General features: G+C 38.4%; 3 pseudogenes; all 3 read right to left on the bottom strand.

Moving 5' to 3' along the window:
* Positions 1-31,209: 31,209 nt before the first annotated feature.
* Positions 31,210-36,838, bottom strand: LOC150042544 (vomeronasal type-2 receptor 116-like; annotated as a pseudogene).
* Positions 36,839-50,877: 14,039 nt separating this feature from the next.
* LOC150042543 (vomeronasal type-2 receptor 116-like) lies at positions 50,878-123,252 on the bottom strand (annotated as a pseudogene).
* A 19,483-nt stretch (positions 123,253-142,735) lies between these two features.
* LOC150042542 (vomeronasal type-2 receptor 116-like) overlaps positions 142,736-144,179 on the bottom strand; it is an 11,946-nt pseudogene continuing 10,502 nt past the window's right edge.

Below are 144,179 nucleotides of genomic sequence, written 5' to 3'. Positions count from 1 at the left end.
AACCACTGATGGTATATGAAGGGAATAGGCCCCAGACATTCTGGATTTCAGACCAAAAAAAAGGTTTACGAGACTTGCATAACAAATGTGCTGAATCAGTTGAGATTTTTCTGGATGAAGGAAATATTGTGATCATTCCCATACCCATTTAGGAGCAAAATTTCATGGACTCTTCCTAGGCTGGCTTCAAACCACAATCCTCAGACCACAGCTTCCTGAGTAGCTAGGATCATAGACAGAACCTACTGACAAAAGCACTTGGTTAGTTTTTTAGTCCTATATAAACAGAAGTATATCATAAGCCCTCATTTTGCTTAGTTGTATCACCTATACTGTTGTGTGTTTGGTGGTTTATGTTGTCTCATCACTGTGTACTGCTCCATTAAATAATTGTTCTAAGATTCTACTCATCCATTGTAATGTCATTGATATTTTGGTAGTATTTAATTCCTACCTCTCTGGATAGTGATCTATGCAGATGCTTTTACTGAATATCTTAGATGCATTTGCCCTTGTTATGTCAGGGTAGACATACATTCAGCTTTTGTCAACTGTGAGAACAATGATCCTAGAACACAATCATGCTTCAAATTCCATTCCCAAAACCATTCCACTGGCTCTAGATTCTTACCTCACCTAGTTTTTATTACAAGATTATGTTGTGTTATTATTATTTTATGCCTATAGTTTAAAAAGCACATGACTTTGGAAACACTGTAACTTTAAAAAACAAAAATGAGTACTTGTTATAGAAAAGCATCCCATAAAAATACTTTATATATAATATACTATATATCTCATACCCAGTCTTTGATATGTAATATATAATATATATAATAAAATACATTAAATATAAATCTTTTAAAATATGAATTATACATTATATATGTACACACTCAGTTCTAAACAAAAGATATTTTTACATATATTTTATTGTAATTAATAGAAGGGTTACATGATATTTGCCAGATAGAAGGTGCATTAATTCAAATACATTGATACCCTTGGTCTCCATTTCCATCCACCCCCACACCCCTCATCTTGTTTTCCCCCCTTCCCTATCCAATTTCAAATAAACAAATAGAAATATATCCGATATATCAGGTAACAAAGTGAGATACTGTAACAATATGAGATAATCAAGGGACAGCAAAAGAGATGAGAGATAACATAGTACTTTATGGACAACAATCATTCATTATATCGCTTATGTGTCTATATCCTAGAGATCCTTTCATTTAGCATAATTCTATATGGCCTTTTGTATCAAGGTTTAGCTCTACAGCAAATCTCTGCTGGAAGAGCCCAAGGTTTCTACTAATTATGACAAATGAGGGAAATGATTCAGCCTAAATTCCTTTGAGTCTGGCTTACTTCCATTAATATGATTTTTTCTGAGTCTTTCCATTTCCTAACAAATTGGGCAATGTCGTTCTTTCTGACAGGTGCATAGAATAACATTGTGTACAAAAACCACATCTTGTTGATCCATTCATCAACTGAGGGACATCTAGGTTGGTTCCCTATCTTAGCTATGGTAAATAGTGCTGCAATGAACATTCTTGTTCTGGTGGATTTAGTATGTCCTTGTTTGTGGATAAGTGGGTAAATGCCAAGTAGTGGAAATGCTGGGTCATAGGTGAGCTCTCTGTTTGGTCTTCTGAGGAAATGCCATACTGCTTTCCAAAGTGGTTGAACGAGTTTGCACTCCCACCAGCAGTATAGTACTGATCCCTCCTGGCCACATCCCCTCCAGCATCTGTTGTTATTAGTTTTCTTGATCCTGGCCATCCTAACTGGAATGAATTGGGATCTAGAGTTGTTTTGATTTGCATTTCTTTTAAGACCAGAGATGTTGAGCATTTCTTCATGTGTCTATAGGCCATTTTTGTTTCTTCTTCAGAGAAGAAGGCCTTTGTCAATTGTATGGTTGGTGAACATTCAACAGTAAAATGAAGGCTGTGTGTAATCAACCCACAGCTAGTATTATACTTAATGGTGGAAAGCTAAAGCCATTTCCATTAAAATAAGGAATGAGACAAGGATGCCCATTCTCTCCACTCCTCTTTAACATAGTATTAGAATTCCTAGTCAGTACAATAAGGCAAGAAGCCAGCATAAAATGGATCCAAATAGGGAAAGAGGAAGTAAGACTATCCCTCTTTGCAGATGGCATGATCCTATATTTAAAGAATTATATAGACTCTACTCCCAAGCTCCTTGAGCTGATTCAAAACTTGGGAAGTGTAGCAATGTATAAAATTAACCCTCAAATATCAACTGCCTTCCTCTTCGCCAACGAGGGAGGAACGAGCTAACAATCAGGACAGCAACTACTTTTGCAATAGCCTCAAAGAAAATATAATACCTAGGAATTACCTTAACTAAGAATGTAAAGGACTTTTGATGAAAAATTTAAAATCCTGTAAAAGAAAATTAAAGCAGAACTGAGGAAATTTAAAAACCTCCCATGCTCCTGGATTGGAAGAATCAATATCGTGAAAATGACAATCTCCCCAATGGCTATCTACAAATTCAACACAATACCCATCAATATCCAATGTCATTCTTTAAAGAAACAGGAGAGGCAATCCAAAATTTCATATGGAATAATAAAAGACCCAGCATACCAAAAACACTTCCTAGCAGAAAGAACAGCGCAGGAGGAAATTCAATACCAAACTTTAGACTCTATTACAGAGCAATAATTATCAAAAGACCTTGGTATTGGCACAAGAACAGGCCTGAAGACCAATGTAATAGAACTGAAGACCCAGATATTAAACCACAGACCTATGGCCACCTAACCTTTGACAAAGGAGCCAATAATATAGAATGGAAGAAAGATACCCTCTTCAACAACTGGTGCTGGCAGAACTGATTAAGCACCTGCAGAAAACTAAAGTTGGATCCTTCTTTGTCACCCTGCACTAGAAATAACACTAAATGGATCAAAGACCTGGAGGTAAAAGAGGACACACTGAAAACTTTACAAGAAGGAGTAGCAGATACACTAGGCCTACTTGGCACAGGTCAAAACTTTCCTAATAAGGACCAAGAATCACAACAAATCAGAGAAAGACTGGATAAGTGGGACTGCATTAAACTTCAGAGCTTTTGTATTGCAACGGTCAGAGCTAATAAATTATTTAGGAAGCCTACAGAGTGGGAGAAGATCTTCTAAAGATACTATTGTTCCAATACTGCAGTTTGAACTCAGGGCTTCATGTTTTTAGATTTGTACTCAAGGTATGCACTCTATCATTTGAGCTATGCTTCTATATTCACCATTTTGGTGTTTCATTGGAGATAGAATCTCTTGGATTTCTCACTAAGACTGGCTTTGATATATATTCCCCATATTGCAGCCTGTTGAGTAGCTAAGATTGCAGGCTTAAGCCATTGGTGCTTGGCTAAAAGAAATCTTTAAAAAGATGAAGTTTGTTGATTCACTGTAAATATGTTGTTTAGGGGCCGGAGTGGGGCCTAGAGGTAGATTCCTTCCCTAGCATGCAAGAATATAAAGGTTTGATTCCTCAGCACCACATGCACAGAAAAATCCAGAAGTGGTGATGTTGCTCAAGTGGCAGAGCACAAGCCTTGAGAAAGCCTGAGGACAATGCTGACATCCTAAGTTCAAGCCCAGGACTGGCACAAAAGGAAAATACGTTTGTATTTTTGATTATATTTATATGAATTGACACTGAGTGTCGATGTTGTTTCACTGTTGTTTTACTGTGATGATCAGAGGAGAAAGGAGGGGAGAAGAAGGGAGGATGAGGGGGAGAAGGAGGGAAGGAAAAGGAAGAGAATGTGAAGAAGGAGAGGGAGAAAAAGGAAGGGAAGGAGAAGAGAAGAAAGTGGAGGGGAGGGTAAGGGAAAAAGAAGGGAACCATCATAGCCACACTAGAGATAATCTTATGATTTGTTCTTTATAATTAATTAGTGGTTTAAAGACTATATTTTTGGGGTACTGCTGGGTCTTGCTTGTGATCCTAGCTACTCGGAAGGCTGAGATGTGGGGCTCACACTTTTAACCTAGGCAGACAAAGCAGAGAATCACTATTTCTAGTTAACCAGTAAAAATCTGAAAGTGTGTGCGTGGCAGAAGGTGTCCGTGGTTTAGTGTGAGACATACTGAGCTGCCGCCAAGATTCAAGATCTTGCAGTGTAGGGGACATTTCTTTACCAGAAATTGATCTTAAGTAAGCTTTAGCAACACAGAGATCTCAGTCGGTGAGGAAAAAGGCAGAATACCGGTGTGAGAAGACAGCGTGGAGCCACGCCACCCATGGGGCAGACAGCGCTTTATGGTAGAGCAGACCCACGGGCTACAGACAGAGACACACAGAGCCTGCACAAGCCAGAGCTGACACCCGGCCGTGCACGGCCCTGCCAGCTTCACAGAACCGGATAATCCAAAAATTTGTGAGTACCTCCAAGGAAAAGTTTCCACTTCTGCTTGAGGAATGGCATTAGGATGGAGTCACTCACCCTCCAGCGAGAGCAGCACCATATTGACTGCTGGCAAAGCCCAGGCCTAAGCAATTGGAGCCTGAGAGGTGTTGCTGACATTGCCATCATTCATACTGGCAAAGGATTTCCCAGAGATCCTTTAGCCAAAAATCTGGCCCCAGTGCTGCTGAAGTCCTTCCCCAGCGCCAGCCACAGACCTGGTAAACAAAGCCACCCTTGGATCTTTCAGCTTTGTTTTACCAATCAAACAATCTCATCTGAAAAACCGCAAACCAAATCACAAGAGAAAAAGACTTTGTGAAGTTTTTGTATCCCAAATTGAGTGGAGACACAAGTTTCCTATCCCGCCCCCACCCAAAAAAACTGAAGAATATCCTTTTTGGTTTTTTTTGTTTGTTCTTCTATGCCTTTTCATTTGCATTTTTAGGTGTTCTTGTTTTTCTCTTTGCCCTTTTACCTATACCTTTTTGTCTAATATTATTATTCATTCCTTTTTTTTCTCCTCTCTTTTCCCGTATCCTTTCTATCACTGTGGTAGTTCCTAGAAACACAGTAACAGCTCTGGGTACAGTCTGAATTAAAATGATATCCATATTGGTACACTTACCTGCTTTTTAAACTCCTGCTTCTCAACCTTAGTATCTAGTGGGTGACAAGTCACAATAGTGAGGAATCTCCCCCCACCTTTTTGTTTGTTTGTTTTCTTGGTTTTTTGGGTTTTTTTTTGTCTGTGAATGTTCTGATTGCTTTTATTTTATTGTTGTTTAGTTTCTTTTTTCTTTTTAAAATTTGTACCATTTAAATCACATATATCTACCTCCCTCTTTTCTCTATATATTCTTCCTTTTGCCCTTCTTAATTTTATAAGTTCTATTTAAGTTCATCTAAATTTCTACTCAAATATTTTACCTATCACCTTAGGTCGGTTATACTTACACAATATTTTTCTTCATTACTATAATAACCTTACACTCCAGCAGTATTCTTTTCCTACCTTCATTGTTGACTTTCATTTTCTTTTTCTCTCTCTGGTCCTCCGTTCATCCTTCAACTCTTATAATGCATGGATCTACATTTGATGGTTGTTGAGCAAGGCTATGTCCCTACGTGTTCAATTATACTCTAGGTCCAGAGGGACTTAAATACAATAGAATTTGGATTGAGGGGCTTATTTTTTGTGATGAAGTGGTAATCTGTGGTTGTATTGGATTTGTATGTAAGTGCACAAAAAGAAAGAGAGAGTGATATTACCAATCTAAAAGAGTGAACATATATTGTCAGCAAACTAAAAAGGTCTAGGTTAGTTATATCTGAAAAATTATAATATTGTTTAGTATTAATCTTGCTCCCATTTTCAAATGGGCAGAACAAGAAACTCAAGAAAATTCTCAAATTAAGGAATAGCATCTCCCACTCAACAAAAACAAGCAATGGAGCAGTCAGTGGCAAATCTACAAGAGTCTTCCAAGTGCCATACAAATGCAATTGATAAACATCATTAATGAAAAGTGTGAAAAGTTAAACAAAGAGATAAGGGAAAAAGCCATAGCTAAACAAGAAGAAACCATAAACAAGGTGATATGTGAAAAAGGGTAAGCCTTAAAGGAGGTCATAATTAAGGTTTTGCAAAAAAATGGATGAATTCATAGAATCCACAAACAAAAATGTGACTGAACTCCAACAAATGTCCAAAGAGTATAAAGCTGCTGATCTAACCACTCAAATGGAAATCAAGGAGCTACTACATAATCTAACACAAGGTATGAAAGGCATCAAAAATGAGCAATTAGAAGCAAGGGAGATGAAGAATAAAATAGAAAGCTTTGATAGAAGGCTAGACAATGCCGAAGAGAGAATTTCTGGGGTTGAAGATAATTTAGTTGTTATAGAGAAAGAACAGAAAATGAGTCAAATAAAATAGAAGAAATATGAGAAAACAATAAAGAGGTCCAAGATACAATTAGAAAACCGAATTTAAGGCTAATTGATATTGAGGAGGTTCTGGAGAAAGAGGTCAACGGTATTGGAAATATATGTCAGGGAATTTTCTCGACAAACTTCCCAAATATCAAGACGGGCAGGCCTATCCAGATAAAGTAAGATTTTAGAAGCCCAAATAGACGAGATCAGAAAAGGACATTGAATCGCCGTATTGTAATCCATACAGGCTCAATAGAAACCAAAGACAGTATCCTAAAAGCAGCCAGGGAGAAGAGAGCAATCACCTATAAAGGCAAACAAATCACAATAACCCCAGATTTCTCAGCAGAGACCATGCAAGCAAGAAGAGATTGGAAGGATATATGTCATGCCCTGAATTCAAATACCTACCAACAAAGAATACTGTGCCCAGCTAATCTCTCATTCATAACTGAGGCAACAATAACATTCCATTCCATGGAAAAGCTGCAACATTATGTAGCAACCAAAGTAAAATTACAGAAAATTCTTAAAGATGTTCTACTCATAGAAAACCAACACAAACGTAATACAGACAAAGAAATGGCACCTAAAACTCCTAACATCTAAGTACCACAAGAACTATCAAGGCACAGGCCCTAATGAATGCTTGTAAAAATGGCAGGAACGAATAAATATTTCTCAATCCTGACTCTCATTATAAATAAACTTAACTCTCCAAATAAGGACAGAGACTATCTAGTTAGATAAAAAGCAAAATCCATCATTCTGCTGTCTTCAAGAGACACATCTTACCCCCCAAAAAACCAAACATTTTTGAAAGTGAGAGGTTGGAATAAACTCTATCAAGCTAACGGCCCCCATAAACGGGCTGGGGTTGCCATCCTCATATGAGATAAATAGACTTCAAACCAAAATTAGTGACAAAAGACAAAAAGGTTACTACATACTACTAAAGGGATCTTTCCTCCAGGAGGAAATAATCACCCTAAATATGTACAAACCTAATCCCAGAGCTCCGAACTTCATCAAGCAAACTTTACTTTCACTGAAAGCATTAATAGTTGAAACACAGTGATTGTTGGTGACTTCAACACACCACTCTCACCTATGGACAGATCAACCAGGCATAGACGCAACAGAGAAACCTTAGAATTGAACAACTGTATAGACCAGCTAGATCTAACAGACATCTGCAGATTATTCCACCCAGCAACAACACAATCAGGTATTTTTCAACAACACATGGGACATTTTCCAAAATAGACCACATTGTAGGCCATAAAACAATCCTGGGCAGATTCAGAAATGCTGAAATCATTCTCTGCACTCTCTCAGACCACAAGGGCATCAAATTAGAACTGAACACACATCTCCACTAACGAAAACCCTGTAACTCATGGAGACTGAACACCACATTCTTGAATCACCAATGGGTGGGTCATCGAAGAGATCAGAACAGAAATCCAACAGTTTATGAAATTTAGCAAAAAGTAGCACATAAAATACCAGCTCTTTGGGAGACAGAAAAGGCATTACTCAGAGGAATATTTATAAATATGTGTGCGTACAATAACAAATTGAAATATCGCAAACCAATTATTTAATGTGTCACCTTAAGCTCCTGGAAAAAGAGCAACAAACCAACCCTAATTCCAGCAGAATGAAGCAAATTATAAAAATCAAAGCAGAATTAAATGAATCGGAGTTCAAAAAAAACTATAGAAAGAATCAACAAAACAAGCAGTTGGTTCTTTGAAAAAATTAACAAAATTTACAGAGCCTTTGCAAATCTTACCTTAAAAAGAAGGGAGCATACCGAAATAAACACAATCACAGGTGAAAATCTTAATATCACGAAGAATTTACCAAGATCCAGAGCATCATGAGGGAATACTTCTCAAAACTTTACGCCAACAAATTTGAAAATCTAGAAGAAATGGATGAATTTCTAGGCAATATTAACACACCCACACTGAACCAAGAAGAACTAACCCAACTAAACAGGCCTATTTTAAGCACTGAAATAGAAATGGCAATAAGACCTTCCACCGAAGAAAATCCAAGGGCAAGATGGAGTCACAGCTGAATTGCATAAGGTCTTCAAAGCAGAGCTCACAGCAATATTACTCAAGTTCTTCAAGAATAGTGAAAATGAAAGCTCTTTACCAAACTCATTCAATGAAGCCAGTATAACCCTCAACTCCAAACCAGACAGAGTTTCATCAAAGAAAGAAAACTATAGACTTATTTCCTTGGTGAACATCAATGCAAAACTTCTTACCAAAATACTGGCCAACCGTCTACAACAACTCATCAAAACAATTAAACACTATGATCAAACAGGATTCATCACAGGGAGACAAAGGTGGGTCAATGTACGAAAATCACTTAATATAATTCAACACAGAAACAGGAGCAAGGACAATAATCACATGATTGTCTCAATAGGTGCAGAAAAGGCATTTGACAAAATCCAACAGTCATTTATGTTAAAAGCTCTGGAGAAATTAGAAATCCATTGAACATTCATCAGTATAATAAAGGCTGCGTATGACAAACCCACAGCTAGTATTATACTTAATGGTAGAAAGCTAAAGCCATTCCCATTAAAATAAGGAACGAGACAAGGATGCCCACTCTCTCCACTCCTCTATAACATAGTATTAGAATTCCTAGCCAGTGCAATAAGGCAAGAAGCAAGGGATCCAAAGGGGATCCAAATAGGGAAAGAAGAAGTAAAACATTCCCTCTTTGCAGATGACATGATTCTGTATTTAAAGAATCCTATAGACTCCACTCCCAAGATACTTGAGCTGATTCAAAACTTTGGAAGGATAGCAGGATATAAAATTAACCCTCAAAAATCAACTGCCTTCCTCTAAATCAACAGGGAGAGGAATGAGGCAACAATTAGGAAAGCAACTACTTTTGCAACAGCCTCAAAAAAATAAAGTACCTAGGAATTAGCTTAACTAAGAATGTAAAGGATATTTTGATGAAAAATTTAAAATTCTGAAAAAGGAAATTAAAAAGAACTGAGGAAACAGAAAAAACTCCCATCCTCCTGTATTGGAAGAATTGTGAAAATGGCAGTTTTGCCAAGGGCTATCTACAAATTCAACATAATTCCCATCAATATCCCAATGTCATTCTTTAAAGAAATAGAAGAGGCGATCCAAAATTTCATATGGAATAATAAAAGAACCAGTATATCAAAGACACTTCATAGCAGAAAGAACAGTGCAGGAGGAATTTCAATACCAAACTTTAGAATCTATTACAGAGCTATAATTATCAAAAGAGCTTGGTATTGGCACAAGAACAGGCCTGAATACCAATGGAATAGAACTGAGGACCCAGATATTAAACCACAGACCTATGGCAACCAAGTCTTTTACAAGGAATCAAACAAAATAGAATGGTATAAAGACAGCCTTTACAAAAACTGGTTCTAGTAGAACTGGTTAAACCCCTGCAGAAAACTAAAATTGGATCCTTCTTTGTCACCCTGCACTAGAATATTTCTAAATGGAAGAAAGACCTCGAATTGAAAGCCGTTACACTGAAAACTTTCCAAGAAGGAATAGGAGATACACTAGGCCTCTTTGGCACAGGTTGAAACTTCCTTAATAAGGACCAAGAATCACAACAAATCAGAGAAAGGTAGGATAAGTGGGATTGCATTAAATTGCAGAGGTTTGGTATTGCCAAGGACATAGCTAGTAAATTAATTCGGAAGCCTACAGAATGGGAGAAGAACCATACAACCAACAAAGGCCTCATATGTAAAATATAACAACAGCTCAAACAATGGAATCACTCCAGAACTAATCTCCAAAGTAACAACCATGCCATTAAAAGATGGGCCAAAACATAAAAATAGTCTAATCTGAAGAAGAAATAAAAATGTCCTGTAAACACATGAAAAAATGTTCAACATCTCTGGTCATAAAAGTAATGCAAATCAAAACAACATGGGGACCAAAACATGAGAAAGGATAACAATGTATGTGAATTAATGCACTGTCTATCAGGCAAGTATCATGTAACCCTTCTATTAATTACAATAAAAATATATGAAAAAATCTGGAAATGGAACCGTGGCTTAAGTGGTATATAGAGTGCAAGACTTGAGGGACAAAAAGCTCAGGGACAATGCTCAGGTCCTGAGTTGAAGTCCCAGGTCTAACAGATGAGGTGAGATGGGAACAGGTAGAAAAGACATGCATTCTTTTGTCTTGCCTTTAAAGAAAATAATTCCTATCTATATGACACTTAGATCACATCACGAAATCCTACTAAAAATGAAGACTTCTTTGTACTGTTTCAAACTATCCAGTGAAATGACACATAGAAAATTGGGCAACAATAAGCCTCATTGAATGTGAAGGAAATTCTTTTAAAATATGAAAATAGCTAAGTTTTTGTTAGCACTTTCATTATGCCAAGCGTTGACACTAACATTTTCTTTGACCAGTTACTTTTAATGAAACTCCTAAATTCCTTAATCCATAATGCAAATTACCCCAGGCAGCTTGACCTCAGGTTTGTCTAGAACAGTCTTCACCCTTTCTCATAATGAGACAACAGGCCAGATAGTCCAGATAGTTGGTTGAGTTGAGATGGCGATAACTTGTGAGCCGACCAGCTGTCTTATTTATGCTGAGAGGGTCGGAGCCCTCAGAAGGGCTTTCAACAATGCACCTGTGCCAGGCAACTTGATTTACATATAAATAGGTGCTGGAATTTACATTGCAGCAGCAGCAGCAGCAACAGCCTTCAATTCCTTTTTCAGGCAAATGCTTCTTTCTACACTGGCCATTTCAGGGGAATTTTCACTGAAAGTGAAGTTTGACCCCATGGCCAAAAGGGTCTTTCCTTTCTTCCCTTTTTTGGCCTTTTTCTTGTCTGGTTTCTTGGCTTCCTTGCTTGCTTTGTGGGTTATGGGGCTTGAACTCTGGGCCCCATCCCTGAAATCTTCAGCTCATGGCTACTGGCTTACCCCTGCAGCCACAGCCCAACTTCCCATTTTTCTAATGATTCCTTGGAGGTGAGAGTTTCAGGTCCTGTCGTTGTCAGGGTGGCTTTGAATTGCAGTCCTCAGATCTCAGCCTCCTGAGTAGCTAGGAGGTACCAACTTGAGACACCACTCCCCAAACCGACTTTTCTCCTCCCTCCTCCCCCATCTCATTTCTCTCCATCTCGTACCGTATGATGTAACCACACAAGGTGGGCAAACTCGCTGGAAACATTCATTCTACCTTGTCTTTCCTAAAGATTGCTGAGGGAGTGTATGTCATGGTATTGGGGCATCCCCCTACAGTTTATTTTTGGAACTCCTTAGGAACCTCTCCTGGGCAAGGCCATCACCCCTTAAGCCTGCCCTCCTCTCGCAAGCTATCACCATCCCAACTCAACAGACAGGGAAGCCAGGAGCACAAGGCCCTCAGGTCACTTGGGTCATCTCAGCTATGGGGAAAGGGTGAACAGGAGGATCTCAGTCAGTGTTGTCTAGGAATGTGGTCCCAAGGAATGGGATCCATCTAGGCAAGCACTCCGTTGCACTGGGCCAAACGACGGAAGCCTGTCTTTCCTTTTGGGGCCTAGCCTCCATCTCTGAGGCCTGATTCTGGCTCAGCTGCAATTAAAGGGCTTTGTCTAGGCATTCGGTCCTTTGCATACCTCTCTTAAGGCATCTCTGTGTACGTGACTCGATTGAACCCCCCGCAGTTTCGCGGGTCTCGCAGCAGCTCAAGTCTCGCGTGCTTTCCTGCACCTGTCCTGCCCAGTACCTGAAAGCCCCACCCAGACCCTTAGTGGTAGCACAGAGGCCCTCTTCCTATTGGCTAGCTTCCCAGTGCCCACCTTCTCCTACCCTAACAGTATATAACTAATTGTCTGACGCAATAAAGTGAGGAGAGCATCAGAGAGCATCAGAGATCAGCAGAGATCAGCAGAGAGATCTGATGCGCTTTCATGGTTAACACTGCTTCTGACTCAGCGTGGTTTTTTCTTCCCCGGTGATTGGGGGAGGGCTGGGTCTTCGACACTTACCATCTTGCTTGGCTCCCGGGGGACTATAGGCTGGCCCTGTGTGTCCCTCCCCATTCCCGTGTTGCTGCCGCGGAGAGGAGCAACAGCACCATACACTCCCCCCCCCCATGATCAGCTAAAGATGGCTTTGTTTACTCTCAATATTCTAATAAACAAAAAAGGCTGAGTGTATGGTCCTCTTTTTTTTTTGCCAGTCTTGGGCTTGGGCTCAGGGCCTGGGCACTGTCCTTGGAATTTCTCAAGGCTAGAACTCTACCACTTGAGCCTCAGCAGCACTTCCGGCTTTTTCTATATATGTGGTACCAAGGAATCGAACCTGGGTCTTAGTGCATGCTAGGCAAGCACTTTAAACACCAGGCCAAATTCCCGGCCCTTGTTGGTTTCTTTTGGTTGTGGTTACTGTTTTCTTCGTTTTTCCTTTGGTGTTCCTGTTATTCTTTTTAGGGTTTTGGGGCGAGGAGTCGTTCATTTTTTGGTTTTTGGTTTCATTTCGTATGCGGTGTGTTGTTGCTTTCTATGGCTCTTTTTTTTTTGGAAGAGGCTCTTCTGTTTTGTCATGGTCTCTTCTGGATTGTGATCTTCCTGTTTGCCAAGCATGATACATAAATCAAGTTCTTTTTGCTTACAGGATATTGCAGTTGAGTTGTCATGGAAGGGGTAGTAGAAACAATTAACAATTCTTTCAAGTCACAGAGTCTTACAGTTAATAAGTTATTTTAGTTTATTACTTAATTTTTTCAGCTTACAGAATCTTATGGTTTCTGCATGTCATAGCAACAGCTGTTTGGTCCCCAGCCTCTCCTCCCTGTTTATTTAATTTATTAAAAGGCCAAATATTGTTATTATACAGGGGGAAGCAGCTATAAGCAAAACCATATCTTAATCAATGTTTTAAGCAAGATTGGCATTAACACATCCCCCTGAAAAGTTTTACAAGATCCTTTTTGAGGGGATGGGATTTTTTATCCAGATCCAACCCCTATGCAAATGGGTTTTCTTCCACGAGCCCGACCGGCACTTTTGCATTGATCCCAAGTCAGTAGATACTGCTTGGTTCTACCCTTCCATAGGTGCCGACGGCCTACATCTAGCCGGTTCGGGTTCCGGCTGCTGTTCTTTGTTGATCTGCTTAGGTAGTAGGAGATGGTGGCCCCGTGCCTTCACCTGCCTCTTGAGTGGCCAAATCTAGCCTACGATAATGAATTTGAAGGGGTTTAGATGCCAGGGAGTCAATTGGCTGTTTTACAAAGCTCATGATTCTATTGAATATGCATGGTACTATGGACACAATAATCAAAATACCAAACAAAGGACCAAGGAGGGGAAGGAGGTAAGGCAACATTCCATTTAATCCAGTCCAAAAGGGGTTATCAAACAATTCTCAGCGATGTTTGATCAAGTCCTCCTCAAGGTTCTTAATCTTGTCTCGCACAATACCAGACTTGTTTGCATAAAAACAGCACTGCTCCTGTAAAGCCAAACAAATTCCTCCCTGTTCTGCGGTGAGTAGATCTAGCCCTCTTCTATTCTGAAGAACTACCTCAGCCAGGGAGTCCATCTGATCCTGAAGGTCACTAGTACTGCTGGACAATGCCTCAACATCCTCTATTAACTGATTGGACAATTTGGCGTAAGAGTGTAGTGACACTCCCAATCCTGCCAGGAGGGGAATGAAAGAAGCCCGCTTATGTCTTCCTCCTACCATTTCTAGGCTGGGAACTGGCAAAACTTCACTTCCAGTAATAATGTCTATATCAGGGAGCAGTGAAGCAAGTACACAAACTGCATTCCTTTTTACAGGGATTTGGATAAAGGCCAGGTTGCCTCCACAGACAAATACTTTTCCTACAGGAGGGTAAAGGGAAATAGTAGAAGAGTAATTAATTACTGCTAAACAATTGCTAAAAGGAATTGCTCCTACATGTATGTCAAAGGTATTATTCTTAGATTGACTAAAAATGCACAAAGAATTAATAGGCAGAATTAATAGGACTAAGGGAATTATTGCTTGGAATGGCATTCCGGATTTGTGTGCCCCCATGGCCATCAAAGGGGTTGCCAAAAAGGGAAAGTAGGAGGGTTTCTTTATATAGTAGAGTTCTGTGTCCTCCAATAATGACAGCAGCAACAGCAAGACTGACATTTGTAGGATCCACAGCAGTTTTGACGATTTTGTAGAATAGAAGAAAGGGTTTTTATTCTCAGACAGCTAGCCTTCCCTGCAAGGTGAGTTATCAATAGGCTTTATGAGTCATTCTGGGAGCCAACGCGCTGCGTCTTCTTTATTATCAAATATACAGGCTGATCCTCTTCCACAGATCAGCACTGGATCAGGGCCCTTCCATTGGGAAGTCAGAGGATTCTTCCACATAAGAGTTACATAGTTATTAATAGTTTGGAGTGCCAAAGGTGATCAGCAGGAGATTTTTCATTAATATCCAGTGTTAAAAATTAATAACAAATAGGGCATGGTGAAGAATGTTTTTGGAGTTCCTTTTGTGGGAGAAAAGTTTTGTGTTCTTAACTTTTGAAAAGTATTTTTAAGGGTTTGATTAGCTCATTCAACAATTCCTTGTCCTTGACGATTATAAGGAATACTAGTGATGTATTTTATTTGCATCTGGTGACAGAAATGTTGAAAATTTATGCCAGTATATCCGGGGCCATTATAGTCTTAATAAACTTAGGCTTTCCCATAATTGCCATGCAATTAAGTACATGAGCGATAACATTTTTGGAGGCCTCACCAGAATGTGGTGTGGCAAAAACAAATCCACTAATGATATCTACAGTAACATGAAAATATTTAAAAGTACCAAAAAAAGGGAACCTGAGTAACATCCATTTGCCACAATTCATTAGGAACCAATCCTCAGGGATTAACATCCAAATGGGGTATTAGCAACAGGGTAATAAAATTTTGGCACTGTTTAACAATTTGCTGTGACTGCTCTCTGGTGATTTTAAAATGAACACGAACGGAAGGTGATGTAGTGAATGAGCTTCTCTGGCCTGGATTATCAGGTCATTTTTAGCTAAAAGTGCCAATTGGGTAGCTTGGTCTATTGTTTCATTGCCCTTTGTCAAAGGTCCATGGAGGCCAGAGTGGGCATGGATGTCGCCCCTAAAGAAGGGGCAAATTCTAGTTGGAATATATCATTGAAATAAGAAAAATAGGGGAGAAGCATTTGTAGTTGGCTTAATAAAAGGCACAGTTTCAAGCAATGATATAGAATGAGCAATATAGGCACTATCAGTGTACAGATTAAAAGAAGAAGTATGTAACTGAGCAAAAACTTGTAAGACTGCAAACAACTCAACCAACTGGGCAGAACAATAGGGGGACTTTAAGGAAGTAATTTTGCCATTAATAGAAAAGGCAGCTTGCCCATTGGAGGAGCCATCTGTGAACACAGGGGGGCATTAGGAAGGGGGTTTTGGAAGGTCTGTACAGTGAAGGTAATGGGTTGTTATCGCCAAAACTGAAGAAGTTTATTAGCAGGATAATGATTATCAAAAGTGCCTAAACAGGAAATGCATGAAATAGCCCAATCATCATTGTTTTGAATTAACCATTAAATCTGGGAGGGAGCATATGGTAAAATTATTTTATTTGGGTCTTTGCCAATTTTTTTTCTGCTTTGTTCCCTTCCTATTTTAATTAGCTCCATCACCCAAATAGTGTAGGGTGTAAGGACCTTAGCTGGTGCAGCAAGCAGGTGGACCCAAGAAAGGGGTTCTTTCTGCCAAAAGACTCCAGTGGGTGTGAAACTAGATGCACAAATGACACACTGTAAGGGTAGGTCATAATTAACAAAAGTAATTTGCTGGTTAGAAATGGCTGCCTCTACTCTGGAGAGAGCTTCTCAACCAAGAACATCAAAAAAGCATTTAGAAAGGGGGTGGGAATCTCCTCTAAGACTATCAAACATGGGTTTATGCTCACCACTAGTCAGTTTAAGATAGGGGAGGAGCCAGTTGATGTCACCTAAGAGCTTTTGGAAATCATTTAAGGTTTTAAGATGATTAATCCTAAGTTGAATTTTTGGGATGATATTTTATTGGAAAAAAGCTCAATGCCTAAAAATAGATATGGAGGTTTTAACTGAATCTTATCTGGTGCAAATGGATTTTGGCTTATCGGGCTAAGCACCACTACTATTTGTGGGCATAGGGATGGAGATGGAGGGACAAGGAGAAGCAGCAGGAGGGGGATTGGAAATTTTGGAAGACTCTTTTTGAAGAGAAGACAGGCTTCCCTTAGATTTATCATTTAGGAAAGTTTCACCATTTTTTACTACCACAGAGACATCTGCTTGATAGTGACGGACCTGCAGGACATCATTTAGGAGGTTCCAGTAGGAGAAGGCTTGAACAGGCACCTTTTTCGGGGCCGAAATTGAGGTAAAAGTCTTTAAGACAATCACCTACACGTAGCCATCTGTTTTTACCTATAGTTCCCTTTTGTGGGAACCAAGGACAAAGATCCTCCAGAAACATAAAGAAATCTACCAAATCTTTTTTCTTAACCATTTTTCCTCGGGCCTTGAGTGAGGTTTTAAGCCCTTGAATAAACAACTTATGCTTTCTAAGTGTTTGTCCCATAATCGTTGCTCTCCCTACCTTACTTGGGCCTGTGCCACAGATGGGTCTCTCTGTGGTGGGTCCTTATTCCTGGGCCTGTGTCACAGACGGTTTCTCTTGTGGTCCTTATACGGGTCTTCTCTTACCTTCCTGGGCAGTTATTGCCAATGAGTCCCTCTGTGGTGGCCATTATGCAGATCCTCTCTTCACAAGAGGGCGACCTAAAGAAAACAGCCAGCTTTCCTAGCGATGTTCACCTCAGTTTTCCATGTCTCAAGCCCCATTTTGGGAGCCACTTGCCTGGCCTCCAGGGTAGTCAAGGAGAGCTCAAGGAGGAGTGGATCTGAATGAGAGACAAACCAGACATGAGAAAGGAGACCAAGACAGTATTCTGATCAAGGTCTCAATCTTTATTTTTGCACAGCAGAATATATAGGTTTAGCAGAAAGATGATTGAGGCAAGCAGGATGCCTAGGGATATTGCTGAGTAACCATCTCTATACAACATGTAACTGAACCAAATGTCGGGAGGGAGTCAGGAGGTGGTCAAAGTGTTTGCCAAACAGGATACATAAATCAAGCTTTTTAGCTTACAAAGTATTGCAGTGGGTAGTCAAGGAAGGGGTAGTAGAAATAATAAGTAATTCTTCCAGTGACAAAGTCTTACAGTTACTAAGTTCAGCTTAAAGAAACTTATAGTTTCTGGATTTCATAGCAACAGTTGTAGTTTTCCCAGCAATGATGAGTCTCCTGTTCTTGTGGATATTCCTCTGGATTTCTTGTATCTTGTTCCAGATGGTTGGCATCAGCTTGTAAATGGTCTCTCACTGCTCTTCATCAGCCCTTTCCACAGGATGGTGGCTGTGAGACTCGTTCTCCTGAAAGCGGCAGTAGTGGGGACAGAGCAGATCCTTGTCCACCTGGCAGATGTGCCTTGTCTCCTTGTTTGGGCCACACTTGTGTTCCTCAGAGCTGAGGAATCACCAGAGGCTGGCTTTTCTGTCAAGGGACACCAGGCTCTTCAGAAGGACGTCAGACTTGAGGTCTCCCAGCTGGGTGGGTTCACGGCAGGCAGGGCATGTTCCTGGGAGGGTCTGCTTTTCTTCCCAGGACAGGCAGAGACAAAGTCGACCCAAACTGTGGCCGCAGTCTATGGTGACTGGGTCTAGGAAGGCATTTCTGCAGACAGCGCAGCTCAGCTCCTCTGGAAGCTAGGTTTAGGGTTAGTGTGAGTTTTCAGGTTTGGTGTAGGTATTGGGTCAGAGTTCGTATTTGGGTTAGGTTCGGGTTCAGATTAGGGTTAGGGTTAGACTTTGAGTTAGGTTTAGGGTAGGGTTATGATTAGGATTCAGGATTGGAGTACTGGTTGAATCCTTGTTATGGTTAGGTATAGGATTTTGGTTAGTGTTCAGTTTACCTTAATATTAAGTTTGGGTTTAAGTTTTGGATTAGGTTTTGGTTAGATTTTGGGCTGAGTTTAGTGTTAGGGTTAGGGTTTGGGATTGGGATAGGTATTAGATAAGGATCAATATTAGATTTAGGGTTAAATTTACAGTTAGGTGTAGGTATAGGATTAGGGTTTGTATTCAAGTTAGGGATAGGGTTAGGATTCAGTGTAGGTTTTGGTTAAGGGTTAGGGTTAGGGTTAGGTTTCAGGATCTGTTTAGGGTTAGGATTATGGTTCACATTCGGGTTAGCTTTCAGGGTAGGTTTGGGTGAGGGTTATAGTTAGGGATAGATTTTGGATTAGGGTTTGGGTAAGGATTAATATTAGGGTTAGGGTTAGAGTTTGGGTTAGAGTTAGGGTTAGGTTTAAGTTTAGGATTTGTTAGTGTTAGTTTTAGGGTTCAGGTTTGGGTTAATGTTAGTTTTTGGGTAAAAGTTCAGGTTAGGGTTATGTTTAGGGTTCAGGTTAGTTTTGATTATGGCTATAGTTTGGGGTAGGATTAGGTTTAGATTTAGGGTTGGAGTTACGATAGGGGTTCAGGATTGGGTTCAGACAAGGTTTAGGTATTGGGTTAGGGATTGGGTTAGGATAATTGTTATCGTTCGGGTTAGGGATATGCTTCAGATTCTGGTTAAGTTAAGGTTTCATATTTGGGTTCTGGATATTGTTAGGATTAGGGTTTGGTTTAGGGTTAGGGTTAAGGTTGAGATTTGGTTTAGTCTTAGGTTAAGTTCGGTTTGGGGTAAGGGTTACTGTTAGGGTTAGGTTTACCGTTCGGGTTCGGGTTAGGGTTAGGGTTCGGTTAGGATTAGGATTCGCTTTAGGATTTTAATTAGGATTCGGGTTGTTAGTTTCAGGTTCCCATCACGGTTATGGTTATGGTTAGTATGTGATATAGGTTACAGTTTAGATTTATGGTTAGGTTTTAAATTAGGTTTCAGGTTAAGGTTAGAATTAGCATTAGTTTTCGGGTTCAGGTTCGGGTGGTTTAGGTTTAGTGTTCAGGTTAGGGATAGGGCTCGGTTTAGGGTTCAGTTTAGGGATAAGTTTAGGTTTCAGATTATGGTTATGTTCGGGTTATAGGTAGGTTTCAGGTGAGGGTTATTATTCGGCTTTAGCTTCAGATTTAGGTTAGAGTTAGGGTTTTTCTGTGTATGTAGTAATGAGAAATCAAACCCAGGACTTCATGTATGGTAGGCAAGCACTCTATTACTAGGCCATGCCACCAACCCTACTTGTCATTTTTTTAATGCAGTGAAGAAAGAAGAATATCTAACAATATCAGGTGTAGGAATGGGGAGATCAGTGTATCCAAGGCTTGCTACATGAATGTAAATGTCGAAGAATCAGTGAAAGATTGGCTTTCCCTATCTGATGCCTGGAATGGGGTTCACATGTATGTGCACATGAACACCCTCACACACGTGTGTGTGTGTGTGTGTGTGTGTGTGTGTGTGTGTGTGTGTTAAAACCAGAGCCTAGGTGCTCTCCTTGATCTGTTTTGCTTAAGGTTAGCATTCTGCCTCTTGAACCATAGCTCACTTCTGGCATCTTGGGGAGGAATATGATGGTTAATTGCAGACTTTCTTGCCTACACTGGCTTTGAAACATGATCTTCAGAACTCAGCCTCCTAAAAAGCCACAAACCTGATGGCTTTTCCTGTTGTAGTGCATTGGTGATTTATTCCAGGAAATAGTATCAATCTACAAGAAAGAGTATCTATCGACATCAATTATCACTTTATTTCAGTCCTCATGAGGTAGCTGTTATGGTATTAATTCATTTTTACCATGTCTTTTTTGAATTGTTTTTCTGTCAGTAGACATTCTGTTATGCTTTCACTTTCATCAAAATTTGCTGACACAACTGCAATATAGGTGTTGGTGGATGGCTTTCTTGAAGAATAAATGACTAATGAGCGGCATGTTTCCATTCACTTCCACCAACCATCCTCTATCAAATATATATGTCGTATAATTTTTACTTAAAAACTGTGTGTGTCCCACTTAAACTTTCATTGAATTCTTTTTCTAAATTCTGTGATTGTTGTTACAGATGTGATAAAATAATACTTTGACTTGTTTTTTTGTTTTGAAGAACTGGATGAAAAGCTGCCAATGCTATACCACACATTTGCTTAGAGGGCTGCAGCTACATGATGGTCATTCCAAGGTTTTTCTTTGACATTGGCTTCATAACAAGCAAATATAGGCATGATTTACAAGCATCAATATCAGAATTTCTGCAGCCCAAATCTCAGTAGCCAGGTTAACTTCTAGCAAGGCTAATCTCTAGAGTGGAGTTTTAGTTTGCAGTGTCTATTGGAAGTACCAGAAATTTTCATGGAGTGTTTTGAAATTTGTTTCTCTCTGCCTCCGGAATTTCACTGACTTGTTTGTTTTCAGGAATTTTAGCCTAAGAAACCTACTGCTTCTCTGAGTCTTTTCTCTGAGTTGAGGCATTTCCTCAGGGAATGGACACCCTTTACCTGAATGGCTTTTGGCTCAAGGCTTGTATCCTACCACTTTGAGCCACAGCTCTACATCTGGTTCTCTGGCGGTTAAGTGAAGATAAGTTTCTCAGGACCTCCTGCCAGGGCTGTATTTGAACCTCAGATCTCAGCCCCCTGAATAACTAGGATTAGTATTGTGAGCCACAGAGCTCGGCTGATTCTAGTATTTTGTATCAACCTTGATACTAGGGATTTCATTTGAGCTTAACCGTCTGTGTCTAAAAGAGTTGTTGATTTTTATTTCATTTGTTTTTCTTCTGTGCATGAGCATGTGGCTATCTGTATCCTCACAACAGGCAATATAAAGAAAAATTGTATGACATCATTTAACCCTTAAAGAACCAGAGTTGAATATTTGTTACAAGATTGAGTGGCTGGTGAGCCCTCATCTTAGTGAGCAGTAAACTTTTGAATATTCTGTCAGTTTCTGATGTTTGATTATCACCAATGTCAACATCAGAACTTCACCTCTCTAATGACTATAAAATTTGCTCATCATTGACAGGATATCGAAAGCACCATCTCTCGTGTCACTTTCTTAATTAGACTTGATAACCTTATTTCCTTTCTGATGGCCAACATGCATACTGATATTTGAATAGTGGGTGTTCAGGAATTCATGTGTTCTGACGAGTATGAACTGATTCTTACTAAATGGGACATCACTGTTTTACTCCCAAATAGTAATCCAACCCCATTTAATGAATTATTAAAATAAATCAGAAAATAAATTATGAACTTCAACAGAATCTGAAATATTGTCACCATTTATTTAATGAAAATGCTAACAATTTAGGAATATTTGCTCAGTAGTGTGACATTTAAAACAAACATAAAGACAATGGGTTTCTTTGACAAATACATTATTATATTTCCAGTATAAAACTAATGTAATAGATGTCTATTGGAAACACAAAGGTGAGAAGAAAAGTACAATGTGAATAAGTGTGTAGTGCAATGTGTAAATGAATGTGAAAGACTGCCATTATGCAATTATATGTGTTAAAGAGTCATATGTTTCTTTAAATATGTAGAACACAGAAATTCAATCTGTTTAAAATAACGAATGATAAAGTACTGGAAATATAATGTCTTCTTGGTATAAATTGTAGCAACACTAATTGATAACATAAAAAGAAAAATTATGTATATATAAGATATATAATGTATATATATGTTTTCGTGTTTTTTGTTTTTTTCTCCTCATATCTCAATTTTATTTTTTTATTTTCACATATATATTTTTGTTGTAATGAAAAGAAGGGTTACATTATATTCACCACATAGAAGGTGCATTACTTTACAAACATAGGTATCCCTTCTCATGTCTTGGTCCCCATTTCGACACCCTCCACACCTGTCCTTCATCTTGTTTGTTTTTCTCTCTATTTTATTGTAATTAATAAAAGGGTTACATGATATTTGCCAGATAAAGGTGCATTAATTCACATTCATTGATACCCTTTCATATGTCTTGGTACCCATTACCTTCCCCCCACCCTGCCCATCTTGTTTTCCCCCCTTCCCTATCCAATTTCAAATAACCAAATAGAAATATAACAAATATATCAGATAACAAAGTGAGATACTGTAACAATATGAGATAACCAAGGGACAGCAAAAGAGATGGGGAATAACATAGTACCTTATGGACAACAATCATTCATTATATGGCTCATTTTCTATATCCTAAAGATCCTTTCATTTAGCGTCATACTATATGGCCTTTTGTATCAAGGTTTTGCTCTATTTCAAATCTCTTCTAGGAGAGTCCAAAGTTTCTACTGATTAGGACAAAGGAGTTACACCACTGAGCCTAAGTTCCTTTGAGTCAGGTTAACTTCGCTTAATATGATTTTTTTCTAAGCCTTTCCATTTCCTAACAAGTGGGGCGATGTCGTTTTTTCTGACAGCAGCATAGAATTCCATTGTGTACAAATACCACATCAACTGAGGGACATCTAGGTTTGTTCGCTATCTTTGCTATGGTAAATAGTGCTGCAATGAACATTGTTGTGCTAGTGATTTCAATATGTCCTTGTTTCCGGATGGTTGGGTAAATGCCAAGTAGTGGTATTGCTGAGTCATAGGGGATCTCTATGTTTAACCTTTTGAGGCACTGCCATACTGCTTTCCATAGTGGTTGAACGAATTCGCACTCCCCCTAACAGTGTAGAAGTGATCCCTCCTGGCCACATCCCGTCCACTTTCTGTTGTTATTAGTTTTCATGATCCTGGCCATTCTAACTGAAGTGAGGTGGAATCTTAGTGTTTTTTTGATTTGCATTTCTTTTATTATTTATTGTAATTAGTAAAAGGGTTACATGATATTTGCCAGATAGAAGGTGCATTAATTCACATACATTGATACCCATTCACATGTCTTGGTACCCGTTTCCCTCCCCCCCAAACCCCCCACCCGTCTTGGTTTTCCCCCCTTCCCTATCAAATTTCAAATATCCAAATACAAATAAATTCAATATATCAGATAACAAAGTGAGATACTATACCAATATGAGATAACCAAGGACAGCAAAGGAGATGAGAGACAACATAGTACATTAAGGACAACAATCATTCATTATATGGCTTTTGTTTCACTATCCTGGAGGTCCTTTCAATTAGCTTCACATTATATGGCCTTATGTATCAAGATTTTGCTCTATTGCAAATCTATGCTAGTAGAGCCCAAGGTTTCTACTGATTATGACGAATGAGGGAAACCATTGAGCCTAAGTTCCTTTGAGTCTGGCTTACTTCACTTAATATGATTTTTTCTAAGTCTTTCCATTTCCTAACAAATGGGGCGATGTCATTCTTTCTGACAGCAGCATAGAATTCCATTGTGTACAAATACCACAACTTGTTGATCCACTCATCAACTGAGGGACATTTAGATTGGTTCCATATCTTTGCTATGGTGAACAGTGCTGCAATGAACATTGTTGTGCTAGTGGGTTTAGTATGTCCTTGTTTCTGGATGGTTGGGTAAATGCCAAGTAGTGGAATGGCTGGGTCATAGGGGAGTTCTATGTTTAGCCTTTTGAGGCACTGCCACACTGCTTTCCATAGTGGTTGAACGAGTTTGCACTCCCACCAACAGTGTAGTAGTGATCCCTCCTGGCCACATCCCCTCCAGCATCTGTTGTCATTCGTTTTCCTGATCCTGGCCATTCTAGCTGGAGTGAGGTGGAATCTTAGAGTTGTTTTGATTTGCATTTCTTTTATGACCAGAGATGTTGAGCATTTCTTCATGTGTCTATAGGCCATTTTTGTTTCTTCTTCAGAGAAGACTCTCTTTAAGTCTTTGGCCCATGTTTTATTGGGATGGTTGTTATTTGGAGGTTAGTTTTGGAGTGATTCAATTTTTTGAGTTGTTGATATATTTTAGATATGAGGCCTTTGTCCGTTGTTTGGTTGGTGAAGATCTTCTCCCACTCTGTAGGCTTCCTGATTAGTTTACTAGCTATGTCCTTTGCCATACAAAAGCTCTGCAGTTTAATGCAGTCCCACTTATCCAGCCTTTCTCTTATTTGTTGTGATTCTTGGTCCTTATTAAGAAAGTTTTGAACTGTGCCAAGGAGGCATAGTGTACCTCCTATTCCTTCCTGTAGAGTTTTCAGTGTGTCAGCTTTTACCTCCAGGTCTTTGATCCATTTGGAGTTAATTCTAGTGCAAGGTGACAAAGAAGGATCGAGCTTTAGTTTTCTGCAGGTGCTTAACCAGTTCTGCCAGCACAACTTGTTGAAGAGGAGGTTTTTCCATCCTTTTTCAGGGTTTTAAATTTTTCATCAAAAAGGTCCTTTACATTCGTAGTTGAGGAAATTCCTTGGTACTTTATTTTCTTTGAGGCTGTTGCAAATGAAGTTGCTTTCCTTATTATTGCCTCGTTCCTCTCACTGTTTGCATAGAGGATGGCAGTTGATTTTTGAGGGTTAATTTTATAGCCTGCTACTCTTCCAAAGTGTTGAGTCAGCTCAAGCAGCTTCGGAGTAGAATCTATAGGATTCTTTAAATACAGAATCATGTCATCTGCAAAGAGGGATAGTTTTACTTCCTCTTTCCCTGTTTCTATCCCCTATATGCTTGCATCTTGCCTTATTGCAATGGCTAGGAATTCTAATGCTATGTTAAAGAGGAGTGGAGAGAGTGGGCATCCTTGTCTCGTTCCTGATTTTAGATGGGATTGGCTTTAGCTTTTCACCATTATGTATAATACTAGCTGTGGGTTTGTCATATATAACCTTTATTATATTGAAGAATGTTCCATTGACTCCTACTTTCTCCAGAGCTTTTAACATAAAGGGGTGTTGAATCTTTTCAAATGCCTTTTCAGTATATATTGAGACAATCACATGATTTATGTCCTTGCTCCTGTTGTTGTGTTGAATTATATTAATTAATTTGTGTATGTTGAACCAGCTTTGCCTCCCTGTGATGAATCCTGTTTTATCATAATGTATAATCTTTTTGATGAGTTGTTGTAGATGGTTGGCCAGTGTTTTGTTGAGAAGTTTTGCATCAATGTTCAGGAAAGAAATAGGTTTATAGTTGTCTTTCTTTGATGAATCTCTGGTTTGTGGATGAGGGTTATACTGGCTTCATAGAATGATTTTGGTAAAGAACCTTCATTTTCAATTTCATTGAGAAGCTTGAGGAGTATTGGTGTGACCTCTGTGTTGAAGACATTATAGAATTCAGCTGTGAATGCATCTGGCCCTGGGCTTTTCTTAGCTGGAAGGTCTCTTATTGCCATTTCTATTTCAGTGCTTGAAATAGGCCTGTTTTGTTGGGTTAATTCTTCTTGGTTCAGTGTGGGTATGTTAATGTGGGCTAGGAATTCATCCATTTCTTCTAGATTCTCAAATTTGTTAGCATAAAGTTTTGAGAATTATTCCCTCATGATACTGTGGATCTTGGTAATTTCTGTCGTGATATTACCATTTTCATCTGTGATTTTGTTTATTTCAGTATGCTGTCCTCTTTTTTTTGGTAAGATTTGCTAAGGGTTTGTCAATTTGTTAATTCTTTCAAAGAAACAACTCCTTGGTTCGTTGATTCTTTCTATAGTTTATTTTTTTTAATTCCAAATCATGTAATTCTGCTTTGATTTTAAAAATTTTCTTCCTTCTACTGGGATTATGGTTGGTTTGTTGCTCTTTTTCCAGGAGCTTAAGGTTACACATTAACTTGTTGGTTTGCGATTTTTCCAACTTGCTGTTGTAGATACTCAGAGCTATAAATTTTCCTCTGAGTATTGCCTTTGCAATGATCCAAAGGAGGTGGTATTTTGTGTGCTCATTTTTCTTAAATTTCTAGTAAGATACAGAGACCTTAGTCACAAAGGTAAAATGTAGAAAACTGGCACAAAGAAGACAGCTGGGACCGGTTCCAGCCACTTGGAGTGGCTGCGGAGACAAAGCGGGTCTTCTGAATCTGAGCAAAACCGCGGCTCAGCCCCACAAACCAACCGGCTGCAGACAGAGCCACACAGAGCCTGTGCGAGTTCAGAGCCCTCACCCGGACGTGCAGGGACCTGACAGCTTCTCGGAACAGGAAAATCCAGCAATTTGTGAGTACCTCCGAGGAGAAGTTTCCATTTCTGCTCGAGGATTGGCATTGGGAGGGAGCCCCTACCCCACAAGTTGAGAGCAGCGCCATCTTGAATACTGGCAAGGACCTGGCCAAAGCAATGATAACCTGGGAGGTGTTGCTGACAGCACCATCTTTCTTACTGGCAAAGGATTTCCCAGAGATCCTTTAGCCAGAAATCTGGCCCCAGTGCTGCTGAAGTCCATCCCCTGTGCCAGCCACAAGCCTGGTAAACAAAACCTGCCTGTGAATTTTTCAGCTTGTTTACACAAACAAACAACCCGAACTGCAAAACCTCATAGCCAAATCACAAAAGAAAAAGACTTTCTGAAGTGTGTAAATGCCGAATTTAGTGGAGACACAAGTTTTCTTTCCTGCCCTGACCCTCCGCAAAAAAAAAAATCCTGAAGAATACCCTTTTTTATTTTTTTATTTTTTTGTTCTTTTCCTTTGTTTGGGTTTTTTTTCTTTTTTTTTCTTCTATCCCTTTTTAATTTGCATTTTTAGGTGTTCTTATTTTCTCTCTACCACCCTACCTACAACTTTTTTTTACTCTTTCCTCTCCAGCATCCCTCTGTCACTGTGGTTGTTCCTGGAAACATAGTGACAGCTCTGGGTACAGTCTGAATACAAACGATATCTATATTGATACAATCACCTGCTTATTAATCTCCTAATCTCAACATTAGTATTTCTTAGGTAAGAGCTCACAATAGTGAGGAATCTCCCCCCACCATTATATTTTTCTTTTCTTTTTTTGATTTTGTTTTTTTTTCTTGTTGGTGTTATTCTTGTTGATTTTGCTTGTTTGTTTTTGTTTTTTGTTTCTCTGTTTTTTGTTCTGTATGTTTTTTTTTGTTTTTCTATGCTTGTTGTTGTTTTTGTCTTACTTTGATTTTTTTCTTTCTTTCTTTTTAAAATTTTTTATCATTGATATCTCCTATATCTACCTCCCTCTTTTCTCGATATATTCTTATTACCCTTCTTACTTTCATAAGATTTATCTAATCCTTTCCAAACTTTGAACTCAAATACACTACCTGCTTATCAACTTAGGTCTGTTACCCTTACACTATACCTTTTCTTCATTAGTACAATAATCTTACACTCCTACGTTATTCCCTCGTACCTCCCCTCTTCTCTCTCATAATATTTTTCTATCTCTGTTCCTCTTTTCATCTTTCAACTCTTATAATGCATGGATCTACATTTGATGGTTGTTGAGCAATACCATATATCTAGGTGTTCAATATATTCTAGATCCAGAGGGACCTAAACTCAATAGAGATTTTATTGAGAGACTTATTGTTTGTTCATCAATCGGTTATCAGTGGTTATATTAGACTGGTCTGTAAGTGCACAAACAGAAAGAGTGATAATACCGATCAAAAATTGTAAACATCTAGTGTCTCCCAGCTAAAGAGGCCTAGGTTGGTTATATCTGAAAAATTATAATATTGTTTAGTATTAATCTGCTCCCATTTTCGAATGGGCAGAAGAAGAAACTCAAAAAAATGTCAAATCAAGGAAAAGCATCCTCCACCCAATATAAACAAACAATCACTGGCAAACCTACAGGAGAGTCTTCCACATGCTATATAAATGCAACTGACAAATATCCTTAATGAAAAATGTGAAAATATAAAGTAAGAGATAAGGAAGGAAGCCACAGCTAAACAAGAGGAAACCATAAACAAGGTGATATGTGAAAAAGGAGAAGCCATAATGGAGGCCATAATAAAGGTTTGTCAAAGAAAAATGGATGAATTCATAGATTCACAAACAAAAAGGTGACCGAACTCCAGCAAATGTCCAAAGAGTATAAAGCTACTGAGCTAACCACTCAAATGGAAATCAAGGAGCTACAGAAATCCATACATGATCTAAAAGAAGAGATGCAAGGCATCAAAAATGAGCAATTAGAAGCAAGGTGGATGAAGAATAAAGTAAATAGCTCTGATATAAGGTTAGACAATGCAGAAGAGAGAATTTCCGAGGCTGAATATAATTTAGTTGTTACAGAGAAAGAACAGAAACTGAGTGAATTCAAATCTAGGAAATATGAGAAAACGCTACAGGAGATCCAAGATCCAATTAGGAAGCCTAATTTAAGGCTAATTGGTATCGAGGAGGGTCTGGAGAAAGAGGTAAATGTTATTGGAAATATACTTCAGGGAAGTATTCAGACATGTTTAAGCAAGCTATTTTTGTCTATCCTTTCCTCGGCTATTAACCCATAACGGTAATATATTCTGAGCATATGAAAATATGGAATATCTTTTTTACCATATATTTTATTGTAATTAATAGAAGGGTTACATTATATACACCAGATTGTAGGTGAATTTCTTCACAAACATTGATACCCTTTCTCATGTCTTGGTCCATATTTCCCTTCCTCACACTCATCTTGTTTACCCCCTTCCCTATCCTATTTCAAATAACCAAATAAGCATATGTATAATATATCAGATAACAAGGTAAAATACTGTAACAATATGAGATAACCAAGGGAGAGCAAAAGAGAAGAGAGGTTACATACTATATTAAGGACAATAATCACTCATTATATGGCTTTTGTTTCTATAACCTATATACATTTAGGAGCATTCTTAAGGGGAAAATGCTAACAAAATGAATGTAAGGATTAAACAGCATAGTGAAGTATAGGCAGCGGTTCTGTTCAGATTCAGAAGAGCCGCTTTGTCTCCCTGCACTAGAATTATCTCCAAATGGATCATAGACCTGGAGGTAAAAGTCGACACACTGAAAACTTTACAAGAAGGAATAGGAGATACATTAGGCCTCCTTGGCACAGGTTGAAACTTTCTTAATAAGGACCAAGAATCACAACAAATCAGAGAAAGGCTGGATAACTGGGACTGCATTAAACTGCAGAGCTTTTGTGTGGCAAAGACATAGCTAGCAAATTAATTAGGAAGCCTACAGAGTGGGAGAAGATCTTCACCAACCAAACAACTAACAAAGGCCTCATATCTAAAATATATCAAAAACTCAAAAAATGGAATCACTCCAAAACTAATCTCCAAAGTAACAACCATCCCATTAAAAAATGGGCCAAAGACTTAAAGAGAGTCTTCTCTGAAGAAGAAACAAAAATAGACTATAGACACATGAAGAAATGCTCAACATCTCTGGTCATAAAAGAAATGCAAATAAAAACAACGCTAAGATTCCACCTCACTCCAGTTAGAATGGCCAGGATCAGGAAAACGAATGACAACAGATGCTGGAGGGGATGTGGCCAGGAGGGATCACTACTACACTGTTGGTGGGAGTGCAAACTTTTTCAACCACTATGGAAAGCAGTATGCCAGTACCTCAAAAGGCTAAACATAGAACTCCCCTATGACCCAGCCATTCCACTACTTGGCATTTACCCAACCATCCAGAATCTAGGGCATACTAAGTCCACTAGCACAACAATGTTCATTGCAGCACTATTCACCATAGCAAAGATATGGAACCAACCTAGATGTCCCTCAGTTGATGAGTGGATCAACAAGATGTGGTATTTGTACACAATGGAATTCTATGCTGCTGTCAGAAAAAAATGACATCGCCCCATTTGTTAGGAAATGGAAAGACTTAGAAAAAATCATATTAAGTGAAGTAAGCCAGACTCAAAGGAACTTAGGCTCAATGGTTTCCCTCATTCTTCATAATCAGTAGAAACCTTGGGCTCTACTAGCAGTGATCTGCAATAGAGCAAAATCTTGATACATAAGGCCAAATAGTATGAAGCTAATTGAAAGGACCTCCAGGATATTGAAACAAAAGCCTTATAACAAATGATTGTTGTCCTTAATGTGCTATGTTGTCTCTCATCTCCTTTGCTGTCCCTTGGTTATCTCATATTGTTACAGTATCTCACTTTGTTATCTGATATATTGAATTCATTGTATTTGGTTTTTTGAAATTTGATAGGGAAAGGGGGAAAACTAAGATGGGTGGGGGGGTGGGGGGAGGATAATGGGTACCAAGACATGTGAAAGGGTATCAATGTATGTGAATTAATGCACCTTCTATCTGACAAATATCATGTAACCCTTTTACTAATTACAATAAAAAATTTAGAAAAAGGACTAAACAGCATAGTGAACTATAGGCAGAAAGTTAGTGTAATTTAAAATATAGAATAATATCTATAAGTCTAGACACTCAGGAAGCTGTTGATTGCTGATCACGGTTTGAGTACAACCTGAAGAAAAATTCGTATCTCTAATTACCCAGCAAATGCCAAATGTGATGTTGGTGGTTGAAGTGTTAAAGCCCCAGCTTTAATCAAACAGCCAGGGACGATAGCCAGGTTTTAAGTTCAAGCTCCAGGACAAGTAATCAAAACACAAATTTTAGCAAAGAATTATGAAAGAAAAAGTAAAGGAAGACTCAACAGTAAAAATATAGTAGTGGAAATGATGGGATAAGTCCAGGCTAATTAAAAAGCATCAAAAATACACAAATTGATATTTAAATTTTGCTAGTTATGGCTAGAACTATTGAGTGTAACATTACTAGAGAAAGGCATAAGAGTCACTTAGTAAATGAAGTGATTCCAAACATATTAAGTAATATTTGACAGAAAAATTCAGAGTAGATTTATTCTAAATCTTCTATACTTTTGAATAATCGTGTTGGTTTCATATTAAGAGGTTCTGTTACACCCAGTCGTGTTTTCCCCTTGAACCCATGCAGACAATTTCTATCTGGTCTTCACAAGTTGATGTAGAATTTGGGGCAAAGATGCAGCCCAGGAGCCCTACACTAGAGACCAAGATGGAGAAGACCTCTACAGCCACTATAAGCCTCTCCTTGTCACTGTGGTAGACAGGCAGGAAAGTGAGCCAGACACTGCAAAATACCAGCATGCTGAAGGTCAGGAACTTGGCTTCATTGAAGGTGTCAAGCAGATTTCAGGCCATGAAAGCCACAGTGAAGCTGGCCATGGCCAGGGAGCTCAGGTGTCCCAGAACCCAGTAGAAAACAGTGAGGGAGTCTTTGTTACACAAGATAATGATGTGGCCACGTTCAGAGTGTATATCTGTGTCAATGAATGGAGGAGAGGTTCCCAGCCAGATTCCACAAAGATTCACTTAGATCATGGTGCAGATGGGAATAAGGAAGTTAGGTGCCCATAATACCAACAGCCACCTCATACTTCTCCCAGAAGAAGTGGCATTGAAAGCCAGAACTACAGTTAGAATTTTAGCCAAGACTGCAGAAACAGTTACAGCAAATGCAACTCCAAATGCGGTGTGTTGTAGAATGCAAGTGACTGTGTTGGGACGACAAATAAAGAGCAAAGGACAGAGAAATCAGAAGATGAGGGAGATGAGCAGGATGTACTTGAGAGCCTGGTTATTACCCTTGACAATAGGGGTGTTCTGCGGTTTCACAAACACCCCAAGAATAACTGCTGTGAGTGTAGAAAAAACAGGAGATATACATTTTAAGCCATCCCTAATGACTCTGCATAACCCAGGATACTTGTTGCTCTTTGCAAGCACTTGTTTCTCTCTCTTGGCATTCTGATGATCTGGGCAATTCACACATTGCTCCACATATGGTGCAGAACTCAAATAACAATCAGGCCCACTTAAAGAATTTAAAAGCAAATTAATAAATCCTTATGTAGATATATTTTTGACATGTCAATAATTACTAGTAAAAACAATATTTTTACTAAATATTATAAGGTATGTTCATTACTATTTTTATATCTAATATGTTCTCATATTGATTGCCACAATCCAAGTTGAAGTTGTTTACTTGAGATGACTAGCATACATGTTGTGTCTTGCATACCTAATAACCTAACAGTAATTCTCTATATTTCTTCATGCTTCCATCATAATTCTCATCCTTTCATGCACAACTCAATGTACTCAACAAGGTGAATAGGAAAGCTTGTACTCTCCTGTATGTGTATTTGCAACATGAATACTTGCCCTGTGGCCCTTCCTTGAAGTTATATTTGTCTCTGCTAATCACCTGTCATGCAGTAAGGAATCCAGAACCAAATCATTTATTGAAGGTATAAATTCATGATATGTACAACATTTGTAGCTTCTTCGTACATCAAACCTGACCCAACACTTGCTCTGTTTTAAGAACATATCTACCCACAAGAAATAAAGCTGTGGAAGATCTGTGTTTCCTTTATAATATAAAAATAATTTGGAGAGAACTGAGACCTTGTAATTAAAAGGGTTTTTCACATAATATGACAGAGATCAAATTTAAAATACGGAGTATTTGCATAAACATAAATACAATAGACTCCATATAAGGTAATTGTATATGTAATTCAGAACCCACTGTATTTTTTTCAAAAAGCAGTATTAGAGGCCAGGAGTTTGGCCTAGTGGTAGAGTGCTTGCCTAGCATGCACGAAGACCCGGGTTCGATTCCTTGGTACCCCACATACATAGCAAAAAGCCACATGTTGTACTGGGGCTCAAGAGCCCTAGCCTTGGAAAACCCAAGGACAGTGCTCAGGCCCTGAGCTCAAGCCCAGGATCGGCAAAAAAAAAAGCAGTATCATCCATTGTCCCAATTAAATTACTAAGTAAGAGAAGGAAGACTGATTTCTTAATGTGCAACATTCTCATACATTTACATGGATTTGGGGGGGGCACTATGCAAGAGTAAAAATTTCTCCCAAAGCCGAGAACATACCTATCTCATTAGCAGTCTCATTCTCTGAGCAAGGATTACAGTCAAAGCAACAGGCAGCCCTTTCCTTCTGAGAGAATTTCCTGAATCCAGGAGCACAAATCTCACTGCAGGCAGAGTGAGTAGGCTAAAAAAAAATCAAATGAGTGCCAGTATCTGTGTAGCCTTTTTCCTAATTCTCCCAAAGTTCTATTATTTCCAATAATTGGATTATGAAACACAGTATTTCTACACATATAAATCCAGTCCGTTGTTTAAATGGTGTTATGGTTTGTACATCATGTGACCAAAAAGGCTTATGTGCTGTCGGGTTGTTCTGTAGTCTGTTGAACTACTGGTAAACATGAACTTTTTAAAATTCAGAGATTAATATTGAGAATGTAAATCTTTGTGGAGCATCCTTGAATTCATGTCATTTCATGTCTCCTACTCATCTGTGAAATGGTAAAGAGCAAGGAGGAAGAATTAAAAAATATGCTATAAGGTAAAGCATAGAACTCCCTATTTAGGATCATGTGAACCACGTATACATATTATGTTCTTATTTTTCAGTATCTGTACTGGGAGAATGTTTTTCTCACAAATTCAATGATTTCATTCAATGATTCCTTTCTTAAAATTATCTATGTAGCAGACCAACCTACAATTAAATGAACTTCCACAGAAGAGATCAAAATAAAACATTCAAACACATAAAGTCATCCCTCACATAACTTATAACAAGGTTAGAACATGCTAAGAAATATGCAAATTGAATTTTTCATAAATAAATATTTAGAAACAAATTTACACTTTTTTGGGGGATGCTGATTCTGGAGCTTGAATTCAGGGTCCAGACACTATAATTGACCTTTTCTTACTCAAATTTAGCACTGTACCATTTGACCAAGAGCTCATGCTTATTTTATTGATTATTAGTGACAGAGTCTCACAGACCTTGCTATCCTGTTAGGCTTATAATTCGTCTGTAGTTTTATATCTCAGCAAGGCAGCCTCCTGATTAGATAGGATTACAGGCATCAGTCACCAGCACACAGACTAGATTTTGTCGTGGTTAAATTAAGATAACAGTTGTCCAGGTATTCCTGTTTGGATTGACTTCAACCCCGTGATAATCAGACCTGAATAGCTACTGTTATTGGAATCACTTGTTCCCATCCAATCAGCTATACATATTTAGGGTAAAGTTAACTTCTATATCCTTAACATGTTACCGTTATATGCAAGCCACCTCTGTTGATTCTATGAACCACTCTATCATATCTTCAGATAAAGACAGTTGATGACCATGTAGAACATTTGGAGAAAATTTTGCTATTTTCACATCAAGATCAAGACCTTCTGGAAAACTCCAAATGTTCACAATGTCATATTCTGCCACCAATTTGCTGTTGTCATCTAAAATCACCTGATCTCCACCAGGATTGTAAAATAATGATTTTTTCAGAAAATAGTGTATCAGAAAGATATACATTATCTTATGGTGAAGTATATTCCAAGGTTCAGTTAGAAAACCTGAACTGAGAAAAGTTCCTGATTGCTTTTAATCTCTGATTCATAATTCAAGGGTAGAAGAAACATCCAATGAAGTACTCCACAGGAGAATCTTTGAAGGAGTAAAAATAATCTTTCTGAATCCTGATCAATTGGCAAAGGAGTACAAAGCATTTTTCAAGAGACTCTTATTTCACATAAATAATCATAAATGAGACATTTCTCATATAGCCGTTTCCAGTTTGCCACAACATAAACTCTATCAGAGTCTATAGTTTGAGTTCCTGAAAATTGTAATAGCTACAGTAGAATGCAACTAGGTCACTTACAAATATATATGCATACACACACACACACACATATATATATAGCTAATTTTTCAGCAGACCATAAAAACTAATAGGGAAGTGTATACATTTGTTCTTTTTCAAAACATTAGTTAGAAATATATTGAGTCTATTTGTAACTTAAAGAATTTGTAAAACCTGGAATTAATTTGGTCCTTGTTATTGCCATGCTCTTCCTTAAGAGCACATGTTTAGACTTCCTAACAGACATTTACAAAAGTATAATTTCTTCAGTTTTGGAAAAATATCTGAAATATTAATGTTATATGGTAAGAAATACCTCTAGGAAGTGACTTGGCTCATAGTTTGTGTGATCCAAATAGGCCTTACCTGTACAGAGGAGGAAACTATCCCTTTCCTATTTCCCATTGTTTGTACTTCTGTTTGATGAAGAAAGAGTTCATGCAGAGCCTGGGCCACAGCATACACAGCATTGTATATATTGTTACTGTGTTCAGACATAATCATGTCAAAAATGTGCCTAGGCAACCAACCCAACAAAGCTTTGTGAGGACAGGTTTTCCATGTTACACAGTCACACTCAGAATGTGAACAATTAAAAGAGAAAGATCACAGCCTAGCAAGGAACAACTCTTTTGGGTATTTGGAAGGGCTAACTGCCTTGACAAAATCTGTGAATCCAGAAAGCTCTGGGGAATGGTGGGAAAAAAATGTATGGCACATGAAATGAACCTTGCATGAAATATGTTCTCCTTGTGGTTAAATCCAACTGTGAGTTCATGATAAAAACTTTGCCTTTTATTAAATACTGCTCAATACACATCATTAAATTTAGTAGCGATTCATTATCAGCATATATGATGAGGATATTTACTGAAGTGTTATTAATCTGGTTATAAAGTACCATAACTTTAAATGACAGGGTAGAGTTTGGGATTGTTAGCTCAAAGGCTACACAAACTCTGTTGTTGGCCATCTGTTCTTTCAACTCAGGAACAATCCACAAACCATTCTCATCTTGTAAAGTTGCCAGTCCACCCAGTTCCAGGTGAATTGAAGCAATAAGGAGACCAGGGCAGTAGGTATGCATGTATCCTTTGAGGGCATCTGATAGAGAGCAGGAAACTTTTGATAGTCACTCAGGGAATGATCAAAAGACCCAAAGGTAAGTTAAAGGGAATGATAATTGGGTTGTAAATGAATGAGAAAATTTCTATACAACACAATCTTTTCTGCAGAAGAAAAAAAAAGCCTCTTCTAAAAGGGAAAGGGAGTGCCTTGAGCCCTAGGAGGCCTGGAGACAAAGGAAGTTCCTTGAGCCCTTAATGGCTTTTCAAATGCAAATAAAGATTAAAGTGTTAAGTGTTTAAGGAAATATCTGTAAAAGTTTTAAAGAACATTAGAAATGGATTTCTGAACAAAATTTGAAAGTGATGTTGTCCTAAATGTTAGTTTCAAGAAAAATTAGGACTACCAAAATGATTGCTTAATTGATAGCTACAGTTTTGAGCCAGCCCGGGCAAATCAAAGTGCCTGTGAGACTGTGGTGTCTAATCTGCCAGCAGAAGAATGCTGGGTCAGAGTTGCTTTGGAGCTCAAAGTTGCAAAGTGCTAGCCTTGAGCTGGAGAGCTGTAGGCACTCAGGCCCACCAGTTTCAGATGCTGGTAGCAGCCCTACAAGCCCCAAAAGCCTAGGCTTGCTTACCTCTTCCAAAGTTGCTGGGAGAAGATGTTATGAGTGTGGCCAGCATGGCCAATTCAAAAGAGATAGCCCTGGGGGAAGGTAAGGCCTGATCCCCCACTGGGAAGTCTTTTAGGCCAGACAAAAGGCCTAACTCTTGAGGTATGCTTTCTACCTCTCCTTCACAGGAATAAGGAGACCATACTGGATGCTCTGCTTAGCTGTGATTGGAGTGACAGTCTAGAGACAGTGGGTGTCAGGATATAGACCTCAGTCTTAGTTCTCCTAGGTTTAAGACTCCCACCCAACATTCATCTGCAAAAAGTACTATGGAAAAATTGATAACCATCCTAAATATGGATCTTTGTGGTTTGTGTGAGTGTGCTTGTGAATCCTTTTAAAATGTATGGCCGATATTAATTTTGCACGCTTTAAGATCTTTATGAATGTGTGTGTGAATGGATGTGAGTAAACATGTTCAAGGTTAAATTGTCAGCATCCAAAGCAATGGATAAATTCAAAATTGAAACACAAGTAACTGGTTAATATGAGTTTTCTAAAGATTCTAAATTCTGAATTTAAAAGTTTACCCCTACAGGTTAAAATGGATAATGGGCCTTGTTTTAATAAAACAAAAGGGGGGAAGCAACCCCCAAGACCAATTGAGGACAGCTATGCTTATATTATTTTAAATTTTTCCAAGGATCAGCCTCTGACTGACTTTCAGCGACATTGGTCTAATCAGACACCTTATTTAAAGGTTGAAGTCCATTGGAGAGATCCTCTTACTGGATCATGGAGAGGCCCTGATCCCCTCATTAGTGTGGGGAGAGGATTTGGATGTGTCTTCTCAGTGGGAAAACCAAACCCAATTTGGGTATCTCCTAGAGATTTAAAATATTGTCAGCAAACAAAAAAATAATTACCCAAGAGCACCCCCTCTTGAGGTATGGTTTCTCCCTCTCATTCACAGGAATAAGGAGACCATACCTAACGCCCTGCTTAGCTGTGGTTGGAATCCTCAGTCAGTCACCTTCCTTCTCCTCATCCTGAGCATCATTATCTGTTGGGGACCGACTGTGGGATCAATGACCTTGGACCTGACCTTGGACCTACACAACGGTATACACAAGGAAGTAACTCTTATCATGATGACTTTAAGCAATGTCAATCAGTTCTTATCATGATGACTTTAAGCAATGTCAATCAGTTCTTATCATGATGACTTTAAGCAATGTCAATCTGTTCTTATCATGATGACTTTAAGCTATGTCAATCAGTTCTTATCATGATGACTTTAAGCAATGTTAATCCTTTCTCAATTATCCTATATGTGATTTGTTTACTATTTTGTATGAATGTAGCCTCTGGCAGTTCCCTAGTTTTAAGAAGAGTATTTAAGGTCGGAACTTAAAATAAACGAGAGAGTCTCTTAGGCGGCAGTCTGGAGCTCACAGTCTTCTTGGACTGCTGACTTGGGCTGTAGTCCTCCCGAACTCCATCTGTTTGTCTCTCTTCTATTTTTTCCTAGTCCTTGCCCCTATTTCAGGAATCCCAATCCGCGAACCCTGGTTTGCTGCCGGCTGGCCCCGGCAATTATCCATGATGCCCACAAAGACGCAACCTACAAGCTTAACTTGATTTCCTGACTGAAGGAATCCTCCAAATAGTCGAGGCCTTGATCTGCTTAAAAAGGTTACAGGAGGTTCCCAAATGCCTCCAAAATGAACTCGATACAAACTATCTATGGACTGGACTATGGTTGGCTCCCTTACCTTCTCCCTTTGTGGGCGGGCCCCTTGGTTACAGTGGGTTTTGTATTCACATTCACATCTTGTGTAATCCATAAGCTCCTTCAGTGTCTTAGAAAGCAGGATCAGGGAAAGCTGTTCAGCTAAAGGTGGTCTGCCAACAATATGCTGTGCTATGAGATGGCGGACTGGGAATTCTGTGAGGTTGACACTGGCCCTTACCAGGATGTACAGGTGTACAGTAGGGTTTCTTTGCTGACGTTGGCCATCCCCCTTATTTCAAACCTCCATTTGGGTCTGCCACCCCTACAGGTAAATTGCCTGAAGTGCTAGTGGTAGTCAATGATGGGTAAGATCTCCAGAGGGGGACAACCTAAGACAGGCACACTTCTCGAGTAAGGCAAATACCTGCTTAATAAAACAAAAGGGAGGAGATGTGGGGCATGTCACATCAAGGGTAAAAGGCCTACCTCATGGCCCAGTGCTCACTTCCTGGTTTTGGAGATCCAACCTGCCTATCTCCTGGTTGGGAGGTTTGGCTGTGGTTTGTGATGTAAAATAAGGCTACCTTTATCCCATGGATTGGCCCCACTGCCCTCTGGATAGCACCTACCTCCCCCTGTCCTGCCTACTTCTATGCTAATACATTCCTGCTTCTTACTTTAGCCCCTGGTGTCTTCCCATTAAAGAGTCTGCTGTGACATTATCTCTGGCGCGTCTGTGTCTTCCCTTTGGACAAGGGAGGGTTGTGTGAAGGCGGCCAGCTGGCCCTATCCTTTAGCAAAGAGTGCTAAAAACCCTGACACAATCTCAGTGAAGATACATGTTAAGTAATCAGTTAAAGTAAGCAAAAGTTGGGTTTTTCTTTCAGGTTTCAAAAAACATGAAAAAGTGTTTTAGTTCTACAACATATTACTTTGCATGTAAATTGTCTCTTGAACTTTGTCACTGATTCTGTCAACTCCTTCCTTCTATATCAACCCAACCCATCTCTCACTTTCCTCATTCCATTGTCATATATGTACATTGAATAATATGTTTTATTTTCCAACATATATATTCCCTATTCTTCTGACCCCATGCACAATCCGTGAGCTCCAACGCCCCTCAGATAAGAAATGACTCATTTATATGGTGTTTGGTTTGTTTTTATATTGTTTGTTATTTGATTGGAGAGATTATGCCCTGGAATTTCACCCCATATGTAACATACTTTCCACATTAATCATATACATACATGTGTTTGTGTTTGTGTATACCTATTAATGTAAATTTTATATTTCTCTGGATTTTTTCTAGTCCTGGGGCTTGAATTCTGGGCCTGGGCACTGTCCTTGAGCTTTCTCAAGGCTAGCACTCTACCATTTGAGAAACAGCACCACTTCTGGCTATATTCGGGTATACGATACTGAAGAAGTGAACCCAGGTGTTCATGCATGCTGGGCAAGCACTCTACCACGAGGCCACCCTCTGGCCCTGTTCTGCATGTATATCCTATTTTATGCTCATGGTTTTTATTTAATATTTACATAATAGGAGCCTGACTTACTTCATTCAACATAATAACTTGTGCATGTGCCTCTGTGCCTGTGTGTGTGTTTCTGTGTGCATGTGTTCACACATGTGTGTTTGTGTTTGCTAGCACAGCTCCACTGACTCTCAGAACCTCATGCAGTTTCTTTGCTTTTTCCCTCAAGGTTAGAACACATTACAAGGGTATACCACACTCTATTACCTGCTTTTTTTTTAGTTAATTAGATTATTCCGTTGTAGCTATGATTACAGGTTTAAGAAACTAGCATATCTTTATACTTTCAAGCCATTTTCTTTTTAAAGAAATTTATTGATAAGACATAAGATTCCAAGTAATCCCTTTGTCTGATCTACATTTCCAATCCCTTTCCAAAGAATGGGACCATACTCAGCCCATTTCCTTGAATACTCACTCTTCGGAATCATAAAATTTGCTACATTTGTAAATCTGGTCCCTTATTTTAATTCTCTTCTAGCCCCTGAAATGGCACCAAATTACACATCTTTAAATATTGCCCCACTCTTCCCACCCTCACCTGTGGAAACATGTAGAGACCCAGTATTGTTCCTATCTGTGCAGATGTTAATCCTGATTGTCCTGTAAGTACTGCTATAGACTTCCAGTTGCACATACAGGAGTAGTTTGGACTATTGTACTTCCCAAAGAGGCAAATGAAGGGATTTTTAAATGCCATTGGAAATCCAAATTGAATATTGCAGATATGAAATCCTAGAGCCAAATTATGTAATAGAACAGGGTTTTCGTTGATCTCTTCAATAGCAAATGTCAAGGCCAAAACAAACTGGTAGTTCTTGAAGATTAACCTGTGTGATTAGTATAGAAATTTAGGAAAAATTATTTCACAACTTATTATTTTGATGAATAGAATTCTTGCTTCTCTGCCAAGGAATATTAAAGCATTACTCCCAATTAAGATCAAATGGGAATGTTGTGTCATATCCTTGTATATATGATTAGATAAGGGCATGAAGAGAATTTGTTATGAACGGGATTCAGAAAAAAACTTGAGTCAAGAAAGACAGCTGGCTTAGTCCCTGCTACCTTACATTTCACAATAAATCTGCTGTGTATTAAACATAAAATAGTCTTTCATGAACAGCAATTTTGCCATTTTTATTTATTTAATGATTCTTACCTTTTATTGTTATTGTGGAGTTTATATGTGGTGGGATTAGTTACATGAATCAGAAAGTGAATAGCAAGTATAATTCTTTTTGAACCCTCTCTCCCCTTTTGTTGCTCTCTCCTGGTTTTCCTTCCTGTCTCCACCCACAAGATATACACTTCATTTCCCACATAATGTCTAGTGAGTAACACAGCTTACTTTTCAAATTTGTTCTACCATTTATGTAGAACAAACACGTTTATGCAGAATAAACAAGGTTAAAGGATATGAAAACAAAAAAATAGCAACAATGGCAACTGAAGTATCTGTTGTCTCATTTTTTTGGAGTTAATTTCATAGAATATTATTTTATATGATCAATTGAACATATCTCCTAAGGCTTTTTCAACCACTCTATTAGGTATGATGCTTTAGCCTCTGGGTGTGAATGTTTAGAATACTATATAATTCACCAGAGACACCAAATATTCTTTTGTCTTTCCCTTGTAATAAGTAACTCGAGTCTGTGAAAACTCTTGTGTTTTGAATAAAAGTTTATGTTATGTGGTTATATGGCAGGCCAGGCTAATTAACAAATCTTCACTTTTAGATCATCTTTCAAATATAAAGTATCCCTTAAGCAATAGTCTATAGAAAGCTGTAGTAGAAGACCCAAATTATTGAACAACTTTACCTGCCAGATCAACCAGAAAAAGAATTTATATATCAGGCCAGTGAATTTTATTTTTATTTATCTAATGAAACAAAACACTTTCATCCAACTTTGAGTATTTCCTTATAGAGAAAGGAGCCTCCAACATGTGGGAAGAAGAGAGAATTGTAAGTAAGCTTTACATTGAAATCCCAGTGCCATGGTCACCATTGTAAAATGCAATGATAATTACTGTCTTCCTAATGTATTTATCAATTGAGAAACTGGAATGAAAGTAAGAGACGAGTAAAGATGATGTAAATATCATTTTTCTTTCCTTTCTCTGAGCAAGGGTTTGTGTGAATACCACACATTATGAAGAAATTATTAAATCAAAACACATTTTAAAGAGGAAACCATGGAGGCAAGATAGAAATGCAAGAGAGAGGGTGAATTTGCTCTAAAAAATGTGTATGTACATGTCACATTTCAAAATGAATGATTATCATTCTCATGATATATTCCAAGAAGAAGAAAATAGTGAGTGTGAAGAAAAACTAATTGAACATACACATGTGGAGCAGCAAGCTGACAACATTATTTCAAAAAGTAAACATTTCTGTTTTGGAGATTCAGTAAATGGTTATGAAAGCAAAAGATGAAATGATTTTTATTATAAGTAATGACAAAATTTGTAATTCCCAGTAGAGAGAAGGATGCTTATATAACCTGTCTAAAGTTGAAAGGTCATCAAGTATTTAACCAAGACATGCACATGTCTACAGCAAGGTGCCTTATATGTATACATGTTTATGGAAGCTTCTCTAGATTAGAAGAGTAAAGAGAGCCATAACAATTACATGCACCTATGTCTGTAACAGCTGGTTCTTCACTAGAAATCTCAGAAGCAGGAGAGCATTGTAAGACATGTATTCAGATAAAATAAAAAAAAATTATAAGGCAAAACTCTAAGGTAAAATTACAAACTATTCACCAAGATGCTGTACCTAGCAGAAATATCATTTCCATATGAAGGTTAAATGGATAATGATATTCCCAGACAAGATAAGAGAATATATTTCACCAGACCTGTACAAGATATATGAAATTATCCTATCCAATGGCAGAACCATTTACGAACAAGAAGAATATACAAGAAAGTATCAAACTTACTAGTAAGAGTGTGTATACAAGAGAGCTGAGAATACTTTAAAGTTATAAATATGCTAGAAAATTATACACAATTTTTTGCAATGGGTAAATATTAGTACAAGTATATTTGGACATTTTTATAGAACAGCATAAAATTAGATGTCCAATACTACAAATGATGGGATGATTATAATACCATTGCAGATTTGTTTGCCTTTAATGTCATCTTAATATCTTAAATGAAATTTTCACTGTAACGTCTCTGTTATTTACTTATGTATTTTGATCGCTTTTGTGATTGTTTTCTCATTTTCTCTCATCCCCATGACTATCTCAGATTATTATAATTATTCAAAAATACTTTTCTGTACTCTTTTTAAGACCCCTAATTACCAGAACATCTATAATGTAGAAATTAAAACTCCCAATTCAGAAATCACCACATACACAGAAAAAAACCCAGTAGTGGTGGTATGGCTCAATGGTGGGATTCTAGCCTTGAGAAAGGCAAGGACAGTGCTCAGGCCCTGAGTTCAGTCCCTGCGAGTGGCAAAAAATATATTTCCCCAAGAATACACACTGCTGGGTTTCGGGACTGAGTGCCAGCCTAGATAACAAACGTTCTCATTTGTAATCCATTCACATTTGTGCTGAATCTACATCTGTATAAAACCAAACAGCCAGTTTTCATGCAAAAGTTCTGTAAAACAGAGGTAGATACTCAAAATCACAGCTAGATTTCTTTAGTAGAAAATCTATGAAAAGGGGCAAATTTAGTTCAAATGTAGTGTGCACATGTATAGAACTATCAGAATGAACTACTTCATAATGTCATTTGTAGTAAAGATAAAAATTTTAAGAATCCTCTATTTCAATAAGAATGTCTTTGGGATTTTGAGCGGATCAACAAGTTGTGGTATTTGTACACAATGGAATTCTATGCTGCTGTCAGAAAAAAATGACATCGACCCATTTGTTAGGAATTGGAAAGACTTAGAAAAAATCATATTAAGTGAAGTAAGCAAGACTCAAAGGAACTTAGGCTCAATGGTTTCCCTCATTTGTCATAACCAGTAGAAACCTTGGGCTCGCCTAACAGAGACCTGCAATAGAGCAAAATCTTGATACATAAGGCCATATAGTATGAAGCTAATTGAAAGGACCTCCAGGATATTGAAACAAAAGCCATATAACGAATGATTGTTGTCCTTAATGTACTATGTTATCTCTCATCTCCTTTGCTGTCCCTTGGGTATCTCATATTGTTAGAGTACCTCACTTTGTTATCTGATATATTGAATTTATTTGTATTTGAATATTTGAAATTTGATAGGGAGGGGGAAAACCAAGACGGGGGGGTGAATTAATGCACCTTCTATCTGGCAAATATCATGTAACCCTTTTATTAATTACAATAAAAAAAGAATGTCTTTGAGATTTTGATAGGGATTGCATTGAAATTGTATATTAATTTTGACAATATAGCCATTTCTACTCTGTTGGTTCTCCCTAGCCATGAGCATGGGATGTTTTTCCATTTCCCAGTGTCCTCTTTTAATTTTTTCGTTAGGCTTTTATAGTTTCATTGAATAATTCCTTTATATCTTTGGTTAAGTTTATTCCGAAGTATTTTATTCTTTTGGGGGCTATTGTGAATTGGTTCATGTACTTGATTTGGCTTTCCATTTGTGAATTGTTGGTGTTCAAAAAGGCTATTGACTTCTGAAGGTTAATTTTTTATTCTGCCACTTTGCTAAATTAGTTTATTAATTCTAGGAGTTTGGGAGTGGAGTATGTTGGGTGACTCAAGTAGTGGATCAATGTATCTGTGAATACGGATGGTTTAATTTCTTCTTTCCCTTTGTGGATAAGTTGATGTCCTTTTTTGCATTATTACTCTGGCTAAGGGTTCCAGCACTCTATTGAAGAGAAGTGGAGAGAGTGGGCATCCCTGTCCAGTTCCTGATTTAAAGGTAAAGGTTTCCAGTCTTTCACCATTTAGTATACTACTGGCTGTTAGTTTTTCATATATGGCTTTAACTATTTTGAGGAATGAACCTCTTATTCCTATTTTTTCTAGTGCTTTCAACATGAATGGATGTTGTATTTTGTTTTCCTCCCTTCCCTATCCAATTCCAAATATCCAAATGTCCAATATATCAGATAACCAGGAGAAACCAAGGGACAGCAAAAGAGATGAGAGGTAACATAGGACATTAAGGACAACAATCATTCATTAGAAGGTTTTTGTTTCTACATCCTGGAGGCCCTTGCATTTAGCGTCATTCTATATGACCTTATATAACTAGGTTTTGTTCTATTGTAAATCTCTGCTAAGAGAGCCCAAGGTTTCTACTGATTATGACCCATTGAGCATATGTTCCTTTGAGTCTGGCTTATTTCACTTAATATGATTTTTTAAGTCTTTCCATTTCCTAAAAATGGGGTAATGTAATTCTTTCTGATAGCAGCATAGAAGTCCATTGTGTAAAAATACCACATCTTATTGAAACACTCATTAACTGAGGGACATCTGGGTTGGTTCCATAGCTTTGCTACGGTAAATAGTGCTGCAATGAACATCGTGCTCGTGGATTTAGTATGTCCTTGTTTATGGACAATTGCGTAAATGCCTAGAAATGGAATTGCTGGGTCATAGGGGAGCGCTATATTTAGTCTTTTGAGGAACTGCCATACTGCTTTCCATAGTGGTTGAACGAGTTTGCATTCCTACCATCAGTGTGGTAGTGATCTCTCCTGGCCACATCCCCTCCAGAATCTGTTGTTATTAGTTTTCTTGTTCCTGGCCATTCTAACTGGAGTGAGGTGGAATCTTAGAGTTGTTTTGATTTGCATTTCTTTTATGACCAGAGTTGTTGAGCATTGCTTCATGTTTCCATAGGCCATTTTATTTATTCTTCAGAGAATGCTATCTTTAAGTCTTTGGCCCATCTTTTAATGGGATGTTTGATTCTTTGGAGACAATCATGTCATTTTTGTCCTTGCTCCTGTTGATGTGTTCAATTATATGAATTGATTTCCGTATGTTGATCCATCTTTGCCTCCCTGTGATGAATCCTCTTTCATTAGAGTTTATATTTTTTTGATGAGTTGTTGTAAACGTTTGACCAGTATTTTGTTGAGAAGTATTGCATCAATATTCATCAAAGAAATGGGTCTAGGTTCTCTGTCTTTGATGAATCTCTGTCTGGTTTGGGGATGAGCTTAGTAAAGAGACTTTATTTTTAATTTCATTGAAGTGCTTGAAGAGTACTGGTGTGAGCTCTGCTTTGAAGATCTTATAGAATTCAGCTTTGAATCCAGGTGGCCCTGGGCTTGCCTTAGGTGGAAGGTCTCTTATTGCCATTTCTATTTCAGTGCTTGAAATAGGCCTATTTAGTCGCGTTAGTTCTTCATGGTTCAGTGTGGGTAAGTTAATATTGGCTAGAAATTCATCCATTTCTTCTATATTCGCAAATTTGTTGGCAAAAAGATTTGAGAATATTCTCTCATGATACTCTGGATCTTGGTAATTTCTGTTGTGGAAATTACCATTTTCATGTATGATTTTGTTTATTTTGGTATGCTCAACTCTTTTTTTCTTTAGATTTGCTAAGGGTCTGTCAATTTGTTAATTTCTTTAAAGAACAAACTCCTTGTTTGTTCTTTCTATAACTTTTCTTGGACTCCAATTTATTTAATTCTACTTTGATTTTAATAATTTCTTCCTTGTACTGGGATTAGGGTTGGTTTGTTTTTCTTTTCCCAGGAGCTTAAGATAACACACTAAATTGTTGGTTTGTGATATTTTCAATTTGTTATTGTAGGCACTCAGGGCTATAAATTTTCCCCTGAGTACTGCCTTTGCCGTCTCTGAAAGGAGCTGCTGTTTGTTGAGCTCCTTTTTGTTAAATCTCATGAACTGTTGGATTTCTGTTCTGATATCCTCGGTGACTCATTGGTGATTCAACAATGTGTTGATCGGTCTCCATGAGTTACAGGGTTTTCACTGGTGGAGATAGGTATTTAGTTCCCATTTGCTGCCCTTTTGGTCTGAGAGAGTGGAGGGAATAATTTCAATGCTTCTGATTCAGCCCAGGTTTGTTTTATGCCCTAAAATGTGGTCTATTTTGGAAAATGTTCCGTGTGCTGCTGAAAAAAACGTATATTGTATTATTGATGGGTGGAATAATCTGCAGATGTCTGCTGTATACAGTTTTTCAAATCAAAGGTTTCTCTCTTGAGGTTTTGCCTGGTTGATGTGTCCATGGGAGAGAGTGGTGTGTTAAGTCACCAACAATCTGTGTGTTTCCATCTAGGTATGTTTTTAGTAAAAGTAAGGCTTGCTTGATGAAGTTCGGTGTTCTGAGATTAGGTGTGTAGATATTTAGGATGGTTATGTCCTCCTGGAGGAAAGACCCCTTTAGTAGCATGTAGTAACCTTCTTTGTCTTTTCTTGCTAATTTAAGTTTGAAGTCCATTTTATCTGATATGAGGATGGCAACTCCAGCCTGTGTATGGGGACCACTAGCCTGATAAACTTTCTTCCAACCTCTCACTTTCAAAAATGTTTGTTTTTTGGGTAAGATGTGTCTCTTGAAGACAGCAGAATGATGGACCTTGCTTTTTGATCCAACTAGACAGTCTATGTCATTTAATTGGGGAGTTAATTCCATTGATATTGAGAGTCAGGATTAAGAAATATTAATTAGTTCCTGCCATTTTAGAAAGCTTTCATTAGGCTCTGTGTCTTGGCAGTTCTTGTGGTACTTAGGTGGTATCAGTTTTAGGTGCCATTTCTTTCTCTGTATTACATTTGTGTGGTTTTCTATGTGTACAACATCTTTAAGAATTTTCTGTAATGTTGATTTGGTTGCTATGTAATGTTGAAAGTTTTGCCTGGAATGGAATGTTTTTATTGTTTCCTCAGTTATGAATGAGAGCTTAATTGTGTACAGTATTCTTGGTTGGTAGTTATTTGACTTCAGGGCATGACCTATATCCTTCTAATCTCTTCTTGCTTGCATGGTCACTGCTGAGAAATCTGGGGTTATTCTGACATGTTTCCCTTTGTAGCTGATTGATCCCTTCTCCCTGGTTGCCTTTAGGATCCTTTCTTTGGTTTCTATTGATCCAGTTTGGATTATACTGTGGCGGTGGGATGTTCTTTTCTGGTCAGGTCTGTTTGGGGTTCTAAAAGCTTCTTGTATCTGCATGGGCCTGCCCTTCCGGATATTTGGGAAGTTCTCTGAGATGATTCCCTGAAGTATAATTCCAGTACAATTGACCTTTTTCTCTAGACCCTCCTCAATACCCATTGTCTTTAAATTAGGACTCCTAATTGTATCTCCTAAAGCATTATTTCATATTTCCTAGATTTGAAATGACTCATTATCTGTTCTTTCTCTATAACAACTAAATTATCTTCAACCCCCAAAATTTTTCTTCTCCATTGTATAACCTGCTTTGTACTTTATTCTACATCTTCCTTGCTTCTAATTGCTCATTTTTGATGCCTTGCATCTCTTGTTTTAGATCATGTATGGATTTCCTTAGCTCCTTAATTTTCCTTTGAGTGGTTATCTCAGCAGCTTTGGACATTTGTTGGATTTTGGTCACCTATTTGTTGTGGATTTTATGAATTCATCCATTTTTCTTTGAAAAACCTTTATTATGGCCTCCTTTATGGCTTCCCCTTTTTCACATATCACCTTGTTTATGGTTTCATCTTGTTTATCTATGGCTACCTCCCTTATCTCTTTCTTTAAGTTTTCACACTTTTCATTAATGATGTTTATCAATTGCATTTGTATAACACTTGGAATACTCTCCTCTAGATATGCCACTGATGGCTCCATTGCCTGTTTATATTGGGTGGGAGATGCTATTCCTTGATTTGACAATTTTCTTGAGTTTCTTGTTCTGTCCATTTGAAAATGGGAGCAAGATTAATACTAAACAAGGTTACAGTTTTTCAGATATAACCAACCTAGACATTTTTAGTTGGCTGACAATAGATGTTCACACTTTTAGATTGGTAATATCATTCTCTCTTTCTTTTTGTGCACTTACATACAAATAATACAACCACAAATTACTGATTTATGACTAAATGAGAAAGCCCCTCAATCCAATCTCTATTGTATTTAAGTCCCTCTTAACCTAGAATATAATGGAACACCTATATACACAGCATTGTTCAACAATCATCAAATGTAGATCCATGCATTATAAGAGTTGAAGGAACAGAGGACCAGAAATAGTAAAATAATATGAAATACAATAAGGGAGGTAGGAAAAGAATAATGCAGGAACATAAGTTATTATAGTAATGAATAAAAGGTATAGTGTAAGGATAATTGACCTAGGGTGATAGACAGGTATAATATTTTTGTTCAAAGTTTAGAAGAACTTAGATAAAACTTAAGAAATTACGAAGAGTAATAAGAAGAATATGTAGAGAAAAGAGGGAGGGAGACATTGGAGATTTCAATGATACAAATTTTAAAAAGAAGAAAGAACCAAAACAACAACAAAAAAAAAAAAAACAAAAGAGAACAGAGCAAAAAAGGAAAAAAAGGTTGGGGGAGATTCCTCAGTATTGTGAGTTCTTACCCAAGAGATTCTAGGGTTGAGAACCAGGAGCTTGAAAAGCAGTTGACAGTATCAATATAGATATCATTTTTATTTAGACTACACCCAGAGCTGTCACTGTGTTTCTAGGAACAACCTCAGTGGCAGAAGGAATGCGGGAAAAGAGACGAGAACAAGAAAAAGAAAAAAAAAGGAATGAATCATAACGTTTAATAAAACATGTAAGTAAAATAGCAAAGAGGAAATAAGAACTCCTAAAAATGCAAATGAATAGGGGTAAAAGAACACGAAGAACAACAAAAAAAGGGTATTCTTCTGGCTTTTTTCGGGGGGGGGGGGTGTTGGGCAGGGTAGGAAACTTGTGTCTCCACTGACTTCGGGATCCAAACACTTCAGAAAGTCTTTTTCTTTTCTGATTTGGCTTTGCTGTTTTTTGGATCAGATTGCTTGATTGTGAAAAGAAAGCTGAAAGATTTGCAGGCAGCTTTGTTTTTTTCTGTTTTTGTTTTTGTTGTTGTTGTTGTTTTGCCTGTCCTGGGCTTGAGCTCAGGGCCTGAACACTGTCCTTGGACTTTCTCAAGGCTAGAGCTCTACCACTTGAGCCTCACCACCACTTCTGGCTTTTTTCTATGTATGTGGTACTGAGGAATAGAACCCGGGTCTTCGTGCATGCTAGGCAAGCACTCTACAACTAGGCCAAATTCCCAGCCCCTTGCAGGCGACTTTGTTTACCAGGTCTGTGTTGCAGCACTAGGGATGGAGTTCATAAGCATCAGGGTTAGATTTTCAGTTAAGATATCTCTGGGAAATCCTTTGTCAGTTAGAATGGTGGCACTGACAGCAAGCACCACCTCTCAGACTCCAATTGCTTTGGCCGGATCTTTGCCAGCAGTCAAGATGGTGCTGCTCTCAGCTGGTGCATGAGGGGGCACCCTCCCAATGCCGCTCTGTGAGCAGAAGTGCAAAATTCTCCTCAGAGGTACTCACAAATTGCTGGATTCTCAGGTTCCGTGAAGCTGGCAGGTCCGTGCATGGCCGGGTGTTGGCTCTTGGCTCCCGCAGGCTCTGTGTGCCTCTGTTTGCATTCAGCAGTTCTGCGCCAATCAATTTTTGGTAGAGAACTGTCCCCTAGGCAGCCAGAAATTGTATCTTGGCGGGAGCTCAGAATGACTCACAATGAACCGCCGCCATCTTCCGCCGATCTCCTCCTCATTGAAGTAATTTCTATATTATTATCTAATGTAATTCCAGGAAAGAAATATGGATTAAGTTCAGATCTTCTATCACATGACCATTCACATTAGTCATGTAGGGTAGGCTTTGTTCTGCTAGTATGTGTTTTATATCTGAAGCCATGGACAGAATTTCTTTCTGGTCTTAACATGATGAGGTAACATTTGGGGGCAAAGATGCAGCCTAAGAGCCCTGCACTGGAAGCCAAGATAGAGAATATCTTCATAGCTACCACGATCTTCCCCTTGGTGCTATGATATACTGGCAGAAAATTAGCTCAGACACTGCAGAACAGCAGCATGCTGAATGTTAGGAACTTGGGTTCCTTGGAAGCATCAGGTAGGTTCCTGTCAAGGAAAGCATCAGCAAAGCTGGCCAGGGCCAGGGAGCCAAGGTATCCTAGAACACAATAGATAGTAGTGAAGGAACCTTCATTGCACACGATGAGGATGTGACCATATTCATAGTGTGCATCTGTGTCAATGAAGGAGGAGAGGCTGTGACCCAGAATTCAGAGTTTGCCACCTGGGTAAGAGTGAAGAGGGGAATAATGAAATTAAGAACCCCTGATAGCAACAGCCACTTTATTCTTTTTCCTAGAGAAGTGACCTTGAATACTTGGACCACAGTCATAGTTTTTGTGAGCACTGTGGAAATTGCCAAGGTACATACATTTCCAAATGTGATCTGATGCAGGATGCAGGTGATTGGGTTGGCCAATAAACAGAAGGGAGCCGAGGAAACAAAACATAAGGGAGATGAGCAGGATGTAGCTGAGAGCCTGGTTATTGGCCTTAATGATTGGAGTGTTGTGGTGTTTCACTAAAACTCTTAGAACAATAAAAGTGAGAATAGAGAAGCAAACAGCCATACAGTCTAAGGCCATCCATAAGGTTTCTCCATGAGCCATGAAACTTACAGATTTTAGGAGGCAATGGTTTCTCACTTGGTTGGCATTTTGATTATCTGGACACCTCACATATTGCTCCATATCTAGTGAGGAATATGAATTATCATTATCCTGTGTTCCATAGTTTCCTTTCTTCAAAGTAAATTTGGCAATCACCATTTAGAGGTAAATTTAACATGGCAGTATTTATGATGGTAAAAGCAAGAATTCTCAGATACTTCAAGAAATATCTGCTATTCTATTTCTATCTCTCTCTACCACCATAATTCACCTTGATTCCTGTGTTCTATTTTTTAGTGTTAAGAAACCTTCCTGGATCTTTATTAAGTGAATAAAAAACAAGAAGGTAAGCAAAGAAGCACATGGATAAGCAGAAAGGCAGGGAAACACTCTGTCAGAGTTTGGGTGCTGTCAAAGGGAGAGAGACACCATGCTCTATGTTTTTAATTTCTAGATGCAACTCCTTTTTACCTTTAGTTCTTATCATACATAGTGATATTCTGATATTTTGGAATTTCTCTAGTATCTTGGCAATAATTATTACAATTTATGATTCTACAATATTAATGTTCTTTACTGTATACACAAATCAGTGAACACCATGCAAAATTATCGATAATAAAACTTATACTTTCCTATGTTTTTGTCTAACATTAAAGTAGCCTTTTAGCCCTCCTTTGAATTTAGCACGTTATATTTCTAACCTCACGTAATGTAGAACAAGAACCAAAGAACTCATTAAAGCTCTGTAGTCAAGTTATATATGCATAAAACTTGTATCTACTTTGTTAAAGTAAACTCAGCTTTCTAATCACTTGCTCTGTGGAAACAGCAGTTTTAAGCAGTGGGAATAATTTTTATGGGTTTTATTGTAGTTGAAACCTAATTTTAAAAAAACATGGAGTCACTATTCTAAATAACACTTCACATTATTTTTGATAGAGGTTCTTCTCAAATTGCTGAATAGAGAGAGGAGAGAATTTCTTCAAATAAACACCTATACATTCAAACCCCACAGTTTGTGTTATTGCAAAAAGCAGTTTCCCTAGTGCCAGTGGCTCAGGCCTTATGGAACTTAGAAAGATATTTTCAATATCTCAGTTTGAATTCAGTGGGACAGAAAATTCTGTGAGAATTATTCTCAAATAACCATCAAAAGGGCTGTAAGTAGAATTGTGCCTAAAGTGTTAGAATATAAACCTTGAGTAAAAAAATGAGGGACAGTGCCCAGTTACAAGACACACACACAAGACACACACACACACACCACACACACACACAAACACACACACACACACACACACACACACACACACACACACACACACACAGAGAAGAACTATCATAAGTAAGGAACTATTTTTTCCTACCATTGTAATTTAGAACTGTTTTATCAAGTTAGATGAATTGAGAAAAATGTGGAGAGAGTTGGAGAATGACTACATAGGACATATACTTTCCAGTCACATTAGCAATTTCATTCTCTGGGAAAGGGATGCAATCAAAACAACAGGCAGCCTTTCCCTCAAGGGGTGATTTCCTGCATCCAGATTCACAACTGTCACTGCAAACTGAATGAGGTATCTGAGAAAAAGAAAGGAAGAAAGATGTCAGTAGCTACTTAGAAATTATCTAGAAATCAAAAATGTTCACTGTTGTGAAATAATTCAACTGTCAAGCACAATACTTCGTGCCTAAATCTAATCATTGCATTAAATTCTGCTATAGATTCCAAAATAAAAATTCCACAAAACTCGTGTCCTACAGTCTTGACATTCAGCTTATTGAACTATTGAGGAAAGTGGAGCTTTTAAAGATAATGGATAATGGTGAAAGAGTATGTCTTTCTGGGCAACGCTATGAAACTTCCTTGAGTTTAGGTCATTATATGTTTTGCCTTACTCATATATGAAATACTGAAGGACTATGAAGAAGAACCCAAATTGAAGCTTTCAAAGCATACTCTAAATCACAGATATCACTTTTATAGTGGTATATGAACCCTAGGCCCTTCATATCTTTCTTTATGCTACTCAGTTAACATGTGATGAGATTGTTCTTTTTTGGACAAGAAATCCAACAAACACTCTAGATACTACGCAAGTAATGGCATCCACAAAAAATCAAGCTCTGTATTATCAGTATCTTCCCCCATAAATACACACCAGGCAGTAGGAAATTAATTTTATTTCTGGTCAGATGAGACATTGTTAGGCCAGCTTCAATGTAAGAAAATCCTGTGATCTTCATTAACAAAGACTTTATTAGTGTCTGTGAATTGATGCTCCTCAGAGGTCTACTAATTGGTGAGCTTTGGAAATTACTTAGCTACTCATGTCATTCAGATGTTTAAAATAGTATGGATAAAATGGTTACATTCTAGACGTGAAATCCTGCTTTCTGACCTCACAAAGTACAAACATTAGATTATGGCAACATAAAGAATAGAACTCCCATTTGCATGCTCCTGGAATGCATAAGACTTGGCATGTCTCCAAAGAGGTCTGTGATCTTCATGGATTTGCTGAAGCAGTCACAAGATAGCGCTTTGATTTGACTATTCAGGTCAACATTAGACATTTCATTATTGTGTGCTTTAAGTATATAAACTGTCTTGTTTGAACTGGCATCACATACAAATACAAATCCATGTCCCAGGCTAGCTAAAAAATGCACAGGTGATTCTCAGTGACCCATCATCTGCACAATGAATTGTCACATTTGCTGGATTTAGTCTGGACTTTGGAAGTCATACAGTGGCACTGATTTATAATCTAATTCAGAAATCAGTGTCTGTGCTTTGAGTGGATGAAATTGTCAAGTCTGGACTTTGTCTGTGTGCATGAAAATGGTGGCCACTTCTTTCCCTATGGACATATGTGATAGGACTATGTGGCTATCAGCCAATGCCCTAAACAACACATTCTGCCATGAACAGTCAAGGAAAACATCAATATGCCCTTCTGCTGAGGAGTTCTTCCATTTTTTGAGAGAGGAATTCATTTTATTTGTTTTCAAGAATTCCAACAAGCCCCCTACATACCATTCAGGTGAAGATATGTATAAAGACAAGCAATATCTTGACATTACATTAATTCCTGTCACCACAGATACCCTTTAACAGGCCAATTAACCACTGAATGACTTGCCCACAAAAGCGATCAAATGAACCTTTCAGTTTATAAATTGATACTCAGAAATATTGTCACAAAGATGGAAACTTGTTAAAGCAGGCTTTATCTTTGATTATACATCAACATTCCAAATTTACTGGTCCTTTCCACCCAAGACTCAAGAATAAGAAAATATTTGAAGTTGGATATAATTAATTGTGCAAAGGTGTGGCATAAATGTGAAAGAGGGGCATAAATTTCAGATTTTTGCTTACTTCTGTATAATTGAAATTATGATGATTTTTATCAAACCCACCTCGGTACTTCCTAAGGCCCACTCTATCCTATATTCTAATAATGACAGCTGATGACCATGTGGGGCATCACTTTACGTTGAAGACCTTCTGTAAAATTCCAAATGTTGAAAATATCATACTCTGCCTTTAATTTCTTTCTTCCCCAAAATATAATTGTTTCCAGCAAGATTGTGAAACTGGATGCTCTTTAAAATAAAGGGTGCAGTTATTAAACCAGGTGTGGTGGCTCACATATGTAATCCTAGCTATTCAGGAGGCCCGAGATCTGAGAATTAAGGTTCAAATCCAGCCTGAGACTCTTATCTCCAATTAACCTAGAAAATGGGAAGTGGGGCTTGGCTGAAAGGTAGGGTGGTATACTTAAGCTGAAGAGCTCAGGGGAAATGCTCTGGCCCAGGGGTAGGATGGTAGCCTTGAGATGAAGAGCACAGGGACACTATCCAGGCTGAGGTCAAGCCCCATGACCTACAAAATATTGGGCTTATTAAAGGTATATATAATTACAGATTATAATTGCAGATAATATTACACAAACTCAAAGACTACAACAAGATACCTAATTTAGAATATAATAGCTGTGAGCATACTGATTCATTTGAAACACAAAAAATTAAATGGAATATGACATTCATTTCTTTTATGTCAAATTTGTCTTTACGTGCACATGAACACAGGTTAGGAGTACCTTCAAATATTTAAACAAATAAAGGTATCTTTTGTCATTTGCAAGTGTTTCACACTTGTATCATCCTAGCTACTCAAGAAGCTAAAATATGAGAATTGAAATTTGAAGCCAACCCCGTTAAAAATGACCCTTTGAGACTCCTATTTCCAAGTAACTACTCAAAAACTGGTAGTGAAAGCTGTGGCTCAAAATGGTAGTGCTCTAGCCTTGAGGAAAAAGAGCTCAGGGAAAGTATCCAGAGTTCAAGCCCCAAGACTGACAAAGAAAATAAAAAGAAAAGAAGCTGCTCTTGAGCTTTACAAAAATGATCTGAAAGTACTTCATTTAATTCTCTATAAAATCCCCTTAAAGGGTATTACGGAAAAGTTTAAACCAATACAAACACGATACTCACTACACTCTATGTTAGAGATGAAGTTTACAATTTGGGGAGAGGATAGTAGGAATGGGGGAATAGGGGAAAAGGAGGGTGGGGTAATCCTTTTAAAAATAAATGTACTAATACATGATCTTTACAATAAAATATAAAAATAAAAATAAAGCATAAATTAAAAGCTAAATTATTTCCCAGAAAAAAAACAGACCAGAAATAAACCAAAAAAATGTGACTCTGCTGGTCCAACAAAGGGAATTACCTTTGTAGGGGAAGGCAGCATCCCTTTGCCATTACTCATCAGTGTCAATTCTGTTTGATCAACAAACGTTTCATGTAGGGCATGGGCCACAGCATACACTACATTATATATGTTGTAACTCTCTTCAGACATGGCCATGTCAAAAATATGCGTCGACCACCATAAGGAAGGATCATGAAGACAATTCTCCCATGCAACACAGTCTGGCTCAGAAACTTAACAATTAAATGAGAGAAACCACAGCTTTGCAAGATAAAAATCCTCTGGGAATTTTGAAGGGTTAACTGTCTTGACAAAATCTGTGAATCTGGTAATATCTTCAGGGTGGTGTGAGAAAATGGGAGGTATTTGGAAGGAGCCTACCATGAAATTCCTCCTTATGATGGTTAAATCCTGCTGTGAGTTTATAATACAAAGCTTTCCTCTTATTAAAAATTGCTCAAAGGAAGGAAGATGGTGCCGAGACAATAGGGACGCTGCTTAGCTTTCTCTGACAAAAAGAGAGAACCAGGGAGTCCCACGAGCCAACTTTCTAAAGAAATCCACGACAACAAACTCAAAAAGCAATGGAGAAGGACTCAAACCGGAAAAGAAATCCAGATAAATCTCACATCCAACTTTCTCAAAGAATTCGGAACTCGAGGACCCCTCCCCCACCTCTCGCCCAAAGCCATGGAAAGCCGCACCAGACCAAGCTGCGAAAAGCGGCTTGAGCTGGCACCGGCTCCACACGGGGAAAGCGGGGGCGGGCACGGGCTCTAATCCACGAAAAGCGGCAGCAGTGGAGGGCACCAGGCTGGGAGCCCAACGGCTGTAGAAACCAGCACAGAACCGGGCCAGCGAATGGCGGAAGCAGCGGAACCCAGACGCGGAACCAGACAGCAAGCAGAGGGACCCAGACGCAGAACACAGGCAGTGGCGGAGACCCGAGGAGAGTGAAAGACTCCCCACCACCGTGGAACACCCACAGACGGAGGCAGAGGCGTGAGTAATACAGCACGTCCCCAAACACATCGGGAAAGCGGAGCAGGTGCCAAGCAATAGAACTTAACTCAGACCCCAACACCCCGCCCCAAGAATTTAGAATCCTATCCCTCCCCTCCACAGCCCCCTCCCTCAGGCCATTGACTGGAGATTGACAGGCGGGCAACCCATAAGACCCAGCACCCCATCAAGGGAGGCGGGACTGTCCCAACTCACACCCGCCCAACGGGCTCAACCCCCAGCCCTCTGACTGGAGACTGACAAGCAGGCAGACCCTAAGACTCAGCACCCCACCAGGGGAGGCGGAGCTGTCCCAGCTCCCACCCGCCCACCAGGCTCCTCACCCAGGCCACTGGATCTGGAGAGTGGAGGGCTTTGAGACCCTGCCTTACAAAAGTGGGTAGGGGGTGCGGGTAAATAGGAGCCAGCATCTGCCCCCCCTCAATTCTCGAGCGGGCATCCTCCAGCTGGAAACCCTGAGCAAGACACCACCTTCACAGTCAGACTCTGAAAAAGCAGTGGAAACACAGCAGGGATCTGAAGGGCTGACCAGCAGCCAAGCTCTCCTTCTGAGAACCAAAAAGGCAGGGCTCCACCCTTGGAGCCCACGCCCCCAGCTGGGCCCCGCCCCTGGGAACAGAGGGGCCTCCTGCTGGTCCTGCTGAGAGGTCCTGAAACTCTCAATCCCCAGACCCTTGGCTTGGGGCCGCCCCTGGAAGCAACACAGGAAAACCTCCGCCAACCACGCTCAGACAGAAGCTCGCAGATCCATCCCATGGTCCACAGTGAGGCCACTGGTTGGGCTAAGAGCTAGTCGCGCAGCAACACATAAATTTTATTCTAATACTTTCCAAATACTCTACCTACTCACCCCCTGACCTCTCTCATTCTATTTTTCTATCTCTGGACCTCTGCTCCTCTTTCAACCCTTATACTGCATGGATCTACACTTGATGGCAGTTGAGCAACATTGTATATCTAGGTGTTTAATTATCCTCTAGGCTCAGAGGGACTTAAAGACAATAGAGATTGGATTGAGAGGCTTATTGTTTTGAATATAAATTGCTTATCAGTGAAAAATTAGACTAGTTGGTAACTGCACGAAAAGAAAGAGTGATAACACCAATCAAAACTCGTGAACATCTAGAGTCTGCCAGCTACAGAGGTCTAGGTTGGTTATATCTGAAAAACTATAATCGTGTTTAGTATTAATCTTGCTCCCATTTTCGAATGGGCAGAACAAGAAACTCAAGAAAAATGTCAAATCAAGAAACAACACCTCCCACCTCCCCCACCCAATGTAAACAGCCAATGGAACAGTCACTGGCAAGCCTAGAGGAGAGTCTTCCAAGTGCTGTACAAATGCAATTGATAAACATCATTAATGAAAAATGTGAAAATATAAAGAAAGAGATAAGGGAGGAAGCCATAGCTGAACAAGAGGAAACCATAAACAAGGTGATAAGTGAAAAAGAAGGAGCCATAAAGGAAGCCATAATAAAGGCTGTTCAAAGAAAGATGGATGAATTCATAGAATCCACAAATAAAAAGGTGACCGAACTCCAGCAAATGTTCAAAGAAAATAAAGCTACTGAGCTAACCACTCAAATGGAAATCAAGGAGCTAAAGAAATCCATACATGATCTAAAAGAAGAGATGCAAGGCATCAAAAATGAGCAATTAGTAGCAAGGGAGATGAAAAATAAAGTACATAGCTTTGATAGCAGGTTAGACAATGCAGAGGAGAGAATTTCCGGGGCTGAAGATAATTTAGTTATTATAGAGAAAGAACAGAAAATGAGTCAATCCAAATCTAGGAAAAATGAGAGAGCGCTTCAGGAGGTCCAAGATACAATCAGGAAGCCTAATTTAAGGCTAATTGGTATTGAGGAGGGTCTGGAGAAAGAGGTCAATGGTATTGGAAATATACTTCAGGGAATCATCTCAGAGAATTTCCCAAATATCCAGAAGGGCAGACCCATCCAGATACAAGAAGCTTTTAGAACCCCAAACAGACCTGACCAGAAAAGAACATCTCACCGCCACATCGTAATCTGAACTGGATCAGTAGAAACCCAAAAAAGGATCCTAAACCCAGCCAGGGAAAAGGGTTCAGTAACCTATAAAGGAAAACCAATCAGAATCACCCCAGATTACTCAGCAGAGACCATGCAAGCAAGAAGTGACTGGAAGCATATATGTCATGCCCTTAAGTCAAATAACTACCAACCAAGAATACTGTACCCAGCTAAGCTCTCATTCATAACTGAGGGAACAATAAAAACATTCCATTCCAGGGAAAAGCTGCAACAATATGTCGCAACAAAACCAACACTACAGAGAATTCTGAAAAATGTTCTATACATAGAAAACCAAAATATATAAAGGCAATATAGGGAAAGAAATGGCACCTAAACAGCATACCACCTAAGGACCACAAGAACTGTCAAGACACAGGCCCAAATATAAGCTTTTAAAAATGGTAAGACCTAATAAATATCTCCCAATCCTAACTCTCAATATCAATGGACTCAACTCTCCAATTAAATGGCATAGGCTCTCTTGTTGGATCAAAAAGCAAGAGCCATCGTTCTGCTGTCTTCAAGAGACACATCTTACCCAAAAAAACAAGCATCTTTTGAATGTGAGAGGTTGGAATAAACTCTATCAAGCTAACAGCCCCCATAAACAGGCTGGAGTTGCCATCCTCATATCAGATAAAATAGACTTCAAACCAAAATTAGTAAGAAAAGACAAAGAAGGTTACTACATACTACTAAAGGGATCTTTCCTCCAGGAAGACATAACGATCCTAAATATTTACACACCCAATCCCGGAGCTCCAAACTTCATCAAGCAAACTTTACTTACACTGAAACCATACATAGATCGAAATACAGTGATTGTCGGTGACTTTAACACACCACTCTCACCTATGGACAGATCAACAAGGCAAAAACTCAACAGAGAAACATTAGAACTGAACAGCTATATAGACCAACTAGATCTAACAGACGTCTGCAGAATATTCCACCCAGCAACAACACAATATACGTTTTTCTCAGCAGCACATGGAACATTTTCCAAAATAGATCACATCTTAGGCCATAAAACAAACCTGGACAGATTCAGAAACACAGAAATTATTCCATGCACACTCTCAGACCACAAAGGCATCAAACTAGAACTGAACACACATCTCCACCAACGAAAACCCTGTAACTCATGGAGACTGAACAACACATTGTTGAACCACCAATGGGTCATTGAAGAGATCAGAACAGAAATCCAACAGTTTATGAAATTTAACAGTAAGGAGCACACAAAATACCAACTCCTTTGGGACACAGCAAAGGCAGTACTCAGAGGAAAATTTATAGTGCTGAGTGCCTACAACAACAAGTTGGAAAAATTGCAAACCAACAAGTTAATGTCCCACCTTAAGCTCCTGGAAAAAGAGCAACAAACCATCCCTAATCCCAGTAGAAGAAAGCAAATAATTAAAATCAAAGCAGAATTAAATGATTTGGAATCCAAAAAAAACTATAGAAAGAATCAACAAAACAAGGAGTTGGTTCTTTGAAAGAATTAACAAAATTGACAAGCCCTTAGCAAATCTTACCAAAAAAAGAAGAGAGCATATCGAAATAAACAAAATCGCAGATGAAAATGGTAATATCACGACAGAAATTACCAAGATCCAGAATATCATGAGGGAATACTTCTCAAACCTTTATGCCAACAAATTTGAGAACCTAGATGAAATGGATGAATTCCTAGCCAATATTAACATACCCACACTGAACCAAGAAGAACTAAGCCAACTCAACAGGCCTATTTCAAGCTCTGAAATAGAAATGGCAATTAGAGAACTTCCACCTAAGAAAAGCCCAGGGCCAGACGGATTCACAGCTGAATTCTATAAGGTCTTCAAAGCAGAGCTCACACCAATACTCCTCAAGCTCTTCAACGAAATTGAAAATGAAGGTTCCTTACCAAACTCATTCTATGAAGCCAGTATAACCCTTATCCCCAAACCAGACAGAGATTCATCAAAGAAAGAGAACTATAGACCTATATCTTTGATGAACATCGATGCAAAACTTCTCAACAAAATACTGGCCAACCGTCTACAACAACTCATCAAAAAAATTATACACTATGATCAAACTGGATTCATCACAGGGAGGCAAAGCTGGTTCAACATACGCAAATCAATTAATATAATTCAACACATCCACAGGAGCAAAGACAAAAATCACATGATTGTCTCAATAGACGCGGAAAAGGCATTTGACAAGATCCAACACCCCTTCATGTTAAAAGCTCTGGAGAAACTAGGAATCCATGGAACATTCCTCAATGTAATAAAGGCTGTGTATGAGAAACCTACTGCTAGTATTACACTTAATGGTGAAAATCTAAAGCCATTCCCTCTAAAATCAGGAACAAGACAAGGATGCCCACTCTCTCCACTACTCTTAACATAGTACTAGAATTCCTAGCCAGTGCAATAAGGCAAGAAGCAAGCATAAAGGGGATCCAAGTAGGGAAAGAGGAAATAAAACTATCCCTCTTTGCAGATGACATGATTCTGTATTTAAAGAATCCTATAGACTCTACCCCAAGCTCCTTGAGCTGATCCAAAGCTTTGGAAGAGTAGCAGGCTATAAAATCAACCCTCAAAAATCAACTGCCTTCCTTTATGCCAACAGTGAGAGGAATGAGGCAATAATCAGGAAAGAAACTCCTTTCACAATAGCCTCAAAGAAAATAAAGTACCTAGGAATTAGCTTAACTAAGAATGTAAAGGACCTTTTTGACGAAAACTTCAAAACCCTAAAAAAGGAAATTAAAGCAGAACTAAGGAAATGGAAAACCTCCCATGCTCCTGGATTGGAAGAATCAACATTGTGAAAATGACAATCTTGCCAAGAGCTATCTACAAATTCAATGCAATACCCATCAACATCCCAATGTCATTCTTTAAAGAAATAGAAGAGGCAATCCAAAATTTCATATGGAATAATAAAAGACCCCGTATAGCAAAAACACTTCTTAGCAGAAAGAACAGCGCTGGAGGAATTTCAGTTCCAAACTTTAGACTCTATTACAGAGCTATAAGTCTCAAAACAGCTTGGTACTGGCACAGGAACAGGCCTGAAGACCAATGGAATAGAACTGAGGACCCAGATATTAAACCACAGACCTATGGCCACCTAATCTTTGACAAGGGAGCCAAAAAAATAGAATGGAAGAAAGACAGCCTCTTCAACAAGTGGTGCTGGCAGAACTGGTTAAGCACCTGCAGAAAACTAAAGCTGGATCCTTCTTTGTCACCTTGCACTAGAATTAACTCCAAATGGATCAAAGACCTGGAGGTAAAAGCTGACACACTGAAAACTCTACAGGAAGGAATAGGAGATACACTAGGCCTCCTTGGCACAGGTCGAAACTTTCTTAATAAGGACCAAGAATCACAACAAATCAGAGAAAGGCTGGAGAAGTGGGACTGCATTAAACTGCAGAGCTTTTGTATGGCAAAGGACATAGCTAGTAAACTAATCAGGAAGCCTACAGAGTGGGAGAAGATCTTCACCAACCAAACAACTGACAAAGGCCTCATATCTAAAATATATCAACAACTCAAAAAATTGAATCACTCCATAACTAACCTCCAAAGTAACAACCATCCCATTAAAAAATGGGCCAAAGACTTAAAGAGAGTCTTCTCTGAAGAAGAAACAAAAATGGCCTATAGACACATGAAGAAATGCTCAACATCTCTGGTCATAAAAGAAATGCAAATCAAAACAACTCTAAGATTCCACCTCACTCCAGCTAGAATGGCCAGGATCAGGAAAACGAATGACAACAGATGCTGGAGTGGATGTGGCCAGGAGGGATCACTACTACACTGTTGGAGGGAGTGCAAACTCGTCCAACCACTATGGAAAGCAGTGTGGCAGTGCCTCAAAAGGCTAAACATAGAACTCCCCTATGACCCAGCAATTCCACTACTTGGCATTTACCCAACCATCCAGAAACAAGGACATACTAAACCCACTAGCACGACCATGTTCATTGCAGCACTATTCACCATAGCAAAGATATGGAACCAACCTAGATGTCCCTCAATTGATGAGTGGATCAACAAGTTGTGGTATTTGTACACAATGGAATTCTATGCTGCTGTCAGAAAGAATGACATCGCCCCATTTGTTAGGAAATGGAAAGACTTAGAAAAAATCATATTAAGTGAAGTAAGCCAGACTCAAAGGAACTTAGGCTCAATGGTTTCCCTCATTCGTCATAATCAGTAGAAACCTTGGGCTCTACTAGCATAGATTTGCAATAGAGCAAAATCTTGATACATAAGGACATATAATGTGAAGCTAATTAAAAGGACCTCCAGGATAGTGAAACGAAAGCCATATAATGAATGATTGTTGTCCTTAATGTACTATGTTGTCTCTCATCTCCTATGCTGTCCCTTGTTATGTCATATTGGTATAGTATCTCACTTTGTTATCTAATATATTGAATTTATTTGTATTTGGATATTTGAAATTTGATAGGGAAGGGGGGAAAACCAAGACGGGTGGGGGGTGTGGGGGGGGAGGGAAACGGGTACCAAGACATGTGAAAGGGTATCAATGTATGTGAATTAACGCACCTTCTATCTGGAAAATATCATGTAACCTTTTTACTAATTACAATAAAAAAGAAAAAAAATTGCTCAATAGCATCAAACTTCATCAAGCAAACCTTACTTTCACTGAAACCATACACAGTGATGGACAGATCAACCAGGAAGAAACTAAACAGAGAAACTTAGATTTGAACAACTATGTAGACCAACTAGATGTAACAGGCATATGCAGATTATTCCACTTAGAAACAACACAATATACGACTTTTTTTCAGCAGCACGTGGAGCATTTTACAAAATCGACCACATTTTAGGCCATAAAACAAACCTAGGTAGATTCAGAAACACCGAAATTTTTCCCTGCACTCTCTCAGACCACAGGGGCATCAAATTGGAACTGAACACCCATCTCCACCAACAAAAACCCTGTAACTCATGGAGACTGAACAACACATTGTTGAATCACCAATGGGTCATCGAGGATATAAGAACAGAAATCCAACAGTTTATGAGATTTAACAAAAAGGAGCATACAAAATACCAGCTCCTCTGGGACTCAGCAAAGGCAGTACTCAAAGGAAATTTTATAAATCTGAGTGCCTACAATAACAAATTGGAAAAATCAAAATCCAATAATTTAATGTGTCACCTTAAGCTCCTGGAAAAAGAGCAACAAACCAACCCTATCCCATTAGAAGGAAGCTAATTATTAAAATCAAAGCAGAATTAAATGAATTGGAGACCAAAAAAAGATAGAAAGAATCAACAAATCATGTAGTTGGTTCTTGAAAAAATTAACAAAATTTACAGACCTTTAGCGAATCTTACCAAAACAAGAAGGGAGCATACCTAAAATATAATCACAAATGAAAATGGTAATATGATGACAGAATTTACCAAGATCTAGAGCATCATGAGGGAATACTGCTCAAACCTTTATGCCAACAAATTTGAGAATCTAGAAGAAATGGATGAATTTCTAGCCAATATTAACATATCCACACTGAACCAAGAAGAACTAACCCAACTCAACAGGCCTATTTCAAGCACTGAAATAGAAATGTCAAAAGAGGCTTCTACCTAAGAAAAGCCCAGGGCCAGATGGATTCCCAGCTGAATTCTATAAGATCTTCAAAGCAGTTGGCAGAGTACCATAATTTATAATAACATAACAATATTTTTGGAACATCAGTGGGAGTAGAATTGAGTCCCATATCTAGCCTACTAATATCTAATCGCAGTAGTCCACTTATCTACAGGAAAGTATTTCCTGAGAAAATATTGCCATCTGTGCTCAATATCACACATAACATTGTATTCAATCCAAACTACACTTCTCTTCATATCTATTGATATCTAAGAAACACCCACCGGCTGAAAGTATAACATTTAATGTTTCTTAGAATATTAATAAAAATAGTCAGACATATTCTGGGCAATTAAGAGAAGGAAAATCAGCAAAACATGGGTAGATAGACTTGAGAAAGAAAAATATGCTAAACTGGGTACTGATGCTTCATGCCTGTATTTCTAATTTCTCTTGAAGCTGACATCTGAGGATTATGTGTTGAATTCATCTTAGGCTTGGTGTCTGGGAGACTCTTAATTTAAAGTTAACATCCAAAAGTGCCAGATATGAACCTGTGACTCAGTGGTAGAGCAATATCCTTGAGCCAATAAGTTCAAAAACATTTCCCAAAAGCAGCAGAACAGAAATAAAGATAAACAAACGTACCAGCACCATATAAAGATATATATTTTCTATACCAGGGAAGAGAATAATTTTTAGCACTGCCACCTTGTCTTCAAACTATGGGAGGCAATCTCAGGATACACTTGTCAAACAAGCAATTGAGAAGAATGAAAATATAGAGGCAATGACATTTTATCCTGCAACAGGCAAGGAATATGTACCCAGATCATCTTCAAATTATGTTCTTTTCTTGAAGTTCTTTACTTTTATACAGCCATTTGTTAGTGAGAGATATTTATTACAGTTTGTGTCTAGATTGTGAAGCATATCTGACATAAAATAATGATGCAATGCTTAGTTGGAAACACTGATTACTTGCCTACCATAAAGTGTGTGTGTGTGTGTGTGTGTGTGTGTGTGTGTGTGTGTGTGTGTGTGTGTATGAGATAGATAGATAAATAGATAGATAGAGAGAGAGTGTGTGTATTTGTGTATGTATGTGTTTTCTAGAACAGGAAATGAATGGCAAAATGTTCTTTGTGAGTTTATTTTCTCAAGGCTAGGACTTTGGCACTTCAGTTACAGGTCTCATTGCATATTTGAGTGTTTAATTGGAGATAAAAGTCTCATACGCTGGCTATGAACCTCAATCATCAGACAGAAGCCTTCTTAGTACTTAGCATCACAATCATAAGCCACCACCCTACAGTAATAATTTTATAACTACCCTCAAAATGTAAGTATTAGCAAATAAATCTCAGACCACTGGTCATCATGGAAGGAAATGTGTCTGCATCCTTTTAGTTCAGAACTCATGCCACTGATTCAGATTTTTTGTAATAGCATTACTTCGTACTCTACATTGACAGCTGGTATAGAGGAGATACAGGGAACTGGGAATAAAGTGTAGAGGTTACATCCCTGGAAAGACAGCAAACCCCAAATCCTCTCCTAACAACAGATAGAAAATTACTCCACAGTAGATACAAGATAATACAATGAAAGTACTCCACTTCTTGTGCATAAGGATGGGAGTTCAGGGTAGAGAACACAGCACATTCATATGTGCACTTGGAGTTCTCACAGCTATAGCTCATACTGAAAACAAAACAGTACATGAAAAGGTAACTTTGAGTTACTTACGGCTTGTTCTCTTCATGACTAGAGGCATCACTGGTACTGCCTTTTCTTCCCAAAATGTAGAGAGGGAAAAATCCAGAAATCATCACATCTCCATCCAAGCCTAAGTTTTGCTTCCCTGCCAATGAGTTGCAGTTTCCTTAAATTCCTCTACCATACAATAGTATTAGGTCCTGCAGAAACAACCACAGGAAGGCAGAGAATATGGGCATAAAACAACGATTTGGGGAAGACTTAGGAACCAATCAAAACACAAATGATCTTTTTGTTCAAATTCTATCCAATCAGGGTATACTGTGATGGGATCTCCCTTAACCTCCTATCATCGCAAATAAAAACCACTTCCCCACGCCTTTTGAGATTCACACCCAGCTGGCCCTCCTACTTTAGTATGTGCTGGTGTGAGTCCAGGATGGAGCTTGCCCTGCAACAAAGACCCTTTTGCTTTTTGCACCTGTGCTGGTCTTCTGATGTTCTTTGAGGATACTTCAATCTGGACATTTCAACGGAAACAGAAAAACCTGGAAGTAGTGCTTTGGCTATGTATGTTATTTATACACAATAGATTTCTATGTTACTATCAGAAAAAAAGTGCAAATTTTGTAATTAAATGGAAAGACTGGGAACTTTTTTTTATTATGATCAGTAAATCAGACCCAGAGATGACAAAAGTGCATTTCTAGCGTTGCAAAACCTCAAGGATAGTGCTCTGACTAGCAAAACAAATTTCAATGTTGAGTAGGAGATGATGGCCAAAAGAGAATAACGAAAAGTAAAACTCTCTCCACAGAAGCAGAGTTTTAGTTTCCGCCCCGGATTTATACATCTAGGAATTCACAAAAATAAGATTTAATTCTCCAGATATAAAACAAAGAATAGGTGAGCTGAGTCATGGAAATTAACCATGACAACATTGACCTAGCATCTGGGCTTCAGCTGTTCCTTCACTTTGAATTTAACCAGAAAAAAAGGGAGACCAAAGCTCATCCATACAGTTGGCTGCTCAGCACCCAGCTGGCCTAGCTCCCCTCCCTGACCCCAACATGTGGCCAATGACCCCGTGGTGGTGGGGAGGGGAGAGCAAGGCTGGCAGCAGGCCAGCAACAATCCTGAATTTTTGGGAGGGCTCCCAACTGTTCAAGGAAGAGCCTGCACTCCTACCTGGCTTTTTTCAGGATCCCACAGGACCTGGATAGGTGTCAGAAGTGGGTGGAGAATTGTAGGAGAGCAGACTTGGAAGAAAAAAAAACACTTCATCAGAGAAATACACATGATTCACACTGAGACGTCCATGATCTGTAGAACTAGTCCTCACAGGACAGTTGAACGGTATCTATGTTGGACTGTGGCTGACTGAGCAATGGGCTCGTATTCCACCCATTTAAATTCATGCAAAGCCCATCAGCTGGGCTGACTCTGCTACTGTTGCCACCTCTGACTTGGCTCACCGTTTATTTGGAGAAGACCTCTGTATCATAATAGCTTCCCTGATGTGACTCCATAGACTGCAAAGCCTAATGATAACCTAAAATTCTTCTATGGAGAGATACTAGTTGCTCATTGGAGAAATAATTTCTTCCCTGCTCTTTCCGTCACCTTCTCCTACTTGATATCGAATTTTTTCTCACTCTGATCATGATGTCTTTCAGGAAGTCTAATAACAAATGCTGCCGAAATTAAGGGCAAAGGAACAATTACACATGATTCAAGTAGGTTACACAAGGAAGTATAAAGAGCTTTATGATATTAAGCATGCCAACTAACTTGTGGGAATGAGGCACATTGCACATATATATGTATTTTTTTGTATAGAAGCTCTTTGCATGGTTATTTTACAATAATGAAAATTTAAAAATTTAAGTGATAAAGAGATCCTATAAGAAACCTCCACACTGCTTTCCAGAGTGGCTGAATTAGCTTACAATCCCACAAACAGTGCAGTACTGTTCCTTTATCTCCACAAGCCTGCAAGCATTTGTCATTGTCTGAGTTCAAAATCTTGGCCATTCTTGTTGGGGTAAGATGGTATCTTAGGGTTGTTTTTGTTGGCATTTCCTTTATGAAAATGAATGATGAGAATTTTCTCATCTGCTTTCTGCCATTTTAACCTCTTCTTTTGATAAGTCTCTCTTTTCTATCCTGAACATCATAACCCAGGATATGATAAGGACACCTGCTCAGCTATGTTCATCTCTGCACTATTCACAATAGCCAAGGGATGGAAACAATCCAGATCCCCTACTGCAGATGAATGGATAAAACATGTGATATATATATATATATATATATATATATATATATATATATATATAAAATGGAATACTACATAACCAACAGACAAGATAAAATAATGGCATTTGGTGGTATGTGGATGAATTTAGAGCAAATCATGTTGAGTGATATAAGTCAAGACCAAAGGAAGAAAAAGCGCATGCTGTCCTTAATATTGGGCTATTTGATCCAAACAGTACAAGAGCAGTGACTTCATAATTCCATACCCGATGCTATGGACAAGGTATTAGAAATACAAACACAAAAATACAGACATAAAAATTTGTGACTCCAAAATATGATCATACAAAATGTAATGAATAGGCTATTACAATAGAATGGAATTCTCATTAGAAAGTACAGAATGGGATTACAATCCTTAAGTAAATCTGTTTTCAAGGGCCATTGAGATGTCTTCATTGAAAATGTGTCTAGTAGTGATCCTTCCTAGCCACATCCCCTCTAGCATCTGCTGTTATTCGTTTTCCTGATCCTGGCCATTCTAACTGGAGTGAGGTGGAATCTTAGAGTTGTTTTGATTTGCATTTCTTTTATGACCAGAGATGTTGAGCATTTCTTCATGTGTCTGTAGGCCATTTTTGTTTCTTCTTCAGAGAAGACTCTCTTTAAGCCTTTGGCCCATTTTTTAATGGGATGGTTGTTACTTTGGAGATTAGTTTTGGAGTGATTCAATTTTTTGAGCTGTTGATATATTTTAGATACGAGGCCTTGGCTAGGGGGGATCACTACTACACTGTTGGTGGGAGTGCAAACTCATTCAACCACTATGGAAAGCAGTATGGCAGTGCCTCAAAAGGCTAAACAGAGAGCTCCCCTATGACCCAGCAATTCCACTACTTGGCATTTACCCAACCATCCAGAAACTAGGGCATACTAAATCCACTACCACAACAGTGTTTATTGCAGCATTATTCACCATAGCAAAAATATGGAACCAACCTAGATGTCGCTCAGTTGATGAGTGGATCAACAAGTTGTATTCGTACACAACTGAATTCTATGCTGCTGTCAGAAAAAATGACATCCCGCCATTTGTTAGGAAATGGAAAGTCTTAGAAAAAATCATATTAAGTGAAGGAAGCCAGACTCAAAGGAACTTTGGCTCAATGGTTTCTCTCATTTGTCATAATCAGTAGAAACCATGGGCTCTACTAGCAGAGATTTGCAATAGAGCAAAACCTTGATACATAAGGCCATAGAGTATGAAGCTAATTGAAAAGACCTCCAGGATACTGAAACAAAAGCCATATAATGAATGATTGTTGTCCTTAATGTACTATGTTATCTCTCATCTCTTTTGCTGTCCCTTGGTTATCTCATATTGTATCTCACTTTGTTATCTGATATATTGAATTTATTTGTATTTGGATATTTGGAATTTGATAGGGAAGGGGGGAAAACTAAGACGAGAGGGGGGTGTGGGGGGAGAGAGGGAAATAGGTACCAAGACATGTGAAAGGGTATCAATGTATGTGAATTAATGCACCTTCTATCTGGCAAATATCATGTAACCCTTTTACTAATTACAATTAAAAAAATTTAAAAAAAGAATAAAAATCATATTAAGTGGAGTAAGACCCAAAGGAAAATAGGCTCAATGGTTTCCCTCATTTGTAATCATTAGTACAAATCTAGGCCTCTTCTATCAGAGGATTACAATAGCTCAGAACCTATCTACATAAGCTCATATTGGATGAGACTAAATGAAAGGAACTGTAGGAAATGGAAACAAGAACTTTCTATTATGTGATTGTTGTTGTTAATATACTATGTTATTTCCCTTCTCTTTTGTTGCCCTTTGGTTAACCTCATGTTGTTACTGTATCTGAATTTGTTAACTGGTATATTGTATATGCTATTTGTTTGTTTGAAATAGGAAAGGGAAGGAGGGAAAACAAGATGATTGGGAGGAGGTTGGGGAGGGGGAAGTGGGGACAAAACATGAGAAGTGGTATCAATGTGTGAGAAGTAATGCATCTACTACCTGGTAAATGTATCTGTAATGCCTCTATACATCACCCCTACAATAAAAAATAAATAAATTTTAAAAAGTACATGTGTCTAATATATTTTGACAACTAGAAATCATAGTTAGCTATAATATTAAGGCTTGTAATGGAGAACTTTTTTTCTATTATCACATGTTCTCAGACAAGTACATCATGAAAAAAAACGATTTGTGTGTGTAGAAAGTTCAGTAAAAGTTACCAGTTTTGTTGGGGGCTCAGTGTGGAGTCAGATTGAGTTTGCACCTGCAGTACTGCTTAGAGCTTAGCACACAAGGAAATGAGCTGCCATGAAAAACAAGTTGTATCATAATGAATGATGCCAAGCTTACCAACTTTTAGCTGTGTCAACAGTATTGTGAACTTTCTGGCTTTATCAATTATTGCTGGGGTGCTATGTCTGAAACTTGCTTGTTGTTTTGTATGAAAGTAACCCCTGGATGTTTCCTGTTCTAAGATAGTATATAAGACTAGAACCAAAAATAATGATGCTACAGTATAAATCTGCAGTCTCTTTAGGCTCCAGTCTTAAGCTGTAGACCTCCCGATCCCATCTGTTTCTTGTGTTTTTCTTCTCATCCTCACTCCCTAAATCAGGAATCCTGCCTTGATGCTGGCTGGCTCTGTCATAGTTTGAAGGAGCAATTTCAGAATACAAACATGCAACACACTTATGACAATTACTTTATTGACATGAAATTGCTGGTTTCACCAACGTCATTGCTGAATTAGGCAACAGCATATGGCTGCTTTTGGGGAGGCCTCTGTACAATAGCTTGAATCAAATAGAAATCTGTGGATCTTATGGCAATTTGGTGTGCAAATTGACCATCTGTGTATGATGCCCTAATAACTTTGGTTGACATGTCACTGGGAAAGAATTTTTTTCTAGCCATTTCTATGTGCATCTTATGTAGTATCCTCTGATGCAATCCAGTTGCATCATCCTAAATGGCTTTCGTGAAAGTAGTTCCTTGGCACAGATGTTGAACCAAATTTATCAAAGTTAACTTACTAGGGCCTCACAGTAATTTTGGAGGAAATCCATGTCACCTGAGATGAACAAGGAGAATCTGAAAACATGTTTTCCAAGTCGTGGTATTCTCCAGGATGCATAGCCACAGCTGCAGGGCTGCAATAAAAGAGTTTTGCATATTCTGCCTGTGGCTTCACCAATGGATTTGGTGGAAGATGAGCTACAGTGTCAATACAAAGACAAAACGGCACCTATACAAAGATATATGAGCGTATATACCTGACAATGTGGGCAACTTCTAGCCAGAATTTCAGCTGGACAGATATTTCAGAGATGTGTCCTTTGATTTTTACACTCAGTCTTCTCAAGCCATAAGTAACTCAATATTTTATTTCCATATAACCTTTTGTTCTCAAGATAGGAAGCAGTTGAGGGAAGTCCTAGGTACACAGATGATGTTATCCATCTGTACTACTATGACATCCTACTCCCTATGCACTGGAAACAGTTTAATTTCTTTGTTTTATTTTGAAGCTATTTGTGATAATATTCTGCCTGCTAGTAGTAGAGCACCCTGGTTTTCTTCATTTCCATATCTGTAAGCTCCTCACTTCCAGCATTACTTTATCCACTGCATCCAAGTTGTCATTGCAGGGGATTAAATGATGTTATTACTACCAACCAGAGTCAGTGGCATGAATTCAATACTAAACGCCTTCAGAAACATTTCCTTCCTCACAGACCAGTGGTCTGAGAAGATCTGTTTGGTAACTTGTATTGTGAGGATATCAATACAAATTCTTATTGTAGGCTGGTGGCTCATGACTGTCTATACTTCAGTATGCTGGAGGCTGTTATTTGAGGACTAAGGTCTGAAGCAAGCACCAACATAAAAATTCGTGAGACTTTTATCGCCAATTAACCATCCAAATCTGGAAGGAGAGCTGTGGGTCAGGTGGCAGAGTTCTAGCCTTGAGAAAATAAGCTCAAAGACAGTATCTAGCCTCTGATTTCATGCCCTAAGATACACACACACACACACACACACACACACACACACACACACACACACACACATTCTCTTTTACTGCAGACAAATAGTTACTTTTACAAACTAACCACTCTAACACTATTTCATGTCAGATATGCTTCAGGATCTAGGCATGACCAGGCATTGTAAAAGATCTTTTATGATAGACTTTAGTCTGCTCTCAGTAAGTTTTGGTTTACTCATGTACATATATATCCTTGGCTCTTGTCCTGGAACAGAGGGCCTCAGTAATAAATGCCTATACAAAGAAAATGAAAGGAAGAGAAGGGGAGGGGAGGGGATGGGATGGGAGGGAGGAGGCTTAAGGAAATGGCTATTTGGAGCTCTAAGAAACTCTAACAGCCTACTCCACATGTATTGTAAGAAAAAAATGTCACTGCCTCTATCATTTTCATTATTTTTCAGCTGCTTAGGTGACAAGTGGGTCATTGGGTATATGCCCACATTTGGGAGCTAAAACGGCAGTGATAAACCTGAAATATTACATATATGTCTTTATCTTATATGTCACTGATGCTTCCTTATCTTTATTTCTTTTGTGCTGGCCCTGGGATCCCAGCACCTGAATATTCTTTCTGAGCTTTTTGAATGAAGGCCAGTGCTCTACCACTTGAGCCACAGCTCCACATCTGGCATATTTTGGATGTTAGAGATGGAGTCTCAGACTCACCTACTGAGGATGGGTTCAAACATGGTCCTCAAACCTCAGATTTCTGAGTAGTTAAGTTTGGCGACGTAACACATCTTTCCCTTAGCTTATTTTGTTTCTTCACCACTATCGTCCTATGTTTTTCTAATTTTCCTTCTCTTAAATTTCCCCAAACATATTTCAGTCCATTTGCACATTAGTGCTAAGATAGACATATTAAGTAGTATAGTTTCAACAGATTGATGTTTCTTATCTATCTGCAGAAAAGAAGAAAAGTATGGTCTGGGTTAGGTAAAATTTTATATTTGGTATTACAGACATGAGTATTTACTCATGAAGTTATTCATATAGATAAGTGTATTGCTGCAACTAGAAATTGGTAAGTTAGAGATTTGACTCAACTCTACATCCACTGATGCTCCAAATTTTTTCTCAATTGTTATACAATAGGGTACTTTTGTCACTCAACTGATTCATATTGTTCTACCTTAGATGCCATCTACTTTGATTGTATTTATGGCCATATTTATACTTTGTCACATATCCTTTTTTCTCTCTCATATCACTTGAGCCACCCATCTACTTCTGGCTTACGATTGGTTAACTGCATATATGAGTGTCTTGGAGAAATTTGCAATACAGCAAAACCTAGATACATAAGACCATACAGTATGATGCTAAATGAAAGGACCTCTAGGATATAGAAACAAAAGCCATATAATGATTGTTGTCCTTAATGTACTATGTTATCAATCATCTCTTTAGCTATCCCTTGTATACCTCGTATTGTTACACTATCTCACTTTGTTATCTGATATTTTGGACATATTTGTGTTTGGTTATTTGAAATTGATTAGAGAAGGGGGGAAAACAAGATGAGAGATGGGGGTGGGGGGAGGGAAATGGAGACCAAGACAGGAGAAAGGGTATCAATGTAAGTGAATTAATGCACCTTCTATTTACCAAATATAATGTAGACCTTCTATTAATTACAATAAAAATATATGAAAAAATTTTTTAAAAAATTTAAAAAAGAGTATCATGGAATTTTCTGCTCCAGCTTGCCTTCATTGAGGCTCTTTGGATATCATTCTCTTGGTCAGCTATGATTACAGGAACAAATAGTTTTAATTTCTTGAGGTATCCCCAATTTGTAATTTTTGCCATCAAAAAAGCTGCAATTCTTTTTTCATAATTTTTATTTTGTCTGTGACTTAGTACAAATTATCTTTTGAAAGGGTTCCATTGTGATTTTTTTCCACAGAAGTGCCGAATACATTTGGAAGAAGTTTACTTTCTAAATTTACCTTCTGCTTCATATATTTTATAGTAAAGAAATTAAGCAATGATTTTCAGAATCAAGCTCTATGATCCAGGAGATTAGCATTAACACTGACTGTTTCATTTTTTGGAGATAATTCCAGATACAAATGTACATGAATGTCTAGTTGGACTGTAAATTATCTACCTATGAATATATTTTTAATGTTATCAATGAAATGAGAAGCCTCTAGTTTTCATGGCATTTGCATGACAAACTTTACCGACATATAAACAAGCAATGAAAATGTAAACTCATACTATCTCTATGGGACTCTTTGAGGTACTAATCTGCAAGTTCTCTCCTTACAATGTTATTTCTTCACTTGAGGTTGCAGGTATTTAATTAAAAATTAAATGCTATACCAGAAACATATATATACCTTAATGTCTACAATAGGGGAACAGCACTTAAATACCTTGTGTCTAGCATGCAACTCTAGTTCAGATCATATCTCTTCATTTTTATAGGCTTCATGTAGTCATAACATAAACTGGATGGTCTCAAAACAAGATTTTTCACACAGGTACAGCTAGTGACTCCGAGATAATGGTAACAGAATTTATGGTATCTGCTGAAAGCCCACTCTATTGTTAATGGATGACAGCTTTTGTGGGTGTGCATCTGTTAATAAATAAGTTTCTGAATCTCATTCATGAAAAATTCTCTTCAAGTCCTTACATAATCCTATATACACTGCATTAATGTTCCATTCCCATTGTGGTTCATGTTTATATATACTCATTGGCAAAGGAATAAGCATTCAATCCATCAAAATCATGAGCTTTGAAGTACTCCTAAATTTGTATACTCTGTTCACAGATGTATCTTTATTGAAGTACTTCTAAATTTCAGTGCTCTGTTCACAGATTTACCTTTTAAGAACTACCAATTTGCTTTGGCCTTGACTTTTGCTATGAAGGGATCAATGAAAACCTGGATCTTTACATGAATTGAGTCTGGGGTTTGATGTATGTAATGTTCAATGTGAAGCTTGGAAAGCACTTAAAAATCCCTTCAACAGCCTCTTGGGGAACTATAACATTCCAAGGTACTCCTATATGAGAGAGAGAGAGATCAAATCTCTAGCAGCACTTACAGGACCATTGAGATTAACAACTGCTCAATTTGGGACACTTTTGGACCTCTACCATTTCTCACAAGTAAGGGTGGGAGGAGTGGAGTGATATTGTTTAAATGTCAAGTTTGGCATTAGAAAATTATATAAAGAGACTGGATTTATGATCATATCAAATTGGTAATATGAAAACATACGAATTCAAGATAATGGGAAATATTGTCCAATTTCTTGACAAAGATGAAGGAAAAGTAGAGCATACAAATGGAGTTTTTAGCTTTATCAACTATTTTCTTTAAATTACCAGGAAATGAAAATAGAATATAAAGGCATGTTGAGCTGGTGCTTTTGGCTCACAAGTGGAATCTTAGCTACTCAGGAGATATATTACTAATTCACTAGCAAAAAGAAAGGAGGAATATGTGGTTCAAGTGGTACAATGCTACCCGTATTATTTATTCACAATGGAATTCTATGCTGCTATCAGAAAGAATGATTCCCCCATATGTAAGGAAATGGAAAGGCTTAGAAAAAATCATAGTAAATGAAGTAAGCCAGACTCAAAGGAACATAGGCTCAATGGTTTCCCTGATTTGTCATAATCAGTAGAAACCTTGGACTCTCCTATCAGATATTTACTATAGAACAAAACCTAGGTACATAAGGCCATACAGTATGACGCTAAATGAAAGACTTCCAGTATATAGAAAAAAAAGCCATATTATGTGCGATTGTTGTCCTTAATGTACTATGTTATCTCTCATCATTTTTGCTATCCCTTAGTGTGGTTTCTTTTAAAAGACATCCTCATACTAGACATTTCTTAAAGACATAATACTAATGAATTCACTTTCTTGAAAGCACATTGAATGCTAGGCATTGGCGGTTCATATTTGTAATCATAGTTATTCAGGAGACTGGGATCGGAGTAGAAAGCCAGCCCAAGTAGAGAGGATCATGAGGCTCTTATTTACAACTATCAAAAAGCCTAAAGTGGAGCTATGGCTCAAGAGTGAAGTACCATCCATGAGTGAAAAAGCTAAGAGACAGAACTTAGGCTCTGAATTCAAGATCCAGTACTGGCACCCACAGACACAAAGACAAACAGACAAACAGACACACACACATAAACACACACACACACACACATACACACACACACACACTTGCACACACAGATGTGTGTTATGGATCTAAAACTAAGAATATGATGTATGTATGAATCCTTCTTTTTTAAATTTTTTCATGCTACAAATATTTTTATTGTGAAGGTGATATACAGAGAGGTTACAGTTATAGAAGTCAAGTAATAATTGGCTTGCTTTTTCATGTTTAATAAACAAATATTCAAGGAGAGATTCCTTTTTTCATATATTTTTATTGTAATTAATAGAAGGGTTGCATGATATTTGTCAGATAGAAGGTGCATTAATTCACATACATTGATTCCATTCCACCAGTCTTGTCAAAATTCCCTCCCCCCATCTCCATCCCTTATCTTGTTTTCCTCCCTTCCCTATCCAATTTCAAATAACCAAAAACAAATATATCCAATATATCAGGTAACGAAGTGAGATACTGTAACAATATGAGATAACCAAGGGACAACAAAAGGGATGAGAGATAGCATACTACCTTATGGACAGCAGTCATTCATTATATGGCTTATGTTTCTATATCCTAGAGAACCTTTCATTTAGTATCATACTATATGGTCTTTGGTATCAAGGTTTTGCTCTATTGCAAAACTCTGCTAGAAGAGCCCAAGGTTTCTACTGATTATGGCAAATGAGGGAAACCATTGAGCCTAAGTTCCTTTGAGTTTGGCTTACTTCACTTAATATGATTTTTTCTAAGTCTTTCCATTTCCTAACAAATGGAGTGATGTCCTTCTTTCTGACAGCAGCATAAAATCCTACTGTGTACCAATACCACATCTTGTTGATCCATTCATAAACTGAGGGACATTTGGTTAGTTCCATATCTTGCTATGGTAAATAGTGCTGCAATGATCATTATGGTGCTGGTGGATTTAGTATAACCTTGTTTCTGGATGATTAGGTAAATGCCAAGTTGTGGAATTGCTGGGTCGTAGAGTAGCTCTATGTGTAGTCTCTTGAGGAACTGTCATACTGCTTTCCATAGTGGTTGAATGAGTTTGCACTCCCACCAACAGTGTAGTAGTGATCCCTCCTGGCCACATCCCCTCCAGCATCTGTTGTTATTAGTTTTCTTGATCCTGGACATTCTAACTGGGGTGAGGTTGAATCTTGAGTTGTTTTGATTTGCATTTCTTTTATGACCAGAAATGTTGAGCATTTCTTCATGAGTCTATAGGCCATTTTTGATTCTTCTTCAGAGAAGACTCTCTTTAAGTCTTTGGTCCATCTTTTAATGGGATGGTTGTTACTTTGGAGATTAGTTTTGGATTGATTCAATTTTTTGAGCTGTTGATATATTTTAGATATGAGGCCTTTGTCCATTGTATGGTTGGTGAAGATCTTCTCCCACTCTGTAGGCTTCCTAATTAATTTACTAGCTATGTCCTTTGCCATACAAAAGCTCTGAAGTTTAATGCAGTCCCACTTATCCACCTTTCTCTGATTTGTTGTGATTCTTGGTCCTTATTAAGAAAGTTTCGACTTGTGCCAAGGAGGCCTAGTGTATCTCCTATTCTTTCTTGTAAAGTTTTCAATGTGTCGGCTTTTACCTCAGGTCTTTGATCCATTTGGTGTTAATTCTAGTGCAGGGTGGCAAAGAAAGATCCAACTTTAGTTTTCTGCAGGTGCTTAACCAGTTCTGCCAGCACCAGTTGTTGAAGAGGCTATCTTTTGTCCACTCTATCATTTTGGGTCCCTTGTCAAGGTTAGGTGACCCTAGGTCTGTGGTTTAATATCTGGGTCTTCAGTTCTATTCCATTGTTTTTCAGGCCTGCTTTTGTGGCTGTACCAAGCTCTTTTGATAAATATAGCTTTGGAATAGAGTCTGAAGTTTGATATTGAAATTCCTAATGTGCTGTTCTTTCTGCTAAGAAGAGTTTTTGCTATACAGGATCTTTTATTATTCCATATGAAATTTTGGATTGCCTCTTATATTTCTTTAAAGAATGGCATTGGGATATTGATGGGTATTGTGTTGAATTTGTAGATAGACATTGGCAAGATTGTCATTTTCACGATATTGATTCTTCCAATCAAGGACCGTGTTAGGTTTTCTGTTTCCTCAGTTCTGCTTTCATTTCCTTTTTCAGGATTTTAAAGTTTTCATCAAATATGTCCATTACATTCTTAGTAAAGCTAATTCCTAGGTACTTTATTTTCTTTGAGGCTATTTCAAAAGGAGTTGCTATCCTGATTATTGCCTCATTCCTCTCACTGTTAGCATAGAGGAAGGCAGTTGATTTTTGAGGGTTAATTTTATAGCCTGCTACCCTTCCAAAGTTTTGAATCAGCTCATGGAGCTTGGGAGTAGAGTCTTTAGGATTCTTTAAATACAGGATCATTTCATCTGCAAAGAGGGATAGTTTTACTTCCTCTTTCCCTATTTGGATCTCCTTTATGCTTGCTTCTTGCCTTATTGCACTGGCTAGGGTTTCTAATATTATGTTAAAGAGGAATGGAAAAAGTGGGCATCTTTGTCTCATTCCTGATTTTCGACGGAATGGCTTTAGCCATGGGTTTGTCATACACAGCCTTTATTATATTGAGGAGTGTTCCATGGATTCCTACTTTCTACAGAGCTTTTAACATAAATGACTGTTGGATGTTGTCAAATGCCTTTTCTGCATCTATTGAGACAGTCATGTGTTTTTTGGCCCTGCTCCTGTTGATGTGTTGAATTATATTAATTGATTTGCGTATGTTGAACCAGTTTTGTCTCCCTTTGATGAATCCTGTTTAATCATACAGTATAATTTTTTTGATAAGTTGTTGTAGACGGTTGGCCAGTATTTTGTTGAGAAGTTTTGCATCGATTTTAATCAAAGAAATAGCTTTATAGTTCTCTTTCTTTGATGAATCTCTGTTTGGTGAGGGGATGAGAGTCATACTGGTTTCATAGAATGAGCTTGGTAAAGAACCTTCATTTTCAACTTCATTGAAGAGCTTGAGGAGTATTGGTGTGATCTCTGCTTTGAAGACCTTATAGAATTCAGCTGTGAATCCATCTGCCCCTGGGCTTTTCTTAGGTGTAAGGTCTTTTGTTGCCATTTCTATTTCAGTCCTTGAAATAGGCCTGTTTGTATTAGTTCTTCTTGGTTCAGTGTGGGTACATTAATATTGGCTACAAATTCATCCATTTCTTCTAGATTCTCAAATTTGTTGGTGTAAAGGTTTGAGAAGTATTCCCTCATGATGTCCTGGATCTTGGTCATTTCTGTCGTGATATTATCATTTTCGTCTGTGATTTTGTTTATTTCCGTATATTCCACTCTTTTTTTGGTAAGATTTGCTAAGGGTTTGTCAATTTGTTAATTTTTTCAAAGAGCAAAATCCTTGTTTTGTTGATTCTCTCTATAGTTTTTTGGACGCCAATTCTTTTAATTTTTCTTTGATTTCAATAATTTGCTTCCTTCTACTGGGATTAGCGTTGGTTTGTTCCTCTTTTCCCAGGAACTTAAAGTGACACATTAAATTGTTGGTCTACCACCCCCCCATCTGACTATCTTCTACTTATTGCTATCTATCAATCATCCACCCAACCATATATCATTAGTCTTTTGGGTATCTATCTTCAATCAATCTACCTATCATCCATCTATGTACCTGCCTATGTATGTATGTTCGTATGTACATATGTACGTACATCTGTACGTATGTATGTATATATGTATGTATGTATGTATGTATGTGTGTGTATTTATGTATGTATGTATGCATATATGTAATCTATCTATCTATCGTTTGATATCTCTATCTGTGTATCTTTATTTTCCATCATCTGTTTTTGCTATTCAGTTGAAACTCTTAGGTTGGTATGCTAGATAATTTTTACTGATTACCCAAAGGCTATATTTCTTCATGAATTTTAAAAAGTGATATGGTACGTGTTTTTGATATTTGTTAGAAGAACATACCTGAATTATTGCTCTTCTCAAACAATTCAGATATTAAATAATTCCATGGTTCAATGCTTCTTGATTTATAATCTCCTAGGGATGGTGTTTTATAAATCTCTTTGCTTTATAAAATTTATTTTATTATATTTTTTAGTCCTTGGGCTTGAACTCAGGGCCTAAGCACTGTTCTTGGGCTTTCTCAAGCCTGGATCTTTACCAGTTGAGCCACAGCACCACCTGTGGCTTTTTCTATATTTGTGTAACCAAGGAATTTAACCCAGGTTTTCATTCATGCTAGGCAAGTACTCTACCACGAGGCCAACATGCCAGCCCCTCTCTTTCCTTTTTTATGATAATTTTCTCCAGACACAGAGTTTGGAGTTTTCAAATGACCCATGAGTAGCTGGTATTGGGATTCTTTCTGCTTCATATTAGCATTGTGTTTTTGTGTGTTTGTGTTTGTGTGTGTGTGTGTGTGTGTGTGTGTGATCTTTGTGTCACTAGAAATATTATTCTCTATTATCATACTATGGAAAAATTACCTGTGCTCCCTCCTGGTCCACTGCTCCAGCATTCCAAAAATGAGGTAAAATCCTAGAACTCACTTTCTCTTACTGTTACAATGACAGATTCCTTTCTAAAATTGTTCTTACCGACATGCCATTGAAAGTGAGATGTATTGAGATGTGTTGTTTATAATTCATATTCCAGTCAGGGAAGCCCTGGCAGTTTCTTCCTAGATGAGCAAAATCTGTCTTGGCTGTGTTTCTTTGATTATATGCTGACTATATACATTCTCTTCTATCTAAATGGATCAACCTGTGGTACTTGAAATATCTGAAGAAGAAAGCTGTTGATCACAGATTTTAGATCAGGCATAATGGGAAATGTGTTACATTTAAAGTGAAGATTTAAGAATTATTTGGCTAGAAGACAATTTTCTTTCAGAAATATTCCAGATTTTTACAGTAAATGCAACATAATATAAATGACATGGATGCATTATGTGCGAATAAAAATTTCCAGTGTTTGCCAGTGGCTAATGGCCAAAATCCTTCTCAAGGGGCCTAAGATCCAAGGATCATGATTTGAAACCAGCACAGGCAGGAAAGTACGTGATACTCATGTCTGCAAAGATCCACTAAAAAGCCAGAAGTGGAACTGTGGCTCAAATGGTACAAAAATGTACATTACAACATTATTCACCATAGCAAAGATATGGAACCAACCTAGATGTCCCTCAGTTGATGAGTGGATCAACAAGTTGTGGTATTTGCACACAATGGATTTCTATGCTTCTGTCAGAAAAAACGACATCGACCAATTTGTTAGGAAATGGAAAGTCTTAGAAAAAATCATATTAAGTGAAGTAAGCAAGACTCAAAGGAACTTAGGCTCAATGGTTTCCCTCATTTGTCATAATCAGTAGAAACCTTGGGCTCTACTAGCAGAGATCTGCAATAGAGCAAAATCTTAATACATAAGGCCATATAGTACGAAGCTAATTGAAAGGACCTCCTGGATATTGATACAAAAGCCATATAACGAATGACTGTTGTCCTTAATGTACTATGTTATCTCTCATCTCCTTTGCTGTCCCTTGGGTATCTCATATTGTTACAGTATCTCACTTTGTTATCTGATATATTGAATTTATTTGTATTTGGTTATTTGAAATTTGATAGGGAAGGGGAGAAAACCAAGATGGAGGGGTGGGGGGAGGATAATGGGTACCAAGACATGTGAAAGGGTATCAATGTATGTGAATTAATGCACCTTCTATCTGGCAAATATCATGTAACCCTTTTATTAATTACAATAAAAAAATAAAAATAAAGTTTCCAGTCCAAGTGAGTTCTAGGAAGTTGTTGTAACAGCCTCCAGAGGTGCATTGAAATCAAAAGTTTCATTTATTAAAATGACAAACCCTTCAGACATCTATGAGTGGTTCAAATAAAATGCTTTCCTTTTTTCCAGCAAGACACCTCTACTTTGTTGGGTTTGTTTTCTTACCTTCTCATTCTGATCAGAGATTTATAATCTGATCTATTTTGCACTTATAGAGAAGAGGCATATTCTCCTTAGTGCGTTAGAATCTAAAGTCAGCAAGCAAATTATGAAGGATCTATAATCACAGTTTCTCTGAAAAAGTTTCCTGACCTGAACAATCTACAAAGTACAATATAAATATTTACATAGCTATAACCTCTAATGGTATTTTTGAAATCCTTTTTGTGTCCTGTCAGTACTGGGGCCTGGGCAGTGTCCCTTAGCTATTTTGGTCTAGGATTGTACTCAACCACTTCAGTCATACCTTCACTCCCAGGATCTGGCTAGGTAATTGAAGATAAGTCTTTTTTTTAATTGTATATTATTGTAGGGGTAATATATAGAGGGGTTACAGTTACATTTGTCAGGTAGTGAAGTTAAGTCTTACGGAGTTTCCTGCCCTCGCTGGCTTTGAATAGAGATCCTCAGATCCCAGACACCTGAGTAGTTGAGTAGCAGTAATTTCTTAATAATAACAAGTTATGAGAATCAATAAAAAAGAAACTAGTTAGACTCATTTAAAGAATGTTACTTTAATGAAAAGCATAAAATGAGATTGATAATTGACAAAAACTTCTCCTAAAATAAAATGACTCTATTAAATGTTGTCTTTATGTTTAATACTCCTTTGAATGAATAGGGGAAAATATATGTGAAATTAACTGGTAAAGTCCTTTTTTCATCCATATATATTCATTGTAATTAATAGAGGGTTACATTATATTGATCAGATAGAAGGTGCATTACTTCACAAACATTGATACCGTTTCTCATGTCATGGTCCCCATTTCCCTCCCCCCATCCCTAGTACAGAGCTTTATATAAAGTGCTACATTAGTTTCACACTGCTACAATAAAATACCTGAAAGGTTTATTTTGAATCACAGTTCCAAGATTTGGGTCTATCATGAAGGTGTCATATAAGGATGGAAATATGTATTTGAGTATTTACATTTTGAGCCAGGAAGGTAAGAGGGAGGGATGGATGGAAGGAGAGAGGAGAGAGGAGAGAGAGAGAGAGAGAGAGAGAGAGAGAGAGAGAGAGAGAGAGAGAGAGAGAGAGAGAGAGAGAGAGAGAGAGAGAGAGAGGGGGGGGGGGAGGGAGAGGGAGAGAGAGAGGGAATTTTATAATCCATCTTGAGGATATTATTTCAGTAACTTTCAACTAGGCAATACTTCTCAAAGTTAAAATAGCATTTATCAGTCTTAAGGCAAAGACCTTTAGGATAGAGCTTTGGGGAACACAATCATATTTAGGTGGAAATCAGTGGGTCACACCTGCAATCTTAGCTAATCAGGAGGCTGAGATCTGAGAATTGAAAGAAAGCCTGTGACAATCTTATCTCCAATGAAGCATTAATAATCTTAAAAATGGAATGGTTAGCTTAAGTGATAAATCACTAGACTTGAGCACAAAAGCTCAAAGAGTAATAAGTTCAACCTCCAGAAACAACAGGCACGTGAGCACACACACACACACACACACACACACACACACACACACACACACACACACAGTTAAATCATAGAAAATAGTGAATAAATATTTGCTGAATTTGTATCAAGTACAGCTTGATCCTGTCCATGAGTACGCTATGTTTGGAAAAGTTAAACAAAATTATTTTGTTTGTTGATTCACTTCTGTCTTAGCTGACCCACTGAACACATTATTCTCACACAATCTTCATTTTCTTAGAGTTTATGATATGTTGATGGAGTCTATGAATATCAGAAAAAAGTCTTAGTTTTTGTTTTCAATAACTCCTCTCTCTATTCTTGCAATATGAAACTTTGTTGGCAAGGAAACAGTTTCCTTTCTAGGGTCAAAGACCCTCAGGTTGTCTTTATGAATTCTTTTGAACTTGAAAGCTACCTCTGATGTTGGATACAGTGTCTGGAGAAAGCCAGCAGAGGGACATCTTTGCCCATTACTTATGTTTGGTTGACCTAGTTGTTCTGTGCTCTTGGGGATCACACGACACATAAAAGGCAATGGCTGTGGTTAGAATGAGCCTAATTCTCATCTCTCCCAGAATCCTCCTTCCTTGTTCATTTTAATGATTGAGATCTCTGGGGGTATATGCTATCCATAATATGAAATGCACAATTTATTTTTAAGGGTCATGCAACTTGAACCCTGGACCTGGGTGCTGTCTCTGAGCTCTTCGGTTCAAGGCTACCATTCTAATCTTGATCCAAGCCCTACTTCCCCTTTTCTAGTGATTAATTGGAGGTAATATCTCACGGTCTTTAGTACCTAAGCTAGTTTTGAACATTGATCCTCAGATCTCAAACTCCCAAGTAGCTGGGATTGCAGGCGTTAGCCACCATGCCTGGTAAAATGCACACTTTCTAAGCTGTTTTGTCATAGATTCATAGTGTATTTTCTAAACACTTCTATTTCTTCCCCATTAAGAACAAGGAGAACAAGATGTTCTACCTAAAATGGGGAAATCTGAGATCTGCTGGAACAGAATCAGAATGTTGGATGTTAAAACAGAATATTGGTGCTTGCCCTGGGCATAAGAAGGCAGAAGTTACATTTGGTTGGGCCATTCTTCAGCTCTGCAATTTTGAGCACAGAGCTTCTCCATACCCCTAATTGGGTGCCAGTGGCTCATGATTGTATCCCTATCTACTCAGGAGGCTGAGATATGAGAATCAAGGTCAAAACCAGCCAAGCAGAAAAGTCTGTGAGACACTTTTTCTCCAAATAACCCACAAAAATTTGGAAGTGGACCAATGGCTCAAGTGTTAGAGCACTAGCCTTGAGCAAATTGTTACAGAAACAGTTCCCAGGCCTTGAGTTCAAGCCCCAACACTGATACACATACTGACACAGATAACACAAACACACACACACACACACACACACACACACACACACACACACACACACACACTTCTCCAAGCCTCACATCATTTTGCTGAACACATGATGAGGATACATGCATTTTCTACCACAATCTGCCATCAGGTCCTTAACTACCCTTAAATATAGATATATAGTTATTTGTACATTTATGAATTCAGATATTTGTAAAAGAGCACTACTGATAGATTTTTTATCTTTGAGGGGGTGGCTTTTGGTAGGCATTGGAATTATACTCTTCAAATGGGTACATCTGCATTCATGTCAATGGCCTGGCCACATGAGCCAGAGTTATATTTAGATCCTTCCAATGAAGCAAAAATAGTCTCATGAAATTTTCTATACCTCAGGCCCTAGAGCTATGAAGACAAGCACAATGAGTTAGTCTACATTTCTACAAATTAAGTCAAAACGATATCATTTGACTCAAATCTACATTTGAATGTATTTCTTTCTGATTTGAAGTGAACACTGTCCTTTTCTTACAATCTACTGACTTAAAGAAGAGAAGAGGAAATTGAATTATTACTGTCTTTTAATTTTAGGAAGGAGTTTATATTTTTATACAGTAATTACTTTGTGTTAGAAAATTCATTATAGCCAACCACTTGTGGTTCATGCTTATAATCCTAACTACTCAGGGAGCTAAGATCCAAGGATCAGAATTCAAAGCCAGCCTGGGTAGGAAAGGCCATGAGACTCTAATCTCCAATTACCTACCAAACACACACACACATATATACCTCAAAAGGAAACCAAACCAAACCAAACAACTCAGAAGTGGAGCTGTGGCTCAATTGGTTGAGAAATACCTTGAGCAATGAAGCTCAGGCTTAGCAACCAGGCACTGAGTTCAAGGCCTGGGACCAGCACCGACAAGTATATATGTATACTTACATCTATAAATAATACGTAAATTATATAGTGTATGTGGAATGATAATATAACAATACATATAATGAATATACTATTATTTTAATATATTATATAATACAATATGTAATAATTCATACATATGCATAATAAACTTATGTGCAAAATTATATGATAAAAATACATCATATAATATTCATATTCTATGCTATGTAATTGTATATACTATACTATACACATTCTATAGTGTATATTCAATTATGTAGTATATATGACATACTATATAGTAATACATATTATTCATTATGTAATAGACATTATATACTATATAATTGTATAGTGTCTACAAAGTATATTATATATACTGTATAGTATGTTATCTGAATTTATTTCAATATAAATCTAGCATAATTATTAATCCACACAGTTAATAAAATGTTAATACACTATAATGTAATAACATAACTAAGATAATTCAGTTTCTGTGCAATCATCACAATTCAGCTGATATTTTGCTGCACATTCATGTAATTATATTTTATAATGGAATTCTTTTTGCCAAACCTGGTCCTGAGCACTGTCCTTGGACTACCTCTACATTAGGCTACATCTCTACCACTTAAGCCTCAGCACCACATCCCACTTTTTTCTATGAATGTGGTACAGAGAAATCAAACCCTGATCTTCCTTCATACTAGGCAAGTACTCTACCATTATGCCAAATTCCCGGCCCTGAAGTTTTTTTTTGTACTAAGAGATAACATACATTTTCCTTCTCTAGAAAATTCCTTGAAACAGTCCCTTCAGTACAGAAGCTGGTGATAGAGTCTCTTCAGTTAATTTTCTTCATACTGTATGAATTCATTAATTTTATATATTCATGCAAGTTTTTTTTTGTTTTGGGGGGATTTTTTTGCCAGTCCTGGACTTGAGCTCAGGCCCTGAGCACTGTCCTTGTTCTTTCTCAAGGCTAGAGCTCTACCACTTAAGCCTCAGCACCACTTCCATCCAGCTTTTTTATATGTATGTGGTACTGAGGAATCGAACCTGGGTCTTCGTGCATGCTAGGCAAGTACTCTACCACTAGGCCAAACTCCCGGTCCCATGAATGTTTTTTTTTTGTCCTCTTTTCCTAGTGCCCCACCGAGGAAATGTAGTAATGGCTTCTTTTATATATGCATCATTTCTCTGTATTCTTTCTGATGATATCTAATTATTCCTTGATATTTCTTACACAAGCATGATTTTCCTTTGTTTCTGAGGCTTTTTTCATTGTCGTACCTGTGAACACTTTCATTACACTTCTCAATTTGTAGTATGATGTCTTATAAATTTTGTGTCTGAGATTTGTTGAAAATTGTTTCATTTCCATTGAGAAATTATTTCCTTGATTCATTGTTCATGGTTACATTATTTACATGGATATTTTATTTTTTCATTGTCATTGAAGAGTGGATATGTGAAGAGTGGAATGGTATAAGTTCAGATCTCAGATTCACTTTTTTTCATTGTAGGAATCTTTGGTTTCATACAGTTCTGAAGTCGTCAGGAATGTGGCCAATCTGTTTTATGGCAGAACATTGGCAAAGCCCCAATTTTTCAAATCAATACTGTGGCCTAAGTGGTTGCGTGTTTGCTCTCTAACACTAGTTCAATTCTTGGTACCACATACACAGAAAAAAAGCAGCAAGTCGTTCTGTGACACCAGTGGTAGAGCACTACCCTTAAGAAAACCCAAGGACAGTGTTCAGGCCCTACGATCAAGCCCCAGGAATGGCAGAAACAAAACATACCAAAACAAAACAAAAACCCCAATATTTCCATCTGGATACTTTACCCTTTTCTCCCCAATCTCAGAAGTCAGGGAATTTTAAGTGTTTCTCAGAGTGACATGGCACAGAATTTTTGTTCATGTTCAGTTTTCAGTATAATTCATTTTTCAAACGAGGTGCTGGTGGCTCATATAATCCTAGCTACTCAGGAGTCTGAGATCTGCGAACTGTGGTTTAAAACGAGCCCAGGTACAAAAGTCCATGAGAATCATCTCCAATTAGCTACCAGAAAACTAGAAGTGGTGCTGTGGCTCAAAGTGTTTCCGCAATAGCCTTGAGCTGAAGATCAGGCCCAGAGTTCAAGCCCCACGACTAAAAGACAAAACAAAAACCCAAACAAAAAAGGCTATTTTTCCTTCAACCAAAGGGCTGTTAAAATATATATGTTGCAATCTTTAAGAAAACATAAGATTTTAAGTCCCTTTTTTGAAATTCAATGTAAACTAAGTATCAAACCTTAGTCCATAAACAGTATTTTTTCTACTTGAAATGAGAAAATTTTTTTCATTCTAAGGAATGAGGAGCTTTGAATAAAATATTCTCAGTAAAGTCATCAATGCAATTTAACCATAACTAGAATGTGTGAGACTAGTGCAATATATTTGCATTACCGTCCTTACTACTGCATTATGACCAATTTCCTACCAAAGTTCCTCGTATTTTAAAGAGCCTTTTCATGTCTCTCTTCTAGAAAGTCAGTGTTTCAGTTCTGCTATCACATTGGGGTAAGGAGAGAAAATACAGGCCACATGTTCATTTCAAACTACAGGGAGAAGTACTGAGGCAAAAGTAATGAGACTAGATTTTGCAGTTTATGAAAGACCAAGAGTATGTGTTGTACGATTCTGATAGAAGTATGTTAGAATGTAGAATTTATTTCCAGATTATAAAGGTGATTGCTAATTTCCTTTTACTTGGCTACTTAAATTTCCTATTTCAAAGAATTTTGTTTGATCTTTATCTGAAAAACATCCTTAATTGTCATTTTTTTTCTTTTAATCAAGAGAAGACTAGGAATGCGAAGGCCAATAGGATCCAAGTATTGTCACATATACTCAAATGTGGAAGACTAAGTGAAAGATTTGCCCCACCCCCAATGATTCCTGTAAGCCTGCTTCACATGCTCCTGTATGTGAGTGTGTGTGTGTGTGTGTGTGTGTGTGTGTGTGTGTGTGTGTGTGTGTGTGTAGATACGTGTAGAGTTCATTAGGCCTGGGTCCTGTCTCTGACCATTTGCACTCAGAGGTTAGCATTCTGCCACTTGTGCCACAGCTCCACTTCTAGTTTGGGGAGTGGTGATGGTGAATTGTACTTGAGGGTCTCATGGACTTTCCTGCCTAAACTGGCTCTATGATCCTCAGATCTCAGCCTCCTCAGTAGATAGGATAATAGATGAATCTTGTTTTTATCACCAGTGTATTTGCTATGAATTGTACTTGAACTTGGTTTTCTGCATCTAAAAGAGTTGTTCCTTTTTTTTTTTACTTTCTCTTTGTGCTTAAGAAGATATTTTCTATATCCTTTCAGCAGGAATTATAATGTTAAAGTATGTGACATCATTCAACCATCGTGGTAATGGAGTTTCACTTTGATTTTGTGAAAATAAGGTGATCAGAAGCCTGGGGACATCATCCTTATGAAAGGGGACTCAATCCAGACATACATCTGCCTTTTTCAGTGAATCTATAAATACATAAAATACTATGTGTATTTAAGATGTACTTCCCTGAAATACTTGCTACCTCTTTGAGTGGCCTTCTCATCTCATGAACTATCATTTCAGGGAGTAGAAATCCTTTACATGCCCTCTTTATTTTTTTTTGCCAGTCTCGATGCCTGAACTCAGGTGCTGAGCGCTGTTCTTGGGCTTTCTCAAGGCTAGCACTCTACCACTTGTGCCACAGCACCATTTCTGGCTTATTTTGAGTATGTGGTACCGAGGAATCACACCCAGGTCTTCGCGTATGCTAGGCAAGCATTTTAACACTAGGCCAAATTTCCGGCTTGTCCACTTGATTTTTATGCTTATTATCACTATTGTGAACACCAGAGCTTCTATCTACAATGTGTATAACATTTCCACAACACGGATGGGATGTCTTAAGAACCATCACTTGTCTCTTTTTCCTTACTCAGACTTGATAACCTTCTCTCCTTCCTGATGGTCAACATACACTCTGACTTCTGCACAGTTGATACTGGAGAGTTTGTATATTGTCATAATTGTTAATTGGATTGCTACTGAATGAGCAAGCAGTGTTTAACTCAACAATAACAAAACAACCCTGTTGATAAAATTAAGAAGAAATAAAAAAATGAGCTTCATTAGAAATATTTTCTCAGGACTATCCCTTTTAAAAGGAACATAAGCACAGTGTTATTTTTAGCCAATACATTGTTATATTTCCAATTTAAAACTGAAGTAATAGAAGGCCACTGTCAGTAAGTGATTGCCAGTATATAATCACTCACTTAATAGAAACATAAATTTAAAAAGGTAAAATAAAAATGAACAGGAAGGATGGCCATTATGTGACACTATGTCTTAAATAGTTATGTTTCTTTAAACATGTATACAGCCCAATAATTCAGTCTATTTAAAATAATGAATAATGATTTTCATAAAAAGAAGGTAATAGAAATGTAACATTGTTATAATCATTAGATAACCGAGTACATATCTAATATATGTATGTTCTGTAATTTAAAAATAATTAAACAGAGATTTGTAATAGAGCAAAACCTAGATACATAAGGCCCTATAGTATGATGCTAAATGAAAGGACCTCTAGGATATAGAAACAAAAGCCATATAATGAGTCATTGCAGTCCTTAATGTACTATGTTATCTCTCATCTCCTTTGCTGTCCATTGGTTATCTCATATTGTTACACTATCTCACTGTGTTATCTGATATATTGGACATATTTGTATTTGGTTATTTGAAATTGGGTAGGGAAGGGGGGAAAACAAGATAAATGGGGACCAAGACAGTAGAAAGAGTATCAATGTATGTGGATTAATGCACTTTGCACCTTCTGTCTGGCGAATGTAATGTAACACTTCTATTAATTATAATAAAAATATATGAAAAATAATTAAACAAGGATATGTTGAAAAGCATATCCAGTAATGTATAAGCAAACTTAGGAATCTACATTTTTCTTCAGCTATTGCATCATAAATCTACTATATTGTGATATACATTATGCAGGTGACTGTGTTGGGATGGCCAAAAAAGAGCAAGGAACAGAGAAAGCAGACAATGAGGGAGATGAGCAGGATGTAGCTGAAAGCCTGGTTATTAGCCTTGACAAGGGAAGTGTTCTTATATTTCACAAAGACCCCAAGAACAACTGCTGTGAGTGTAGATAAAGAGTCATGCAAGCCAAGGCCTCCCCCAAGGGTTCTCCATAAGGCAGGAAACTTGCAGCTCTTAGGAAGCACTGATTCCTCTCTGTGTTGGCATACTGTGTTGGCATTTCATACACTGCTCCAAATCTCATAAGAAAATCAAATCCTCAGTCCCTTTTCAGTACTTAAAAAGCAAACATTCTGACATGTGAAAATTTAGTAGCATAAAGTAAATATTACCAGATATGCTCAGTATTACTTTTATGCATTCTTCATGTTCTTACAGTAATTCTTACATTCTCATATTTTAGTCTGAGTGAAACTCTTTACTGCCAATGATGATTGTTCATATTATTTATTGCTAATTTCAATACGCTTCAAATTATTTCATTTCTTCTTCATGCTGACATAAATCTCAGACTTATGTCCACAAGTCCAACCATTATTCATAATTTTATATATTGGGGCCAGGAGTGTTGCCTACTGGTATAGTGCCTGCCAAATATGCATGAAGCTCTGCGTTTGATTCCTTAGGACCACATACACGGAAAAAGATGGAAGTGGTTCTGTGGCTAATGTGGTAGAAAGCTAGCCTTTTGAAACTCAAGGACACTGCCCAGTGCATGAGTTCAAGGGCCAGCACTGGCCAAAAAGAAACATTTGTGGAGTAAACCTTGCATGTTCCTGTATGTCTTTGTAGCACACTGTGGTCTTTCCTTTCAGTTGTTATGTTTGTCTCTTCTATTCATCTGTATGGGAACAGATAATCAAATCACTCTTTAAAGATATAAAGTCATGCTATGCACAATACTTGTGCCAGATTCTGATTCTTTTTGTTATTTTTTCAGTCCTGGTGTCTGAACTCAGGGCCTGACCACTGTCTTTGGGCTTTCCTCAAGACTGGAGCTCTACCATTTGAGTCACAGCACCAGTTCTGGCCTTTCCATGTATGTAGTACCAAGGAATTGAACCTGGTACTTTGTGCATGCTAGGCTAGCACTCTACCACTAGGCCAAACTCCCAACTCTGTGCCTGATCCTTAAATCAACCCTACCCAGAGCACTTGCTCTGCTGCCCCAATATTTCTAAGTAATAGAAAGTAAAGATGTGCAAAATCTGTGTTTTGTTTATAGTTCAAATGTAATATTGAAGATATAGATCTTGTTCTTAAAAATTCTTTGCATGTAATGGGATAGAAGTTAAAGTTACATTACTGAGTAGTTGAGTAAACATATATACAACAGACCAGAAAAAATCCTACATGTAAATCAGAGCCCATGTCTCTAGTTAAGTGCTAGAAAACTGGAAGTGGCGGTGTGCCTCAAGGGTAGGGTGTTTGCCTTGAGGTGAAGAACTCAGTGTCAATGCCCACACCCAGAATTCAAGCCCCGATGGCCAAAAAAGAGTTAGAATGGCTAAATGTAGCAAAACTCAAGGACAAAGTATACCGTGATGTCAAGAAACACACATCACCATCAATGCCCCTCAGTGAGTATAAGATTTCATGCAAATGAAATCTAAAAGAAAGCTGCCGTATCTTAACATTTCACATCCAATAGACTTGAATTAAAGTGACAAAAAGTGACACAATTGTAATGTAAAGAAAGGATCAAATTTACAAGATGAAATTGCAGTTTAAAATGTTTATTTACTTACACACTATCCAAACACGGAACTTTGTTAATCAGACTTTGAAATAGTTCTCAATAAAATACTAGCTGAAGATATTATGGAGGTATCATGCAGACAAAATTAACAGGGAAGAATCAGAGTTCAATTTCACACTTGATAAGGATAGCCACATACAGACTCACAGAATATTTTGTTCAACATCTGGATAAAACTTTGCTCATCAACATACTGAGCATTCACTAGGAGAAATTACCGTATGGGACACAAAGTTAGTCAGATTTTAAAAAATAACATTGAAAGTGTATTGAGCACACATGCAGACATGCGGTAAGAAGATCAGAAATTAATGAGGAAAAGATTCACATAGTATGAAAGTTAAATGAATCACTTGTGAACCATAATTAAATAGTAAAATAATAATGAGAAAAGTGTTCAACTTAATTAAATAATTTTTCATAGTGAATTGTTTTCCAAGACAAATTTCATTAAATAAATTTATCCTTGGAACAAATGAAAATGAAAACATATGTATATAAAAGGGGATGGGAGGAATAACAGGAAACTGTAACCTTTCATTAAATCAAGCAGACAGGTACTTAGCTAAAGAATCTGCACTATATCTCAAGGAACATGAGATTTTTTTATTGTACTGTTTGCTGTTCTGTTTTCCCCTTTTTTTCCTCTTTTTTTCCTATCTTTTTCTTTGGTTTATTCCCTTTCATCATCGTTTTTATTTCTCTACTTTATCTTGCATATATGATGGTCTGATTTGGGGAAGAGAATGTGAAACCCAGAAAGGGCAGGACAAAGGGTAAACCAATTCAGCAGACATTAGATAGTATGGTGGAAAGATACTGTACAACTTGGCATGGAGACCAATCTGAATGATTAAAACAGAAAATAAAGAAGAGATTTACACTGCTCAACAAGAAATATACTCATTATTAGAATTATGTAACTACTCCGTTCATCATGTACAATAAAAATTAAAAAAAAATAAAAATAAAAGAAAGTAAGAGAACAGACACTGAATGGAAGAATTTACACAGAATCTCAAAGAACTAGAAATAACAATCTTCAAGTTAGTAAAAGGAATGAAATAATCAAGCAGAAAGAGTAGGACAAAGGATGAGCCAACTCAGTGATATGAGACACTGTATTCAAAGTGAACTTTATAGTTTTATGTGGAGAGTGGAGTAGAGTTAGGAGTTTCAAACAGTGGGAAAAATGAGGGAAGTGACACTGTTCAAAAAAAGACACTCATTACTTGACTTACATAAATTTAACCTCTCTATATTTCACCTTTATAATAAAATCTAAATTAAAATAGTAAAGGAGATGGTTTGAAAATGCAGTATGAAGAAAAAAGAAAAAAAGAGGAGTTTCTACAAAACCAAAAAGGAGATAAAACAAGTATAAATTTTGAAGAGCTTACTGTCCTGGAAAGATGATACAGAAAAGGAAAGTAAGAGTCCTCTTCTACAAACAGGCAGAAAATCACTTAAAGGTAGATTCAAGATAAAATAATGAAACTAAGGTGTTTCTCTTGCATAGGGATAGGAGGTGATGGTAGAGGATACAGAGAGCATTCATGTGTGAACATAGAATTCCATCAGCCATGCCCATCCCTAAAACAAATCTGCAAATGGAAATGAAATGTTGAGTTACTTACAGATTGTACCGTTCATCTCCAGAATCATCACTGTTTCTGCGATCTGTTCCCAAATTGTAGAGAGCAAAAAACCCATCAGTCATCACATTTCCATCCATGTGTGCTTGCTGCTTCATTGTAGAAAAGCAGCTAGTGCCAGCCAAGAAACTGACAGAGAGAGGAAGCTGAAGAAGAATGAGTATGGGAATCAAATGGTACATCTCTGAAGCATCTGCCCAGCTGAAATTCTGGGTGGAAGTGGGGTCCACTGGGTCAGGTATGTGTATTCATAAATCTCTGTATATGTACATATGTGTCTTTTTATTGACAGAGATGTATGCTGTAGACGTAGATGTGTAATCCTATAGTGATTTCCCAGGAAGAATGAGTAATAAACTTCCCTGGGGCTCTGCATTTGTGGCCTCGCATGCAGGAGAAAAACACGAGTTGGAAAACATGTTGCCACATTCTCCTTCACTCTCCCAGGTGCTATGATTTCCTCCAAGACACCAGAGAGTGACTCCCATGGAGGAGGGTATCTTTGATGTATTTTGTTAATGTCTGTGTCCAGAAACTATTTGCATGAAAGCCATTTCGGATGATTCAGCTGGATTGCATCAGAGTATGCCATTTTAGGTATGCAGTGAAATGGGTAGAAAAAATTGTACGTTAGTGAGATGTCAACCAAAGGTATTAGTGCATCATACTCAGATGGTCAATTCACACACCCATTGCCCAAAACAGCTACAGAACGTTGGTAGTTGATTCAAGCAGGTTTCAATAAGAATTCCACATACAGATGCCTCCACACATGCATCCATTTACTATTGCCTAAGGAAAAATGATGTGCCTGAAACCACATATTCAATCCACTAATTGTTTACTTGTTATGCTAAAGAGTGTGATGTAATCCATTTGTCAATTCTTGCTTTTATTTTGTGAGCTCTTTGAAGTTTTAATCAGGAAGTTACTGCCTAAACCATATGTTTCCTTTTTTGTTATCCATATTGTAATGCTTTAAGTTTTAGCTCTTTAAAATATGGGTATTAGAAAAACAAGGATCATTCACAACTTAGGGTATCTTGGGATTCCTGGTTACAATTTCCAAGGTGTGAAGTGGGTTCATAGAGTAAAAAGTCTGTGAGGAAATAATCAGCACATTTGTTGCTTTTGGTGTGCACAGGTGGGGGGCATATAGAGCTGAAGTCAATATTGTGGCTAAGAATTTCTCCGCAGCTGGCATTGCTTCCAGGACTCAGAATAAAGTTCCACAAAGGACAAATGGATTAAGAAAGGATATATTGAAATTCCCTACTTCTGTAAGATTCTGCACCATTCAGAAGGAAATGGAAAGATGTGGAAAAATATTTGAAGTAAGCCAGACCCACATATATATTGGTTGCATTGTTTCCTTCATAGTTTTCTATCTAAAATATCTATATAAATCTGTAAGTAAACACAGTGACGGTAAAAGAAAGAAAATATACACTTGGACATAATAAATTATACTGAACTCCAGATAGTCACACTATAAGATCTAAGGAGGGAATTCTGTTTTCCATAATTAGAAGATTTTTTAGTTGGAATGTATACATACAATGTTTACATATTATTTCATATCCATATCTATTTATCATTGATCCATCTATCTAATTGTATTTTTTAAATAACTGAGGAAGGGATCATATCTACCCATACAAAATACTTAACCTTGTTCCTTGGTTGTGATTGGACACATAAAAATGGTGAAACAGGACACTGAAGTTGAATATTTACATCACTTTGGTCAACATAATTCACCTCCTTTACAGAATATAGTTACACATTAATTACATTTTTAAGGGGAAACAAAATGAGCTTAAATCACTTAACGGTGTTTCCATGAAGACTCTGGAGGATAAACATCTCATGATGCAGATCTCCAAATGTAAATTATTACATATATGTTTGAATTTCTGCTGACAAACAATTAAAATGTATTAAATTATAAAGAGAACCAGCACATAGGAAAGTGACCTGATGTTAGGATGCTAGATTCTTGTAGTTCTGGGTCATTATTAAGAAAGTTTGACCTGTGTCAAGGAGACCCATTGTCTCTCCTATTCCTTCTTGTAAAGTTTTCAGAGTATTTGATTTACCTCAAGGAATTTTATCCATCCAGTATTAATCCGGAAGCAGGGTGACATAGAATGATCCATCATTAATTTTGTGTGTGTCCTTAACCAATTCTGCCAGCATCCCTTGTTGAAGAGGCTGTCTTTTTTGCATTCTATTTTTGGCTCCTTTAACAAAGATTAGGTGGGGCCAACTGGTTGCCTTCTGTGTCTTCAGGTCTACGAAATTCGTCCTCAGTCCTATTCATATGCCAATACCAAGCTGTTTTGCTTACTATAGCTCAGTAATAGAGTCTAAAGATTGATATTGATATTCCTCCACAGCTGTTCTTTCTGCTAAGGATTGTTTGTGCTATACAGGGTCTTTTTTCCATATATTTTTATTGTAATTAATAGAAGAGTTACATTATTTTCACCAGATAGAAAGTGAACTTCTCACAAATGTTGATACCCTTTCTCATGTCATGGTCCCCATGTGCATCCCCCCATTCATCGTGACTTCCCCCCTTCCCGATCCAATTTCAAATAACCAAAGTAAGTATATATAAAATATATCAGATAACAAGGTGAAATATTGTAACAATATATAAAGGGTCATTTAATAGTCCATATGAAATTTTGAATTGCCTCTTCTATTTCCATAAAGAATGACATTGGAATACTGATAGGTATTGCAATCCTTGGCAGGATTGCCATTTTCATGATGTTAATTCTTCCAATCCCAGAACATTAGAGGTTTTCCCACTTCTTCAGTTCTGCTTTAATTTCCTTTTTCAGTTTTTTTAAATAGTTCATCATAAAGGTCCTTTAAATTCTTAGTTACATTAATTCCTAAGTGCTTTATTTACTTTGGGGTTATTGTAAACAAAGTTGCTATTCTGATTTTCTGCCTTGTCTCTCATTGTTGGATAATAAGAAAGGAGTTGATTTTGAGTGTTAATATTATACACTGCTATCTGCTCAAGTTTCAAATCAGCTCAAGCAACTTGTGAGTGAAATGTGTAGGATTCTTTAAATATAGAATCATGTCATCTGCAAAGAAGAGAGTTTCACTTCCTCTTTTACTTTTTGCATCCCCCTTATATTTGAGTCTTGCCTTATTGCTCTAGCTAGGAATTCTAAAAGTACATTCAAGATGAGTGGAGGGAGTGTGCTTTAGTTTTTTTGAATTAAGTATAATGCTAGCTGTGTGTATGTCATACTCATCCATGATTATACTGAAGAATGCTCCATGGATTCCCAGTTTCTCCAGAGCTTTTAGCATGAAGGCATGTTATCTTATTAAATACCTTTTCTGCATCTATTTAGATAATCAGGTGATTATTTTACTTGCTTCTTTTTATGTGAATTATATTTACTGATTTTTGCATGGAACCAGGTTTGCATTATTCTGATGAATCCTATTTGAACATAGTGCATAATTTTTGTATGAGTTGTTGAAAATGGTTGGCCAGTATTTTGTTGAGAAATTCTGCATCAACATTTGTCAAAGATATAGGTCTATAGATGTCTTTCTTTGATGAGTCCCTGTTTGGTTTAGGGATGAGGGTTATGCTGGCTTTATAAAATGAGTTTCGTAAAAACTCTTCTCTTTCAATTTTATTGAAGAGCTTGAGAAGTATTGGTGTGACCTCGAATTTGAAGGCTTTATACAATTCAGCTATGAATCCATAGGGCCTGGGCTTTTCTTGGATGGGAGGTCTCCTATTGCCATTTCTATTTCAATACTCTAAGTAGGTCTGTTTAGTTGGTTTAGGATTTCTTGATTGAGTTGGGGTATGTCAATATTGCATAAAAATTCATCCATTTGTTCTAGATACTTAAATTTGTTGGCATAAAGGTGTGGAAAATACTTACATATGAGGGTCTGTATCTTGGTTATTTCTTTATGATATTTCCATTCTTTTCCATCATTCTGTTTATTTTGGTATGCTGCTAAATTGGGTGGGGGGGGATATTTGCTTATGGTCTGTCAATTTTGTGAACATTTCAAAGAACCAACATCTTCTTTTGTTTATTCTTTCTATGTGTTTTGTTTGTAATTAATTTAATTCTGCAATGATTTTTAATAATGTGGTTCCTTGTACTGATATTGGGATCGGTTTGTTGCTCTTTATCCAAGCTGTTAAGGTATAATATAAAACTGTTGGTTTGAGACAAGATCCAATACCCCATTATACTAAAAGTTCTGGAGAAACTAGGAATGCATGGAACATTGCTCAGTATAATAAAGGCTGTGTATGACAAACCCACAGCTACCATAATACTTAATGGGGCAAAGCTAAATACATTCCCTCTAAAATCAGGAACAACACAAGGATGGCCAGTCTCTCAACTCCTCTTAAACAAAGTATAAGAATTCCTAGCCAGTGCAATATTGCAAGAAGTAAGTATAAAAGTGATCCAAATAGGAAAGAGGAATGAAACATTCCCTCTTTGCAGATGACATGATTCTGTATTTAAAGAACCATATGGACTCCACTCCCAATCTGTTTGAGGTGATTCAAAACTTAGGCAATGTAGCAGGGCATAAAATTAAACCTCAAAAATCAACTGTCTTCCTCTATACCAACAATGAAAGGAATGAGGCAACAATTAGAAAATCAACTACTTTGACAATAGCCTCAAAGAAAATAAAGTACCTAAGAATTAACTAAGTATGTAAAGGACCTTTTGATGAAAAATTTAAAACCCTGAAATAGGAAATTAAAGCAGAACTGAGGAAATGGAAAAATCTCCCATGCTCCAGGATTGGAAGAATTAACATCATGAAAATGACAATCTTGCCAAGGGCTATCTGCAAATTCAATGCATACTCATCAATACCCCAATGTTATTCTTTAAGGAAATAGAACTGGCAATCCAGAATTTCAAATGGAATAATAAAAGACCCATATAGCAGAAACAATTCTTAGGAGAAACAACAGCACTGGAAGTATATCAGTACCAAACCGTAGACTGTATTGCAGAGCTATAGTAACCCAAAGAGCTTGATACTGGCACAAGAGCTGCACCAATGGAATAGAACTTAGGACATGGATATTATCCCACACACCCATGGCCACCTAATCTTTGATAAGCATGCCAAAAATAAAGAATGAACGAATGACAGCCTCTACAACATGTGGTGCTGACATAACTGGTTATGAACCTGTAGAAAACTAAAGTTGGGTTGTTCTTTTTCACCCTGCACCACGATTAATTCAAAAGGGATCAAAGACCTTGAGGTAAAAGCAGATACACTAAACAGTTGACAAGAAGCAATAGGAGGTACAGTAGGTCTCCATGGCATAGGATGAAACTTTCTGAATAAGTACCCAGAAACACAACAAATCAGAGAAAGTCTGGATAAATGGGACTACATCAAACTGCAGAGCCTCTGCAGGGCAAAGTACATAGAAAGCGTACAGAATGGGTGAAGATCTTCACTCACCATACAACAGACAAAGACCTCATATCCAAAATATATCAACAGCTCAAAAAATTGAATGACTCCAAAACTAATCTCCAAAGTAACAAACATCCCTTTAAAACAGGGGCCAAAGACATAAAGCGAGTCTTCTCTGAAGAAAAAATAATAATAGCCTATAGACACATGAAGAAATGCTCAACATATCTGGACATAAAAGAAATGCAAATCAAAACAAATCTAAGATTCCACCTCACTCCATTAGAATGGCCAGGATTAAGAAATCCAGTAACAACAGTTGCTGGTGGGGATATGGACAGGAGGGATCACTACTACACTGTTGATGTGAGTGAAAACTCGTTCAACCACTATTTAAAGCAGTATGGCAGTTCCTCAAATGACTACACACAGAGCTCCCCTATGAACCAGCAATTCCACTTCTTGGAATTTACCCAATCATACAGAAACAAAGGCATACTATATCTACTAGCACAACAATGTTCATTGTAGCATTATTTACCATAGCAAAGAGATGGAACCAACCCAGATGCCCCTCAGTTAATGAGTAGATCAACAAGATGTGGTACTTATACACAATGGAATTCTATGCAGCTGTTAGAAATAAAGACATCATCCCATTTTAAGGAAATGGAAAGACTTAGAAAAAATTACAATAAGGGATGTAAGCCAGACTCAACGAACATAGGTTCAAACGTTTCCCACATTTTTCATAATCAGTAGAAACCTTGGGCTCTCCTAGCAGAGATATACAATAGAGCAAAAACTAGACACATAAGGACTTACAGTATGAGCCAAATGAAAGGAAAAGCCATATATTGAGTGACTGTTGTCCTTAATGTACTATGTTATCTCTCATCTCTTTTGCTGTCCATTGGTTATCACATATTGGTACAGTATTTTTCTGTTATCTGATATACTGTATATATGCTTAATTGTTTATTTGAAATAAGATATGGAAATGGAGAAAACAAGACAAGGGGTGGGTCTTGGGAAAGGACATGGAGACCATGACATGAGAAAGGGTATCAATGTTTGTGAAGTAATGAACCTATTAACTGGTGAATACAATGTAGCCCTTCTATTAATTACAATAGAAACTATGTTAAAAAACTTAGTAAAAGAAAATGAGTTCCAGGATTTTACCTCATTTTTGGAAAGCTGAAGCAGAGGATCAGGAGAGTGTACCATAGTATGGTGATAGAGAATTATCTGTTTCTAGGGAGACAAAGATCACACACACACACACACACACACACACACACACACACACACACAAGACTAAAATGAAGCTGAAAGAATTCCAATATCAGCTACTCCTGGGTCATTTGAAAAGGTCCAAGTCTGTGTCTTCCCTGTGTCAGCACAAAATTATCATATAAATGGAAAGAGAAGGGCTGGGAGTTTGGCCTAGTGATAGAGTGCTTGCCTAGCATGCACGGAAACCTGGATTCAATCCTTGGTGGCACAAACATAGAAAAAGCCAGAGTTGCTGCTGTGGCTCAAGTGGTAATGCTCTAGACTTTAGAAAACCCAAGAACAGTGCTTAGGCCCTGAGTTCAAACCCCTGGACTGGAAAAAATAATAAAATAAATTTTTAAAAGGAATAGATTTATAAAACACTATCCTTAGGTCATTATAAATCAAGTAGCATTGAAACATGCAATTATTTAATATCTGAATTGGCTGTGAACAGCGATAATTCAGGTATGTTCTTCAAATAAATCATGTGAAAAACATGCACCACATCACATTTTAAAATTCAAAAAGAAATATAGCCATTGGCTAATCAGTAAAAATTATCTAACATACCAACATGAGAATTTGAAATGAATAGCAAAAACAGACCATACAAAATAGAGACACACAGATAGACAGACAGACCGATAGATAGATAGATAGATAGATAGATAGATAGATAGATAGATAGATAGATAGATACATAGATACATAGATACATAGATACATAGATACATAGATAGACACATAGATACATAGATACATAGATACATAAATACATACATACATACATACATACATACATACATACATACATACACACACACACAAATACAAACATATGTGTGTACATACATACTTACATAGACAGGAACATAGATGGATGATAGGTGAATTTATGGAAGATAGGTACCAACAAGACTAATGATAAATGGTTGGGTGGATTATAGATACATGCAAATATAGATAGATACATAGATAGCAGAAGGATTGATGATAGAAGGTACTCAGGGGGGTCTGGGAGCATAGCCTAGTGATATAGTACTAGCCTAGCGTGAACAACCACCTGGGGTCAATTCCTGAGTACCATATGCACAGAAAAACATGAAAGTGGTGCTATAGTTCATGTGGCAGAGTGCTAGTCTTGAGCAAAAAGTGTCCAAGAACATTGCCCAGGCCCTGAGTTCAAGGCCCAGGACTGGCAAACAAAAATGAAACTAAATTAAAAAGGAAGATAGAGATATACATACATACATACATACATACATACATACATACATACATACATAAATCATATTTCAGTTAGTTTTAGATCCATAAGAATTTCTCATTTATTCTCTTTGTAAAATTATGTGAGGTATTGACTAGAAATGAGAAAATCAGATCTTACACGAGCTTCCATGAAGCAAGCTTAGGATAGACTGCTCAAACATCTGTGCGTGCAAGTGTGCGTGTGTGTGTGTTTGTGCCAGTACTGGCGCTTGAACTCAGAGACAACGTTCTGTCTCTTAGCTTTTTCACTCAAGGCTGGTGCTTCATTCTTGAGCCATAGTTCCACTTCAGACTTTTTGATGGTTACTTGTAATTAAGAGCCTCATGATCTTTTCTACCTGGGCTGGCTTTGTACTCAAATCCCAGTCTCCTGAGCAACTACAACTACAAATGCAAGCCTCCAATGCCTAGCTTTCAATAAGTAGGTGAATTCATTAGTGTAAGTCTTTAAGAAATGTCTAGTATGAGGATGTCTTTTTACAAGAAACCAGACAGCACTCTGCCAGCAGACTAAGGTTTAATTCTTAGCTCTGCCATTTAGAGAATGCATGCATATATAAAAACACTCTGGGATCTGCCTTAACTATAAATTAAGTTCATTGTATTATTCTCATATGGTGGCTGAGCTAATGGTGCCTGAGCATAGCCCAAGATAGGCACAGTCAATAAATGTTAGTTTCTGCTCTTCATTTGACAATTTACATGTCATCACTTTCTCATTATAGTTAATTTTTATTTCCATGGTAAATAAAAATAGAGTAAAATAATATGAACTCATGGCAAGACACCAGTGGCTCATGTCTCTAATCCTAGCTACTTAGGAGTCTGAGATCGGGGGTTAGAGTTTAAAGCCAGCCAGGGCAATAAACACCATGAGACACTTATCTCTAATTAATAACTGAAAACTTGGACGTGTTTCTATAGTTCAGGTGGCAGAGCACTAACTCAAGGACACTGCCCAAGCCCTGAGTTCAAGCCCCAGGACTATCACAAAGGAAAAACAAAACAGCAGCAAAAGGAAAAAACCCAGAAGAGTATAGATTTATCTTACCTCCTAATCAATAATCTGAAAATAAACAAACTAGATATGAAACAGCTTCAGGAAGTGAAGGATTTTCTCTGTCTGTCTGTCTGTCTGTCTGACTGTCTCTGTCTCTGTCTCTGTGTCTCCCTCTGTCACACACACACACACACACACACACACACACACACACACACACACACACACACACTGGAAGAGAAAAATACAAATTCCTCATACCCCTATAGACTCCTGCTTACTTAGAGAGCATTTGTTTGACTTCATTGGATGTCTTGACATACCTTGGCCTTGGGGTCTGACAATCGATCAGAGGAAAGACGATCTGAGAATCTGGGAAATATTTCCATGGTTATAACAGCACAGGAGGGGAGAGAGCTGCACAAACACACAATTGTCGGAAACTCCAGAAGGATGCTTACAACTTTTCATTTGATTATTAATTAACCAAGTAGAGAAGGAAATTACCCAAGCCTTTGGAAAAATCCAACAGAAATTATTAGGAGAGCAAAGTCTATAGCTCAAAAAATGCCAAGAGGTGTGTTTAACCAAATCCACAAAATGGAAAACTTTATAGTTTATGGAATACTAACAAGGGTTTGGCCTCAGTCACATGTAAATAATTAACTCTAGATGAAACATTTCTTTGGTTCTTATTTATAAAATTTAAATAATGATCCAAAAGAATCAACTTCCCAAATATCTTCAACATATCCCAGAACAAATATCAAACATAAACACTAATAATTTTTTCTCAAACTATCCAACAGCCCCTTCAAAATGAAAAACATATAGGATCTGACTTAAAATAACAACAATTAAAAACAAACAAAGCAAAAATTTCAAAGCCAGGTAAAGGACACTCACACTTGTAATCAAGCTACTCAAGAGACTGAAATCTGATGAAAGTTTGAAGCCAGCCTGAGCAGTAAAAAGCAGGAAGTGCAGATTGAAACAAATGCCATATAACGAAGGATTGTTGTCCTTAATGTACTATGTTGTCTCTCATCTCCTTTGCTGTCCCTTGGGTATCTCATATTGTTACAGTATCTCACTTTGTTATCTGATATATTGAATTTATTTGTATTTGGTTATTTGAAATTTGATAGGGAAGGGGGGAAAACCAAGAGGGGTAGGGGGTAGGGTAATGGGTACCAAGACATGTGAAAGGGTATCAAGGTATGTGAATTAATGCACCTTCTATCTGGCAAATATCATGTAACCCTTTTATTAATTTAAAAAATTTTAAAAAAAAGTAGGAAGTGGAGGTATGGTTGAAGTAGTAGAGCCCTGAGCAAACAGCCACCTAAGAGTGTGATTCCCTAAGTTCAAGTCCTGGTACCAGCACAAAAAGAAAGGAAAGGCAAGGCAAAGCCAGGCTTGAGCGTATGAAACAGAAAGCTAGAAAATACATAAAAAGAATGGGGCTGGGAGCATGGCCTAGTGCTAGAGTGCTTGCCTAACCTAGCATGCAAGAACTCTGGGGTTGATTCCTCAGTAACACATACACAGAAATAACCAGAAGTGTTCTGTGACACTCAAGTGGTAGAGCACTAGCCTTGAGAAATTCCAGTGGGTTGGTTCCATAACTTTGCTATGGTAAATAGTTCTGCAGTGAGCATCATTGTGCTAGTGGATGTAGTATGCCCTTGTTTCTGGACGGTTGGGTAAATGCCAAGTAATGGAACTGTTGGGTCATAAGGAATCTCTGTTTAGTCTTTTGAGGAACTGCCTTACTGCTTTCCATAGTGGTTGAACGAGTTTGCACTCCCACCAACAGTGTAGTAGTGATCCCTCATGTCCAAATCCCCTCCAAAATCTGTTGTTATTAGTTTTTTTGATCCTGGCCATTCTAACTGGAGTAAGGTGGAATCTTAGAGTTGTCTTGATTTGCATCTCTTTTTGGCCAGAGACGCTGAGCATTTCTTCATGTGTCTATACACTATTCCTATTCCTTATTCAGAGAAGTCTCTCTTTATGTCTTTGGCCCATCTTTTAATGCGATGGTTGTTTCTTTGAAGATTTTTGGACTTTGGAGAGATTCAATTTTTTTAGCTATAGATATATTTTAGATATGAGTCCTTAGTCTCTTGTATGACTAGCTCTGCAATTCAATGCAGTCCCATTTGTCCAGAATTTCTTTAAATTATTGTATTTCTTGGCCTTTATTAAGAAAGTTTCAACTTGTGACAAACAGTCGACTGTATTTCCTATTCTTTCCTGCAAAGTTTTCAGGATATTTGCTTTTAACCTCAAGTTCTTTGATCCTTTTGGAATTAACACAGATGAAGGGTGACATAGAATGATCCAACTTTACTTTCTGCAGGTATTTAACGAGTTCTGACAGCACCTATTGTTCAGAGGACTGTCTTTCTTCCATTCGATTATTTTTTGGTTCCCTTATCAAAGATTGGGTAGCCATAGGCCTACAGATTTCTTCTGGGCCTTCAGTTTTATTCCATTGGTCCTCAGGCCTATTCTTATGCCAGAACCAAGCTGTTTGGGTTACTTTAGCTCTATAATACAGTTAAAAGTTTGGTATTGATATTCCTACAGCACTCTCATTTCAGCTAAGTTTTATTTTTTTACTATACAGGGTCTTTTATTATTCCATATGAAATTTTGGATTACCTCTTTTATTTCCTTAAAGAATGACATTGGGATACTAATGAGTATTGCACTAAATTTGTAGATAGCCCTTGGCAAGATTGCCGTTTTCACAACGTTAATTCTTCCAATCCGGGAGCGTGGGAGGTTTTTCCACTTCCTCAGTTCTGCTTTAATTTCTTTTTTCAGATTTTTAAAGTTTTCATCATAATGGTCTTTCACATTCTTAGTTAATTTAATTCCTAACTACTTTATTTCCTTTGAGGCTACTACAAAAGTAGTTGCTTTCCTGATTTCTGCCTTGCTCCTCTCATTGTTGGCATATAGGAAAGCAGTTCATTTGTGAGGATTAACATTTTTATATACTTTATTGTATTTAATAGAAGGATTATATTATATTCACCAGATAGAAGGTGCATTACTTCATGAACATTGATACCCTTTCTCATGTCTTCATCCCTATTTCCCTCCACCCCACTTCCACCCCTAATCTTGTGTTTACCCCTTCCCTATCATATTTCAAGTAACCAAATAAGCAAATATACAATATATCAGATAACAATGTAACATACTGTAACAAGCCTGCAACTTTGCCAATGTTTGAAATCAGTTCAAGCAACTTGGGGGTGGGGACTAGAAGGATTTTTTTAATAAAAGAGAATCATTTCATAATGATAAGGAGGTCAACAGATCAGATACCACAATCCACAATTCTAAGACACTAAATAATACACATTGCAATATGTGAAACCACAACAAATTTGTAAGAAATATATGATAAAGGCATGATTTAGAGGTAGGTAGTACCTCCAATACTGGTTTTCTGTGTTATTACATGATTGATGGTTGATAAGTCTGCAATGTCATTCTGTTTGGGGTTTCAGGTTTTTTGTTTGTATGTGTCTACCTGTCTTAGAGTTTTAACATAGATCATGGGCACTGTCCCTGAGCACTTTTGCTCAAGGATAGTGCTCTACCAATTGAGCCACACTTCTGGATTTTTGGTGCCTAATTGGAGGTAAAATTTCAAATAGACATTCCTGCCTCAGTTGGCTTTGAATTTTTATCCTCAGATCTCATTCTCTTGAGATGAATTTCAGCTCAATTGCAACCAGGCAGTAATGTGTATAAAACTTCAATTAACTAGAAAGAAAAAAGAGCCTCTTGTGGAGCCAGGATTTACAGGTATGAGCCACCAGTGCCCAGCTATAGTTGACTCTCATAAGAAAATTCTGCTCCTTATTGTTTATTCATTTATCACCATGTTATATATGTGCTACTGAGAAACATTTTCAAACAATGAATTACCACACATCAAGCACATGTATTACACTAAATGCTAAGTCTGATGTAATTTTTCTGGCCACAATCCTATTTAATGTACTTACAGAAAATCTCAGTCAAGATGCACACACTAAGCGATTATGACAGTTTTTCTGCCTTTGGAAACACTGAGAAAATAAAATTCATGACCTTTCAGCTTAGCTGGAAAACCAGAGTTATAGACAATATTTCTTGACATTTGAGAGCTAGTTCTCTAATAAATACAGAGAAAAGAAGCACTGATGGTATATGAAGGAAATAGGCCCCAGACATTCTGGATTTCAGACCAAACAAAAAGGCTTATGAGACTTGCATAACAAATGTGCTGAATCAGTTGAGATTTTTCTGGATGAAGGAAATATTGTGATCATTCCCATACCCATTTAGGAGCAAAATATGAAGCTTCAACTTCCATTTCCAAAACCATTCCACTGGCTCTAGATTCTCACCTCACCTAGTTTTTATTACAAGATTATATTGTGTTGTTATTATTATATGCCTATCGTTTAAAAAGCACATGATTTTTTGGAAACACTGTAACTTTAAATAACAAAAATGTGTACACGTTATAGAAAAGCATTCCATAAAAATATTTTATATATAATATACTATATATCTCATACCCAGTCTAGGATATGTAATATAATATATATATTATAAACTACATTAAATATAAATCTTTTAAAACATGTATTATACATTATATATATACAATCAGTTCTAAACAAAAGATACTTTTTACATATATTTTTATTGTAATTAATAGAAGGGTTACATGATATTTGCCAGATAGAAGGTGTATTAATTCACATACATTGATACCCTTTCACATATCTTGGTCCCCATTTCTCTCCACCCACCCCCACCCTTCATCTTGTTTTCCCCCTTCCCTATCCAATTTCCAGTAACAAAATAGAAATATATCCGATATATCAGGTAACAAAGTGAGATACTGCAACAATATCAGATAATCAAGGGACAGCAAAAGAGGTGAGAGATAACATAGTACCTTGCGGACAACAATCATTCATTATATGGCTTATGTTTCTATATCCTAGATATCCTTTCATTTAGCATAATACTATATGGCCTTTTGTGTCAAGGTTTTGCTCTATTGCAAATGTCTGCTAGGAGAGCCCAAGGTTTCTACTGATTATGAAAAATAAGGGAAACCATTCAGCCTAAATTCCTTCGAGTCCCCCTTACTTCACTTAATAGGATTTTTTCTTTCTTTTCATTTCCTTACAAATTGGGCAATGTCGTTCTTTCTGACAGCATCATACAATTCCATTCTGTACAAATACCACATCTTGTTGATCCATTCATCAACTGAGGGACATCTAGGATGGTTCCCTATCTTAGCTATGGTAAATAGTGCTGCAATGAACATTCTTCTTCTGGTGGATTTAGTATGTTCCTGTTTCTGGATGACTGGGTAAATGCCAAGTGGTGGAAATGCTAGGTCATAGGGGATCTCTCTGTTTGGTCTTTTGAGGAAATGTCATACTGCTTTCCAACGTGGTTGAATGAGTTTGCACTCCCACCAGCAGTGTAGTAGTGATGCCTTCTGGCCACATCCCCTCCAGCATCTGTTATTATTAGTTTTCTTGATCCTGGCCATCCCAACTGGAATGAAGTGGGATTTTAGAGTTGTTTTGATTTGCATTTCTTTTATGACCAGACATGTTGAGCATTTCTTCATGTATCTATAGGCCATTTTTGTTTCTTCTTCAGAGCAGAAGGCCTTTGTCAATTGTATGGTTGGTGAACATTCATCAGTAAAATGAAGGCTGTGTGTAACCAACCACAGCTAGTATTATACTTAATGTTGGAAAGCTAAAGCGATTCCCATTAAAATAAGGAATGAGACAAGGATGCCCACTCTCTCCACTCCTCTTTAATATAGTATTAGAATTCCTAGTCAGTGCAATAAGGCAGGAAGCAAGCATAAAGGAATCCAAATAGGGAATGAAGAAGTAAAACTATCCCTCTTTGCAGATGACATGATCTTGTATTTAAAGAATCCTATAGACTCACCTCCCAAACTCCTTGAGCTGATTCAAAACTTCAGAAGGGTAGCAGGCTATCAAATTCACCCTCAAATATCAATGCCTTCCTCTTCGCCAACAGAGAGAGGAATGAGCCAACAATCAGGACAGCAACTACTTTGCAATAGCCTCAAAGAAAATAAAATACCTAGGAATTATCTTAACTAAGAATGTAAAGGACATTTTTGATGAAAAATTTAAAATCCTGAAAAAGGTAATTAAAGCAGAACTGAGGAAATGGAAAAACCTCCCATGCTCCTGGATTGGAAGAATCAATATCGTGAAAATGACAATCTCCCTAATGGATATCTACAAATTCAACACAATACCCATCAATATCCCAATGCCATTCTTTAAAAAATAGAAGAGGCAATCCAAAATTTCACATGGAATAATAAAAGACCCAATATACCAAAAACAATTCCTAGCAGAAAGAAAAGTTCAGGAGAAATTTTAATACGAAACTTTAGAATCTATTATAGAGCTATAATTACTGGCACAAGAACAGGCCTGAATACCAATGGAAAAGAACATTAAGACCCAGATATTAAACCACAGACCTATGGTCACCTAACCTTTGACAAGGGAGCCAATAATATAGAATAGAAGAAAGATACCCTCTTCAACAACTGGTGCTGGCAGAACTGATTAAGCACCTGCAGAAAGCTAAAGTTGGATCCTTCTTTGTCACTCTGCACTAGAATTAACTGCAAATGGATCAAAGACCTGGAGGTAAAAGAGGATACACTGAAAACTTTACAAGAAGGAATAGGAGATACACTAGGCCTACTTGGCACAGGTCGAAATTTTTCTAATAAGGACCAAGAATCACAACAAATCAAAGAAAGGCTGGATAAGTGGGACTGCATTAAACTTCAGAGCTTTTGTACTGCAAAGGTCATAGCTAGTAAATTAATTAGGAAGCCTACAGAGTGGGAGAGATCTTCTAAAGATACTTTTGTCCCAATCCTGCAGTTTGACCTCAGGGCCTCATGTTTTTAGATTTATACTCCAGGCATGCACTCTATCATTTGAGCTATGCTTCTACATTCACCATTTTGGTGTTTCATTGGAGATAGAATCTCCTGGACTTTCTCACTAAGACTGGCTTTGATGTATATTCCCCATATTGCATCCTGTTGAGTAGCTAATATTGCAGGCTTAAGCCATTGGTGCTTGGCTAAAAGAAATCTTTAAAGAGATGAAGTTTATTGATTCACTGTAAATATGTTGTTTAGGGGCCGGAGTGGGGCCTAGAGGTAGATTCCTTCCCAGCATACAAGAAGATCCAGGTTTGGTTCCTCAGTACCACATGCACAGAGAAAGCCAGAAGTGGTGATGTTGCTCAAGTGGCAGAGCACTAGCCTTGAGAAAGCCTGAGGACAGTGCTGACATCCTAATTTCAAACCCAGGACTGGCACAAAAGGAAAATACGTTTGTATTTTTTTTATTATATTTATATGAATAGACACTGGGTGGCGATGTTGTTTCACTGTAGTTTTACTGTGATGATCGGAGGAGAAAGGAGGGAGGGATGAAGGGAGGATGAGGGGGATAGAAAGGCAGGAAAAGGAAAAGAATGTGAAGAAGGAGATGGAGAAAATGGAAGGGAAGAGGAAGAGAAGGGAGGGGAGGGGAGGGTAAGGGAAAAAGAAGGGAACCATCACAGCCACACTAGAGATAATCTTATGATTTGTTCTTTATAATTAATTCGTGGTTTAAAGACTATATTTGTTGAGTACTGCTGGGTCTTGCTTGTGATCCTAGATACTCAGAAGGCTGAGATGTGAGGCTCACACTTTTAACCTAGGCAGACAAATCAGAGAATCACTATGTCTAGTTAACCGGTAAAAATCTGGAAGTGTGTGCGGGGCAGAAGGTGGCAGTGGTTCAGTGTGAGACATACTGAGCTCCAGCGAAGATTCAAGATCTGGAAATGTAGGGGACAGTTCTTTACCAGAAATTGATCTTAAGTAAGCTATAGCACCACAGAGATCTCAGTCGGGGAGGAAAAAGGCAGAATACTGGTGTGAGAAGACAGCGTGGAGCCCCGCCAGTAGCGGGGCAGAGACTGCTTCACGGTAGCATAGACCTACAGGCTGCAGACAAAGCCACACATAGCCTGCAGGAGCCAGAGCTGACACCTGGCCGTGCACAACCCTGCCAGCTTCACAGAACCAGAGAATCCAGGAGTTTGTGAGTACCTCCAAGGAGAAGTTTCCACTTCTGCTCAGGGAATGGCATTGGGAGGGAGTCCCTCACCCTCCGGCGAGAGCAGCGCCATATTGACTGCTGGCAAAGACCAGGCCTAAGCACTTGGAGCCTGAGGGGTGTTTCTGACAGCACCATTATTCTTATTGGCAAAGGATTTCCCAGAAATCCTTTAGCCAAAAATCTGGCCCCAGCGCTGCTGAAGTCCATCGCCAGTGCCAGCCACAGACCTGGTAAATAAAGACCCCTCGGATCTTTCAGCTTTGTTTTACCAATCAAGCAATCTCATCTGAAAAACTGCAAAGCCAAATCACAAGAGAAAAAGACTTTGTGAAGTTTTGTATCCCAAATTGAGTGGAGACACAAGTTTCCTATCCTGCCCCCACCCAAAAAAACTGATGAATACCCTTTTTCTTTTTTTCTTTTGTTTTTTATTCTACACCTTTTAATTTGCATTTTTAGGTGTCCTTATTTTTCTCTTTGCCCTTTTACCTACACCTTTTTGTCTAATGTTATCATTCATTCCTTTTTTTTTCTCCTCTCTTTTCCTGCATCCTTTCTATCACTGTGGTAGTTCCTAGAAACACAGTAACAGCTCTGGGTACAGTCTGAATTAAAATGATATCCATAATAGTACACTCACCTGCTTTTTAAACTCCTGGTTCTCAATCTTGGTATCCCGTGGGTAACAATTCACAATAGTGAGAGATCTCCCTCCACATTTTTTTTGGTTTGTTTTCTTGGTTTTTGTTTTTTTTGGTTTTTTTGTCTCTGTATGTTCTGATTGCTTTTATTTTATTGTTGTTTTTTTTTCTTTTTTCTTTTTGAAATTTGTACCATAGAAATCTCCTATACCTACCTCCCTCTTTTCTTTATATATTCTTATTTTACTCTTCTTATTTTTATAAGTTCTATTTAAGTTCATCTAAATTTCTACTAAAATATTCTACCTGTCTATCACCTTAGATCAGTTATCCTTACACAGTATTTTTCTTCATTACTATAATAACCTTACACTCCTGCAGGATTCTTTTCCTACCTCCATTGTCGACTTTCATTTTATTTTTCTCTCTCTGATCCTCCGTTCATACTTCAACTCTTATAATGCATGGATGTACATTTGATGGTTGTTGAGCATTGCTGTGTCCCTAGGTGTTCAATTATACTCTAGGTCCAGAGGGACTTAAATACAATAGAATTTGGATTGAGGGGCTTATTGTTTTGGTGATAAATTGGTAATCTGTGCTTGTATTGGATTTGTATGTAAGTGCACAAAAAGAAAGAGAGAGTGATATTACCAATCTAAAAGAGCGAACATATATTCTCAGCCAACTAAAAAGGTCTAGGTTAGTTATATCTGAAAATTATAATCTTGTTTAGTATTTATCTTGCTCCCATTTTCAAATGGGTAGAACAAGAAACTCAAGAAAATTCTCAAATTAAGGAATAGCATCTCCCACTCAACAAAAACAAGCAATGGAGCAGTCAGTGGCAAATCTAGAACAGTCTTCCAAGTGCTATACAAATGCAATTGATATACATCATTAATGAAATGTGTGAAAAATGAAAGAAAGAGATAAGGGAGGAAGCCATAGCTAAACAAGAGGAAACCATGAACAAGTTGATATGTGAAGAAGGGGAAGCCATAAAGGAGGTCATAATTAAGGTTTTGCAAAAAAATGGATGAATTCATAGAATCCACAAACAAAATTGTGACTGAACTCCAACAAATGTCCAAAGAGTATAAAGCTGCTGAGCTAACCACTCTAATGGAAATCAAGGAGCTACTACATAATCTAACACAAGGCGTGATAGGCATCAAAAATGAGCAATTAGAAGCAAGGGAGATGAAGAATAAAGTAGAAAGCTTTGATAGCAGGTTAGACAATGCAGAAGAGAGAATTTCTGGGTTTGAAGATAAAATTAGTTGTTATAGAGAAAGAACAGAAAATGAGTTAATTCAAATAGAGGAAATATGAGAAAACAGTACAGAGGTCCAAGATACAATTAGGAAGACTAATTTAAGGCTAATTGATATTGAGGAGGGTCTGGAGAAAGAGGTCAATGGTATTGGAAATATATGTCAGGGAATTATCTAGGCAAACTTCCCAAATATCAAGAAGGGCAGGCCTATCCAGATAAAATAAGATTTTAGAAGCCCAAATAGACGAGATCAGAAAAGGACATCCAATCGCCATATTGTAATCTGTACAGGATCAATAGAAACCAAAGACAGGATCCTAAGAGAACAATCACCTATAAAGGCAAACCAATCACAATAACCCCAGATTTCTCAGCAGAGACCATGCAAGCAAGAAGAGATTGGAAGGATATATGTCATGCCCTGAAGGCAAATAACTACCAAACAAGAATACGGTACCCAGCTAAGTTCTCATTCATAACTGAGGCAACAATAACATTCCATTCCAGGGAAAAGCTGCAACATTATGTAGCAACCAAACCAATATTACAGAAAATTCTCAAAGATGTTCTACACATAGAAAACCAACACAAACATAATACAGAGAAAGAAATGGCACCTAAAACTCCTAACATCTAAGTACCTCAAGAACTATCAAGACACAGGCCCTAATGAATGCTTGTAAAAATGGCAGGAACTAATAAATATTTCTCAATCCTGACTCTCAATATCAGTAAACTTAACTCTCCAAATAAGGACAGACTATTTAGTCGGATAAAAAGCAAAATCCATCGTTCTGCTGTCTTCAAGAGACACATCTTACCCCCCAAAAAACAAACATTTTTGAAAGTGAGAGGATGGAATAAACTCTATCAAGCTAATGGCCCCCATAAACAGGCTGGAGTTGCCATCCTCATATCAGATAAATAGACTTCAAACCAAAATTAGTGACAAAAGACAAAAAGGTTACTACATACTACTAAAGGGATCTTTCCTCCAGGAGGAAATAATCACCCTAAATATGTACAAACCTAATCCCAGAGCTCCGAACTTCATCAATCAAACTTTACTTTCACTGAAAGCATACATAGATCGAAACACAGTGATTGTTGGTGACTTCAACACACCACTCTCACCTATGGACAGATCAACCAGGCATAGACTCAACAGAGAAACCTTAGAATTGAACAAATGTATAGACCAACTAGATCTAACAGACATCTGCAGATTATTCCACCCAGCAACAACACAGTACAGGTTTTTTTTCAGCAACACATGGGACATTTTCCAAAATAGACCACATTTTAGGCCATAAAACAAAAATGGAAAGATTCAGAAGTGCTGAAATCATTCTCTGCACTCTCTCAGACCACAGGGGCATTAAATTAGAATTGAACACCCATATCCACCAACCAAAACCCTGTAACTCATGGAGACTGAACAACACACTGTTGAATCACCAATGGGTGGGTCATCGAAGAGATCAGAACAGAAATCCAACAGTTTATGAAATTTAACAAAAAGGAGCACACAAAATATCAGCTCTTTGGGAGTCGGCAAAAGCATTACTCAGAGGAATATTTATAAATCTGTGTGCCTAAAATAACAAATTGGAAATATCGCAAACCGACTTTTTAATTTGTCTCCTTAAGCTCCTGGAAAAAGAGCAACAAACCAATCCTAATTCCAGTAGAATGAAGCAAATTATTAAAATCAAAGCAGAATTAAATGAATTGGAGTCCAAAAAAAACTATAGGAAGAATCAACAAAACAAGGTTTTTTGAAAAAATTACCAAAATTGACAAAACCTTTGCAAATTTATCATAAAAAGAAGGGAGCATACCGAAATAAACAAAATCACAAGTGAAAATGGCAATATTACGAAGAAATTACCAAGATCCAGAGCATCATGAGGGAATGCTTCTCAAACATTTACGCCAACAAATTTGAAAATCTAGAAGAAATGGATGAATTTCTAGCCAATATTAACATACCCACAAGGAACCAAGAAGAATTAACCCAATTAACAGGCCTATTTTAAGCACTGAAATAGAAATGGCAATAAGAGACCTTCCACTGAAGAAAAGCCCAGGGCCAGATGGAGTCACAGCTGAATTCTATAAGATCTTCAAAGCAAAGCTCACCAGTACTACTCAAGCTCTTCAAGGATAGTAAAAATGAAAGCTCTTTACCAAACGCATTCTATGAAGCCAGTATAACCCTCATCCCCAAACCAGACAGAGATTCATCAAAGAAAGAGAACTATAGACTTATTTCCTTGGTGAACATCAATGCAAAACTTCTTACCAAAATACTGGCCAACCGTCTACAACAACTCATCAAAAAACTTAAACATTATGCTCAAACAGGATTCATCACAGGGAAGCAAAGGTTGTTCAACGTACAAAAATAAATTAATATGATTCAACACATCAACAGGAGAAAGGACAAAAATCACATGATTGTCTCAACAGATGCAGAAAAGGCATTTGAAAAGGTCTAACAGTCATTTATGTTAAAACCTCTGGAGAAATTAGAAATCCATTGAACATTCATCAGTATAATAAAGGCTGTGTATGGCAAACCCACAGCTGGTATTATACTTAATGGCAGAAAAATAAAGCCATTCCCATTAAAATAAGGAATGAGACAAAGATGCCCACTCTCTCCACGCCTCTTTAACAAAGTATTAGAATTCCTAGCCAGTGCATTAAGGCAAGAAGCAAGGGATCCAAAGGGGATCCGAATACGGAAAGAGGAAGTAAAAGTTTCCCTCTTTGCAGATGCCATGATTCTGTATTTAAAGAATCCTATAGACTCCACTCCCAAGATACTTGAGCTGATTCAAAACTTTGGAAGGATAGCAGGATATAAAATTAATCCTCAAAAATCAACTGCCTTCCTCTACACCAACAGTGAGAGGAATGAGGCAACAATCAGGAAAGCAACTACTTTTGCAATAGCCTCAAAAAAAATAAAGTACCTATGAATTATCTTAACTAAGAATGTAAAGGACATTTTTGATGAAAACTTTAAAATCCTGAAAAAGGAAATTAAAGAGAACTGAGGAAACAGAAAAAACTCCCTTGCTCCTGGATTGGAAGAATTGGGAAATGGCAGTTTGCCAAGGACTATCTACAAATTCAACATAATTCCCATCAATATCCCAATGTCATTCTTTAAAGAAATAGAAGAGGTGATCCAAAATTTCATATGGAATAATAAAAGAACCAGTATACCAAAGACACTTCATAGCAGAATGAACAGTGCAGGAGGAATTTCAATACCAAAGTTTACAATCTATTACAGAGCTATAATTATCAAAAGAGCTTGGTACTGGCACAAGAACAGGCCTGAAGACCAATGGAATAGAACTGAGGACCCAGGTATTAAGCCACAGACCTATGGCTACATTATCTTTGACAAGGAAGCCAAAAAAATAGAATGATATAAAGACAGCCTCTTCAAAAACTGGTGCTGGTAGAACAGGTTAAATCCCTGCAGTAAATTAAAGTTGGGTCCTTCTTTGTCACCCTTCACTAGAGTTATTTCTAAATGGAAGAAAGACCTCAAATTGAAAGCCGACACACTGAAAACTTTCCAAGAAGAAATAGGAGATATACTAGGCCTCTTTGGCATAGGTCGAAACTTCCTTAATAAGGACCAAGAATCACAACAAATCAGAGAAAGGCAGGATAAGTGGGACTGCATTAAGTTGCAGAGGTTTGGTATTGCCAAGGACATAGCTAGTAAATTAATTAGGAATCTTACAGAATGGGAGAAGAACCATACAACCGACGAAGGCCTCATATCTAAACTATATCAACAGCTCAAAAAATTGAATCACTCCAAAACTAATCTCCAAAGTAACAACCATGCCATTAAAAGATGGGCCAAATCATAAAAAGAGTCTAATCTGAAGAAGAAATAAAAATGTCCTCTAGACACATGGAAAAAAGTTCAACATCTCTAGTCATAAAAGAAAAGCAAATCAAAACAACATGGGGACCAAGACATGAGAAAGGGTATCAATGTATGTGAATTAATGCACCTGATGTCTGGCAAGTATCATGTAACCCTTCTATTAATTACAATAAAAATATATGAAAAATCTGGAAGTGGAACTGTGGCTTAAGTGATGTATAGAGTGCAAGTCTTGAGGGACAAAATGCTCTCGGACAATTCCCAGGTCCTGAGTTCAAGTCCCAGGACTAACAGATGAGGTTAGGTGGCAACAGGTAGAAAAGACATGCATTATTTGCATTCTTTTGTCTTGCCTTTAGAGAAAATAATTCCTATCTATATACACTTAGATCAGATCATGAAATCCTAGTAAAAATGAAGTCTTCTTTGTATTTTTGAAACTATCCAATGAAATGACACATAGAAATTTGGGCAATAATAAGCCTCATTGTATGTGAAGGAAATTCTTTTAAAATATGACAATAGCTAAGTTTTTGTCAGCACTTTCATTATGCCAATCATTGACACTAATATTTTCTTTGCCCAGTTACTTTTAATGAAACTCCTAAAATCCTTAATCCCTAATGCAACTTGCCCCAGGCAGCTTGACCTCAGGTTTGTCTAGAACAGTCATCACCCTTTCCCATAATGAGACGACAGGCAAGAGAGTCCCTGGCTTACCGGTTGGTTGAGTTGTGATGATGACAACTTGTGAGCAGATCCTACCACTCTCACACTCAGAGGCGCTATCCAGGCTCCCAATGCAGATGGTCTTGCTGCGGTGGCCCTTCCTCCAAGAGGCCTGAGAGGTCGACCAACCCTCTTATTTATGCTGAGAGGGGTGGAGCCCCTGGAAGGGCTTGCAATGATGCACCTGTGCAGGCCACTTGATTTACATATCAATAGGTTCTGGAATTTACATTGCAGCAGCAGCAGCAACAACTTTCAATTCCTTTTTCAGGCAAATGTTATTGACCACTTCTTTGTACACTGGCCATTCTAGGGGAATTTTTACTGAAAGTGAGGTTTGACCCCGTGGCCAAAAGGCTGTTTCTTTTCTTCCCTTTTTTGGCCTTTTTCTTGTCTGGTTTCTTGGCTTCCTTGCTTGCTTTGTGGGTTCTGGGGCTTGAACGCTGGGCCCCATCCCTGAACTCTTAAGCTCATGGCTACTGCCCTACCCCTGGAGCCACAGCCCAACTTCCCAGTTTTCTAATGATTCCTTGGTGGTGAGAGTCTCAGGTCCTGTTGTTGCCTGGCTGGCTTTGAACTGCAGTCCTCAGATCTCAGCCTCCTGAGTAGCTAGGATGTTCAGACTTGAGACACCTCTCGCCAAACTGACTTTTTTCCTCCCTCCTCCCCCAACTCATTTCTCTTCATCTCGTACTTTATGACTTAACCACACAAGTTGGGCAAGCTCGCTGAAAATATCTATCCTATCTTGTCTTTCCTAAATATAGCTGAGGGAGTGTTTTTCATGGTATTGGGGCATCCTCCTACAGTTTATTTTTGGAACTCCTTAGGAACCTCTGTTGGGCAGGGTCTTCACACCTTAAGCCTGCCCTCCTCTCACAAGTTATCACCATCCCAACTCAACAGACAGGGAAGCCAGGAGCACTAGGGCTCTCAGGGCACTAGGGTCCTCTCAGCTATGGGGAAAGCGGGAACAGGAGGATGTCAGTCAGTGTTGTCTAGGAATGTGGTCCCAAGGAATGGGATCCAGCTGGCAAGAACTCCGTTGTACTGGGCCAAATGTCCGGAGCCTGTCTTTACTTGTATACTTGCTGGTTTCTTTTGGTTGTGATTACGGTTTTCTTTGTTTTTGCTTTGGTGTTCCTGTTTTTCTTTTTATGGTTTTGGGGGGAGGTGTTGTTCACTTGTTGGTTTTTGGTTTCATTTGGGGTGTGGTGTGTTGTTGCTTTGTTGTTGCTTTGTTTTGGCTTTTGTTTTTGGAAGAGGCTCTTGTGTTTTGGCATGGTCTCTTCTGGACTGTGATCTTCCTGTTTGCCAAGCAGGATACATAAATCAAGTTCTTTTTGCTTACAGAATATTGCAGTTGGGTTGTCATGGAATGGGTAGTAGAAACAATTGTAGGATCCACAGCAGTTTTGACGATTTTCTATAATAGAAGACAGGGTTTTTGTTCTCAGGGAGCTAGCCTTCCCTGGAAGGTGGGTTATCAATAGGCTTTACGAGTCGTTCTGTGAGCCAACGAGCGGCACCTTCTTTATTATCAAATATACAGGCTGATCATCTTCCCCCGATCAGCACTGGATCAGGGCCCTTCCATTGGATAGTCAGAGGATCCTTCCGAATAACAGTTGCATAATTATTAATAGTTTGGGGGGCCAAAGGAGATCAGCTGCAGATTTTTCATTAATATCCAGTGTTAAAAAATTAATAACAAAGAGAGCATACTGAAGAATATTTTTGGAGTTCCTTTTGTGGGAGAAAAGGGTTGTGCTCTTAACTTTTGAAAAGTAGTTTTAAGGGTTTGATGAGCTCATTCAACAATTCCTTGACCTTGACGATTATAGGGAATACCAGTGATGTGTTTTATTTGTATCTGGCAGCAGAAATGTTGAAAATTTATACCAGTATATCTGGGGACATTATCAGTCTTAATAATCTTAGGCTTTGCCATAACTGCCATGCAATTAAATACATGGGGGATAACATTTTTGGAGGACTCACCAGAATGTGGTGTGGCAAAAATAAATCCACTAAAGGTATCTACAGTAACATGAAGATATTTAAGAGTACCAAAAAAAGGGAACCTGAGTAACATCCATTTGCCACAATTCATTAGGAACCAATCCTCAGGGATTAACATCCAAATGGGGTATTGGCAACAGGGTAATACAATTTTGACACTGTTTATTAATTTTCCGTGCCTGCTCTCTGATGATTTTAAAAAGAACACGAAGGATCTGGGCATTAAATTGATGTAGCGAATGAGCTTCTCTGTCCTGGGCTATCAGGTCATTTTTAGCTAAACGTACCAATTGGGTACCTTGGTCTATTGTTTCATTGCCCTTTGTCAAAGGTCCATGGAGGCCAGAGTGGGTACAGATGTCGCCTCTAAAGAAGGGGCAACTTCTAGTTCAAATATATCGTTGAATTAAGAAAAATAGGGGAGCAGCATTTGTAGTTGGCTAATAAAAGGCACTGTTTCAAGCAATGCTATAGAATGATCAATATAGGCACTATCAGTGTACAGATTAAAAGAAGTATGTAACTGATCAAAAACTTGTAAGACTGCAAACAACTCAGCCAACTGGGCAGAACAATAGGGGGACTTTAAGGAAGTAATTTTGCCATTAATTGAAAAGGCAGCTTGCCCATTGGAGGAGCCATCTGTGAACACAAGGGAGGCATTAGGAAGAGGCTTTTGCAAGGTCTGTACAGGGAAGGTAATGTGTTGATATCGCAAAAACTGAAGAAGTTTATCAACAGGTAATGATTATCAAAAGTGCCTAAAAAGGAAATGCATGAAACAGCCAATCATCATGATTTTGAATTAACCATTGAATCTGGAAGGGAGTATATGGTAAAATTATTTTATCTGGGTCTTTGCCAAAAATTTTTTATGCTTTGTTCCCTTCCTATTTTAATTAGCTCCATCACCCACGTAGTGTAGGGTGTAAGGACCTTAGCTGGTGCGACAGGCAGGTGTACCCAAGAAAGGGGTTCTTTCTGTCAAAAGACTCCAGTGGGTGTGAAACTAGATGCACAAATGACACACTGTAAGGGTAGGTCATAATTAACAAAAGTAATTTGCTGGTTGGAAATGGCTTCCCCTACTCTGGAGAGAGCTTCTCGAGCAGGAGCATGCAAAGAGCATTTAGAAAGGGGGTCAGAATCTCCTCTAAGTCTATCAAACAAGGGTTTAAGCTCACCGTAGTCAGTTTAAGAGGGGCGGAGCCAGTTGATGTCACCTAAGAGTTTTTGGAAATCATTTAAGGTTTTTAATCCTAAATTGAATTTTTGGGATAATATTTTATTGGAAAAAAAGCTCAAAGCCTAAAAATAGATATGAGGTTTTAACTGAATCTTATCTGGTGCAAATTGAAGACCTGCACTGGTAAGAGAATTTGATAGTTGCTGAGAAAAATGGAGAAGGCAATCAGCACCTGGTCCAGCAAGAAGAATATCATACATATAATGAATTACATAGAGAGAGGGATCCTTTAATCTGAATGGATCTATAATCTGAGCAACAAATTTTTGACATAATGTAGAGCTATTGGCCATCCCCTGGGGCAAAACTTTCCACTGAAACTTAGCCATAGGGCCTTTAAAATTCACCACTCGTAGACTGAATGCAAAGTATTGACCATCCTCCGGATGGAGAGGGATGGTGAAAAAGCCATCTTTAAATCAGTAACAATTGTATAATATCCCTTGGGAATGGCAACCAGAGTAGGAAGGCCAGGTTGAAGGGCACCCATGGGAATCATGGCCTTATTAATTTCCCTAAGATCTTGAAGAAGTCTCCACTTTCGTGATTTCTTTTTTATTACAAAGATGGGTGTGTTCCAAGGGAAAGTAGTAGATTCAATGTGGCCTGCAGCAAGCTGTTCCTATACTAACGCTGTGGCTGCAGCCAACTTTTCAATTGTTAGAGGCCACTGATCAACCCACACTGGCTCTGTCCTTTTCCAAGAAATATTTTTGCATGCAGTACAGGCATATCAATGACCACTAAGGAAAATTTTTATAGCCTATGCCAGCGTGATCAGCCTTAGCATCCATCTGGATGGGCGCTGTAAGACCCTGAGAATTCTTTCCCAGCCCTTGACCTGATCGATATCCTTCATTAAGTATCTGTTGAGTAAATAATTCATTGGGCTGCACATAATGAGTCCCATCTGAGAAAGAATGTCTCTGCCCCATAAGTTAACTGGGAGGCTGAGGACCACATAAGCTGCACCGTGCTTTTGTTTCATTCCTCGTCTTCCCACAAAATAATTTTAGAACTTTGAAGAGGGTTAGAAGTCTTTCCTATTCCTTTTAGGTGAGTCATAGCAGGGTTAAGGGGCCAGGCTGAAGGCCAATCCCTATTGGAGATGATAGTAGCATTTGCTCCTGTATCAACTATGCCCTCAAAAATCCTTCCATCTAATTTTACCTTTAATAAAAGTTTCTTATGTGTAATTTCCTGTACCCAATAGGTATCTGAAGAACCAAAATTATGAGTGCCTCCCCAGCATTCATGACTGGGGATATTAGTAATGAGAGGAAGCAATAGCAATAGAGCAATCCTTTCGCCAAGGAAAATAGTTATAGGTCCTTGAGAAGCAGTTGCCACTATTTTGATTTCCCCAGTATAATCATTATCAATAATGCTTGATGAAATATTAAGACCCTAGATGGTGGAGCTTCGGTGTCCAAAATTAAGCCAAATGTATTTGGGGGCAAAGGGCCAAAAATTCCAGTGGAAAGGATCTGAGTCCCAGAATCAGGAGTCAATATTGAGTGGGAGGTGGCACAGAGGTCCAGTCTTGCACTACCTGGTGTTGCTCGCATGAGGGAGATGACATTAGATGAGCTGTGGGTTGGGGGACGAACCTGACAGCCCCAGGCTTCAATCCCAGTGTTGGCTTGGGGCCCTGGGGTAGGCCCCTCATCAAGTTTCCCTGCTTTGGGGGCAATGGTTTTCCCTGGTTATCAGTTTTGGACTTACACTCCAAGGCCCAATGTTTTCCTGGGGGACAAATTGATGAAAGGGAAGGCTGCTCTGCCTTAGGGGCCGGGCACTCTTTCAAAAAATGACAAGGCTATTTGCAATTAAATCATGTCTTAGCCTTGGGTCCCTGGGTAATATCTTTGAAGGCGGCTCCAATAGCCAATCCAATAATACGTGAGGCTGGGTCAACATCAGCACAAAGTCTGACATAATCAGAAAGAGTTTTGCCACGCGATGAGGCTGTATTGCAGAGTAACAGGCAGAATTTCAATTTTCAAAGGCAAGATGTCTAATGAGTTCATTATCTGTCTCTTTGCTCCCTATAAATCCCTCCACAGCCTCAGTAAGGCACCCCACAAACTCACTGAATGGCTCCTGGAATCCCTGACGAATTTTTGCTATAGAAGAAACAGTCGACCCTTGAGGAGGGAGGCTCTTCCGAGCCTGAAGGGGTACATGCTGAATTTGAACAAGTGGATCTGGGTGAAATTTGAGTTGTTTTTGATTGTTATCATAGCGGCTTTGTCCTAATAATTTAGTTAGGGTCCCTGTCTTAGACGGACCTGTAGCAGTTATATTGCAATGTGCAATGTCCTGATATCTTTCAGCATAATCAGCCTACCAAGAAAGATATTGGCCTCTGCTAAGTGCAGCTTTAGCTAGCGTTCCCCAGTCATTTCCTGTAAGCCAGTCTTCACTCATGGATTCTAAAATAGAGAGAATAAAGGGGGAAACTGGGCCATACATGGAGACAGTGCTTTTAAGTTCCTTAATATATTTGAATTTTAAGGGACGATATTTTTGGGCTTTAATAATTTGGGGGTATTTTCTTCCTCTTCTCCGGATGTTTCAGATTTTATACTACCTGGCTCCCTTTCCTCCTCATTCTTTTCCTCCTTTTCTTTCCCTTCGCTGTCTCTTTGGTTTTCTGTTTTATTAGGGGGGGCTCTTGGCTGACTTTTCCTGAGATCTAGTTACAGGAAAGGCATGAAGAGTTTGTCTATCCTTTGTCTTAGTTTTCACTTAGGTGTTGGATGAGGAACTTATTTCTGTATCTAGTTCTCAAGGCTGTTTAAGCAAGGCAGACTTTTCCTTTTTAATTTGAATATGAGGTTTTAAGATCTGGGTTTCTCTAGCAACTCTTACAACGGCTTGTCAAGTAACTTCTGTCAAATCATTTACGGGCACAGAGGCAAGGGCTGGAGCACAGAAGGGAGGGGCCGTTTTATAGGAAGGGGGCTTGGTTGAAAGGGAGGCTGTTGAAGGCTGATCGGAGCTATGATATTGACTGCCTATTCCTCTAGTGAGGCCTCCTCTTCTGGGGAGAGGACATCATCACCAATATCACCGAAGTCTATACCCGAAAGAACAGGATAAATGGATTTTGGCTTATTTGGATGAGCACCAGTACTATTTGTGGGCATAGGGATGATGATGGAGGGACAAGGAGAAGTGGGAGGAGGGGATTGGATGTTTTGGAAGATTCTTTTTGAGGAGAAGACTGGCTTCACTTACATTTATCCTTTAGGGAAGTTTCACCATTTTTCACTACCTCAGAGACATCTGCTTGATAGTGGCAGGCCCGCAGGACCTCATTTAGGAGGTTCCAGTAGGAGAAGGTTTGAACCAGCACATTTTTCAGAGCCAAAATTGAGGTAAAAGTCTTAAAGACAATCACCTACACGCTGCCATCTGTTTTCATCTATAATTCCCTCGTGTGGGAACCAAGGACAAAGATCCTCCAGAAACATAAAGAAATCTACCAAATCTTTTTTCTTAACCCTTATTCCTCGGGCCTTGAGTGAGGTTTTAAACCCTTGAATAAACAACTCATGCTTACTCTTTGTCCCATAATCGTCGCTCTCCCTACCTTACTTGGGCCTGTGCCACAGATGGGTCTCTCTGTGGTGGTCCTTAATCCTGGGCCTGTGTCACAGACGGTTTCTCTGGTGGTCCTTATATGGGTCTTCTCTTACCTTCCTGGGCCGGTATCGCCGATGGGTCCCTCTGTGGTGGCTGTTATGCATGTCCTCTCTTACACAAGAGGGCGACCTAAAGAAAACAACCAGCTTTCTAGCGACGTTCACCTCAGTTTTCCGTGCCACGAGCCCCATTTTGGGAGCCACTTGCCCTGGCCTCCAGGGTAGTCAACAAGAGCTCGAGGAAGAATGGACCAGAATGAGAGACAAACCAGACATGAGAAAGGAGACCAAGACAGTATTCTGATCAAGGTCTCAATCTTCATTTTCTGCACTGCAGAATATACAGGTTTAGCAGAAAGGTGATTGAGGCAAGCAGGTTGCCTAGTGATATTGCTGAGTAACCACCTCTATACAATATATACCTGAAACAAACCTGGGAAGGGTGTCAGGAGGTGGTCAAAGTGTTTGCCAAACAGGATACATAAATCAAGTTATTTTACCTTACAGAATATTGCAGTTGGGTGGTCAAGGAAGGGGTAGTAGAAACAATAAGCAATATTTTCAGTTATAGAGCCTTACAGTTACTAAGTCCAGCTTAGATAAACTTAGGGTTTCTGGATGTCATAGCAACAGCTGTAGGGTTCCCATCAATGATGAGTCTCCTGTTTTTGTGGATGCTCCTCTGGATTTCTTGTATCTTGTTCCAGATGGTGGGCATGAGCTTGCAAATGGCCTCCCGCTGCTCTTCAGCAGCCCTTTCCACGGGATGGTGGCTGTGAGACTCGTGCTCCTGAGGGTGGGAGCACTGCGCACAGAGCAGGGCCTTGTTGAACTGGCAGAAGATGTGGCTTGTCTCCTTGTGTGGGCTACACTTGTGTTCCTCCTAGCTCAGGAATCACCAGAGGCTGGCTTTTCTGGCAAGGGCCACCAGGCTCTTGAGAAGGAAGTCAGATTTGAGGTCTCCCTGCTGGGTGGGTTGAAGGCAGGCAGGGCACATTCCTGGGAGGGTCTGCCTTTCTTCCCAGGACAGGTAGAGGCAAGGTTGAGAGAAACCGTGCCTGCTGTCTATGGTGACTGGGTCTCGGAAGGTATTTCTGCAGACAGCACAGCTGAGCTCCTTCTGGAAGGCTTGCAGAGCATCGCCATCCACAGTTAAAACTGGAGAGCCAGCATCGACTGCTCACACCGCTGATCTCAGGTACTCTGGGGCTGAGATCTGAAGATCCTTCTTCCCAGCCTGCCCGTGCAGGAAAGCGCGCCTGACCCCCTTCTCTCCTCTCTTCTATCAAGCACTCAGTAATCAGCTGCAGTGCTGTGGCACAGCGCTAGCCCAGAGCCCAGAGGACCTCAGGGATATAGCTCAGGCCCGGGTGCTAGCCCCACAATTGACCAAGACCGACCAACAGAATGACTGAACTAATGAACGTACCAATCCTCCAAGGGATCAGATAAAAGACCAACCCAAAGTTCAACAAGAATGAAAAGAGAAGATCCTACTGCTCTCACACTCAGTGACGCTATCCAAGCTCCCAACGCAGACAGTCTCGCTGGGCTGGCCCTTTCTCCGAGAGGCCTGAAATGCTGACCAGCACTTTCATATATGCTGAGAGGGGCGGGGTCCCGGAAGGGCTTGCAACAACTCACAGTGTCAGGCAACTTGATTGACATATCAGTAGGTGCTGGAATTTACATTGCAGCAGCAGGAACACCTTTCAATTCCTTCTTCGTGCAAATGGTTCTGACAACTTCTTTCTACCCTGTCCATTTCAGGTAAATTTTCAGTGAAAGTGAGGTTTGATGCCATGGCTAAAAGGTTTCTTTTCTTCCCTTTTTGTTCTTTTTCTTGTCTGGTTTCTTTGCTTCCTTGTTTGCTTTTTGGGTTATAGGGCTTGAACTCTTTACACATTCCCTGAAATCTTCAGCTCATGGCTACTGCCCTACATGCAATCCCATTTAGTGAGACACAGGTGGAGAAGTGCTGAAAAGACTGTCATAGGTGTTGGATTTCATAGTTAAGAGAAGAAAGTGGTTGTGACATACTGTCCATGGGGAGTTCTCTCCCCACCGCCAAGTCCCTAAAGACTCCTGCAGCCCAGGTGGAAGAACCATTGGCACTGAGCTCCCAGTAATGTTTCCCCGAGCTGAAGACCTGGGCCCCGAAGGCGGTCGAGTCGATGGAGTGTTCAGCAGGATTCCCAAGTGCATCTCCACAGGTCGCTCCAACCTCTTGCGGAGGATCGTGCAGCTCATCTTGATTGAGGGCAGCCTCTCACAAGGAAATGCACATTTGGTACTGGTTGAGTCTCTCCAGTATTCTAGGGACTGGAAGAGCATGGAGCTGTGGCCTCAGAGCGCCACAGCACGAAGGCCAACACACCCTTATAACTCTCCAGTGTGCAGTCGACAGCCTGGAGAAGTTCCAGGTCTGGCTTTGGTACATCTGGATCAGCTCCTGGTAGGTTTCTCTGAGCTGGTGCCTCTTCTGAATCATCTGGGTCTCCATTTGGCTGAGTTGCCATAAACCCTCTCTTCCTTGGCTGAGAAGTCTCTCTGAATGCTGCTTTTCCTCCTCATGGTGTTCCCGATCTAGCATTGTATAAACCTCCTTGGTGGTACAGGCTCACAAAGTGAACCCATTGGATGATGAGTCTCCTGCTCTTGTGGATGTTCTTCCAGTTTTCTTGTATCTTGTTCCAGATGTTTGGCATCAGCTTGCAAATGGCCTCCTGCTGCTCTTCAGCAACCCTTTATTCAGGCTGGTGGCTCTTAGACTAGTGCTCCTGAGAGTGGGAGCACTGCGAACAAAGCAGATCCTTGTCCACCTGGCAGATGATGTGCCTTGTCTCCTTGTGTGGGCCACACTTGTGTTCCTCCGAGCTCAGGAATCGCCAGAGGCTGGCTTTTTTGGCAAGGACCACCAGGCTCTTCAGAATGATGTAGAATTTGTGGTTTCACTTTCCTGTTTGGTTAAGGTTAGAGGCAGTGTTCAGGTCTGGGTTAGATTGAGAGTTCCGGTTAGTATTCACGTTAGGTTTAGGGTTGTTCTGAGTTTTCAGGTTCGGTAGGTATTGGGTAAGGGTTCGTATTTGGGTTAGGTTCGGGTTCAGATTAGGATTAGGGTTAATATTCGAGTTAGGTTTAGTGTAGGGTTAGGATTAGGGTTTAGGATTGGAGTACTGTTCGAATCGATGTTATGGTTAGGTATAGGCTTTTGTTTAGTATTTAGTTCACCTTAATATTAAGGTTGGGTTTAAGTTTTGGGTTAGGTTCTAGTTAGGTTTTGGGTTGAGTTTAGTGTTAGGGTTAGAGTTTGGGTTTGGGATAGGTATTAGATAAGGATTAATATTAGATTTAGGGTTAAATTTACAGTTAGGTGTAGGGATAGGATTAGGGTTTGTATTCAAATTAGGGATAGGGTTAGGTTTCAGTGTAGGTTTTGGTTAAGGGTTAGGGTTAGGGTTAGGTTTTAGGGTATGTTTAGGGTTAGGATTATGGTTCGCGTTCGGGTTAGCTTTCAGGTTACGTTTGGTGTTTGGGTTATAGTTAGGGATAGATTTTGGGTTAGGGTTTGGGTAAGGATTAATATTAGGGTTAAGATTAGAGTTTGGGTTAGAGTTTGGGTTAGAGTTAGGGTTAGGTTTAAGTTTAGGATTTCTTAGTGTTCATTTTAGGATTCGGGTTTGGGTTCATGTTAGTTGTTGGGTTAAAGTTCAGGTTAGGGTGATGTTTAGAGTTTAGGTTACTTTTGATTATGGCTATAGTTTGGGGTAGGATTAGGTTTAGATTTATGGTTAGGGTTACTGTAGGGGTTCAGAATTGGGCTCAGACAAGTTTTAGGTTTTGGGTTAGGGATCGGGATAGGATTAGTGTTATCATTCGGGTTAGGGGTATGCTTCAGATTCTAGTTAAGTTGAGGTTTCATATTTGGGTTCTGGATATTGTTAGGATTAGGGTTTGGTTTAGGTTTAGGGTTAAGGTTGAGGTTCGGTTTAGTCTTAGGTTAAGGGTTAGAGGTAGGATTCGGGTTAGGGTTCTGGTTAGTGTTAGGGTTAGGGTTCAGGAAGGGGGTTAGTTTTAGGGTTAGGATTCAAGTTCAGTTTGGGGTTAGGGTTAGTGTTAGGGTTAGGTTTACCGTTCGGGTTCGGGTTAGGGTTAGATTTTGGTTAGGGTTAGGACTTGCTTTAGGGTTATAATTCGGATTCGGGTGGTTAGTTTCAGGTTCCCCTTAGGGTTATATTTATGGTTAGGATGTGATATAGGTTAGTTTAGAGTTATGGTTAGGTTTTAAATTAGGTTTCAGGTTAAGGTTAGGGTTAGCGTTAGATTTTGGGTCCAGGTTTGGGTGGTTTAGGTTTAGTGTTCAGGTTGGTGTTAGGGCTTAAGTTTAGGTTTCAGATTATGGTTATGTTGGGGTTATAGGTAGGTTTCAGGTTAGGGTTATTATTCGGCTTTGGCTTCAGATTTAGGTTAGAGTTAGGGTTATGTTTCTGTTTAGGGTTAGGGTTCAGGGTTGGTTTAGGATTAGGTTTTGGGTTACTGATAGGGTTAGGGTTTAAGTTCTGGTTTGGGTTAGGATTAGAGTTCGGTTTAGGGTTAGGGTTAGGGTTTGTTTCTGGATAGGGTTAGTTTTTGGTTCGTGTTAGGATTATGGTTACGGTTAGGATTCAGGTTAGGTTTGGGTTTAGGTTTAGGTTTCAGTTTCAGGTTAGGGTTAGGGCTAGGGTTAGGGTTCAGGTTAAGGTTGTGTTTGGAGTTTGGGTTCATTTTTGGGTTAAGGTTTGTGTTAGGGTTACACTTACTGATAGCTTTCATGTTAGGGTTTGGGTTAGGTATATCGTTAGTGTTAGGATTAGCGTTCAGGTTAGGATTGGTTTTCAGGTTTGGATTCATGTTCGGGTTAGAGTTAGCATTTGGGGTAGGGTTAGGCTTCGGGTTCAGATTAGGGTTATGGGCAGTTTTCGTGTTGTGGCTCACTTTAGGGTTTGGCTTCGGGTAGAGTTAGGGTTAGGGTTCAGGCTCAGGTTCATATTACGGTAAGGGTTAGGGTTAATGTTAGGGTTCGGATCAGGTTTAGGGTTTGCTTTAGTGTGTGGTGAAGGGTTCAGGATAGGGATAGAATTACAGATTGGGTTAGTGTTAGGGTTTTGTTTAGGTTTTTGATTACAGGTAGGGTTACTATCCTGATTAAGTTTGGGTTCAGGTTCAGGTCTGACTAAGTTTGGGGCTAGGATTAGGATTTGGCGTAGGTTTCAGTTCAGGGTTAGGGTTACGACTCAGGTTAGGGTTAGGGTTAGGTTTAGGATTTTGGTTCGGGTTAGGGTTCAGGATAGGGTTCAGGTACAGTTTACGGTTAGGTTATGGTCAGGATTAGGGTAAGGATTTGGATTTGGTTAGTGTTATGGTTAGGGTTAGATTTTTGGGTTCAGGTTGGCTTAGGGTTAGCCATAAGCTTAGGGACAGGATTAGAGTTCGTGTTCACGTTTGAGTTAGGGTTAGGATTTGGTGTTGATTTTGGTTTAGGGGAAGGGTTAGGTTTAAGGTTTAGAGTTAGGGTTAGGGTTTGGGTTAGGTTTTGGGTTCAGGTTAAGGTTAGGTTTCATGTTAGGTTAGGGTTAGTGTACAGGGTAGGGTTCGGTGTGGGTTCGAGTTATGGTTATGGTTAGGTTTAGAATTAGGTGTAGAGTTAGGGTTTGGTTTAGGTTTAGGGTTAGGGTTATGTTTAGGATTAGGGTTTGGTTTAGGGTTAGTTTTCAGGGTAGTGTTAGGGTTAGACTTAGGGTTAGGGTTGAGATTCTGCTTAGGGTAAGTGTTCAGATTAGGGTTAGGTTTAGGTTTAGGATTACTTTTTGGGTTAGGGTTAGAGGAAGATTTACAGTTCAGCTTTGGGTTATTGTTAGGGTTTGGGTTAGGGTTCAGGATAGGGTTAGGGTTAGGGTGAGGGATCTGGTTTGGCTTATATTTCTAGTTCAGCTTAGGTTAGGCTTTGGGTTTAGGTTTAGGGTTAAGTTCAGGTTACAGTTAGGGTTAGGATTTGGTTAGCCTTCGGGTTAGGTTTGCGTTAGAATTATGGTTAGGGTTAGGTTTCGGGTTACAGTTAGGTTTCGATTTAGGATTTGGGTAAGAGTTAGGGTTTGGTTTCTGTTTAGGGGTAGGATTTAGTTTAGGTTTAGGTTTGTCGTTCGGGTTAGGGTTATGGTTCTGTTTCAGAATATGTTTCAAGTTAAGATTAGGTTTCTTTAAGGGTTCGGGTTAGGTTTAGAGTTTGGTTTAATGTTAGGATTCGGGTTAGACTTAGGGTTAGTGTTGGGTCAGGGTTTGGATTTGGGTTAGAATTTTGGCAGGGGGTTATGTTTAGGGTTCTGGTTAGAGTTAGGGTTAGCGTTTGGTTTCTAGTTATGGGTAGGGTTAGGGTTACGGTTTGTGTTATGGTTTGGTTTAGGTTTAGGGTTTGGTTTAGGGTTCTGTTTAGAGTTAGGGTTCAAGTTTGGGTTAGGTTTAGAGTAAGGTTTCCACCAATGATTAGGGTTTAGGTTAAGGCCAGGGTTAAGGTTAGGGTTACTGTTCCGGTTAGGGTTAGATTTTGTGTTAGCATTAGGTTTCAGGTTAGAGTTAAGGTTAGGGTTAGGTTTCAAGTTAGGGTTTCGTTTTGGTTTCAGGCCAGATTAGGGTTTGGGTTAGAATTAGGATGCTGTGTTAGGATGCAGTTTAGGATTACAGTTACGGTTAGGGTTAGGTTTCATATTCGAGTTCTGGTTGGGGTTTGGGTTAGGACTCTGGTTAGGGTTACGCTTAGGTTAGGGTTAGGGTTAGGATTATTGTCAGGGTAGGGTTAAGTTCGGGTTCAGGTTATGGTTATGGTTAGGGTCGGGTTTGGTTTCAGGTTCGGGTTAGGGGTATGGGACCCCTTAGGGTTAGGGTTAAGTTTAAGGTTTGGGTTATTGTTTGTTTTAGGGTTTGGGTTAGGATTCAGGTAAGGTTCGGGTTCTGGTTAGGGTTAGGATTAGGATTACGGTTAGGGTTAGGGTCAGGGTTAGGGTTAGGGTTAGGGTTAGGGTTGGGTTTGGGTTCAAGTTCCAGTTAGAGTTAGGGTTTTTTATTAGGTTTGTTTTAGGGTTAGAGTTAGGCTCCAGGTTAGGGTTAGTGCTAGGTTTAGGGTTTGGGTAAGGCTTAAGGTTAGGGTTAGGATTAGAGTTTGGCTTATGGTTGCAGTTAATTTTCAGTTTCGTCTTAGGTTAGAGTTAGGTTTTGGTTTTGGTTTAAGTTTGGTTTTGGGTTTGATTTAGGGTTCATGTTTGGGTTAGATTAGGGTTAGGTTTTGCCTTTGGATTAGGTTTATGCTTAGAATTAGGTTTAGGGATAGGATTAGGAATTGTGTTCAAGTTTGGATCGGGTTAGGGCTCGGAGTAGGTTTCTCTTAGGGTTAGGCTTAGGCTTTGTATTTGGATTGGATACAAGTTAGAGTTTGTTTTAGGGTTAGAGTTAGGGTTCAGAATTAGGATAGGATTGGGGTTCTGGTTAGGGTTAACGTTAACATTCAGGGTCCGTTTAGGTTCAGAGTGCGGGTTACGGTTAAGCTTACTATTCATATTAGGGTACAGTTTTGGGTTCAGGTTTGTTTTAGGATTAGGGTTAGCGTCTGGATTAGGGTATAGGTTAGGGTTATGGATTGGGTTGAGGGTAGGGTTAGGATTTGGATTAGGTGTCAGATTAGGGTTAGGTTTCAGTTTCAGGGTCAGGATCAGTTCCGGTTATTAATAAGGTTAGGGTTCTGTTTAGGATTAGAATTAGTTTGCAGGTTACAGTTAGGATTAGGGTTAGTGTTAGGGTTCCGGTTCCTGTTCAATTCATGTTCGTTTAAGGGTTAGCTTTTGGGTTCGTTTTAGGGGTATGGTTGGGGTTCATGTTAATGTTAGTGTTCGGCTTAGGGATCGGGTTTGGTTTCTGGTTAGGGTTAGAGTTCTGGTTTGGGTTCTGGAATGGTTAGGATTATGACTAGGGTTTGGGTTAGGCCTAGGGTTGTTGTTCATGTTAGGGATAAGTTTCGTGTTAGGGTTAGGATTCTGTTTACGGTTAGCCTTAGGGTTCTGCTTAGGGTTTCTGTTCAGGTTTGGGTTAGTGTTAGTGTTAGGTTTAGGGTTAGGTTTTGGGTTAGGCTAAGGTTAGATTTAGGGTTAGGTTTCAGGTTAGGGTTAGGGTTATAGTTTCAGGTTACGGTTAGGGTTAGGCCTAGGATTAGGTTTTGGGTTAGAGTTTGCGTTAGATTTAGGGTTAGGTTTCAGGTTAGGGTTAGGGTTACAGTTTCAGGTTATGGTTAGGGTTACGTTTAGGGATTGTGTTGTTCGAGTTAGGGTTAGGGTTTGGATTAGGGTTAATGTTAGGATCCGTGTTTGAGTTAGGGTTAGGATAAAGGTTAGGTTCTGGTTCATGCTCAATTTAGGGTTAGGGTCAGGATTTGGTTTAGGTTTCATTTGACAGTTAGGATTCAGGTTAGGCTCTTTGGTTCAGGTAATGGTTACAATTAGGGTTAGGTTTAGGGTTAGGTTTCTGGTTATGGTTGGTTTTGCTTAGGTTTAGGGTTAGGTTTAGATTTGGGGTTGGGGTTCTCACAGGGTTAGGTTTAGAATTAGGGTTAGGGTTCTGGTTGGGGTCAGAGTTAGGTTTAGGGATAGAATTAGGGTTCGGGTTCAAGTTTGGGTTAGGCTTAGGATTCAGTGTAGGTTTTGGTTTAGGGTTAGGTAAGGGTTAGGGTTAGGGTTTGGATTCAGATTAGGTTTCATATTACTGTTAGGGTTAGGGATAGCGTTCTCCCTCAGGTTTAGGTTCAGGTTCAAGTTCAGGTTAGGATTATGGTTAGGGTTAGGGTTAGGTTTAGTTTTCAGGTTATGGTTATGGTTTGGGTTATTGTTAGGATTGGGGTTCCAGTTCTAGTTCAGTTTAGTATTAGGATTCAGGTTCATGTTGAGAAGGCTTAGGATTTGAGTTCCTGTTAGAGTTACGGTTAGGGTTCAGGATAGGGTTAGGATTCAGATCAGGGTTAGGATTTGGGTTTGAATTTGCATTAGGGTCAGGGTTCTGGTTAGGGTTAGGGTTAGTGTTAAGGTTAGTGTTAGGTTTGGGTTTCAGGTTAGTGTTAGAGTTATTCTTACCAAGAATCCAGTAGAGTTGCATATAAGCCACATCCCCACCAGCATTTGTTGTTATGTTTCCTGATAAGGGCCATTCTAATTGAAATGAGGTGGAATATCAGTGATGTTTTAGTTTGCAGTTCTTTTATGGGTAGAGATGTTGAACACTTCTTTATGTGTCTTTTGGCCATTCTTATTTGTATCTCAAAAAACAATCCTCCCCACCATAACCATACCTTACAACATCAATACATCCATTCGATATTCAAATTTTAACCTCTTATTTTCTTATTTTTTTCTCCATTGACATTGGGGAGTGGCCATTGTAATAGTAACTTGGCATACATTCAGACATGAGATACACTCTGTTCTACTGTAGGAATCTTTGAATGTAGACATTTAGGAGATGCTTAGGCATGTGGGAAATAGGTTTGCTTGGAGGAATTTAGACAAAACACCAAAGTTTCAGTTGGGAATTATTGCTGTCTTCTTTCTTGTGTCGGGAGTACTCAGGGAATTTTATCACTAGCTGATGTGAAACATGATTAAGGACTTTTTCTCTGTATAAAGCTATTATTTATAAACATGTATGTTTAAATCTATATATTGCAACATTTCAGAAAACGTAAGATTTAAAGTTCTTGTGTTTGAAATTCCATTCAAACTAAGCATCCAATCTTTGGCTATATACTCAGTGCTTCTACTGTAAATGATATGAAAGTCTTCGTTTCATTCAAAAGAATCAATAGGGTTGAACATAATTTTCTCAGTAAATCTTCATCAGAATAGACACCCTTTACCTGAATGGTTTTTGGCTCAAGGCTTGTATCCTACCACTTTCAGACACAGTTCTACATCTGGTTCTCTGGTGGTTAAGTGAAGATAAGTTTCTCAGGACCTCCTGCCAGGGCTGTATTTTAACCTCAGATCTCAGCCTCCTGAATAATTAGGATTAGTATTGTGAGCCACAGAGCTCCGCTGATTCTAGTAATTTCCATCAACCTTGAAACTAGGGATTTCATTTGAGCTTAATGCTCTGTCTAAAAGTGTTGTTGATTTTTATTTCATTTGTTTTCCTTGTGTGCATGAGCATATGGCTTTCTGTATCCTCACAACAGGCAATATAAAGTAAAATTGTGTGACATCATTTAACTCTAAAAGTACCAGAGTTTTGCTCTGTTTTGTGCCTGTTATGAAATTAAGGTGAGCCAAAGCTTGGAATATATGTTACAGAATTAAGTGGCCGGTGAGCCCTCATCTTAGTGAGCAGTAAATTTTGAATATTTTGTCATTTTTTTGATGTTTGATTAGCACCAATGTCAACATCAGAACGTCACCTCTCTAATGACTATAACATTTGCACATCATTGACGGGATATCTAAAGCCCCATCTCTTGTGTCATTGTCTTAATTAGACTTGATAACCTTATTTCCTTTCTGATGGCCAACATGCATACTGACATATGAATAGTGGGTATTCGGGAATTCATGTGTTCTGACGAGTAGGAATTGATTGTTATGAATGGGACATCACTGTTTTACTCGTGAATAATAATTCAACCCCATTTAATAAATTATTAAAATAAAACAGAAAATAAATTATAAACTTCAATAGAAACTGAAATATTGTCACCATATATTTAATGAAAATGCTAACAATTTAGGAATATTTGCTCAGCAGTGTGCCATTTAAAACAAACATAAACACAATGGGGTTCTTTGACAATTACATAATTATATTTCCAGTATAAAACTGACATCATGTAATTACATGTGTTAAAGAGTCCTATGTTTCTTTAAATATGTAGAACACAATAATTCAATCTGTTTAAAATAACGAATGATAAAGTACTGGAAATATAATGTCTTCTTGGTAAAAAGTGTAACAACACTAATTGATAACATAAAAAGAAAAAATTATGTATATATAACATATATAATTGTGTATATATATAATGTAAAGTGATTAAAATAATTTGAAAAATACATTCAGCCATTATGGGGGGTTTTTCTTTTTTTTTCGCCTCATATCTCAATTTTATTTTTTTATTTTTACATATATATTTTTATTGTAATTAAAAGAAGGGTTACATTATATTCATCACATAAAAGGTGCATTTCTTTACAAACATTGATATCCCTTCTCATGTCTTGGTTCAAATTTCCCACCTCCCACACCTGCCCTTCATCTTGTTTGTTTTTTTCTCTTTTTTATTGTAATTAATAAAAGGGTTACATGACATTTGCCAGATAGATGGAGCATAAATTCACATACATTGATACCCTTTCACATGTCTTGGTCCCCCTTACCCTCCCCCGACCTGCCCATCTTGTTTTCCCCCTTCCCTATCTAATTTCAAATAACCAAATAAAAATATATCCAATATATCAAGTAACAAAGTGAGATACGGTAACAATATGAGATAAGAAAGGGACAGCAAAGGATATGAGAGATCATATAGTACATTAAGGACAACAATCACTCATTATACAGCTTTTTTTCTTTATTCTGGAGATCCTTTCATTTAGAATTATACTATATGATCTTATTCATCTAGGTTTTGTTCTATTGTAAATCTCTGCTATGAGAGCCCAAGGTTTCTACTAATTATGACAAATGAGGGAATCCATTGAGCCTAAGTTCCTTTGAGTCTGGCTTACTTCATTTAATATGATTTTTTCTAAGTCTTTCCATTTCCTGACAAATGGGGCAATGTCGTTCTTTCTGACAGCAGCATAGAATTCCATTGTGTACAAATACTACATCTTGTTGATCCATTCATCATCTGAGGGACATCTAGGTTGGTTTCATATATTTGCTATGATAAATAGTGCTGCAATGAACATTGTTGTGCTAGTGAATTTAGTATGCCCTGGTTTCTGGATTGTTGGGTTAATGCCAAGTAGTGGAATTGCTGGGTCATAGGGGAGTTCTATGTTTAGCCTTTTGAGGCACTGCCACACTGCTTTCCATAGTGGTTGAATGAATTTGCACTCCCACCAACATTGTAGAAGTGATCCCTCCTGTCCACATCCCCTCCAGCATCTGTTGTTATTCGTTTTCCTGATCCTGGCCATTCTAACTGGAGTGAGGTGGAATCTTAGTGTACTTTTGATTTACATTTCTTTTATGACCAGAAATGTTGAGCATTTCTTCATGTGTCTATAGGCCATTTTTGTTTCTTCTTCAGAGAAGACTCTCTTTAAATCTTTGGCCCATTTTTTAATGGGATGGTTGCTACTTTGGAGATTAGTTTTGGAGTGATTCAAATTTTTGAGGTGCGCATATATTTTAGATATGAGGACTTTGTCTGTTGTATGGTTGGTGAAGATCTTTTCCCACTCTGTAGGCTTCCTAATTAGTTTACTAGCTATGTCCTTTGCCATACAAAAGCTCCGCAGTTTAATGCAGTCCCACTTATCCAGCCTTTCTCTGATTTGTTGTGATTCTTGACCTTATTAAGAAAGTTTCAACCTGTGCCAAGGAGGCCTATTGTATCTCCTATTCCTTCTTGTAAAGTTTTCAGTGTGTTCTCTTTTACCTCCAGGTCTTTGATCCATTTGGAGATAATTCTAGTGCAAGGTGACAAAGAAGGATCCAACTTTAGTTTCGTGCAGGTGCTTAACCAGTTCTGCCAGCACCCGTTGTTGAAGAGGCTGTCTTTCTTCTATTCTATATATTTGGCTCCCTTGTCAAAGATTAGGTGGCCATAGGTCTGTGGTTTAATATCTGAGTCCTCAGTTCTATGCCATTGGTCTTCAGGCCTGTTCTTGTGCCAGTACCAAGCTGTTTTGTTAATTATAGCTCTGTAATAGAGACTAAAGTTTGATACTGAAATTCCTCCTGCGCTGTTCTTTCTGCTAAGAAGTTTTTTTGCTATGCGGGGTCTTTTATTATTCCATATGAAATTTTGAATAGGCCTCTTCTATTCTTTAAAAAATGACATTGGAGTATTGATGGTATTGTGTTGAATTTGTACATAGCCCTTGGCACGATTGTCATTTTCACAATGTTGATTTTTACAATCCAGGAGCATGGGAGGTTTTTCCATTTCCTCAGTTCTGCTTTAATTTCCTTTTTCAGGATTTTACATTTTTCATCAAAAAGGTCCTTTAAATTTTTAGCTAAGCTAATTCCTAGGTACTTTATTATTTTGAGGCTGTTGCAAAAGGAGTTGCTTTCCTCATTATTGCCTCATTCTTCTTACTGTTTGCATAGAGGATGGCAGTTGATTTTTGAGGGTTAATTTTATAGTCTGCTATCCTTCCAAAGTTTTGTATCAGCTCAAGGAGCTTGGGAGTAGAATCTATAGGATTCTTTAAATAGAGAATCATGTCATCTGGAAAGAGGGATAGTTTTATTTCCTCTTTCCCTACTTGGATCCCCTATATGCTTGCATCTTGCCTTATTGCAGTGGCTAGGAATTCTTATACTTTGTTAAAGAGGAGTGGAGAGTGGGCATCCTTTTGTCGTTCCTGATTTTAGAGGGAATGGCGTTAGCTTTTCGCCCTTATGTATAATACTATCTGTGGGTTTGTCATACACAGCCTTTATTATATTGAGGAATGTTCCATGGATTCCTAGTATCTCCAGAGCTTTTAAAATAAAGGGGTGTTGGATAATGTCAAATGTTTTTTCTGCATTTATTGAGACAATCACGTGATTTTTGTCCTGGCTCATGTTGATGTGCTGAATTATATTAATTTATTTGTGTATGTTGAAACAGCTTTGCCTCCCTGTGATGAATCCTGTTGTATCATAGTGTATAATCTTTTTGATGAGTTGTTGTAGACATTTGCCCATTATTTTCTTGAGAAGTTTTGCATCGATGTTCATCAAAGAAATAGGTTCATAGTTCTCTTTCTTTGATGAATCTCTGTCTGGTTTGGGGATGACGGTTATACTGGCTTCATAGAATGATTTTGGTAAAGAACCTTCATTTTCAATTTCATTGAAAAGCTTGAGGAGTATTGGTTTGAGCTCTGTTTTGAAGACCTTATTAAATTCAGCTGTGAATCCATGTGGCCCTGGGCTTTTCTTAGGTGGAAGGTCTCTTACTGCCATTTCTATTTCAGTGCTTGAAATAGGCCTGTTGAGTTGGGTTAGTTCTTCTTGGTTCAGTGTGTGTACGTTAATGTGGGCTAGGAATTCATCCATTTCTTCTAGATTCTCAAATTTGTTGGTGTGAAGGCTTGAGAATTATTCCCTCATGATACTGTGGATCTTCTTAATTTCTGTCGTGATATTACCATTTTGTCTGCAGTTTTGTTTATTTCGGTATGCTCTCTTCTTTTTTTGGTAAGATTTGCTAAGGGTTTTTCAATTTGTTAATTCATTCTTTCAAAGAACAAACTCCTTGGTTTGTTGATTCTTTCTATATTTTTTTGCATTCCAAATCATTTAATTCTGCTTTGATTTTAATAATTTGCTTCCTTGTACTGGGATTAGGGTTGGATTGTTGCTCTTTTTCCAGGAACTTAAGGTTACAAATTAACTTGCTAGTTTGCGATTTTTCCAACTTGTTGTTGAAGGCTACTGCCTTTGCCATGTCCCAAAGGAGCTGGTATTTTGTGTGTTCCTTTTTGTTAAATTTCTAGTGAGATAGAGAGAACTGAGTCACAGGGGAAAAATGTAGAAATCCAGCACAAAGAAGACAGCAGGGACCGGTTCCAGCCACGTAGAATGGCCACGGAGACAAAGCGGCTCTTCTGAATCTGAGAAGAACTGCTGCTCAGCGCCACAAACCAACCAGCTGCACAAAGAGACACACAGAGCCTGTGCGAGACCAGTATCAACACCGGCCATACAGGGACCTGCTAGCTTCACGGGTCCAGAAAATCCAGCAATTTGTGAGTACCTCCAAGGAGAAGTTTCCACTTCTGCTCCAGGATTGGCATTGGGAGGGAGCCCCTCCCCCACAAGCTGAGAGCAGCGCCATCTTGAATACTGGCAGGACCTGGACAAAGTAATTATAACCTGGAAGGTGGTGCTGATAGCACCACCTTTCTTATTGAAAAAGAATTTCCTAGAGATCCCTTAGCCAGAAATCCAGCCCCATCACTGCTAAAGTCCATCCCCTACGCCAGAAGAAGCCATAATGGAGGCCATAATAAAGGTTTTTCAAAGAAAAATGGATGAATTCATAGAATCCACAAACAAAATGTGACCCATCTCCAGCAAATGTCCAAAGAGTATACAGCTACTGAGCTAACCACTCAAATGGAAATCAAGGAGCTAAAGAAATCCATACATGATCTAAAAGAAGAGATGTAAGGCATCAAAAATGAGCAATTAGAAGCAACGTAGATGAAGAATGAAGTAAATAGCTTTGATAGCAGGTTAGACAATGCAGAAGAGAGAATTTCCGAGGCTGAAGATAATTTAGTTGTTATAGAGAAAGAACAGAAAATGAGTCAATTCAAATCTAGGAAATATGAGAAAACGCTACAGGAGGTCCACGATACAATTAGGAAGCCTAATTTAAGGCTAATTGGTATTGAGGAGGGTCTGGAGAAAGAGGTCAATGGTATTGGAAATATACTTCAGGGAAGCATTCAGCCATGTTTAAGCAAGCTATTTTTTCCTTGGCTATTAATCCATAAATGTAATACATTCTGAGCATATGAAAATATGGAACTTTTTTTCATATATTTGTATTGTAATTGATAGAAGGGTTAAGTCATATACACCGTATGGTAGGTGCATTACTTCACAAACATTGTTACCCTTTCTCATGTCTTGGTCCCCATTTCCCTTCCTCCACCCATACCCCTCATCTTGTTTACCCCCTTCCCTATCGTATTTCCAATAATCAAATAAGCGTATGTACAATATATCAGAAAACAAGGTAACAGTATGAGATAACCAAGGGAGAGCAAAAGAGAAGGAGATAAAATATTACATTAAGGAAAACAGTCACTCATTATATAGCTTTTATTTCTATATCCTAGATACGTAAGTCCATATAGGAGCCTTCTTAGGGGGAAAATGCTAACAAAATGTATGTAAGGATTAAACAACATAGTGAAGTAGAGGCAGAAGTGACTCGAAACAATTGAAGTGATATTGGATAGAAAAAAATCAGAGTAGATTTATTCTAAATCTTCTATACATTTGAATAATCATGTTGGTTTCATATTAAGAGGGTTTGTTACTCCCTGTCCCTGTTTTCCCCTGGAATCCATGCAGAAAATTTCTATCTGGTCTTCACAAGTTGATGTAGCATTTGGGGCCAAAGATGCAGCCCAGGATCCCTGCACTAGAGACCAAGATGGAGAAGACCTCTACAGCCAACATAAGCTTCCCCTTGTCACTGTGGTAGAGAAGCAGGAAAGTGAGCCAGACACTGCAAAACACCAGCATGCTGAAGGTCAAGAACTTGCCTTTATTGACGGTGTCAATCAGGTTCCTGGCCATGAAAGCCACAGTGAAGCTGGCCATAGCCAGGGAGCTCAGGTATCCCAGAACCCAGTAGAAAACAATGAGGGAGTCTTTGTTACACAAGATAATGATGTGGCCACGTTCAGAGTGTATGTCTGTGTCAATGAATGGAGGAGAGGTTCCCAACCAGATTTCACAAAGAGTCACTTGAATCAGGGTGCAGATGGGAATAATGAAGTTAGGTGCCCCTGATACCAGCAGTCATCTCATTCTTCTCTCAGAAGAAGTGGCATTGAAAGCCAGAACTACAGTTAGAATTTTAGCCAAGACTGCAGAAACAGTCACAGTGAATGCAACTCTAAATGCGGTTTGTTGTAGAATGCAGGTGACTGTATTGGGACAGCCAATAAAGAGCAAAGGACACAGAAATTAGAAGATAAGGGAGATGAGCAAGATGTACTTGAGAGCCTGGTTATTACCCTTGACAATAGGGGTGTTCTGAGGTTTCACAAACACCCCAAGAACAACTGCTGTGAGTGTAGAAAAAACAAGAGATATACATGTTAAGCCCTCCCTAACGGCCCTCCATAACCCAGGATACTTGTTGCTCTTTGCAAGCACTGGTTTCTCTCTCTTGGCATACTGATCTGGGCAACTCACACATTGCTCCACATATGGTGGAGAACTCAAATAACAATCAGGCCCACTTAAAGAATTTAAAAGGAAATTGATAAATCCTTAGGTAGATATATTTTTGACATATCAATAATTACTAGCAAAAACAATATTTTTGCTAAATATTATAAGGTATGCTCATTACTATTTTTATATCTAATATGTTATCATATTGATTGCCACAATCCAAGTTGCAGTTGTTTATTTGAGATGACTAGCATGCATGTTGTGTCTTGCATATCTAATAACCTAACAATAATTCTCTATATTTCTTCATGTTTCCATCATAATTCTCATCCTTTCATGAACAACTCAGTGTACTCAACAAGGTGAATAGGAAAGCTTGTACTCTCCTGTATGTCTATGTGCAACATGAATGCTTGCCCTGTGGCCCTTCCTTGCAATTATATTTGTCTCTGCTAATCACCTGTCCTGCAGTAAGGAACCCAGAACCAAATCATTTATTGAAGGTATAAATTTATGATATGTACAACATTTGTAGCTTCTTCTTACATCAAACCTGACCCAACACTTGCTCTGTTTTAAGAACATATCTGCCCACAAGAAACAAAGCTGTGGAAGATCGCTGATTCCT

Source organism: Megascapheus bottae, chromosome 35 (assembly GCF_031878675.1).
Source record: "Megascapheus bottae isolate mThoBot1 chromosome 35, mThoBot2.hap1, whole genome shotgun sequence".
Taxonomy (NCBI): domain Eukaryota; kingdom Metazoa; phylum Chordata; class Mammalia; order Rodentia; family Geomyidae; genus Megascapheus; species Megascapheus bottae.
This window is presented reverse-complemented; position numbering and strand designations above follow the sequence as displayed.